Source organism: Nuphar pumila, chromosome 13 (genome assembly GCF_984573655.1).
Source record: "Nuphar pumila chromosome 13, dmNupPumi1.hap1.1, whole genome shotgun sequence".
NCBI lineage: Eukaryota > Viridiplantae > Streptophyta > Magnoliopsida > Nymphaeales > Nymphaeaceae > Nuphar > Nuphar pumila.
The window spans coordinates 7828204-7950783 of record NC_143261.1 but is presented as its reverse complement, the minus strand read 5'-3'; the positions used below and the strand labels follow the sequence as shown (position 1 = coordinate 7950783).

At 37.6% G+C, this 122580-nt stretch overlaps 3 protein-coding genes across 6 annotated transcripts; 1 reads left to right on the top strand and 2 right to left on the bottom strand.

Moving 5' to 3' along the window:
- The first annotated feature begins 12185 nt into the window (after positions 1-12185).
- On the top strand, positions 12186-14946 carry LOC149817664 (ubiquitin-related modifier 1 homolog 2-like). Its single transcript, XM_089985644.1, has 4 exons — positions 12186-12244; positions 14064-14139; positions 14229-14311; positions 14398-14946. Exons 1-4 carry the CDS (start codon positions 12222-12224, stop codon positions 14513-14515), a joined length of 300 nt encoding a protein of 99 aa, XP_089841770.1. The 5' UTR covers positions 12186-12221; the 3' UTR covers positions 14516-14946.
- Positions 14947-18282: 3336 nt separating this feature from the next.
- LOC149817663 (ATPase GET3A-like) lies at positions 18283-58119 on the bottom strand. 4 transcript variants are annotated; one of them, XM_089984113.1, is made up of 9 exons: positions 57776-58119; positions 57311-57435; positions 47385-47535; positions 46014-46124; positions 30162-30300; positions 29924-30039; positions 28817-28984; positions 19707-19909; positions 19432-19543 (listed from the first exon to the last, which is right to left on the bottom strand). In XM_089984113.1, the coding sequence occupies exons 1-8, from the start codon at positions 58034-58036 to the stop codon at positions 19709-19711; spliced, it is 1272 nt and encodes a 423-aa protein (XP_089840239.1). In that variant the 5' UTR covers positions 58037-58119; the 3' UTR covers positions 19432-19543; positions 19707-19708. The 4 variants fall into 4 exon arrangements, with proteins under 4 accessions (XP_089840241.1, XP_089840239.1, XP_089840240.1 ...); XM_089984115.1 differs by lacking the exons at positions 19432-19543; positions 19707-19909 and adding an exon at positions 18283-18520 and having other exon boundaries at positions 57776-58118; XM_089984114.1 differs by lacking the exon at positions 19707-19909 and having other exon boundaries at positions 57776-58118.
- An 11411-nt stretch (positions 58120-69530) lies between these two features.
- LOC149817662 (SPX domain-containing membrane protein OsI_21475-like) lies at positions 69531-82483 on the bottom strand. Its single transcript, XM_089985459.1, has 10 exons — positions 82431-82483; positions 82108-82228; positions 81576-81887; positions 81292-81396; positions 80694-81151; positions 79406-79704; positions 79110-79303; positions 71142-71332; positions 70556-70689; positions 69531-69769 (listed from the first exon to the last, which is right to left on the bottom strand). The coding sequence occupies exons 1-10, from the start codon at positions 82481-82483 to the stop codon at positions 69531-69533; spliced, it is 2106 nt and encodes a 701-aa protein (XP_089841585.1).
- Between the last annotated feature and the right edge of the window lie 40097 nt (positions 82484-122580).

Below are 122580 nucleotides of genomic sequence, written 5' to 3'. Positions count from 1 at the left end.
ATATATATTAATGTTATATTTATATTTGACATAAATACATATATATTAAAAATGTTCAGCCATCGACATTGTATACAACTTTTTCCTACCTCGAAGATGGTCTAAATCTTTGACAATAATTATCGATATGTGAGTACTCACCGGACAAAACGTAGAAACAACTGAGACAGTTTCAGGGGTTTATTATTTTATGTAAATTTATAACCCAAATGACTAGCTGAGTCTGCACCAATGAAAACAATTTTAGAGACCGAGAGAGAATTCTCAAGAGGCAGGAATAAATAAGGGAAGAAATCAAACTTCTGCAGAATTTTATAGAATCTATCACCTATGATAATATTTGGTAGCTCTGTTACCTAAATCTGTTGATTGTGGACGTCAAACCATTGCCACTCGAGGAGCATAGTTGTTAACAACATTATCCATTAGAGTTTGTACCTCATATCCTCCGTCTTGACAAAACTAAAGGATGAATGGGTGTATTGGGTCTTCTTTTATCCAATAGCCCATTCAATATGCTTTTGTCTTTCAAACCAAATCGAGTATATTGTTTGTGAAGGCGATCATATATGTTTATGAGATTTGCTCATAACAGAGTGCATTATCACACAATAAGGATTGTCATAAACCTCAAAATCATTCATCGTTGTATGAGCATGTAGTGCATATCTGATAGTACATCAATGTTGCAAACAATATTGGTTTCTTAGAAAGAAGACCAATCACAATTACTCTGAAAAATCATGATTTCTCATGCCTTAGGCCGGGGGCATATCCTTGTCATTTCGGATGCAGAAAAGAAGGACCCAACGTAAGTACAACTAAAGTCTATATAGTTGAAGTCTTTGTGTTTTATTGGTTCGAAGAGAATACTCAGTTGTGAATGTCTGAGTCATGCCAATCTCAACTTATTTTAAAGTTTGAACCAAGTTTGAATGGTGTTTTGAAGAACACTCCAACGCTTGAGAATTGTTTGATCAAAATGGACGCAACAACTTCGCTGCATGCGAGCATTATTTTTTTTTTGTAGGATAAGCAACATATATGTATGTTGAATACTACAAACGTGTGAATGTAAAACCCTTGTTTTATTTTATGAAACATCAGGGCATGCAAACTTAAAATCTTGCATGAAAATGCTTTTGAAATTGAATTAAAGAAAGGCTGCACAAATCTGCGACTTTAAATAAATACTTATATAATTTAAAGTAAGCAGGAGTATGTAAAACTATATACTCTAAATAAATGTGTAATTGAAATAGAGCAAGTGTACGCAAAACTACATACTCTGAATAATTATATACATATATATATAATACATATATATTAAAGTAGTGTCCACCAAAAAGTCATCATAAATAACATGAAAGTACACAAAACTACATACTTAAAATAAATTATAATTTAAATAAGACAAGAATATGAAAAACTATATATATATATATATTACATATATATTAAGCAGAAACCTGTGCACATAATAGTATGATGACAACGTAAATAACATAAATTAAATGGGACAAAAATATATGAACTTGTGTCCTTGAGTTAAATGTGTACACATATATATTAATGTTATATTTATATTCGACATAAATACATATATATCATAAATGTTTAGTCGTCATCATCATATGCAACTTTCTCCTACCCCGAAGATGGTGTGAATCTTTGACAATTCCAAATGTAGGTTTTTAAGTCTCATTCATTATGCCGATGTGGTGTGCTAAAAAAGTTTTTATCGATTTGCATAAAGAACGAGGTGAAATTCTTATTTGTTTAGAAGATGCAACGATCACATCGTAGGGCTTGGACCCAAACCTAGTTCAAGCCGACCGAGCCAGGCTCAGTTTGAATGAGTCGAGCTCGATGCCACAAAAAGGGACCCAGCTTGGTTGAGCCAAGAAAGAGGCAGCTCAAGGCTGCCTCTTGACTGAGTCGAGCTTGAGCCAAGGGTGAATCAAGCTGGGCTCGGTGCTAGCCAAGCTCAACTTGACTTCGCTTGACAAGGCATGTTGAGGGAGGTGGTTGGATGACTGAGTTAGCTTGGTTATCAAATCGAGCCAAGCTCGATCTATCTGAAAACAAGGTCAAGCCTTGAGGCCTCCAACCAAGCTAAGAGAATTAATCAAGCTTTGGTTCAGTTAAGGTCTAACTGAGCCATGGATCGATTACGAAAGCTTGACCAAGCTAGGACTCAGTTGCCAACCGAGCCAGGCTCAGTTTAGATTTTGACAGAGCCGAGCTAGACTTAGTTCTAATTGAGCTCAGCTCGGTTGAAAAGGCTGAGAAGCAGTAGCAGGTTGCTGCTACTGCCAGAAACTCAGAGAGAGAGTGAGGGCTCGACAGTCAGGCCGAGTCGGGTCTCTTCCCTATCTAAGATAGGATTGAGCTTGGGTTTGGTCCTCCTATAGAGGGTGGCCCAAGGGGCAGCAACAACAGACTGTTGTTGCTGTCGCTAGGAAAAGAAGGGGAAAGAGGAAGAGAGAAGGGAAGGGAAGATACAGGTCGGTGTCGGCCGCCCCCACTTGGTCGGCCACCTAAGGCAACAACAACAACCAACAACTACTGCTATCCTTTGAGAAAACAGAGGAAGAAGAAGAGGGTGATGATGGTGCAAGCAAATGCCACCATCCCTTCGAGCGAAACTATGGTCCGACAGGGAAAGAAAAGAAGGTGGGGGGCAGGGAGGCTCACCTAAGTGCTATAGTGGTGGTGGCAACGCCAGTGGCACGAGAGAAAGAGAGAGAGAGAGAGAGATTGGTTTCTAATTAACTGAGTGAGAGAGATTATAGAGAGGGAGAGAAATTAGAGAGAGAGGGAAATGAAATAAAAGAACCCCCCCCCCTAAGGGATTTAAATAGGAATGTAAGGGCGGTCGGTTTGAGGGATGTCAACATCTTTGGTTGGATCCAACCCCAAAAGGATTGGGTTATTTAGGGTTGGGTTTGGTCTAGTTGGACCCAACTCAATCTTTTATTCTAATATATATATATATATTCACAAAAATAAGAGTTGTGTTTGGATTTGGATCTTACAAAGATCCAAATAAAAAAGAACCTTAAAATGAGAACTTTAAGAAAAGGTTTGTAGTTGGATCGGGTCTAGATTGGATTATGATTACAACTCATGAATTGGTGCTTGTGTTTTTAATTGGTTTGGGTCCGAATGGACTCAAATCCCAAATATTTTATTTGAGACTCATATTTGTCTCATATGGATTTTGGATCCAAACACATGTACCTATGTATCAGTCTTGATATATATATATATATATATATATATATATATATATATATAGGTCATCGTGTGTTTTGAGAATCGATCCCTATTTCTGAGTCCAATTCTAGATTCCAAATGTTTATCAATATGGATCTCTTTTGGATCCAAATTGTTTTGCGGTTGGATCTCTCCAATGGATCCACACTTATGTCTAAATGGTTTCGAGTAATCTAGACCACCCGAGTGTCCCAATTTTTTTTAATACTCTAAACCTAGACCGAGTCAACTAAATAGATCAGAGTCCTTGTTATATGCCTCTATAAGCTTGGATCCATACTGGATCCGAACATAATAAACTAAGAGATTCAGTGAATCTCACAAGTGTGAAATATACCGTTGGAACCGAGTTTCATGGATGTTGATCCGTGTGGATCCTTTATCGAGATCCATATCTATAATGAGTTTGATTAAGCTCTATACCTTTTTAACATCCAAAAGTTTATTGATTTATTCATGATCGCTGATTTTTTCATAAAAATAATGGTGATAAACCCGAAAATTTTGTGAACTTTATAATAGTTGCAAACAAACCCATTGCACCAAGGACTTGATCTGAAAGTGGGGCAACTATTACTTGAAAGACAACGCATTCAATGCGTGCCTTCGAGCTCACTGGTTCTAGCTCAGTTGCTATACCCATTAAAATCAGGTACTATTTCCAATAATTTTCAAGCAACAGTTGTGCATATGACTACTATAAAGGTTGAAAATATAAGGTGTTTATCTTGCTCATGATTGCAAATGTGGTGTACAAGCTCATGGAGGACCGTCCTAAAAAATGGGAGAATGAAACCATTGTTGAAAATCACAAGAGACAAAAGTGAAAGCAGGATGACTTCGTGTATCAGGGACACAAACTGAATGAACTCTTTGACACCCTCTTCGACCTCTAATCAGAAGTCAACACTGCAAAAAATTTGTAGGAAGCCCTTGAAAATAAGTACAAAACTGATGTTGCAGAAAATCATAAGTTTTTGGTTAATAAGTACATGGATTTCAAATTCTTTGATGATAAGCAACTACTACCTCAAGTTCATAAGATACAAATCAGATCAAGTCTAGGGTATGAACCTTGATGAATCATTCCAAGTGGCTACAATCATTAGTAGATTGCCTCGTCTTGAAAAGATGATCGAATTGAATTGAAACATAAGAATGAAGAGTATATCTTAGAACAACTTCTTCAAAATCTTATAATCGAGGAGGAAGCTCGATCTCGATATAAAAAAGATGATATAAAAGAAGTTTATGATAAGGTAAATATAGATGAACACAAACCAATGTTCAAACCCGAACTTAAGGATAAAAACAAGAAATCTAAATTCGATGCTAAAAAGAGAAATATTGTTTCCTACTATACTTATGAAAAATTGGGTTACTATGCGAGAGAACGCCAACATAAGAAATTTTTTTAAAGCAATAAAGCTAGTAACCCTGATGATGACCTGATAGTTGTAGTTAGTGAGGTATTCATGATTAATTTAGATAAAAGATGATATGTGGATTCTGGATCTATGATTCATTCGTGAAAAGATAGAAGTATGTTTAAAACATATAAAACTGTGGGAAAAGATCATATGATTTATATAGGCGATAAACATGAAGCTAAGGTTCATGAAAAAGAGAGTGTGGAACTTTATTTCACCTCCGAGAAATGCATAGCCCTCTAAAATATATATCACATACTTACCATCACAAAAAATCTTGTATCTACCTATTTTTTTATAACTCACAATTTTAAAGTTATAATCAAATCTAGTAGTATTATACTATCGAAGAACCATAAGTTTGTAGGCAAAGGTTATGCCACCAATGGGTTATTCAAACTCAATCTGATGAATAAAAGTTGATTATACTTTTGTTTCTATGCTTAACTCATATGTTTTATAGCATACTAGATTAGTACATACAAATTATAAGTCTTTGAAAAGCATGGGTAACTTAGGACTTATTTTTAAATGTAAAATTGAATATCTTAAAAAAAGTGATATATGTATTCAAGCAAAGTTTGCAAAAAAAATATTTCAGAGTATTAAAAGAACTTCTAAATTCTTAGATTTAATACACAGTAATGTATGTAATTGTAAAAATACTGCAACTCATGGGGGTAACAATTATTTTATAACACTTGTTGATGATTTTACAAAATAAGCTTATGTCTATCACATGAAAATAAAATATGAATGATTTGAAAATTTTAAGATTTTCAAAGCTAAGGTTGAAAACTTTCATAATTGCAAAATAAAATCTTTTAGATCCGATAGAGGTGGTGAATATCTTTCAAATAAGTTCATTGAATTTTGTGAAATTCATGATATACATAGATAAAATATTGGTCGATATACTTCGCAACATAATGGTGTAGTTGAATGTAAAAATATGAATATAATTGGCATGGTTAATTCAATGTTTATTAGTTCTGGTATAGATTATAACTTGTTGGGTGATGCATTGCTTAGTTCATGTCGTATTTTAAATAGAGTTCTATATTCTAAGATAAACATGACACCTTATGAACTTTGAAAAGATAAAAAAAATTAAATTATTTCAAAGTTTGGGATTGTATTACTTATGTAAAACTTACTGAACCAAAATTAACCAAAGTAGGTCAAAAAATCAAAACATGTGTTTTCATTGGATATTCTCAAAATAGTAAGATATATAAATTTATCTATATTGAAACAAAAGTGATTTTAAAATCTATCAAAGCCAAATTTAGAGGAGATTTAACCTTAAATTCACTTGGAGCTCCAAAAGTTATTAAAATAATCTGAGAAAAAGAATTTGGTCATGATTTTCATCTCTACATGATGGATAGAATCCCTGATTATTTTTCAAAAGCTATGACCTCTTCTGATGTCCCTTCTTAGAAAGAGGCTATAGAGAGTGATTTAGATTCTATCATAGAAAATAAAACCTGATTTTTTGTCGATTTACTTCTTAGTTTTAAACCTTCAGGATGCAAATAAAATTTCAAAAGAAAACTTCAAATTAATGATTTTATTGAAAAATGTAAAACTAGACTTGTAGCTAAAGGTTTCAAATAAAAACTCAGACTTGATGATTTTGACATATATGCTCTTTTAAGTAGAATTGCATCTATTAGAACTATGGTTGCTTTGACATCAATTTATAATTTTGAAATTCAACAAATGGATGTCAAAACCATTTTTTTGAATGGTGTCTTAGAAGAAGAAATTTATATGGAACAATCAAAACGTTATATAACACCAGGTTAAGAAAAAAAAGTTTGCAAACTATTATGGTCATTGTATGGTTTAAAACAATTACCTAAACAATGACATGATAAATTTGATGAAGTAATCATTTCATAAGGTTTTAGAATTCATAGCTTCGATAAATGTGTATATAACAAAGTATAAAATGGTCATATTATAAGTATTTGTCTATATGTAGATATGTTAATCATGAGTAATATATAGAATGCATAAATAATACCAAAAGTTTTTTTTCATCTAAATTCGATATGAAAGACATGGGTTTAGTTGATGTTATACTTGATATTAAACTGATTAGATATGATAATGGTTATGTATTGATTCAATCCCACTACACTGAGAAAATCTTAAGAAAATATAGTCACTATGATTGTAAGCTTGTAGCTACTCTGATTGATCCTAGTGTTAACCTGTCAATTAACACATGGAAAAAGTATATGTCAATTGGATAATGCAAGTATTATTGACAGTCTTATGTATATTATAAATAGAACTAGACCAGACATAACTTTCAGCATGAGTAAGTTGAGTCGATATACTAGTAATCAAGGAGAAGATCTTGAGATGCAATATATTGAGTCCTAAAGTATTTGACAAGAACTCTAGAATATAAAATATTTTATGAGAGAGAACCTGTTTTACTTGAAGGGTACAATATTGTAAATTGGACTCAAATTTTAATGAATCATTAGCCATAAGTGATGGGATATTTATCCTTAGATTTAAAGCAATTGCTTGAGGATCTAAGAAGCAAACTGTGATAACCCATTCTATAATAAAAGCATAATTGATAGCACTAACATCAGCTAGTATAAAAGCTAAGTGGCTAAAGAATCTCCTAATGAAAGATATTATTAGGAGATAAGTCAGTACCTCCGATAGGTATGCGCTACGATAGTCAAGTAGCTATACACAAAGCAAGAAGTAATAATTATGGTGAAAAATCTAAATATATAAATGTAAAGCACAATTATGTGAATAATTTACTCAATGAATAAGTAATCTCAATTGAATATGTGAAATCTTGTTAAATCTTACTAGATCTGTTGACAAATGAGCTTTTTTGAGATATCATCTTTAAGGCATCGAGGGGAATGAGGTTAAATTCTATAAAATCAATTATTATTGATGGAAACCCAACCACATGACAAGGGTCAAACCATGTCGAGTGGTTCAATGGAAAGAACAAGTCTCTAAGTGATTAGATTGAGTACTTAATAATTTTTTCATTTCTAATGTCAAGTGCTGGAAACCTATGTACGGAGGTTGAGTTCGAATTGAACTCTTAATAAGATCAATAGGCTTTATGGCTGGGGTGTTTTAAATATGTTTACACCCTTGATAGACTTATCTATGTGAGTGCGAAGGTGGGGGTCACGGACTTGGACTTTGTCTCTAAAGCACTCATAAAATTGTGATACAACACAAGACCCTTAATGTGCAAATTCTATATATTGGTAGACACACTATGACCACCTAAAGTGAAAGTGTGTATTACGGTATCTGAAAGGTCAATTATGATTCTCAATTCAAAGCTAACGTTATTGAGGTTTCAGACTGACTAAGACTAAGTAAGATTAACGTGAGGGTTCAAACCCAAAATGTACCTTCACTTATGCATTAAATTTTCGCAAACAACCTCTTGAGACCTCTTCTTATAGTATTGATCTACGTGGGGGATTGTTGGGATTATGTTTTAAAACTACCTAAGTTTCATACCATATTTCCTTCATTTGCGTAACTTATGGGTTTTAGTTTTCTACGTAAGCTTAGTCCCATATTGAAAATTGTAGAAACTTTCATTGTTCTTATACAAAGGGGGTGGTGCCTTAGAGGGCACGACCCTCACATGCATTATATTTTGGGCTTGAACAAACTTATAAAACCATAATTGGATCTTGGATTAGAAATATTATATTTGGATTTGAGTTTGAGTTTGCAGTTTGCGGTTTCGTATTCGGATTCATACCCGACCTGATCGGGATCGACTAGGTTTTGTTCGGTCTAGTTTGGCTAGGCTTTGACCTTTTTGGCACTTGAACAGTTTTGACCCCAAGTCCATATATGTCTGTTGACCAAGCCATAAAATTGTGCATTATCCCATTTAGATCTGTTCGAATTCTATCCAAACCAATTTACATGGCCATTAAGAACCAAACGTTTCAAGATCTGCTGCCCTTATCCCTGAACATGTTGACCATTGATTTTGATTAGTCTAAGAACGATTAAGGGTTTGATAGGATCATTTTGGACTCAACCAATACCCTTTTTGTTCAGGATTTTTTACCTTACCTGTTAGACCATTTTACCATTTATGGTGGACTGTTTGGTCCTGGTCCTTTAATGGGGCTCGAGGGTTGGGGCTTATATAAACCCAGCACCTCCTCCTCAATTCTCATCCCTCACTACTCTCTCTCTCTCTCTCTCTCTCCTGGGTTAGACCCAAATCCAGGTAGAGATCCAATCCTCTTAGAGGATCCAGATCTTGTTCTACCTAGATCAAAAACCAGTTAGTCTGACCCAGACTCATTTAACCCTGACCCATTTAACCCATATCCAACCAGACTTAGATCCGGTTAACAAAAGTTATCTTGACCTTGGATTCATACCTAATCCAGAGGCTATACAAGGTGTTTTGTGTCGAGGTTATCGAGCTCACGGGCATGATCCTATATTTCATGAGTAGGCAAAGCTCTGTTGCATCCTTGTAGGATAGTTGCAAACAAACCTATTGCACCAAAGACTTGATCGGAAAGTGAGACAACTATCGACAACGCGTCCAATGCATGTCTCTAAGCTCACTGGTTCTAGCTCAGTTGCTGTACCCACTGAATTAAGGTACTATTTTCAATAGGTGGTTGTGCCGAAGTTTTGCTTAGCAGGTAGGCGGGCCCATTAAGTGAAGACCCGGTTCTCAGTGACTGGCTCCTTCATCCTAAGTTCATTTTGTATAATGAAAAATTTATGCAACAACCTAAACATATCTGCAACATTTTATTGGGTAATAACACGTCCAAATATATGATACGACACCAATGGTACTTCTCTATATCAAACAAAAAGCCAGTAAATTTTGCATTAATAATTTCAATTCTTTCATCCCAAGATTAGTCATGAATGATGAACACTGAGAATCATAATTCTTCATAGTAAAAATTGAAATTCTCAATTGCTCCCTACTTATCTAGAAATGGGTGAATTCTCACTTTAAATTAAGCTTAAAAGGAAGGAAGCAGGGGGGCTTACCCAATGTTGACAACATTGGCCTATACTTATCCTATAGGCAGAAAATAGATAGGCATTACCCTTGAATTGGCTTGTTTTTAATAAAAGTAAAAAATAAAATTAATTTTTTAATATTTTTATTATTATTTCAATGGTTTTAACTAGGGTCGGGTTTACTCTGACCCAGCCGGTACCAAACCCTATAGGGTCTGGGTATGGTGATAAATAGGAAAACCCGATTAAGACCCGGGTACAGACTCGAAGGTCCTATTAGTACATGGATCTGAGTATAGTTTGTGAAATTTTATACCAGACTCGGGCTCGACCCGAATTCCGATTAAGACCTGCAATTTTTCAATGTAAAAATGAAAAAAAAATATTATTTTACCCGGTATGGCCCTGGTCTGGTTCATGTAGTTTTTATTGGGTCTGGGTATGGTTTTTCTTATGGTGGATCCGATTAGACTTGGATCTGGACCCAATACCATACCCAAAAATTAGGGTCAGGTCTGATTTCACCCTGGTTCAAACCAAACCGGACCCGTTGACACACCTAGTTTTAGTTTTAACATGTGTCATGTTTTGATTGACACATAATTTGTTTTATTATTTTTTGGCCGATACAGAACGATTCACTTATCCGTATCTGCCGAATCTTTGGGCAAACGATTCAGGGCCAATACCGATACTGACAACATTGGTTTTACCAACTGGAGGCAAGTTAATGGGCAGTCGGTGATGGGGTGGGAGGTTTTCACTTGGACTATCCAAAAAAAAAACGATGTGCACACTGGGTAAAATTTAGCTTTCTCAAAGTAATTTTCAGGTCAAGATTTTGTTAAGTACTTGGCCTGATCATTGGATCCGCTCTAAGGTCAGACCCTGTTTTCATATGAAAAACGGTCAGCCTATTCAAGGTGTGGGCCATGGACAACTCCACTTTCATATGAAAGGGGGTTGAAACAAACACCTTCTTGTTGAATTCCGTGTGGGAAAAGTAAGAGCAGTAATGTTAAATCCCATCTAAAACTGGATCCAACCATATATATTTGTTTTCCCGATTCTGCCTAGATCCGGATATCAAAGCGTGTTGGGATGCACCCTTATCTTAAAAAGCAAGATAAGCTAGCATATTGCATTATGGTCCATAGTAACATGTTCATTTTTTCTGGGTAATTGGGTGAACCCAAACTAAACTCTTAGGTGTAAGGCTGCAAGTAGGGATGGCAGTAGACCCGGGACAAATGGGGCCCGCCCCGCCTTGTCCCATTTGTACCGAGGATGGAGGACAAGAAACCAGGATGGACTTGGAGGCGAGAATGAAGGTTAAAATGAAAATCCGTGTGGGGATGGACTTATGCTTTCCCCCGCCCCACTCTGTCCCATCCTCGATCCCTGCCTTGCTCCGTCTTCAATCCTTCTTTAGAGATGGTAGTGGATTGAGGGGAAATGGGACCCGCCCTGCCTCGCCCCGTTTGACCGGGGGATGGAGGACATGAAACGAGGATGGAGGTTAAAATCAAAACCCGTGCAGGAATGGAGGGTAGGATTTTAAGACCGGGTGGGAGTGGAGACCTTACCGGTCCACTGCCATTCCAAGACATAGATTAGGTTCGGGTATCCAATAAGTTTAGGAGACCCACACATCCGGGTTCCTCCCTTATTGGTTCTGATTCTGGTCTGCAGGAAAAACTGAATCGGATTGATCCATTGGATCTAAGATTTTGATCTTAGAACATGATCCAAAGTATCAGATTCAAACTTACTTGATCCTGCAATTTCTGGGTTTGAATTCAGATTCAGATCAACCTTTTCTGACAGAATGTATATCTGATCCAGATCAAATGTTTCCTTTTGCATTTTTTTTACATGTAAACCTTGTTTTATTTTTTGTTGGTTCCAGTATGATAATTAGGGGTGTTAATGGGTTGGATCTGATTCAGACCCAGGTGGGCAGGTGGGTCCAAATCCGGATTTGACTTTGAGGTGTAGTACTGGGTATAGACCCGAGTCCAATAAGGTCTGCCATACAAAAAACCATACCCGGGTCCTATAAAAATTACATGAACCATTTTTTTAATCTTTTTTTCATTGAATAATCAGGCGTTTTAATTGGGACTTGGATCGGCCCTGATTTGGTATGGAATTTCACAAATCATACCCGGATCCATATACTAATCGGACTTTTTCGGTCCAAACAAGATTCTAATCAAACCTCCTTTTTTATCACCAAACCCTGAGCCTATATAGGGTTTGGTACGGGTCAGTCCCGGATCAAACCCGACACATTGACACCCCTAATGATCAGGTGATTCAGGTAAAATTATAATTCGAATTTCAAATTCGAATCCAGATTACTAGGACCCGTCCCGTATCCCACCCGTTCGGAGCCGTGCTTCCGATCCACTCTAATAATAGAGAGTGAGAGAGAGGGAGAGAGGTCTCTGCTAGGGTTTTCTGTTCGGGCGTATCAAGATGCATTTGACTCTCGAATTCGGGCAAGTTATTCTTCGATCGATCTCTATATGAAAAACTCTATCTTGGTGAAGTTGGGGTTCGATTGATCATCTGATTGTAGCGCTCTTCTTTCGGTCCTTTTACTAGGGTTTCTGTTCAGTATTAGGTCGTTATTCTAGTGCTATCTCTGTTTCGCTTGATCCTTTTATGGCTTAAAATCCAGATTTTGTGATAAGGTATGCTTTCTAGATGTGATTTCGCTATGTTGGTATTGAGTTTTTCTGGACTTCGAGTTTTGGGTGTGGAATATAATAGAGGAACAAGAACATGTTGGTTGTGAATTCAAGGGCTCTCTGATCGAATTCTTGTGTTTCTTAATCTTCTTCAACGAGTTTTGGGAGAAAAAAATGGATCTTCCATGGTGGTAGTTTCTCTTTTTAGTAGTAGAACTCCTCGAAAGCATAGTTGGTGTGAAACGTGATTTCTGGTAGTTACAACCTAAAGCTAGAGTTCAGGATTTGATGCGTGCAAATACTAGATTTTGGTGTACTTCCTGAATTATTTTTTCTCATTGTGGAAACAACGCTTTGAACGTTAATGAACGGCAATTCTTGTTTATTTGGATTTGTAATTCTCTGTGACCACCCGTGATACTTCCTTGAAACTAAACTCCAAATTGCAGTTCTTTATTCTAATGTAAGGTTTTTGCATTCGTTAATCATTAGAAGAGTTCCTTTTCTTTTGATGGCATCTCATATTTACTTGATTCATCATGGTATACGATGCCTTATATTTGTTCGGTATGGCCTTCAGTGTTGGCATTGTGGATCCGAAATCTCTCATTGGTAAACCAGGATGTGAAACTATTAGATAGCTGAGAAGATGATGGCACCTTAATATTATTGAGTTCAAGATGATTGACTAATTGAGAATAGGAAAACTAGATTACCCAGTAATAGTCCCCTCTTCCACTAGTGTGCTTTCTGACAGCCAACAATTGGTTCTTAGCCAGATGAACATCTTAGGATCATGGTAAATAAGATTGTGATCTATAGGAGGGAAGTTCTACAATTGGCTGTTAGACAGGTGAATATCTTAGGATTATGGTCAATCAGATCGTGATCTATAGAGGAGGGGAGTTCTTGAACATGTTGGTCGCCCCCATCTTGCAGTTGGAACTTGGAAGCAAGAAACATTCTCTTTCTTGTATTTTGACTAATTGTCACCTAAAAACCTTTATCATTGAAGGAAGGATATTATTACTTTCATATTTTGAAACCACACATTATGTTTTCGTGATGGTTTCTCAATCATTCTTCACACTGCATTTGTGTAATTAGCTGTCTTTACAAGCTCTTGATTGGAAATTTTCCTTCTTGGGAGTAACCAACTAACCCACATTAACATCCACTACATCCATAAGCTTGGGTGATGGCAGCCTAGTATCTAGCTAATGTGCATCCTTCTTGTGCAAACCCTTTTTCCCTTCATTTTCAGTCTTTGACATATCATCAGCTTGACTTGAAATGAAATATATTATGCTTGATATTCTTAGTCTTTAAGATAAATATATTCACATCTGAAAGTAGCAATATAAGATTCATCTATAGGAGTTTTTCTTCAGCAGTTTATGGAAATTACACAAGTTAAATCAAGTACTTTAATCTGGTTATTGTTATTATTTTTTTGAAGTTTCTTGCAAAGTATATTTTTGCTCATGCTTCAGACTTGTTCTCTAAAATTGTACAATTGAGCATATTTTCTTAGTTTCTAACGACTCATTTCCGTGAAACTGTTCCTTCTCTTTATTGCATCTATTTTATGCTTAAACTTCAACTTGATGTTTTAGTTATTATGCAGTGGCGGCTTGGAGCTTCTTTGTGCATCGGTGAAGATACATCATGTTGATGTTAACCTGAAAACTGGTGAGGATCAGGTAATATGTTTTTCTCTCCTTGGTGTTCAGCATGTTTCTATATGACAAAGAATTCTAGTTTCTGATGTAACCGTTCACAAATATTGTAGTTGACAATGAGGGATTTACTATCATGGGTCCGTGATAACTTGATCAGGGAGAGGCCTGAAATGTTCATGAAAGGAGAAACTGTGTATGTTGTAGGCTACATTTTTTTTTGTTGGAATTGTTCCTCATGCATAAGTTATTGATATACTCGAGGGTTTTGTTTTCCTTTAGGAGACCTGGCATCTTGGTGCTCATAAATGACTGTGATTGGGAACTCTGTGGTCTGCTTGATGCGTCTTTATCAGAAAAGGATGAGGTAATTTTCATCTCAACCTTACATGGAGGTTAACAATTGGAGTAGCAGTATAGCCTGCGAAGAGTACAGTTGTGCGTCAAGGGCCATCCATGTAGACCAAGTTTCCAAATCTGTATTGATTCACAATTCAATGGGATGAAACATAGAGTATCTGTAAATCTCTCTGCAGTCTCTATATCTTAAGCAGCCCAACTGACAGCATGTTATACACTATTAGATCACAATGCTCATAGGTCCTCAAGAACTCGCTGAATTGGCTTTATTAATTGGAACATGGCTTGGTAAGGGATGATGGTTAGACTGAATTAACTGAGCCACATCATTAATTTCCCAAAAGATTTTCTGAAGAAAAAAATTGTCAGGGAATTTGTCCAACACGTCCAGCAGCTTGATATGTGAAATTTGTTATAAAGATGGTTAGACCAAGCTTTAAGTTCACTCACTTTTGTCTTAAGCTTCAGGTTGGCAAAAAAGTGCAGCTTCATAAAGAAAATAATGAGAAATGTTCCCATTATGGTTCTGATAAATGCAGCAATCTTTTAAACTTATTTTTTTTGGATTATCAATCTTTTAAACTGTTAGTCCGATCATGTTCATTCAGAAATCTGAGAATGATATTGAGACCAATTTTCAGCTGTACAGCAAAGTCATTGACTGCGGGAAGCCTTATTATTATTTTTTTGATGATGAGGAACCCTAGGAAAACCCCGGGTGGGGCCCCACAACCACCCTGCTTTACGTGGCCCACCTCTGAAAGCTGCGGACACACCCTTGCGCCAGTGGGGTTTGATTCGGTGCCTTCATCTCAGCACCTTCACAACCAACCCACTGGCCACTTGGGCGACCTGCAGTGGTGACTGTGGGAAGCCTTATGAAAAGGGGTTTTCTTTCAGCGGTCGTTAAATCAATTCAGGTTCTGTTTGGGTGGAGATGAGATGAGAGATTGGTGTGGAGAAGAAAATGAGAGATGAATCTGGAGTTGTCAACTACATTCTTGTGAGGATGATCTCGGAAATGGCTAATCTCCACCCGATTATTCACTCTCAACACCATCTTCATCTCCCAAAACAGGGTTCCCAACATGGTAGTCGGCCTCGGCGAGTCATCGATAAATCACGAGTATTCAATTTGGTGAGGAAACAATGACGATCTTCAAAAAGTTTGGCAGATCATTTCCTCGCTGTTCAAGCGTCGTCCCAAAAGCAAAAGCATTATTGAGAGCTCCTTCGCTAAAAGAAACTATCAAGCTACCATACGGCACTTGCATTAAAACCATAAAAGACTAATGTTCATGATAACAAAAATGGTATAATTTGTCCATAATCCTACAAGGCTACATTTGTAAGCTATAACATTTTCCAAGTTTTTTTTTTGGTTTTTAACTTCTTATGGTTAATTAATGTTATTTTTACACGAAATCAGATATCCAATTTAAAAAGTGAATAAATTATTTGAGTTTCTTTATTTATTTTGTTATTTTTTTTTTCAAAATTAAGGCTTAGAGAAAACTAATCATGAAAATAAATATCAAAGTTGATATAAAAAGTGATTGAATTGATTTACTATGATATATCTTGATTTGCCACTTAATCACAATTTGATGACAATTTGAAAATTGAGCTGCAATTTTATGAAAAAATAGTGATGTATTAATTTTAATATTTTAAAAAGTTGTTTTACATTTTATAATTTCAATTCTACTTTCCAATTGTGAAAAATGTGAATAACTATTTCTATGATGATTAATTATGATTTTTCGATTTTGCAGTTAATCACGATTTGCCAATAAATCCAAAGGGCGAGGTTGATTGATTTTTTTGCTGATTAATCATGATTTGCTAACGAGGACACTTGCGATGACTAGTTTGGTTACTATGGTTCTCAAACACCAATAGGGTAGGTGGTATTAATTAAATCCTCATTAAATACCATCTCTCCTTCCATCTCTCGCTACCAAACAGTCAATTCAAAATGTGTTGGCCAACTACACTGGAGGGTTGTATCTCAAATTCACCACACTGATGGTTAGCTCCATTGCCCCCATTCCCCTCTTTTGTGTTAGTTGTTACGAGGGGACGCCACTTAGGGACCGTTTGATTGTTCGAGACAGTTTTTACTCTTGTAGGTTTTGTCTTTTGGACAAACTGCCTTCGTCATTTTTGAAAAAATTATAAAGCACACCAAATTTATACAATATTGCCCTTAGTTCTCCCTTAAGTAGCAGCTAGGGATGGCAGTGGACCGGGGGAAAGCGGGGCCCCGCCCCGTTTGGACCGGGGATGAAGGGTATGAAACACGGATGGAGGCGGGGACGAAGGTTAAAATCCATCCCCGTCCGGTGGTGGAGGCGGGGATGGACGTGCACTTTTCCCCGCCCCGTCCCCACCACGATCCCCGCCCCGACCACTTTTCCCCGCAATATCCCCCCCCCCCCCCTCATCCCCGTTTGAACCGGGGATGGAGGACATGAAACGGGGATGAAGGCGGGGGTGGAGGATAAAATCTTGAGGCGGGGCGGGGGTGGAGACCTTGTCCCCCGCCCCGCTCCGCCCCACTGCCATCCCTAGTAGCAGCAACGGTTTATCCAGTTATAAGTTGTCTAATTTTAAACTTGTTTTTATTTAAAAGGGAAAATGTTTTTCGAGAAATGTGCGTAGGGACGGTTTTTCTGGAGAAAAAGTCCCGACCTCAGGAGGTCCAACTCATTTCCGCAGGAAAAAATGATCTAAATGAATATATTATGTTTATTTGAAATTTTAAACCTGAAAAATGTGTGTGCAGGCCTCACATTTTTTTTAAAGGCAAGCTGGGGTTAGGCAGACCCCTACCAGTTATACAACTATACTTGAACCTGCAACCTCCCAACACAAGGTGACGTGCACTACCTGCTCCTACCAGACAAGCGGAGCCCCCGTTGGTAGGCCCTGGGTTGAACTTGGTCCACTTCTAGGCTTTATTGAATCTGGCCTAATCAGATCTGGGTTCGGATTCAAAGTAGGATGGTAAAGGGTAAACGGAATCCGGATCCATTTAGCTAATCAGGTGTGTACTCTCTTTTACCAAGCGGGGGGGGGGGGGGTCCACTTGTTTGGTAGGAGCTGTTAGTGCACGACACCTTGTGTTGGGGTGTTGCAAGTTCAAAACCCAATGGTACCTTGTAACCGGTGGGGGTCTGCCTAACCCAAGCTTGCCTATGAAAAAAAGGTGGTTACTCTCTTTTGGTCAGATTATCCATCATATTTAGATTCTAACTCAAAGCTTCATACCGGATCTGAATTCGATCATCCATTGAATCGGTACCTGCTTTACTGAATCCAATTAATCAGATCACATTCAGATGGATATCCAGCCCAAATCAAATCTGTCAACACCCGTAGTTTTACTTTGTTTTAAATGAGATCCAGGTTAGCAGCCTGTAATCAGCTCCAAGTATGAGAGTTAAGCACACTTGTGCATGTGTATGCAAAGGCGCACACATACACACACACACACACACACAGAGAGAGAGAGAGAGAGAGAGAGAGAGAGAGAGAGAGAGAGAGAGAGAGAGAGAGAGACTCTCTCTCTCTCTCTCATATATATATATATATATATATATATATATATATATATATATATATATATATATATATATATATATATACTCAGAAATGAGATCTAAGGCTGTCAAATGCAACCTGAAGCTCAAATCCTATCTGAAGTTCAACAGGAATTTGTTTATGGAAAAAAGACCTTTTAACCAAACAACTGATATATAATAAAAAGAAGCTGTGAAGGGGTGAGGCATATTTTACCACTATTGATAATTAACTTGGGATGCATAAACAAATGTTACAAGTCTACAACTGAAATTGCTTATATTAACCAAAAGATGCAAGTTATCATTGTTGCTTAGCGCGCTCTTTGATTTGAATGTTCCTCCATTTGTCATTGAGATCAACAGGACTTCGAGTTTTGTGATAGATGAGATGACCATATTCTAAGATTTTAGTCCAGTGGATAGCCATTACCTTTGCCTGCAAATTTCTTCACTCCTTCCTGCACCAGTAAAAGAATCAAGCGGTGAATGAGTAGGTGATGATGGTAACAATCCCTGTGCCTTTGCCAAACTGCATGAACCATAGCTTCAGAATGCTGTGCCAAAAGTAGGGGTGTCAATGGATCGGGTATGACCCAATCCCAACCCCATACCAGATCTTATAGGGTCAGGGTTTGGTTACAAAGGGAGTCCGATTAATTATCTGGGTTGGACCCATGAGGTCCAATTATTAAATGGGTCAGGCGTGGTTTATGAAATTTTATACCAACCCCGGGTCTGATCCTAGTTCAATTAAGATCCATAAATTTTCAATGTATATAACTTAAGTATTATTTTACCGGGTCTGGTTTATGTAATTCTTATCGGATCCAGGTATGGTTTTCTTATGAAAAATCTGGTTGGACCTGAATCTGATACCTGTATTACTTAGTCGGGACCGGATTTGGACCCACTGATTTTAGAGTGGGGCCCACCCGTTGACACCCCCAACCAAAAAAGCAAGAGGAAAAGAAGGCTTATGCATAGTTTAAGGGTGCGTTTGACAACCTGAAGAAAAAACGTCAGAACTTTAAGTCCCAGTCACCAGTGGCCCTGCAGTCCATTTCAAACACCCGACTTTTGTTCCCCTCACTTTGGGCTTTGTAGGGAGAAGAAATCCTTAAAAGCAGGGAGAAGAAGTCGGGGGGAGAGCACAACTTTTTTCATCAAATGTGTTTTGAACCAGTGATCTTTTTTTCTTTTTTTTTGATGGTGTCAAACACACCCTAAACGAAGTAAACAAGATCACCAACACATGAAATAACAGGAATTGTTGCTGAAACACTAGAATCGAGTGCGCTTAACTTCTAAACCAAAACAATGCTCTCTAAAACAAAATATTATTAACTGCTTATAAGATAATGCAATATAAGTAACAAGAAACAGATTCTAAGTAATTTCTGTCACGAACATTCAAGGCTTCTTCCTCTTCCTTTGTCAAGGGAAGTTTGCTCCGTCGCAAATAAGAGAACACATTGTTTACACTGCACAACATAAATGAAATCATAAAAAACAAACCTGCATAAGCTAACTAATCAATCTAAGTTGCCTAGTTATGTGCCAAACATAAGTTTAACATGATAAGATGAACTGAATTTGCAGAGGATGCCAACAAATAGATAATCTATTTATAAAGAACTTGCTAACGCTTAGCTGGTCTTCTCTCCATTGTTTATACGGGTCAGCATCATTCTTCTTGGAACAAGCAATGGCATCCAATGCTTCCTTTTGGGTAGGACACCTAACTTCTTTGTGTAACCGTCCCTTTTGGAGGTGCCTATGAGCCAGATCTGTCCCCATGAAAGAAGAAAATGTTTTTTTGGGCTAGTAAAGCCTTCCCCTTTGATTTCCTGTATTCAGCTGCAACTAGTCTGTATGCACAGTATGGGCAGTAGAAACTACCCTCATCCTCAAATTTAACAGACAAACCCAAGCAGGACTCGTGCACTGACATTGGACATCCAACACTATCACAACTAAGTAAATTTCCACCTTCATTACACTTGATGCAAAATCTTTGTTCATCCCAAACTGTTTCAACAGAATCAAGATTGAGTTCGTTTGGTAAACTCACTAAACTCCTAGTGATCAGACCTTCTTTGGCACCAATGCATTGGTTTAAGTCTGCAATTGCTTCAGAAAAGCCATCACTGCTAATTGAAGTTTCTGGGAGAACTTCATCAACACATGCACAACCACAGAAAGCATCTTGCCGAGACTTTTGGATATGAGATGCAGGAGCTTCAGAAGGCAAGCTATCACCATGAGGAACCACTCCTGCAGTATCCTGCTCAGAAAACTTGGCATTTTCATTGTTGATCTTACCTGCCATCGTAGTTTTAGCATTGTCCACATTGCACGGATTCTGCAGCTTAGACTGTTCCCTACTTGGTGGATTATCAACTCCCAGACTAGGCACTGCAGCAGCAACAGTCTCTAGGTGGTAAGGGTTTTATGTCTTTCAGAAGGTCTAAGTTCGTTTGAGTTTGTAGAAATATCAAGCCTGGTACTAACAACTGGTGCAGCAAGAGCCTCAATTAAAAAGATATTATGACAGGCGATACAGGTTTTACACCTTTTGGAAGGTCAAGATCCATCTCCATCTGTGGAAATTCTTCCATGGCTCAAAAAATGGGATTCATTTTCCTTGTCCAAAACACCTCTCAAATTCGTAGAATGCTAAAATATTGATTTATTTGAAAATATTGATTTATTTGAAAAACAAGATTTGATTCAAGATTTTACCAAAAACTATTTTGGAAAAATAATGTAGTATTGTAGATTAGATGCAAATCGATTTTTTATTATGCATATTTACTGATATGTATGCATAATTAGATGAATTATGATGCTAAAATTGATGTGTACGAGGATTTGATAGATCTGAAATAAAATTGGTTTTATTAAATCCTATGTTGATTTATGAAAAAAGCATTTTTCCAAAGATGGGATTTAGATCTTGGTAAAAACATTATTTTGGTTATGTGTTAATGCATGAATCAATTTTTATTCCATGCTACAATACCATGATTGCTTGATTATGTGTGTATCATGCTTAGAAATTCATGTTAGATGTATTTACATAAGTGTTTTGATGTAAATGTTTTAATTCAGAAGATTAGATATATGTTGTTTGTATTTTCTAACTGAATAACATCAGTAAGAAAATTACAATGCTCAAATGAATCATATTCTAATGAAATTCTTTCACGTGGTCCCTGTAAACATGTACATGAAGTCCCAATAAATAGGGCTTGGCTAGAGAGTCTATAGTTTGAGAGTTATAGCTTCTGTAACATGAACCAGGAAATCTGGCATGTATACAAATTTAAATATGGTAGATGTTATCACAAAAAATCTAGTAAATCTGATTTATAAAATTTTTAGCTAGTTTTTTTATATGTTTTGTTAGACATCTTGTATATCCCCTGTTAAAAATAAGAAAAAATTATAACTCTTGCTAGTGAGTACCAGAACTTCATCCAAGTTGGTGAAATTTTATTACTTACAAAAAATCAAGACCTATGTAATTCCTTAATAGGGGTTTGGTCCAGAATAATTTTAAAAATATTGAAAAGAAGTTTTGCAACAAAAGTGGATTATAATGAAAGATATCATATAAAGCTATCATCAAAAAAATTGAGAAAGTTATAAGCCTTTGAAAAGGATATTGAATATCTGTTTCCTTAGGAAACAAAATTTTGCACCTGTGTCTAATCGTGGCAGAACCTGTGACAACAATGTGATTTCTGCTATGTATTGTTTTTAAGGAATTATGAACCTATGTGATTCAATGTCTATCATGCTTACATGTACATCGTTCCTTTGTGAATCAGTGTAGAGTCTAAGAATTTTATAAAGTAATATATAACAACATGATTGAATGTTTATGCATGATGGTCATGATGAATGTCATGCTTGCTTAACGTGATGTACCACATGAGTTGAACCTTATGAGATGACAAGTTTCATGAGTGATTCATTTATGGTTTATGTCAAAGGCATGAATATCATGCATTGCATTGAATGGTCTATGTATAACACGTTGGATGTGATGTGGGTTGTGTGAAACCTTATGCGTATATAGCTCATGAGTGAGTCGAGTTTCATGGAACTGTAGTATTTGTGTGCACCATAACATGAATAATAGTTATACTTGTTCATACACACTTAAACCTTAAGAGAGGAATGACTCAAGGGTACTCCCAAGGAAAGTATGTTATTAAGAGCCAGGGCTCAATGGTATCCTACAACAGAGATATGTTCTTGAGAGTATGGTTTTGAATGAGTTGAGGTTTATCTTAAGTTAGTCGTGAGAGCGTCTTGAGTGAAAGCTCGGGTTGGAGAGTCCTCGGTGATGAGACACTTGAGTTGACTGCTGAGTATAATTAAGTAACATTAAGTAACTTGTTCAAATCAATTGTCTATCTTAGAAAGGGTAGGTGATACACACGATCGAGAAAAAAATAGTTATTTTAGAGGGCGAGGCGTCTCTCCGATTTTCATCCATGTCGTAGGGAACCAAGACTACCTGATGAGACCTAGGTAGGTAGCTTTATAATTTTGCAGAGTAGAAATTGATTTCCTGGATCACTGATGTATCTCTCAGTTGTGGACCGACCCAGTGGGTATTTGAAGATTCTTCTAAGTCCTTGGGGATAATTAAATACATGGCATAATGAACACTCATTAGGTGATTGAATCGAAGTTGAAGTCTCTGAGAGTGTACCCCTTCAGGGCAAGAAAAGATAAACAATGCATTAGTAATGAGGTTCACATATTTCATATTGAAGTGGATGAAATGAATGTATTCAATGGTGAATGATCTTGATTGCTGACGAGCTTGAATGCAGGTACAATGTTAAAGAGTAAGTTAATGTTGTGTATTTACTTGTTTGCTCAGTTGTATTCGAGTGTAATCAGAATCTGTGATATATGGTTGTTTATATGCCAATTGTATGCTTTATGTTCTTATAATTTCTTTCCTTATTTATGCGATAGAGTGTTACCTACTGAGACTCGGTTTGACACTCTATTTTTACGATTTTTCAGGCAATGAGTAAGCTGGTAATACGGTATGTTTGTGGTGGTGCCAAGACGGTCATCATATCTCCATTCCCGAACCTACGGCTTATGGTTTTTTGCCCTTGAGCAATTAAGATATTTTAAATAATAATGTTTTGTTAAGACTTTGATTTAATTTATGATTGAATGTTTTAAATTTGAATAAATGAGTTTGGCTAAACTTATATTTCATTCATATGGGTGTGTGTGTTAAGGTTTGATTGTAACCCGCCCAAGTTTATTCGGGTTTACATATAGCTTGTATATCACTTCCATTGGTTTAAAAAAAAGATTATGAAATTTCTCGATATAAATTTGAAGCAGTTGATTTTTGAACCAACAAGGCACCTTAAACATTGGAGGAAAATAAAAAGGTACAAAGAGGAGAAGAATGACCTCTTCCACTTCCTCTGCTCCAATTATTTGGTTAGTGCTTTGCCTGTGCTTGCTCCCTCCATCTGAATGCGGACACAAGTGCATAGACCATCATCCTGATGGACATGTACTAGCAGATGGGTCTTATTCATCCATCCACCACCTTGATCATCACATGCCAGGACATCCACCTTTGGACACATCATACATGCATGTTGATGACCAAACTCAAGGGGTTTCCTTATGTGATTCGTGTTTTTCTTTGTTGGGTTTTCGGTTTAGGGGTTTGTGTTTTTTGCTCTCCTCTTTCTTTTTCAGGAGTCTTTTCCGCAGGTCATAAGTTTTGGGCAATGCTCTTCAGTCTCACAGTCTAAGATTTGAGGCATACATAGCTTTGTTAAAGCAGTTGCATGACTGATTTTACATATTCTGTATATGCATGGAAACACAGATCCTCATCTTGATCGTATAATGTACAAGGACTTAGGGTTGAATTTCAGAGAGGATGGCCTCTCGGTCACATAAGTCAAGGTTATGACATGAGGTTCCCAAGAAGTGAATGTGTCCTATGCATGTTAAGTAGGGGTGTCAACCGGTCGGGTTTGGTTCAGAACCAGGTGGAACCAGACTCAAACCAGATTTGAGATAATGGTATTGGGTCCGAACCTGAGTCTAATTAAACCCATCATAAGAGAAACCATACCCAGATCCTGAAGGACTACATGAACCAGACCCAGTAAAATAATATTTTTTTATCATTTTTACATTGAAAAATTATGGATCTTAATCAGAACTCGGGTTGGGCCCGAGTCTGGTATAAAATTTGACAAACCATACCCAGCTCCATGTATTAATGGACCCGGATTCTAATTGAGCCTTTTTATTTATCACCAAACCCTGACCCTATAGGGTTTGGAAACCGTTGACACCCCTAATGTTAAGGTGTTATATATATATATATATATATATATATATATATATATATATATATATATATATATATATATATATATATATATAAAGGTTAGGTGTCTGACGCTTTTTTGTGCCTACCACATTCCTACCGAGTTTTGAAAAGATTGTTTCTATTTTTCTAAAATCTGACAATACATATGTAATCTACGTTTTTCCTATATATATATAAAGCTTTTCTTTCCATGTACAACTAACATGCCCACTAACAATGGGACCCACCCGTTGTCCTAGGTAAGCAGACATGGGCCCACAAACCCATAACGACAAGGATGTGAGCACGAGCTTGTCTTGATGTACCTACGCTCCTAGCACATGACCTTCAACAACTCCCCCGTTTATCCTCCGGATCACCCCCACCTGTGAACCCAAGTCAGCCCACGTTTTGGTTATAAAACCAATTTTGGATAAGTGACTACCACCAGGAAAGTGACCACTAAGTTCATTATGTGGGCCCGTGGATTAGCAAGACCCCACTAATCAATGCTGTCTTTCTGGCCATGCTCTTCTAACAAATATCTCCGATATTTTGAAAATATCATGATTTTATTATGATATTTCAAGACAATACAATCATTAAATAGGCATATTTTCAAAGATATTTTGCCTATTTTGAAGTCACGACGATCTTAGTTCAATTTTATCAAACAAAAAACAACAAAATTATCGCGGGTATGGTTAGATGTATCAAAGATGAAACGCAAAGGGTTTTAGTCAAAGATGAGGAGATTAAGGAGAGATGGAAAGATTATTTTGATAAGCTATTTAATGATAGTCATGCTCAAGATCTTGGAGACTTCTCCATTCCTTTTCATGAGATAAATCGTGACTTCATGCGCAAGATTCAAAAGAAAGAAATTGCAGAGGCTTTGAAGAAAATGAAATCAAGAAGGGCAGTTGGCCCAGATGGTATACCTATCGAGGCTTGGAAATGCTTGGGAGAGAAAGGTTTAGAATGGTTGACAAATCTTTTTAACTTGATTTGGCGAACAAATAAGATGCCTAATGAGTGGAGGAAGAGTACTTTGGTGCCTTTATATAAGAATAAGGGTGATATACAAGATTGCACAAACTATCGTGGTATAAAACTCATGAGTCATACTATGAAACTTTGGGAGAGGGTGATTGAGTCTAGGTTGAGGAAGGTTGTCATGATATCGGAGAATCAATTTGGTTTTATGCCTGGAAGATCAACTATGGAAGCTATACATCTTCTTAGACAACTTATTGAAAGATATAGAGAGAGGAACAAAGATTTGCATATGGTTTTTATTGATTTAGAGAAGGCATACGATAGAGTACCTAGGGACGTTCTCTGGTGGACAATGATGAAGAAAGGTGTTTCTCTCAAGTACATTAGTATAATTAAAGATATGTATGAAGGAGTAGTAACCAATGTCCGCACTTGTGGAGGGGTGACAACCAATTTTCCGATAACGGTTGGGTTACATCAAGGATCTGCTTTAAGCCCTTTCCTATTTGCGATAGTGATGGATGAGATTACGAGATCAATTCAAGAAAATGTACCGTGGTGTATGTTGTTTGCTGATGATATTGTTTTGATTGATGAGTCTAGAGCTGGGGTTAATGCTAAGTTAGAATTATGGAGACTGACATTGGAAGCTAGAGGTTTTAAGTTGAGTAAGAGTAAGACTGAATATATGGAATGTCAGTTTAGTAAGCAACGAAGTAGTGATGGGAGTGTAGTGAAGCTTGGTGAGCAAGATATACCGGTGAATGATTATTTCAAATATTTGGGATCCATCATTCAAAAGTATGGAGAAATTGATGGAGATGTAAATCATAGGATAAAGGTTGGGTGGATGAAATGGAAAAGTGCTACTGGAGTGTTGTGCGATCGTAGAATGCCATTGCGGTTGAAGGGAAAGTTTTATAGGACGACTATTAGACCCGCTTTACTATATGGTACGGAATGTTGGGCTGCCAAGAGACATCATATTCAAAAAATGAGTGTAGCTGAGATGCGGATGCTTAGATGGATGTGTGGAAATACAATAAAAGATAAGATTCGGAACGAAGAGATACGTAAGAAGGTAGGTGTTGCACCCATTGAAAATAAGATGCGAGAGAATCGTTTACGGTGGTTTGGACATATTCGGCGAAGGCCTAATGATGCTCCAGTTAGAAGGTTGGAGAAATGAGAAAATATATTAGTTAAAAGAGGTCGGGGTAGGCCTAGGAAGACTTGGATGGAGATGATAGGAAAGGATATGAATGCTTTGAACCTCACCGAGGACATGGCGTTGGATAGAAATGATTGGAGGAAAAGGATTCATGTGGAAGACCCAAAATGAATTTCTTTTTTGGTTCATATCGCTGACCCCAATTGTTTTGGGATGAAGGCGTAGTTGTTGTTGTTGTTGTTTTTCTCCTCACCAAGAAAATCCCAAGACATTTCGATGGTGGATACCTCAAGTTTTTTTGACCGACAACTTTTCCTGATAAAAAAATCTCCACGTCAGCAACCACGGAGCCCATGATTTCGTAGCCTAGCGAACCAACGAAGCTCTAGCATTAGGGGTGACCAATAGCAACCGGTCACACCTGAATATAAATAGACAAACCCACCTCAACACCATGCACTCAGCAATCATGGCCAAAGCAATGGAGGTAGAGAGAGCGCCACCCCTCATGGTTCCAGTTCTCAGGAGCCGGGCTCGCGGCAATAAGCTCGATACTATCTACGAGCACGGCGACCACCAATGTTCCATTGTTCACGCTACTGGACTGGATACAGCTCCGGGTGATGATCAAAACCCAAGACAGGTGACGGTCTGAAAAGGATATAGGCACACCCCAGCCGAGAAATGAGGGTGAATTTTACTTCCTTAAAAGTTTGTACAATCCTGTATGGATTGTGGTAAATATGCAAATTGGCAATATAATTCATATTGTGAAAGTATTCATCCTTTCTCTTGGATAAGCATGCTAATCGTTTCTGATGGAGCACAGTGACCAGAAGTTCCCTGAGCTGCATCCCCTAAATCAAGTTATTCACCGGGAAAAAAGGAGGGGAAAAAAAAGGGCAGAGACCAAGCACCGGCAAGTTAGATTGAACTTAACTGCACGTTGGTTTCAATTGAGTCCGGCCAAAGAGCTTTGTAAGTCATAACTACCATAATGATCAAACGTGTGGCACAGCAATGAAGGGCCATGGTAATTTAACTCGTGTTTAAGGGTTCTTATGATCTTAATCATGAAAGTTTCACAGGATAAATGAACTTGAAAATAACTATAAAGGGGTGTGGTTCTCATCTATGGTTCCAATCTAAAATACCAACCAGATATGATTCATCATTTTTCTTAAATTTGGTGGCCCCTTGTAGGGTTAATGGTAGATACCCTCGTGGGTAAGGAAACCCCTAGTAAAAAAACTGCAATATTTTTAAAATTTTAATGTTTTTTTGCACATCTGACACAACTCCTAATGCGATCTACATGTTTGGGTTAGTAGAAATTGATGTTTGGGTCATGTTATTCTAACATGCATGTAAGATTTTTGTAAGGGTTGAAAAATCAGCGGCCTGAAATGTACCAAATTTTCAATCCTCATAAAATTGTAGTTTTATGTCTAAAAAATATGATCAAAGAGTCTATTCCTACTATTTTGACCACGTTAAATTCATCCATGGGGTTAGATTTGGTCAAAACAGCCACCCACTGAGTTCCAGCTAGGGGGTTTCCACGAGTATACCAAATACTTTCCCCTCCCCCCCTCTTGCACATCTGAATAGTCTGGTGGTTGCCCCAAAGGGATTTGGCATAGTGGAATGGGGGCAAGCGGCCTAGGTTCAAATCTCAGGGGTGTCACCCCTTGCGCAAGCCAAAGCGTGACCACTCCCTGAGGGCAAAGAGTAAGCCCACAGAGTTTTGCGCTGTCAGGACAGTCACCGTAAGTACGGCAGGCAAAGCCAGCGCAGCTAGGTCTCTGTTCTTGGGGGTGGTTTCTCCGTGTAAATATTAAAAAAAAGTCTGGTGGTCCATAGATGCATGTGCAAGCAGGCCAGTCTCAAGACTAGATAGGCTGGTCCCTGTATGGAGTTTAAGAGCTCCCTTTCAAAGGGTATGACCACCTTATTGATGAATGACCGGTGTTGGTTGAATTGCTCAATTCTATGTGAGAAAGACCCAAACATGTTATGTTGCCTGAGTGTTAAACTGTGTCGACTAGGGGATATTAGTTCCCAAAAAAGACAAAAAAAAAAATGAAATTTCATATATTATGAAAAATTGGCAAATTAAATTATTTCAATAAATAATAAACTAGATAGTTTAATTTTCTTCAACAAAACAATTGAAAGAAGAAAACTGAGAGATCAGAGCACCTGTTTCCCTTTTCTCAGTCTGTCCAACTCCATCTCGGCTTCTCTCAACTGCACCCTCAAGGTGGACACCCTTCTCTCAAGCTCCTCGACCGTTCCTTTGGTTGTTGATGGCTTGTATGGTTTTATGAAGTGAGCAGAAAATGCTTTTAGAGCTTCAACTCCGCACACCTGAGGCAGTTATTTCATGTTTTTTTCCTTTTCTTCACTTTTCCAAGTTTCAAGGTTGCAGCATTTGCTGAAGTGAATCGGGAAAAAAAGAAAAGAAAAAAAAGAGTCCATACAATCCAATGACATTTTACTGTGTTTCAGAAATCTCAGTATCGAAAATTTCTCCATGAGGGGAAAGCTTGCAATACGTACAAATTTTCATTTCTTGGGAAAATCTTGCTAAAACATAGGACCATATGAAAATTTTAAAAAAATTATGGAAAATATACAAAGATATAAAATTTAAACATGTTAATGTTGTATCAATACCCTGATAAAATCGTGATAATTTCAAAGAGGAGAAATTATAAGGGTCGGGGAATATTTCAGTTTTTTAAAATATCATCATAAAGTTGAGATGTTTCCAAAAAATCACTTATTATTACCTATGTGAAAACATATTTTAAAACTTCAAGAAGGTGATGACACCGTGGTGATCCTATTGCATGTCTACAAGATGATGATGATGATGATAATGCATGGTGATCCTGATGATGGTAATGTGAATGTGATATGAATCTTTATATCATGATAATGAAAAATGGCCATGTGACTAATATCAGGTTAAGACTTGACAGGGAGAATAGAAAATCCACTGTTACGGAACCAGTTTACTCTCCAACGAATAGTAAAACAGAGAATAAAAACTTTTTTTTCCGCCTTGAGACCAGTCAATCAAATACTATGCTTGATGAAGACATCTGGACTATCCATTTTGAAAACAATGCTTGCAATTAGAGGATTTATGATCCATACCAGGAAATGAATTGCCAGGGGAACAATCATTTATTTGTAGAAACCAAACGTGTATATCTGATCCTCAATACGATTGGTCCATAATTGTGCTATGTTGGAAGGGAAAAAAGAACCGAGTGATTTAGCTCAGAGGAGGGGAATTACCTCTTCTGGAAGCAATGGCAGCAAAGTGATGTGAAAGTCATCATACAATGTATAGAACTGGTCAAGATACTTCTGCTGCATCCGCATCCGTGCTTTCAGCAACTTGGATTCAATAGCTACATAAATGAAGCACATGGTCATAGTCAACACTTACCACTTGACAAAATGATGTGAAAACAAAACATATTAGAGAAATATTTTTTGTATGCTTTGATGGACAGAATAAGGTAATAAGTACCTTCTTCATCATAAAGTACTTGGTTAATGATGATATTGTGCGTTTCAATCTCAAACTTGGTCAATTCTTGGACCAACCTTTCTGTCTCATAGAGGGACAGGAACTCCGGGATGCAGACACATACAAAAGTTGTCAAATCCTGCCAGACAAATTTATGCACAATTCACAATTCAGTGAGGGAAAAGCATAGTTGGCAAACTCGTGACTCGGGCTCGGATCGGACCCCTACTGGGTCACCGATTCAGCAGGTTGACTCGGTGACTCGGACGAGTCAGGACTATATTTTATAGTGTAAGCACATGAATAAGACATGAAAATAACTAAACTTCAAGCTAATATGTCAATACTCAATAGCTAAGTTACAAAAACATATAATTATAGATGATTATTAACTTTTTTCATTTAACAATATTAGATTTTTCATAACAAATAACTTTATATAAGAATGATGCATTAAAATAATAAAATATATGATAAAAATTTTATTTAATAGGTTGGATCGATAGTCCTGAATCGTGACCTGGTTGGGGTCCGATCCGGGTCGACTCGGGCGATTCACGAGTCAACTCGTCGGGTTTGCCAACTATGGGGAAAAGAAAAAGTTATACTAAAGGGCCTTTTCCTTAGTACATAAGGAGACATGGCATGACTATAATAGAGAACTTCTAGTATTGGACTAGCTATAATAAATCAGATACGGAGATGATGCATGTTTTCCTTGGAACCAACTATGGGCAGTGCAAGCTGTAATAAAACAAGCAAAAATACAAATACAAGAGAGAACCCTCTAAGGGCACACAAGAATACAATAGAGTGTGCACAAGCACTTAGTCCACCAAAGGACAATACAAGTACCAAGTAGAAACAATTATAAGAGCACAAAAGTGCAAACAATAGCCACTATGGGCAAACACAAAACAGAACAAATAAATTTATATTAACTTGAGAAAATTCTTTGAAAAGCATAAGAGAGGGAGGGGGGGGGGAGGGGGGGGGGGGGTTGAGCCCCCTTAAATAGGCACATTGGACCTCAATGTAGCCGTTGGGATGCTCCCAACTGCTATATTTATAGCTGTTGGGGAGATCCCAACAGCTACATTGGAAAAAGTCCAATATGCCCTTACAATATAATAAAATGACAAAAAAACAAAAAATATGCACAAAGACAGATCTGCCCCTAATGGGCAGAACCTATAACAGTCACATAAAAAGACAAAATGCTACTACATGGGCAAACCTATTACAATGGAAAAACAGTCATAAAAAATCTATATTATATATACATATATACTCATATATGTATATATATATACACAAAAAAATATATGTATGTATATAGAAAAATACGTATATGTACATATACAACACTATAATTCAACACTCCCCCTCAAACTTACGGTGTGATCCAAGTACACAAATTTGTAAAACAGTGTTTTAAAACCTAAAAACACTGTTTTACAAATTTTAAGTCCGCATGCACTGTATCGTACGATACGGCCATATACGGTACAATATGATGATGTATCGTATGATACATACCCTCTTGCATTGATACATGTATCGTACTGTATCGTACAATACAGACAACATAGCAATAGAGTGTGCACAAGCACTTAGTCCACCAAGGGACAATACAAGAACCAAGTAGAAACAATTACAAGAGCACAAAAGTTCAAACAATAGTCGCTATGGGTAAGCACAGAACAGAAAAAATAAATTTATATCAACTTGAGAAAATGCTTAGAAAAGCATAACAAGAGAGGGGGCTTGAGCCCCTTTAAATTGGCACATTGGACCTCAACGTAGTCATTGGGATGCTCCCAATGGCTATAATTATAGTCGTTGGGGAGATCCCAACAGTTATATTTGACAAAGTCCAATATGCCCTTACAATATAATAAAAGGACAACAAAAAATATGTACAAAGATAGATCAGACCCTAATGGGAAGAATCTATAAGTCATGTAAAAAGACAAAAATGCCCCTACATGGGAAAACCTATTACAATGGGAAAAGTCATAAAAAATATATTAGATATACTCATATATGTATATATACAAGAAAATATATGTATGTATATAGATATACATACGTATATGTACATATACAACATTATAATTTAACAAAGCTATGGGGGAAGAGATTCTAGGGGCAACCTAAAAGGCTAAAACTACATCATGATCTTGACTCTATAGACCTCCATTGGTTCTATTAATGAAAAAATATATTTATTGTTGCCATCTATGCCACATAGGTGTGGGTGCGGATGTGGCGATGCGGCACTAAAAAAACTTGGGTGCGGGCTTGCAAGTGGGGTATATATATATAAGAACTGAACATATTAGGCCCTCTTTTCTCGTTCTTCCCCAATAGGTCCCATAGTTTGAAGCGTTTTATGATATATCTGGACTGTTAGATGTGTTTAGCATGCTCGATTTAGTGGGAATTGACACTTGGATCATGTTTTTTGGACGAAAAAGTGTGTTTATGAGCTGGAAAAAATGGATGCCTTCATAGCCATTGATTTTGCATCACCAGAAAAACCTATACACAGGTCAGGTTAGATTCCGGTGATCCAAAAGCCGATTCCCACTAAACAAAACCTATAGATCACATCTATGGTGTTAGATGTGAGAAAAAATATCAAAAATTATGATTTTTGAATGGGCCTAAGGGGGCATAACCAGAAAGTCGGGGCAGAACGAGCGCATTACTCTATATATATAGACACACAGACACATTTATGTGTGTGTACATTTATGTATATATATATATATATATATTAGATAAAACTGGACTTGGTTAGGGTTGAACGAATCTACTTTTGGACAGAAATGGACCTCAGTGTGGTTCACTTCACATGACAAAAAGGAAACCGTGTCCAAGTGTCGCACCTGCATGGGTGCAGGTGCGACGCGGGTGTGTTGCCCTGTTAGAAGAGTCTGTGTTACATAGGTTTCATAGAAAGGATCAGGAGGCACCATGGCGGTCACCATACCAGTGGCTTGTGGGAGGGAAGTCTAATGTCTTGGTCTACATGAAACATGAGAATAAAAGGCATGTGCCTTAATTCTAAGATTTCATTCAAAAAACATATTTATGGAACTTACCATGGCAAGCAGATATTCTACTCGGCCAATACTAGCTTTGTCGACCAGAGTTAATATATTCCTGGAATCTTCTGAGGATTTTTCAAACACACATCACCTTTGTGGAAAGGAATGGGTACTCCATACAATCGGGTACACCACCCTTATTGGGAAAAGAGGTGTCATACCATATGGAACCGTTGCATCATAAGATATAGTTTCATTTAGTTTTCAATATTAGAAAATTTTGAAGCAAACCTCTTTTTTCCCAATTTTAATGAGACTTGTACAAAAAGACTATGAAAGTCCTGTTGACCTTTTTCCTCTTTTGGATAATCGGGGTAAACCACCTCGGTTACTTGCAAGCTCATTGGTGTAAAAATCCCAGGTCCCCTGTGCCCATCATAGAGTACACCAAGCTTTGGCCTCGCAGCAAAGGACACACAGCCATGGGTTTCAAACTCATTACGTACCGTCTGTTAAATATATATATATATATATATATATATATATATATATAGGGATGGCAGTGGACCGGGGGAAAGCGGGGCCCCGCCCCGCCTCGCCCCGTTTGGACCGGGGATGAAGGGTATGAAACGGGGATGGAGGCGGGGATGAAGGTTAAAATCCATCCCCGTCCGGGGGTGGAGGCGGGGATGGACTGGCACGTTCCCCCGCCCCGCCCCGCCCCGCCCCATCCCCGCCCCGGCCCCGCCCCGGCCCATCCCCGCCCCGCCCCCGGCCCATCCCCGCCCCATCCCCGCCCCCAACTCAGATGAACTGTTTACTAACCCTAACTCCCTTCCCTAATTTCCTAACCCTGGAGCCGGGCGACGTTACTGTGCACGTAGGACGCCGGGTTCTCGATAGCGTACCGGACTCCGGCCTGGGCGGCGAGGTGCATCACGTGGGTGAAGGCGACGAGGTCGAAGAGCTTGGCCAGGAGCCGGGCGTCGTTGATGTCGCCGGCGATGACGAAGACGCCGTGGTCGCCGAGGATTCGACGGCGGGCCTTCTTGAGCGAGGGGTCGTAGTAGTCGTTGAAGTTGTCGAGGCCGACGACACCGTCACCGCGCTTCCGGAGGGCGAGCGAGACGTGGGTGCCGACAAAGCCAGCGGCGCCGGTGACGAGCACGCTCATCCCGCGGGGTCGGGGGCGGGGTCGGGACGGGGACGGGGCGGGGGCGGGGCGGGGACGGGGACGGGGCGGGGACGGGGACGGGGACGGGGCGGGGGTGGAGGACATGAAACGGGGATGAAGGCGGGGGTGGAGGATAAAATCCATCCCCGCCGCGGAGGCGGGGCGGGGGTGGAGGATAAAATTTTGAGGCGGGGCGGGGGTGGAAACCTTGTCCCCCGCCCCGCCCCGCCCCACTGCCATCCCTATATATATATATATATATATATATATATATATATATATATATATATATATATATATATCACATCATACCCGATAAAGGGTATTTCTGTAATTCTGTCCAACAGGGGCATTTTAATCCTTTTCTTCTTCTTTTTCTTTTTCCTATTTTAATTTTTTTTATTGTATATGCATAATGCATTGGGGGTCCCAACTAAGAGTCGTTGGATCCCCAACGGTCACAAATGTCCGTTGGGGGCCCAACGACTCCTTGTTGGGCCTCCCAATGCCCACTCTCTCTTTTCTTTTTCCACTCTCTCACTCTCTTGATTATAAATAGAGGGGTAAACCCCTTTGTAAAGTGTGGCTTTTACAAGCCCATTTTTTGCTTTATAAGATTTTTCCTTTTAGCAAGCCATTCTAGGCCTTGTGTTTGTCCATTGTGGACTTGTTCTTTGCATCTTGCTTGTGAATGTTCATTCTAGGACATTGTGTTTATTTCCGCTTATTTCATTACATGGTATCAGAGCACGGTTGTGCTCTTGTTGTCAAATCTCTTTTTACTTGAGTTTCCTTGTAAATTAGCATATCTTTTCTTGCTTCTCCTATCTCTATTTCACCATGGAAGGTGAACAAAAGATTGACCTCACTTTCAAGTTAAATGGTACCAACTACTTGGTATGGGCGTCCGCTATGGAGAACAACCTCAAGGACAAAAATCTTTGGGGTTACGTGATGGGTACCATTCAGGAACCTCAACTTCAACTCACCAAAATGAAAGGAGGACAAGAGAAAGTTTTAGAAGGAGGAGCATGAATTAAAGCCATTGAAAAACACCAATTGTTGATTGAAGATTGGGAAAGTAAGCATGCAAAAATACTTGCATAGTTTATGAATAACGTGAAACTAAAAATTTGTGCAAACATTGCCAAATTTCGCAAAGCTAACGAGGCATGGTTCTTCATGAAAGGTATGTACGCTCAAAAAGACTTCACTAGGCAATTTTTCCTCAAAGAAAAGATCTGCACCATTAAACAAGGGGACATGAGTGTCCGTGATTACTTTAGCTCTCTTAGTCCCTTATGGGATGAGCTATCCCTCTTAGAACCTAAATGGGTAGATCGTGAGGATGTTGAACTTAGAAGGCAACAAATGGAAAAAGAACACTTTTTTCAATTTTTGCATGGGCTTAGACCAAAGTATGAGCAAGTTAGATCTTGTCTCCTCCATAGATCTAAGCCTCTTCTCCTTGAAGATGTCGTGGTCGAAATATGCTAAGAAGAAACTCGTCTTAGCATGGTAAAAGGGGGAGATGAAGTCTTAACCGTTTTCAAACCCGAAAATCATGTTAAGACGTATAAGCCTCCTCATTTTGGAAGACAAAATAACTATAATGGCAACTATAAGAAAGCCATATGTCATCATTGTCAAGAACCGGGGCACATAAGGCCAAATTGTCCAAAGATAAATGAAACTCCGAAGCCAAGAGTTGCTTCCGTTGAAGAAAACACACCAAGGAAGATTCTACAAAAGAAAGGGATTCATTTTCTCTTGCTCAACTATCCGAGGCACTCCAATTGCTACTCAAATCTTCATCTCTATCTACATCGGGTGCCGTCATTGCCTCCTCCTCTCCTCCAGGTATGTCCTCTTGGATCCTTGACTTCAGAGCATCCTTTCATATGATACCTCATGAGAATGGATTATCCGACTTATGTCCAAATTCAAAAACCACTTTTGTTTCAACCGCCGATGGCACCTCTTTACAAATCAAAAGTTTTGGAACTTTAAGTTTTTTCAAAAATTTTCTTGTGCCAAATCTAAGGGTGGCACCTCAACTCAATTTAAACCTTCTTTCTGTTTCTCAAATATGTGATCATGGATGTGAAATCTCTTTCTCAACTAAGGGTTGATCTATACAGGATCTTCAGTCCGAGAAGCAGATTGGGCAAGGCCATAGGAGGGAAGATCTCTATTATATGAGCAGCTTGAAACTTCCTACCAACTCTTTTTGTAACTATGTCCAAGATAAAAATATTGAAACTTGGCATCAAAGACTTGGACATTCAAGCTTCTCAAAAATGTATTTGTTTCATTTTGCAAAGAAATTTTGTAATGAGAAACATTTTGTTTGCAAGAATTGTATTTTTGGAAAGATGAAATCTATTCCTTTTCCAAATAGAACGTTTTTGACTAAACGACCATTTGAGTTAGTTCATTCGGATGTTTGGGGCCCTTCTTCGGTCATATCGAAAGGTGGATACTCCTATTATGTTACCTTCATTGATGACTTTACTACATATGTATGAATTTATTTTCTTAACTTAAAATCCGATGTCTTCCCTCCTTTTTAAGAAATTTCATATGATGGTCAAAAATCAATTTTCAAGTAATATCTATATTCTTAGATCTGACTCGAGTGGAGAGTACTTATCAAATGAATTTCATTATTATTTAGAAACAAATGGAATTTTCCATCAAAAGTCTTGTCCTAGAGCTCCTCAACAAAATGGTTTAGCCGAAAGAAAACATAGACACATTGTGGAAACCACTAGGACACTTCTTATTTCTAAAGAAATTTCAAAAAACTATTGGGTCGAAGTCGTATTAACATCAACCTACTTGATAAATAGAATAATATCTTCATCCTTAGAAAATACATCTCCATATGAAAAACTATTTGGAAGAACTCTCGATTTTAATAGATTGAGAATTTTTGGGTGCAAATGTTTCGTTCTTTCACATAAAAGAGATAAATTATCTCCAAAAGCTATTGAATGCGTATTTTTAGGATACGGAGAAAATAAAAAAGGATTTAAATGCTTCGACCCCAAAAGCAACAAATTGTATGTTTCTAAAGATGTAACCTTTTTAGAAAATGAAAATGGGTTTGAGAAAACTAAGGAGATTGAAAAAAGCGAATATGCTTTCTTGTTTGATCTTCTTCATCAAGAAGAAGTAACTCTTCAAGAAGAAGTGATTTCTAATGATAATTTGTTGAATGAACAAGAGGACATTCCTCTTAACAATATTGAAAATGAAAACGAAAATGATGTCATTGATAGTAGACCAATTCAAACCTATGTTCGGCGTGGTCAACAAGTTCCCATAAATGCTTTAGAAAAATACTTCAAGGGTCTAACATAGAAGAAACCTCCTTGAGAAGATCCGGTCGAGTCTCCAATCCTCCTAATAGGTTTGTCTCCTATGAATCTCTAACACCAAAATATAGGTCATGCCTAACTGCGTTACACTCATTCCATGAACCATCTCATTATAATGAAGCCAAAAATATTCTCCAGTGGGTCGAAGCCATGAACTTGGAACTTAGTGCTCTTGAAAAGGCAAAAACTTGAGAAATATCCTCATTGCCTACTGGAAAGAAATCGATTGGATGTAGATGGGTCTATAAAGTCAAAACTAAGAGCGATGGGTCATTAGAACGCTACAAAGCTCAACTAGTAGCAAAAAGATATGCTCAAGAATACAGTATTGACTACAAGAAAACTTTTGCTCCTGTAGCTAGGATGACCAGTGTTAGGACTCTTATTGTTATTGCTTCTGTTAAAAAATGGCCTATCTATCAATTAGATGTTAAGAATGCATTCTTAAATGGAGAACTAAATAAAGAGGTTTACATGGACCCTCCGCCAAGAGTGTGTATTGGTAATGATAAAATTCTTAAACTTAACAAAGTCTTATATGGATTAAAACAAGCTCCAAAGGCTTGACATGATAAATTTAGTAATATAATGACAAGTTTGAATTTTCGCTCTTACTATACTGACACTGCTTTGTTTGTGAAAATTACAGGGTCTTCTCTTGCTTTATGTTGATGATATGATCATCACTAGAAGTGATGAGCAAGGAATTAATGATATTAAAAAAGTTCTGAAAGAAAATTTTGACATGTCTGATCTTGGTTTCTTAAGATATTTTTTAGGTATTGAAGTAGCGTACTCTTCAAGGGGATACATTCTCTCTCAGATGAAACTTACAGTTGACATTTGTTTAAAGTCTGGCATCACAGATGACAAGAAGACGGAAACCCCTGAAGTTATCGATGCAAAGTTGAGGTTGGAAGATGAAACTCTTCTTGAAGATCCCACTCTCTACCGCCAACTTGTTGGGTCTCTGACATACTTATCCATCACTCGGTCAGACATAGCTCATGCAGTTCACTCAATCAGTTTCAATATGCACCTACAACCGTGCATATGAGTGCAGTCTTAAGAATCATCAGATACATTAAAAATACTATAACTAAGGGAGTTTTTCTTTCCTCTTCTTCATCACTTGACTTAATTGCTTATACTGATGCTAATTGAGGAGAAAATCCCAATGATAGAGTCTTAACTACTGCTTTTTGTGTATTCTTAGGTGACTATGATTTCCTAGAGATGCAAGAAGTAGCACAAAGTTTCATTGTCCTCAATGGAAGCTGAATATCGTGCAATGACCACTATAACCATGGAGCTTGTGTGGCTTAGAAGTCTCTTCAGTGATATGAGCATAATCATCTCTACACCTTCAAAGATGCACTGTGACAATAAAAGCGCAATTTATATTGCAAGCAACCACACCTTCCATGAGTGTACTAAACACATTGAGATGGACTGCCACTATGTTCGTAATGAATATCTAAGAGGGACCATATCATTGTTGTACATTACATCCGAGTACCAGTTGACGGATTTCTTCACCAAAGCTTTTGCTGCTCCTCGCTTTATGTTCCTTCTCAACAAGCTTTCGATCATGTCCCCGTAAAGCTTGAGGGAGGGTGTTAAAATATATGTATTCATATATATATATATATATATATATATATATATATATATATCACATCATACCGTAAAGCTTGAGGGAGGGCATTTTAGTCCTTTTCTTATTTTTCTTTTTCTTTTTCTTTTTCTTATTTTTCTTTTTCTTTTTTTTATTGTATATGCATTAAATGCATAATGCATTGGGGGTCCCTGTAACGCCACGAAATTTTAACCCAAAATTTGAAGACTTTTTTTATATATAACAGCGGAAACAAGAAATAATATAGGGTTAAGCATTTCGAGACATTACGGTGGAGAGAAAACCCAACACATTTATTTCATTTCAATATCAATGAAAATTAACATTAGAGTTATAAATTATATGAACAGTTAAAAATTATAATAAACCCAAGCGATTCCTGGAACAATAAATCCAAAAACCTCGATCCGATGCCTCATCCCGCAGTCGCTCATAAACCATATTATTTACCTGGAAAATAGTAAATTGATTGGAATTAGACTACCACGTCTAAGTAGGAATTACTATAAATTTGGCAAATATACTAAGTAACAAGTATGCAAGGGATTTGTTTAATTACGGACAATAAAGCATAGCAATCGAATATGAACATTACTAAACTACTGCACATTGTTAATTTAAGTTTCTAGCTAGAATATATGAACACTACCAAGACCAAATCAACCATTGCAGGAGTACAGAATTCATTTCATGATAAGGTAATATCATTTGCAGCATTTAAATATATCATGGCCACCGATTCCATTGAATGCTTAAAAGTAAGTGAAGCAGACTATGTAATAACTATAACAAACATATACATAAGCAAGTAAAGCGGATTGTGCAACAGCAGCAACATGCATATCAGTCATGTAACAACCACAATATGAATTCAATTATCTCATATCTACACCTTTCAGTATTTCATTTCATCACAAGCTCAGAACATGCTGGAAGAATATAAACATGTCTCCCTAGTAACTCCAATCACTGTGATACTTAAAATATTCTAATTGATGTTTATCTTTTCTTATCTCGTGGGTACACACGGGCCAAAGAAACCATCACAGAAGAGAACGTTCGGGGGTATATTATTCAAAGTTGTTTTATTAACCCGAACATTCTAACTGTGACTGAAATCCCAAGGGAGCGGTCAGTGACCGAGAGAACCTCTCAAAGGCCAAACCAAAATAGGATGCATCCCTAACTTCTGCAGAAGAACAAAGAGCTACCACCTAGGACACATTATTAGTCCGGATCCCCCCAACTCCGAGGACTGAGGACCAACGAGTCACTTTAGCTAGAAACAGTTAAACACATGTCCCCGGAGTTTTGTACCACCTACCCTCTCCAAGGTAAAACCGAATCTGAGTGGGTAAATCTTTTCTTTTAATTTATTTCCCGAAGTACAGGGCATTTCCCCAACTTCCTTCTACTACCACATCAGTAGAATTCCCACCCTCAGTCATTTTACCAAGGTGTACAGAACAGTCACAATCCTTTGTCATATTAATTGGATAACTCACCCAAAGTGCTCCGGTGCCTTTAAACCAGTCAAGCACGAATGCCCCGGTGCCTTTAAACCAGTCGAGCAACAAGAATTAAATTTAAGTTTCTTATCAGTATTATGATCATTATTATAAATGCTCTGGTACCTTTAAACTGTAAAGTACCAAGACCCCGGTACCTTTAAACCGGTCGGTCGCATAACCTTTATGATTAAGTTTTCATCATTTTTTTTTCTTGCCATAACACACAGGCTAATAGCCCAAATACTCGTATCGGGTATTCAACCCATATTGCCCATTAGGCAGGGTTTCCCAAACAACTCAAGACATATACTTATACCAACCCTGAAATGGAAATATATTCAGAGATATTTATTTACATGTTGATCACTAATCAAGGTTAAACATAATGAACATGAACTATGGCATAATCAGAACCCCTGTATATGGGGGACATAATGTAACTTGTAACTAGAAACATTTGCATGCATGTATAAGTACCATTTGTTACAACATGATTTTGGTACAATATAAAAGCATGTATTATGCAAAAGAAAATCTGTAAGAAATCCATACTCATAGCTCTAGTTTCAGTTGGGTATTCCCACTTTTCAGGACTAGGAATTCAACAATTTACATAATATTGATAAACATCCTACAACTTTAGAGATATAGCATCTCATAAAAGTCAACATATGAGTTTAATGAATGCAATAATAAACCGATACAGGAATATATTTTTATGCAACAGTTTATGTGGTAGTATATAGTTCAGACGCAGTGTATCATGAATCCTCCATGCTTATTATGCAGTATGCATAGGTATCATCAATGTACTAATAGCTGTGACTTAACTCAAACAAAACTTAATACTCATCAACTGTAAAAAAAAACAACCGCAGGTAAATCTCAAAAACCTAACATAGGGTCAGAACCTCTAAGCATAAATTCAGAGTTTTGAATCTAAGTCAAACAAAGAAAAATTTGGAATGAAAGAAAAGATAAAATTTCATCTTACCACAGGATTTCACATCTATTTTCATTTAGTATAAGACCAACATAGAATGTGAAATGACTAAACACACTAACCGGCCCTCTGTTATGAAAGATCAGGTTCAGAAAAGTTCACAAATCATGTTTTCGGAGGATATACAATTCACTGATTTTAGCCATTAGATTATCACACCGAAAACCATTAAAACAATGTGTTATGTGAACCTTCCGGTGAGTGATGTTTTTTTTTTTCTTTTCTTTTCTTTTGAATTTACACAGAAGATACTGGCTACTTGTAACATGAAAATTCTGTTATATATATATATATATATATATATATATATATATATATATATATGTTTTCCTTGAATGTAATATAGAAGACACTGACTGCAACAACTGTTTTTCTTTGTCAGGGGATTTAACACCGGAAACAGGAAGTATTTGTAAAAGAACACAAACATGCATTGTTGTTATCGATACTTCACAAAAACTTTTAACAATGTATGCACACAGACCCGGTTTTAGGAGCATACACAACAGTCGGTTTTATTGCCATAAATCTCAATACTGAAAATCAACAAATACAAAAATGTAACCATCTGTTCTTGTTGTCAGTTAACACAAAACAACAAAAAAAAGAATTCACAATAACGATAGGGGTTCGTCGATGTTAACCTAAGGGAATTTTCTTCTTCTTTTTTTTTCACTGAGTGCACGAATGCAACAATTACACAGGAGTCATACATAATACAACCCGTCCCCTATATTTATATATATTTTATAGCAGCCTCAACATTTTAAAACACTATAACATCTACGCAAGCTGAATCCATGTTGCTAGGCTATTACAATATAGAAATGCAATTCAAATGATCATTAAAAGAAATAAAAACAGACCGTAGACGGCTGATAATCATGCAAAACATGGAAAACTTGCCTCCTAATCGAATATCCTCAAAATAAACGTTGATAGCTTTAACAGTAACACATGTCATGCTTGAAAACAGGATACTCTTATGAAGATCATAAGAAAACCTACTTTCAGAAATCCGAAATCCACAAATCGAAGATCTGGGATTTTCGGCAAACCTAACCCCATTTTTTTTTCTTGATTTGGGGCTCACGGCAAGCCCACTACATACCTGGAATTTAGGGCATCCACTAAAATCACAGTGAAACCCACATTGCATGCTTGAAACGTAGTACACATGCAAAAACACAGTAAAACCCTACCCTAAATCCCAAATTTTTGATTTGGGGATTCACGGCAACCCAAAACCCCAATTTTTCGAGTTAGGAGTTACGGCAAATCCAAAGCATGCTTGAAAACTCAGTAGATATGTGAAATCACAGTAAAACCTACCTTGTTTGCTGATTTCCCCTCTCATTCTGTCGTGCATCTGGGTGCAGCCGAACTCCTGCTCACCGACGAATGTGAGAATGGAATGGAATGGAATGAGAGGAGGGTCGTCGTTGGGTGGTGCTGCCGGAAAAAGGAGAAGTGAAGGTGGCGGCGATGTTACCCCAGCTCGAACAAGGGAGAATGTTGCAGGGAGGTCGCTAGCAGCGACAGCGATGACGAGAGAGGAAGAGTGCGGGAGGTAGAGAGGAGCGAGAGAGAGAAAAGAGATAGCGAGAGAGGGATGGAAGAGGGGGTTCGGCTAAATGGGAGAGGAAGGAGGCGAGATATGGAAGGGTGCCACGAAAATCGGAAGGGAATCCGCTATCCTCCCCTTCACACGGCGGTTGCGCATTGCCCCCTCCTCCTCCTCTTGTGATTTGGCCTGTGTTAGGGTTCTGAACCCTAACACTCCTTTTATCGGGCCTGCATAGTGCCCCCATACTTAACTTCATTTTTTTTTTCTTTTTACTTAACGCACGGTGTGGTGCGGGGCATGGATCAACTGGATCCATGACCCGCGATCTCGCCACGGTTTGGATCTACGGCCCATCAATGGTTTGGGTCCGATATTTGGACCCATACGAATCCAACTACGGATCCATATATTTTTATTTATACTTAGTATTATTATTATTATCTTATTTTTATTTATATATATATATAATGTATATATATATATATATATTACACCCCAATTGGGTACGGTTTCGGTTTGGCCACCACTGAGACCCGCAACCCAAATCTTTAATGAAACCACTCAGTTGGGCAATTTGGATCTGTCTAAGGATTCAAAATATTATAAGCTTTAAAATATTATTTTCTTAATACATTTGGTTTATTCTTCGATACGATCTTGTGGGTCTTTCATAGGTTAATATAGATCCATTTACGTTATCCAAAATTAACATAAATTAATATGGATCCAAGATCCATTTACGAATAAATAATTAAAACAATAAAATATTTGTGTATCACCTTAATGACTTAAAATCTAAATTTATTTATCTGATAAAAATCGTGGGTATTACGGTCCCAACTAAGAGTCATTGGACCCCCCAACGGTCACAACAATCACAAATGTGACCGTTGGGGGCCCAACGACTCCTTGTTGGGCCTCCCAATGCCCACTTTCTCTTCTCTTTTTTCGCTCTCTCTCTCACTCTCTTGCTTATAAATAGAGGGGTAAACCCCTTTGTAAAGTGTGGCTTTTACAAGCTCATTTCTTTCTTTATAAGTTTTTTCCTTTTAGCAAGCCATTCTATGCCTTGTGTTTGTCCATTGAGGACTTGTTCTTTGCATCTTGCTTGTGAATGTCCATTCTAGGACATTGTGTTTATTTCCGCTTATTTCATTACACCTTCAGCTTGGTGTACTGTTGGCTCTATTCTTGTATTAAAAGCAAACAAAAAAACTTATCCCTAGCTTATGATGATGTAAATACATAGTGGAAACACTGGAAGAGAGAGAGAGTAAGAAACCTTTTTGTTGTTATTTAACATATTCACATTGAGAAACCCTTTTGTTGTTATCTATGTAACATGGACACTTCTAACAAGGCACCGCACTTGTGTCGACTTGGACACGGCTTCCTTTGTGTGAGATGAAGTCAACCACACTAAGGTCCATTTTTGTCTAAAAGTAGATTCAGTTAACCCTAACCAAGTCCAGTTTTATCTATATTATATATAAATACATAAATGCACACACATACACATAGTGTTAACTTAAAACTGTTAAAAATTATATATATACCCTCCCCGCATCCCTGCACCCAAGTTTTTTTTAAAGTGCCGCATCGCCGCATCCACACCCGCACCTATGTGACATAGGTTGGTATATAACATATCATATCCAACACTTTTCAAACTTATATACTTGTAATATTTTATAGTTGATGTTTTACAAGTATTTGATCTGTAGTTTGTATTGCAATATGTCTGAGTTATGGTTGTTTAAACATCATTACTTATTTCTACTTTTTAAACATTTTAAATTTGTTAGATGCTGATATTTGAAAATTACAACTTACACTTTTAATCATTTTTCATATCTTACAATAAGATATGGTATAAAAATGTATATTTTTTTACACAGTTCTGATACATGTGATATTCTTTTTACAACATTGATGAAAGAATGATCAAGAAATTTGTTTTTATGTTTTCAGTAGTGGCAAATACAGCTATTTGATTTTCACAAGGTATTAATAAATGATGACATAAGCTACCACTCTTAATTATGGTATAACCTTTTCTACTCTTCAAAATAAAAAGATTTAATATCATCCATAATGTTAGAGAAAGCTTGAGGAGCATTTTCTAATCCACTATACTAGCTCCTGTAAATTGTGTTTAAATCGTGTAGTTGACAACTTTATGCTTTGAAGTTACCAGCACCATCCCTAAACATCCTGACCAAGATACATAAATCACTCCCACATCACCACTTCAGATCATGCTTAATATCATAATCTGTGTATTATAAGAGTGTTTGCTCTTACCTGTCGAAATTCTTCATAATGTGATCATTTAGAGAGTGTAAAGATAAATATAAGAATCAAAATGCATATGTGCCAATCGATTGTGTTTTTCATTTCCTTATTTTTTATACACCTTTTAAAGCAAAAGTAAAGGAATAACTAAGCAATAAGAAAAGAGTGGAGGAAGACAAAAAACAAATCTTGGGAAGTAATAAAAGGCAGTTTTCTAAGCTTACCGGATCTCGGAATTGCCTATTAACTTGCTCAATCACATCCTTCATGCCTTCCAGCTTACCAATAAGTGCATCCTCACCAAATTCATCATCAACACCAAACATTCTTGTTACCTAACACAGAGAACTGATCAATATAGATTCATTTCAAAAAAAATTCAAAAAGGCATATGAAAGGTATTGATTTATATATTTCTCCATAAAGCTGCTTCACAGCATCATATCATTGCTTACATAGGAAAGTCTTTGATTCATACACTAGACAAGAATTAGGAAACATATAAAGGTCAGTATCTTCTCAAGCAGTGTTACTAAAAGCTCCTCCTAACGCATGAGGCGTCCATCTCAAGGTGTGATGAAAACGGCATGGCTCGAGGAGACCTATCAAGGTGCAACCTGCAGTGAAGAATGCAACTCACAGGCCTAAAAATGCACACACGCCTGGAGACTGCAACTCCAAATGAGGCACACACACACTATGCAGGAAAGGTCAATGGGGCTCCAAACCATCCATATGGCTATTATTATTCCAATGGTGCACCATCAGAAAATCACCTAATCTATCTTCCTAGTATTATTCTTTCACATCATGGTGTCCATCCTAGGGTTACCGGAATCGTCTCGGAAGCGACCTAGGAAGCGAACCGGAAGCGACATAGAAAGCGAACCGGAAGTGACATAGGAAGCGAGGGGAAAGCGAAAAAAGAAAGAAAAATAAAAACTAAAACACAAAAAAATGAAAAAAGAAGGGGAAGCGAGCTTCCCCTAAATTGAGAAGCGTGCTTCCCATTTGTTTTTGGCACTTCCCAGCACGTTTAGGAAGCACCACGTTTTGCTCTTCCGGTAACCCTGGGATGGACACCATGGTGTGAAAGAATAATAATAGGAAGATAGATTAGGTGATTTTCTGATGGTGCACCATCTTCCCTTCCCTCCTTAAGTGATCCAACTCTAACCAACAGACCACTAAATTCTACTACCAGTAGCATCTCTATCCAACATACTTTCATCAACAAAAGTTGCAGGGGGATTTATTGAACTGATTGAATATATCATGGCCAAAAGGAATATACAGATAAACATCTTGACCACTACTGTCAGCTGCTTAGAATGTTCCTGTCTTAAAAGGCCAATCATGTTGGAATCTACAAAAGAAGTTATAAACTGCTCAATGAATACCGAATCTCATAGTGTCAAGCCTAATTGATAAAACAACTATCTTCCAAACTAGATAGAAAGACAACTGATATTTGTAATATATGATGAATCGTTACAGCATGAAACTCACTGTAGTGATTTGGTTCAGAATCAAAGCATTACAATTTTAAGAAACAAATAACATTAGATTCACTTATAATAAGATGTTTCTATTACCTGGCTTATGAGGCCACCAAATTTATTCCTCAAGGCCATCATCTTTCCAAGTCCCTTTTCCAATATGGAAGGAAACTGCAGTAGCCGCAATGTATGACCAGTTGGGGCAGTGTCAAACACTATGACTGAATAGTCCATTGTTTGAACTAATCTGTAACAAAATGATATTTTAGCGCACGAACTCAATTGAGCAACAATTGATGCATAACCTGCTAAGGAATCAAATAACTAATCTATGCCTAGCTTTTCCCAGAGATGGGACTCCGGTAGAGGACAAAATATGTCATAAAAAAGAACAGTGAAAGGATGTCAAGATTAGTTACAATGAACTCTTTCCCACAACTTCCAAATCTTTTTTCTTTTTTCAATGTTTGCTCCAGATTAATTCAATATTTCAATGTCATTGATAGATACCATGTCACAAAAGCTTGTAACCAAGTTGGCATGCTCTAATTACATAATTGTGTTGAATGTAATGGCTGAATGGCAAGAATATGCAGTTTAAATTCCAAATTTTCAATTATCGGACATAAAACTAATACAATGTGGCAACATAATTATTCACAGCTCGTAAACCACCTGCAAAGAAATGCTTATTATTTGATCCATATTCGGACATAAGAAATCCGATAGAGGCAATACTTGAAATAGCGATCCATAATGAGTCTTAGTACTGCACATCCACTCATACAATAGTCTGTTACTAGTTGTATCTATTAGACAGGGTTCTTGTTTTGTATTTAAGTTTGGATCCGGATCCAAACTACTTGTGTGTATCATGTCCAACATATAATGGACATACTTGTAAATGCCCTCAACTTATCAGAGTCATAGTGAAGACCATGTATTAGGTTTTTGTCTATATATTAAAGAAAGAGGTCACGGTTTTTCATTATGAAAACCGTGACTCGTTGCAGCCTCACTCTCTCTTCCTCCTCTTAGTTTCTAGTTCGCAGGTTCTGGAGGAAACTCACATGGTATCAAAGCACGTCTGATCCGAGGGCTGAAATTCTTCAGACAGGTACGCCCATACGAGATCTTCTTTTCTTTTCGTATTCTCTCAAATCTTTCTTCCTCTCTTTTCTTATTCGGTGTGGCTGCTGGAATACGAACCCAGATCCTCCTTCATCTATTCATCTGCTGGAATACGAGCCTTAGATCCTTCTTCCCTCTGCTAGTTTCTTTCTGCAACAAGTCAGTCTGATTTGCGTATCAGATCCGATGTCTTACCTTCCCATTCTTCTTCACCTCGCTTTGCGTCAAATTTGATTGCTGAAACTGATTTGGGTCTGGGCCAAATCAGTTTTCACGATACTCTTGTTCATCAAATCAGTTGATCTCTCGAATTGATTTGGATTCACTGATTTGGGTTTGTGCCAAATTAGTTTTCATGATTTCCCTATTTCCAGCGATATTCATTTGAGGTTTTATCGGCTGCTCCAGATCTGTACATCAGATCTACCTTTTTAATTACATTCTCCCCTTCCCATCTGTTTTCACAGATCTGTACATCAGATCTGTCTCTCCCCTTCCCATTTGATTTTGCAGATCTGTTCCCTTTTTTTGTTTCTGTTTTATTATTGCTGTGTGCAATCTATATATATATATATATATATATATATATATATATATATATATATATATATATATATATATATATATATATATATATATATATATAAAAGGAGAAATCTTAGCTTCTTTGATGAAATCAGATTAGACCTGATAATCTGGATATCAGATCTGATAATCAGATTCACGCTGAATACTCAGCTCTCTACTAGTTAAAAAAAAAATTTGCTGCATTTATATACTGATTGCACACGCCAATAATATTTTTCCTGTTCTAAGTCATGGATTCTTCTTCTTCTCAAACTTTTCTCTCATCCAACTTTCTTGGCCAACTCATTTCTGAAAAACCTACCAATTTCAATTTCTTTATCTGGAAGAGACAAATTCTTTCATTCATTAAAAGTCAAGGTCTTTCTGGACATCTAAATGGATCAATTTCAGCCCCTCCAGAATTTATCATACAAGAAACTAAGGATGGAAATGAGGCTGATTTTATACAACGAATACCAAATCCTCAATATGAGAATTGGATGAAGCGTGATCAAGATGCAGTCGCTTTTCTTATCTCCACTATCTCTCAAGAAGTATTGGTGGGAATTCCAGATGAGTGCTCAGCAAAAGAATTATGGGACAGGCTAGTGAAGACATATTCTCATATTTCAGAAGCTAGAATTTCCTTCCTTCAGCGTGAATTTTAACTCCTCACTAAGGGTTTCATGTTTGTCATGGAGTACTTGAACAAGGTTAAGAACATAAGTGATCAACTAGCTGTTGTCGGGTACGAAGTGACAGACAAAGATAAAAACAGGCAAGCCTTAAATGGATTGGGACCGGAATTTCATGTTCTTTCGACCTCATTGTTATGTCTACCCAGCTTACCATCGTTTGAGGACTTGCAAGCGAAACTACTTCAATATGAGATGACCTTAAACTTAAAAGGGATGTCACATGACACTGGTGGATAGGTTCTTGCTACTGGTGTTTCTTTTGGCCAGTGACGTGGTGATAGTCATTTTTGGTGCAGGCAGAGGACGAGGACGAGGACGAGGTACTACCCACCCCGAATGCTTCTCCTTCTTATAATGTGAAAAACGTGCCCACCTGTTATCTCTGTAACAAGCGAGGTCACGTCAAAGCCAACTGTTGGCACAATCCACAGAACAAAGAAAAGTTCCAGAAAGGTGAGAGCTCGTCAGGACGAAAGGAGAACCTTACAAAGTTTGGTGGAGATGTGAAAGAGTTTCTTTTGAACTTGATCTAAAACGCGATGATAAAGGAGTGTGGTACATTGATTCAGAGGCAGTTACTAATGTCACAGGTAATGCGGGTAAATTCTCTACTTTAACTCCCTATTTTGGCAAAAGTAACATTGTCACAGGAGATGGGTCACACCATCCCATCACGCACATTGGAAATGTTTCTATTCTCTTGCCTAAATCTTCACTTCATCTTTCCAATGTTTTACATGCTCTAGATATTAAAAAGAATATTGTTTTTGTTTCTAAACTTGTTGATCATACCAATTCTTCCATCGAATTTACTTTGTCTTTTGTTTATGTCAAGGACCTACAAACAAAAGAGACATTCGTTAGAGGGGAACACCAGGGGAATATGTATGTCTTCCAAGAAGATCCTTCTACTTGTGTCTGACCCACCTTGAAGTCCTCTCCTCAGTCTATGTCGTCAAAGAGTGTTCATGTGTTTAGTTCGCAACCTTCAAATAAATGTAATAAGCCTGATTTTTGGCATTCACGTCTTGGTCATTGTGATTGAGTCTTCGTTGAGAAACTAGTATCTAATGGGCTTATTCCTGAATCTAGCTTAATTCCTAGATCAGATGATAAAATATGTTTCAGTTGTCAATTATGTAAGAGTCATGTTCTTCCTTTTCATTCAATAAATGAGAGAGCTTCAAGGCCTTTTGAAATCGTTTGTTCTAACGTGTGGGGACCAACCCCTAATTCCTCTAATTCTGACAGCAGATATTATGTTATTTTTATCGATAGTTTCTCTCGTTTCACTTGGATATATTTCATGAAAAATAAATCGGAAGTCTTCTCTATTTTTCATTGTTTTCATGTATTTATCAAAACTCATTTCTCTTGTAATATCTTACATTTCCTATGTGATAGTGGGGGGGGGGGGAATACTCCTCCAGGGAATTTATCAATTACCTCCAAGATAGTGGAATAAATCGTAGAGTATCTTGCCCGCATACGCCTCAACAGAATGGAGTTGCAAAACGGAAACATCGTCACATTGTGGAGAGTCCTATGAGCATGATGCACGGAAGTTGTGTTCCCATAGGATTATGGACAGAGGCTTTTCACTCTGTTGTTCACATTATTAATTGTCTGCCCATGAAGCTTTTAGAAAACAAATCACGTTATTTCGTCCTATTTGGGAAACATCCTAATTATGATGAACTAAAGATTTTTGGTTGCATGTGCTATGTTCATATTGACTCCTCTCTGCGAAACAAATTTCAGGCTAAGGCATCAAAGTGCAGATTTGTTGGATACGCAGATCATCACAAAGGGTATAGATGTTATGATCCTGACAGTAGGCGAATCAAGATATCTAGAAATGTAATTTTTGATGAAAATGATTTTGGAGATGAAGAACATGTTTCCGCTCAAACCAATATGAATGTGTCCTTTTATAATCCATGGCTCAGTGCAAAACTTTTTCCTAGAACAAACAATGACTGATCTTCCTCCTGTGCTCAAAGGGTATTCTGTCAAGATGGAAACAGTGGAATTCAGGAACTTGAAATAGAAAATCCATTAGAGATTGATAAGTTTGTTGGGCAGGTTTATAGAAGAAGAGAGAGGGACTCTCCCCTGACCCCGAACGATGTTGAACAAGAAGCTCTTGCGTCTCATTCATCCAATGGCATCACTTCTCCAGTTTCTAATGCAATAGCACTCCCGATCAGACGATCTGAGAGAGCCCGACATCCTATTGAAAGGTGGGTTAGTTATGAGAATTTCACCATGGATTTTCAGCTATTTCTGTCACAGATCGAGAAAGAAACCGAGCCTAAACATTTTCATCAAGCTATTAACTCCAAAAAATGGATTCAAGCCATGAATGAAGAGATGAAAGCTTTGTATCAATGTCAAACATGGACAATTGTTCATCGACCTCCAGATAAGAATGTTGTTGGGTCACGATGGGTCTACAAGATCAAATACAAACCGGATGGGAGTGTTGAGCGATACAAAGCTCGTCTCGTAGCAAAAGGTTTTACCCAAGAATTTGGACAGGATTATGATGAAACTTTTAGTCCAGTCGTGAAAATGAGCACAATTCGCATTGTTCTTTCATTAGCTGTAGATTATGATTGGAGAATAAGTCAGCTAGATGTGAAAAATGCTTTTTTTCATGGGGACTTAAAGGAAGAAGTTTACATGAAACAACCGCCAGGTTATACAGAAGGAGATTCAAAAGAGAATGTGATGCAGAGCAGACTCGGGTCCGGTCCCTACAGAATGACCCAAGAGGTGGACTGGATTTGCACAAATGGAATCGATGATCGGATCCAAGTGGTGGATCGGATAGGATCGGATCCAAGTGGTGGAAGATGTCATGTTCGTACCTACCTCGGGCGAGCACGAAGGGCACGAGTCAGACGCCCCAGATCCAGTATCAATCAGCATTTGGATCGGGTCCAAGGACTGGACCCGAGAACCAGATCCAGGCCGACATTATTAATACCCTGTCTAGGGTTTCGTGGGAAGGGATATTGGAATTAACGCAGCCTCCCTTTTCTTTTTGTGGGTTCCCTGTAGCTTTTCTTTCTTTTCAGCAGCCTTCGTCATTCCTTTTGGTTTTCTTGATTACTTTCCAGTCAGTCCATTATTGCTTTTGTCATTACTTCCTTTCTTTATTATTGTTTCTTTTTGTTTCTTTGTTGTTTCACGTCAGTTGTTTTGCAGCCTTTCTCCCCATTGTCTGTCTCAGCCTACAGCAGGCTATTGGCATTTTATTTATTCCAGCATTCTGTTTATTTCCTATTAGCTATTGTTTTCTTTACTATTATCATTATCAGTTTGCACGTCTTCAGCCTGTTAATACGTTGTTGCTCGGATCTATTGATCTGAGCCTTTCCTCTTCTACGTGCCAATGGATATCGAGTATTGCACAGTCATGCATTGAAAAGACCTTTCCAACGTCAACCTGTAGCGTGACAACATCGGTTCATTCGCTGATTAAGAAGCATTCACGTCGGCAACCTTTTCGTGAATACTTTCGGCTTTTCTCTCTGCATCAAATGGTATCAGAGCCCAGCCCCTCCTCCTTCGTCAATGGCATGACGCAAGGGGCGAGGAACAGTCCTACGAACGGAAAGGCACGAGAGAAGATCATAAAGCGGATGCTCGACATGGTGACAGAGATGCAAGAAGATATGCTACACCTAGAAAATGAGATAGATGGTCTGTCGAAGCGTATGGATGGAATCGAAGATCGGCTTGCTGTCCTAGAATCGACGGTGGAGACGCACCCAACGTCCACGTTGAAAATGAGTGGTGGATTGAGCGTCGATGTGGTTGGCCACCCGAGTGCGGTGACAGTCGACCCATGCCCAGCGAACCTCCAACTGTCGAGCGTGCCATCAGAGTCCATCGAAGCGAGCCTGCACAGGGATGCCCGATGCACGATGCTCCAGCAATAAGCATATGCAATGTTTGATAACCAGTTTGAGAGTCGCCTTTTGCATCAGAAATTGTTTCAACCATTCAGTGACCAGCAACAACGACAATTGCAAGAGAACTCACCAGAAATTCTCCAAAATTCGAGACTTAACCCACCTGACCAAACATTTATGAAGGTTTACAAATCTGGCTGTGTTGGGCGATCACTAGACATTGCTCGGTTTAGCCGCTACCATGAGCTTTTGACTCTGTTTGGGATTGCTTTTGGAAACAAGATCCTGGATGGGTATTCCTCTATGAACGGTGAGCAGAGCCACTATGCATCCGGGGCAGATATAGTGAAGTTTTCAGAAGGTAGTCCGGTTTTTGGTAAGCATGCTTGTATTATTGGTATTCTAGCCAAACCCTTAAGACCGCGTGCTGGAGGGACAGAAATTCAGCCTGTGCCTCCATGGGGTGACATAGCAAATGGCACAGACGAACAATTTCAAAACAAATCTACAGGCTTTGATTTGGAGTCGTCTAGGAATATAGATACATGTTGCATATCATCAATGTGTCTGATTTATATGCATATCGTGGTGACAAAAAGTCGTCAGAGCCGACTTCTTCCCAACCAGGGGAGAATGATGCAGAGCAGACTCGGTCCGGTCCCTACAGAATGACCCAAGAGGTGGACTGGATTTGCACAAATGGAATCGATGATCGGATCCAAGTGGTGGATCGGATCGGATCCAAGTAGTGGATCCGATCCAGTTCACTGAACCGAGGCACGGAGATGTCTTGTTCGTACCTACCTCGGGCGAGCACGAAGGGCACAAGTCAGACGCCCCAGATCCAGTAGAAACCAGCATTTGGATCCGGTCCAAGGACTGGACCCGAGAACCAGATCCAGGCCGACATTATTAATACCTTGTCTAGGGTTTCGTGGGAAGGGAGATTGGAATTAACGCAGCCTCCCTTTTCTTTTTGTGGGTTCCCTGTAGCTTTTCTTTCTTTTCAGCAGCCTTTGTCATTCCTTTTGGTTTTCTTGATTACTTTCCAGTCAGTCCATTATTGCTTTTGTCATTACTTCCTTTCTTTATTATTGTTTTTTTTTTTGTTTCTTTGTTGTTTCACGTCAGTTGTTTTGCAGCCTTTCTCCCCATTGTTTGTCTCAGCCTACAGCAGGCTATTGGCATTTTATTTATTCCAGCATTCTGTTTATTTCCTATTAGCTATTGTTTGCTTTACTATTATCATTATCAGTTTGCACGTCTTCAGCCTGTTAATACGTTGTTGCTCGGATCCATTGATCCGAGCCTTTCCTCTTCTACGTGCCATTGGATATCGAGTATTGCACAGTCGTGCGTTGAAAGGACCTTTCCAACGTCAACCTGTAGCGTGACAGCGTCGGTTCATTCGCTGATTAAGAAGCATTCACGTCGGCAACCTTTTCGTGAATACTTTCGGCTTTTCTCACTGCATCAGTATGTATGCAAATTAAATCGAGCATTCTATGGCCTGAAACAAGCGTCTCGATCTTGGTTTGAAAGTTTTTCCCTAGAAATTCAAAGACATGGTTTTTATCGGTCATAATTGGATCATTCTCTTTTTATTCTTCGAGGTAAGAAGTTTACTACCTTCTTGTTGATATATGTTGATGATATAATTATTACAGGAAGTAGTGAGAACCATGTTCAAGAAACTAAAGATCTATTAAGCCAAAGATTCAAAATGAAGGACCTTGAAAATCTTTGGTACTTTCTTGGAATAGAGGTGGATAATCAAGGAAATAAGCTTACTTTGACCCATCATAAATACACCTTGGATCTGTTAGAAAAGGGTGGAATGAAGGATTGCAAACCTCCTGCTACTCCTAGTGTACTTAACCAGAAATTAAGTGCGCAAGACGTGCAAACTGATCCCACCAAATATCGGAGTTTAGTTGGGATGCTTCAGTATCTTACATTTACTAGGCCCGATATCACATACTCAGTCAATCAAATTTCTCAATTTATGCATGAGCCAAGGACGGGACACATGGATGTAGTAAAAAGGATACTAAGATACTTAAAGAGTACTGTTGGAGATTAACTTTTGTACACCAAAAGCAGATCCATAAATACTGCTCATGACATCATTGCTTATTCAGATGCAGACTGGGTCGAAGATCCTGATGATCGAAAGTCAGTTTCAGGGTATGGCGTTTTCATTGGTGCCAATCTTATTTCTTGGAGTAGTAGAAAACAGAAAGCAGTAGATGGATCTAGTACAGAAGCAGAATACAGGGCGATGGTTGCTGCTACGGCAGAAGTAACATGGACTAAACATTTGTTAACAGAACTAAAAGAGTCGATTGTTAGTTGCTTTCTCTTTTGTGACAACCAAAGTGCTATTAAAATATCTCTTAATCTCATTCATCACAGCAAGACCAAGCACATTGAGATTGATCAGCATTTTATCAGGCAAAAGATTGAAGAAAAAGAGATTGAGTCTCATTATATTAGAACAGAAGACCAAGTGGCTGATTTGTTCACTAAAGGACTCACAAAGTGCCATTTTTGGTTCCTAAAGAGCAAGTTGTCCATGATCCAAAATCATGCACAACTTGAGGGAGACTATTAGACAAGGTTCTTGTTTTGTATTTAAGTTTGGATCCGGATCCGGATCCGGATCCAAACTACTTGTGTATCTTGTCCAACATATAATGGACATACTTGTAAATACCCTCAACTTATCAGGGTCATAGTGAAGACCATGTATTAGGTTTTTGTCTATATATTAAAGAAAGAGGTCATGGTTTTTCATTATGAAAACCGTGACTCGTTGCAGCCTCACTCTCTCTTCCTCCTCTTAGTTTCTCGTTCGCAGGTTCTGGAGAAAACTCACAATATCTTTGTTTCAACATAAGTAATTGTGTTGAATCTCTTGGTGCTGATTTTGCCCGAAATATCATCATCATGCTCGGTACATCCTTTAGGATTAGGTCACTTAGTTCAAACTTCATCCTATCAATTCAAACCCTTTTTCCCAACTCAGTTCATTCTGTTATGAGTCAAGTGTGTGCGCTTTCAGTAGAAAAAGACTTTGAAAAAGTCTTGCTTCCTTTTTTAGCCATGGTATCCCCCAGACACTAATATGTCTTTTCACATTATCCTCTCGGCAACATTAAGCATATCTAATTACATGCCCAACCAGCTGTTCCATACAACAGAAAAGCTGAAAAAGAAATTGAACTATTCTGATCAACCAAGATAGGTATGTAGTCCCAACTATCCAGTTATAGGCGCAAGTTCTGCAGACTTTCGGCAGGTTATTATAGAGAGCAGGCATGACCAGTCAGTTAACTATATTTGCAAAGCGAGACAGAGCACTTCTACCGCATACTCATACTGGAAGACCAACAAAAAGTAGTTAAGATAATCTTAAGGCATGCTTATTTTTGTGTGCTGCTTCAAACTTCAAAACAAGATGATAAAAAAATTTGAACTGATAAGTGGCAAGCACGCTGGCTGAGTATCAGATGGAACACAAAACCTGACGAAAATAAATATAGCTGGAAAACTGGTTTAAAGTTACAAACGGCATGTAACGAAGTTCAGTAGATCTCAAGCAAAAACTCCAAATAGGCATATTCCAACAGGACCACAGGCAGCCAAAAATTCACATCAAAGAAGAATTAACAAAAAGGGAGAAATGAATAGAGCAATTTACTTGAGCATCTCAGAGAAACTCATGGCCTCGTCAATTCCCGGAATAGCGTTCGCCAATTCCGAAAGAAAACTGTCCATCCCTTCCACATTGGGTATCTCATCCTTCTCCACATTCGGATCCACTTCCTGAAAACCCCAATTCATCCCTTATCAAAATCCTCACAGAAAACAGTTCTCCACACCATCAACAAAAGAAAAACAAAGAACAAAACGAACAAACCATCCAAATCATAAAAACACACTAAACCTCAATCAACAAACACATACCTAGATCAATTCAAAAACCAACTTCCGGAAACCAACAAATCTAGACCAAACACACAATCGACTACGAAGAATAACACCGCCAACAAATAAAAAAAACACGAAAAAAAACAAACACCCACATCATTATGACCCCAAAAATCAAAATGGGTGCGCCCAAAAAACCAGAAAAGGATGAAGATATCTAGAATCCGATGCACACCATGGCGAAGAGATTCGAGAAACCATTGACCAAGGTTGGGGTTTTGGTGAACTTCTGCTGGAAGGCGTCACTGAGGTTGTGCGCAGGATCCGTGGAGATTATCAACACCGACGATCGAACCCTCGACAGGAGGACCGAGAGGATCGAGCTGCACGTGGTTTTGCCGACTCCCCCCTTGCCACCGACGAAGACCCACTTGAGTTTATCCTGTTCCAGAATGTTCCTCACGCTCCTCTCCAACGGTTGCGAGTTCTCAGTCATCTTCACGGCGAGAATCCGATCGAAACGCACGGAGAGAAGAGGTGGTGGTGGCAAACAGGAACTGTTCCTGGTTCTAGAAGCTGTTCCTGGTTTTGTGACATGGTATTTTGGCCTTCTAGAAGCCGTTCTTGATTTTAGATTTGTTGTGTTTGAAGCCAAACAGGAACCGGATTCCTAGATGGACCCTGCCGTGGTGTTTTTAGTACCTTGCTTCCTTGTCGGCGTATCTAGGACTAGTACCATGCGTTAAGGTCTTTGATAGCCGTCCATCTCTCAGATGGACGGGAAATTTTGCTTTTCTGGTTAGTGACGTGGTCAAAGGTTGGGAAGTTTTGGTATTTTTTGAATGGGGCCCCGCCTTCATCCCCGTTTCATGTCCTCCATCCCCGGTTCAAACGGGGATGAGGCGGGGATATTATCGGGAAAAGTGTTCGGGGGGCGGGGATGAGGTGGGGATCGTGGCGGGGCGGAGAAAAGTGCACGTTCATCCACGCCTCCATCCTCCGGAAACAGTTAATTTTTTTTTTTTTAAAAGCCCAGTCCTAGCCCAGCCCTGATTACATATGAAATAGATTTTTATTAATAATTGTAGCCATTTTTTATTTTATCTCAAAAAAAGAATTTTCTGGGGGCGCTGCCCCCGAACCCCCGACTATCGCACAAATAATTTTTTTTCTACACCCCTGTTTGCCCCCCCCCCCCCTCACATGAATCCTAGCTACGCCACTTCGTAAATACAGCAATCCAAAGGCGGCTTCTCCGTGTAAATATATATATATATATATATATATATATATATATATATATATATATAAAACAGAACGTGAAAAAATGTGATATTTTTAGGTTTCTTGTAATCTTATGAGATTTTCATGGCATCTGAATTTCTTGCTATAAAATTGTCAAAAGATTCAATATGTCAGGAATGTCTGAGATTATAGTAAGGGCTGTGTTTAAACCAAAACTACTTCATGATGGCCAACCCGAATTAGGCCTTTATTTGAGAGTAGGGATGAAAAGGGTCAGATATGGGTTGGGTGGATTGATCTGTTCATGTTATTTTAGGAGTGGGTCTTAATCAGAATTGGATCTAACTTGAATCTCACAATAATGTACTAGATTTGTTTAAGATTTGAACTTTTATGGAATTGGAAATTTTTATCTATGAGTATGACTTCTGCTCTACTCATTCTTTATGCCATCCCCCATCTTCATGCCCCTATTAAATCTTATGATGCAAGTTGTTCGGACCAAATCTGACCTTATAGATGGATTTCAGCATGGTCTATTTAATCGTTGAATTTTAAATGGCCAAAAAAAATCCTGCACACAAGTCTTAGTGATTTAAATGTCTATCTGAATGATGTAGTTCACATCTATATGGAATCCAATTTGATCAAAACAACTTGCATCAATGAAATTCTAAGTCCCAATATGAAGATAGGGATTAGTGAAATTGATTTTATGTTTCATATACCCTAGGTAGTCCCTGTTAAAGCGCCAAACGCCCAACCAACTTAGGTTGAAAATGGATGGGATATGGTCGGATATCTGATCCGAGTCCGATATGTTATTTCTGGATATGGATTTTTTTAGTAAAATCCAAATGTACATTCAAAACGGATTTCAGTCGGATTACTTTCAGATTCAAGTTGGATTGGGACCAGCATTTTAAGTTGGACCAGATTCAACCTTAGCTCCTCAAATCTGATTAGGACCCAGATCCAGATCCAGATTTAGATCTATTGTCTATATTGCAGATTTGGATTTAGATCTGCCAAGATCTAGCCCGACCCATTTGCACCCCTAATTCCAACAGCTCAACTCAGACTGTGGAAATCACCAGAATACTTCCTAAATGAAAATGTGTGCAACCCTTTGTTCTTGTTTTTCATTGGGAAAAAGTTAAAAATCCTTGGTTAGACCTGATATTGACGGATCCAGTTATTTATGGTCACTTTTTTTTTATATATATTTACATAGAGAAACTACCCCAGGATAAGAGACCTAGCCGGGCTATGTTTGCCGTAAAACTCAGTGAGCTTACCCATTGTTCTTAGGGAGTCACCACACTTCGGCTTGCACAAGGGGTGATGCTCATGGGATATGAACCTAGACCATTTGCTTAGCGGCCTAGGTACGCCAAACTTACTAGTTTCATTTCCAGGTAGGTCGCCCATCCTACTGATGCGAACTCCATGAGCTCGTTGAACCCACTTAGGTGGGTCCAGGGGTTGCTCAAGGGAAGTTGAGGCCCTATGCATATTTCAATGGAAGCTCATATTTCTCCATATTTTTTTTCATTGAAGGCTCTCGGCACGAGGCACATGCATGTGTCATGCCTCATGGACGCCCTCAGTAGGGGTGGCAATTTCTGACACGACCCGCCAACCCGCCTCTTAGGCGGGTTCGGGTTGGGCTTAAGCCAACCCGTTTAATAAACGGGTCGACCCGCATAACCCGTTTATTAAACAAGTCCGGTTCGGGTTGGGGGTATGCCAACCCGCCAACCCGGCTGACCCGTTTAATAAACGGGTTAGGCGGGTGGGTCAACCCGCCAACAAGTCTGCCCGACCCGTCAACCCGCCAACCCGACCCGTCAACCCGACCCGCCAACCTGCCTACCTGCCAACCCGATCCGTCAACCCGCGAACCTGAAAACCCGTTTACCCGACCCAACCCATTTATTAAATGGGTTGGCGGGTCGTGTTGGGTTACCCGTTTATTAAATGGGTCGGGTTCGTGTTTGCCACAGCCGACCCGTTTAATAAACGGGTCGGGTTCGGGTTGAGGTATGCTGACACGCCAACCCGCCAACCCGACCCGATTGCCACCCCTAGCCCTCAGCATGTGAAATATAAGCATTATATTTTTTTTTTTCATTTAAGGCCCTAGGCAGTGGCCTCAAATATCAGAGGCCATCCGGCCTTGGGTGGGTCTATACCCGGATCCCATATGGATTTGACATTGACCCCAAGATGCCCTTCACATTGTGAGATATGGCCAATAAATCCTGGTTTCTTAGGTGAAAAGATCAGGTGCAATATGATTGCACAAATATTTGTGCATTAAGCACCCTGATGCACAAATATTTGTACAATCATCTTGCACCCGATCCGGACTCGGTTTCTTAGGCGCTGCTTGTGTAGGTGAAGTTTGAGGTAGTCCCTTTTGTGCCCAAAGGCTGGCTCAACTGCAACCTGTGGCCTTTTTTATACCAATGAGTTTACTAGTGAATGAGGTGGTTATGGGCCTACAATATGGAAGGGTTCTCTACGCTGCTCTAAAAAGAGAAGGGGATTTGGTCCAATATGCATGACAAAGCCACAAATATCCTTTCCAAACCATCCATAATCACAAGCAGATGGTTGAGATAAAATCAGGATCTACTCTAACCGAGCCTGATTTGGTATGTGCAAGTTAAAGCATTAGAATAGAGGGTCAAATTAACAAGATGGACTTATGTTGGTTTTGGATATGAATATACCATATGTCTTGAGTTATCTACTGCGATACGAATTAATTGGTTATGGGTATCAAGAGATTGGGTATGGATAGTAAGTAGGATATAGGAGTGTCCAACTTGGGTTGGGTCTAAATGAGTTTGGTTAGGGTGTAAGTGAGATTGATTGGGAGTCTAGGTAATGGATTCTAAAATAGGTTTGGATATATCCAATAAATTAGATTTGGATTTGTTAAGAGATTTGGATTTAAATATAAAATAATTGGATTTCTACCGAAGTATTATATAGTTAGTTTTGGATCAAAAGTGAATGGTGGTTCTACAAACTTGATCTGCATCAATTGCTTAATCTTGATCAAGTTTGGCATTATTTTTCGACCTCACACCCACGAGTGACTTGCCTGTCCATCCACCACCATCTATCTATCATGCAAAAGACAACTATGTTTAGGGCTTTTTGATACTCTGTGATCAGGTTATGCTCAAATTTCAAATCCGTTGCTTAAATTCAATCAAATAATGCATTTGACTAAGGTTGCTAGGAAGGAAAACAAAAATATGAAACATGTTGAAAAATAAGATTTTCGAAAGTGCATGTGAAACGTGTATATATATATATATAAACTGAAGTATATAAACCTGCAAAATATGTGAACTGAGATTTTCATAGAGTTTTTTGCAAATCTAACCTTGCAGTTGCGTTCAGTGTGATCCATTTGCTTGAAATTGACTATTGGATCATCGTAATTGAATCAAGAATTGTGATTTTGTATGCTTGAATATTTATAAATATTTTGAACCATTGATTTTCAAGCCTTAAAAGATTATACATCCTAATCGGATGATCTAAGAGTTTATTTCTATAAAACCAAACGTTTGGATCACATTTGTATTGTGAAATTTTAGAAAAAAAAACCTATGAAAATCTCGATGCATTTACATATTCCAGATACCATATATATATATATATATATATATATATATATATATATATAGAGAGAGAGAGAGAGAGATGGGTATGTGTTAAATGAAACATGCTAAATGGGTTTTTTTGCTCTTTCGGTGTTTTTTTGCAGTTTGTACCTCATAAATGTGTTGAGCATGGTCGATTTACAAGGAATTCACACCTGGATCATGTATTTTTGATGAAAAAAATGATATTTAGAGCCTCAAAAATTTATAAAGACTTAAGACTTGATTTTTTGAACGTTATAAAAACCCACCCATGTGTCGGAATCGAACACTTGAAGAGCTAATCCCTATAAAATCAAGTACATAGATCATATATATGTACGGTCAAAATTTAAAATAAAATAAACCTGAAAAACCCATTTAGCACATTTTATTTATCACGTACCCATTACTCTCTCTCTCTTTATATATATATATATATATATATATATATATATATATATATATATATATATATATATATATTGTGAATGTGATTGTAGCGCAAAAGTGCAAATGTGGGCAATATGGACCAAGAATATTATAAGTTTACATAAACTTTACTTATTTTACTAATATTATGATAAATAGTAAGGATTAATATTTTTTATAAAATATATAATTATGTTTATTGCAACTAAAATAAGTAATTAAAATTTTGAATAATACATATATCTCAACTTTTCATTGAAAAAAAAAATCTTATTCAAGAAAAAAACTTATAGAAAAAAATATGAAAATATGCTGCCAGGACAGTGATCATAAGTATGACATGCAGATAGGTCTATGTTCCTGTGGGCGGTTTCTTCTTGTAAATATTAAAAAAAAAAGTATGTTTCTCATGTGATGTGAAAGAGTTTCTCAATTGATTGGAAACGGGTTTCACATGTTTTTTTAGAAGTTCCCACAAGTTTATGAAACACATGATATCTGGTTTCAGAAACGTTCTTTCGGAAATGAGTTTCCCACATGTAAGTGGGGTTTTCAGTAACTCTGATTTAGACCGTCTAAGCCTGTGGACTCAAGAATATAGAACTTATCACCATATTTAGCACTGATCCAATATTCTAACCATGACTCGTGGATGTTTGGGTCCTGGGACCTGTATATGGTTTGGGTGTTTGGTTGAGGTTTGGGTTTGGTATTGACCCAGTGAGTTTGGATTGATATTCAATTTCAATGGAGTCTGGTTTAGGTGGGTTAAGTTTGGATTTGGACCCATTATAAGGGTTTGGGTATGATTTGGGGTAGGGATGCAAACAGGTCAGATCCGGAACAACTAATTATACATGGCAAGTTGGATATGAATAAGATCCGTAACAGCTAAAAATTGCGAAAGCTCTATCGTGGATACGATCCGTTTGCATTCCTATGTGCCCGTTCCATCCCGAAGGTAAGGCCGTAAGGGAGAGGAACGACCTTTGGAATGAAAAACACGTGATTCGAAAAAGTTAAAAAGCCAGGTCGGAAATATGGAGTTTCCTAGGAAAACGGTGGGGGTGCGTCGTATGGTGGGAGAAATAGGACAGGGCGACCCAGCGGCGTCATGTCCAGGACAACATGATACCCGTACCATCGGGCCATGGGCCTCATTTTTTAGAGCCAGCCCATCCCGAAGCAGGCTTAGGCCAACACACTCCATGTCTTTTCCTTTTTAAAAACGAGGCGATTTTCTCTTTCTTCTTCCCGAATTGTTCTGGGTGGTCCATGAGCTTCTTCATTGTTTTTTGGTTTTCCATTTTGTTGACGATAAGGATGGTTGGGGCATCGACGGTTTCTCCTTTCCTAAAATATCTGCTCTTTCCTTCTGTTAAGGATTGTATTGTGCTGGATGATAATCCTTCCTTTTTTGTTGCCACGATTTATGGATCTAGCACTATTTGTAACTCATCCTTGAAGTAATGGAGTATGACTGATCGGTGTTCTCTCGTGGATGTAGGTCTCTATGACCGAACCACGTTATCTCGTGTGTTTTGCTTGCTTTTCCTTTTATCTATTCGCGTATGATGGATTGCACAACATCGTTTATCATGGTATCAAAGCCTAGGTTTGTGTAGTTGGTTCTCTCCACACAAGGTGGGGTTCTTCAACATCATTGTGTGCTACATCTGGTTGTGCATCTCGCGTGGTGGTTTTCTGTTTTTTGTTCAGCTGTTAATCTCTGTGCAGCTTCATATCAAAGTGTTTGTCGCCCCTTGTTCTTTGTTCATCTGTTGATCCCTGTGCAACCTCTCTTTTCTGCAATAGGGCCTACGTTTTGCGGGTTATCTGTATCGTTGGCAGCAGTGCTGTAGTGCTTCTCTGTTCCCATGGCTAACAATAGCCAGAATACAGAATATGCTCCTACCATCGTCAGTCAAGAGCAGATAAGTACCTCTCTGAAAATCACTTCTGTTCCGCTTAATGATTACAACTACACAGCATGGGCAAAGTCGGTTGCTCTTGTTCTCAGCGGTAAATCCAAGTTGGGACATGTTACTGGGAAAAAACCCAAGCCAGCTGAAATCGATTCCAGTTTTGAAGAATGGGAGTCGAGCGATCATATGGTCATGGCATGGCTTCTGAATTCTATGGAGCCACGTATTTCTGAAGGATTTCTGTTCCTTGATTCGGCTAAGGCTATTTGGGATGCAGCTAAGGATCTTTACGGCCAGCAGTATAATTTGGCTAAAAGCTACCAGTTAGCTCAAGATATTCATAGTTTGAAGCTTGACGATATGCCCTTCAACGAATATTTAGGGTGGTTGAGAGGTATGTGGGACGAATTTGATTCTTATATTCCTCCTATTATTGATGCATGATCTTTCAAAAAGTGGAGAGATCACGAAAAACTATTTCAAATGCTTGCTGGGCTGGGACCTGCGTATGAACAACTTAGAAGTCAAATCTTTATGTCCTCTGAATTACCATCCCTCAATGTGGCTTGTGCCACTGTCATGCGTGAGGAGTCTTGTCGAAGGGTTATGAATGCAAAAAACAAAGAAGTCGATGAAAGCAGAGCTGCACTCATAATCAAACAGAATGAACAATCATCAAAATTCTCTCAAGATGCCGAAATACAAAAATTCAAAGAGAAGAAATTATTTTGCACCTTTTGTAAGAGAGACAATCATTCTCGAGACCGGTGTTGGAAGCTCAATAAACGGCCAAATGCATTCAAAGGAAAACAACAAGCTCATGTTGCTCAATCTCAATCAAATGAGGAAATCTTAACGGTTGAAAAACTCACCCAGATTCTTTAAGGGTTCTCAAAAAACAATATGGCTGCCGTTGCTTCAAAAGATTCAGGTATACCTAATGAATCTTGTTCTTGCTTTACCACGCATCAGTCTAACAATTATGCTTGGATTATTGATTCTGGTGCTTCTGACCACATGACAGGGCAGACTTCTTATTTAGAAAACATCATATCTAATATTAGTTCTAAACCTGTTTCTGCTGCAAATGGTTCTCTTATGAATGTCGAAGGAAAGGGACAAGTTAGTTTTTTTGGTCAAAAAGACAATGCGCTTTATATGCCGACATTAACATCCAATTTGTTGTCTGTTAGCAAAATTACCAGATCCTTAAATTGTTATGTTATTTTCACTCCTACTGAGGTATTATTTCAGGACAAGAGGACAGGGAGGACGATTGGTAGAGGAACTGAATCTCGTGGTCTTTACATTATTGACAACCAAAATAAAGCGTTGATGGCACAAACAGATGATGAAGGAAGAATGTGGCATATCAGGTTAGGTCATCCTTCCAGCAAGGTGCTCAAAAAATTGAAGCCCAGTTTAGACTTTGACTGCAATAAATGTGAGACATGTCGATTTGCTAAATGACTCGTCCACCCTTTCCCTCATCTGAAAGAGTTTCATTACAAAAGTTTGATATTGTTCACTCAGACGTTTGGGGACCTTCCCCCGTTCTATCTCATAAGGGTTACAAATATTACCTGACTTTCATTGATGATTTTTCCAGAGTTACATGGGTTTATTTTCTCAAATCTAAAGACGAAGTGTTTGATACATTTGTTGATTTCTACACTATGGTTCAGACTCAATACAATTGCAATATCAAAACTTTGAGAACCGATAATGGGACTGAATATATAAATGATAAGTTTGTTGATTTTCGTATAAAAAGGGGCATGGAACATGAAACCTCTTGTGTCGTAACACCTCAACAGAACGGTGTCGCCGAAAGAAAAAATCATCATCTTCTTGAGATCACTAGGGCTTTGCTCTTTCAAATGAATGTTCCTGAAAAATTTTGGAATGATGCAGTTAGCACCGCAAGCTATATTATAAATCGTCTTCCTACCCGAAAGTTAGATTTCAAGTCTCCTATTGAGGTTCTCAAAGAGAGAGAACACTCTATTTCTCATTTGAAAACTTTTGGCTGCATTGCATATGTTTGGAAACATCCTATGTTTAGAAGCAAACTTCAACAAAGAGCCATCAAATGTGTGTTTCTTGGGTACTCACATTCTCAAAAAGGATATAGATGCTATGATGCTAAAAATCATAAATTTTATGTTTCACGGGATGTTTCTTTTGATGAAAGCACAGCATATTTCGAAAATAAAGAAACTGGTAGCAAGGGGGAGCAACGACCTGAGAATGATCATGTTCTGCCCATCATCACCCTTGATAGTGTTCCTTTAGATAATAATGTGCCAAATTCGACTAGTTCGGTTCAACCAATTAATGATAACTTTAGTCAGAATGAAGAGGGAATTGGTCCTAGTCAAAATGAGGAAGGAATAGTTCCTCGTCGATCTGAAAGAATCACTCGGATGCCCAGTCGTCTGCAAGATTTTGTTACATATATTGCTACTATTTATCCTATTGAAAATCAAATTCAGTATGAGAACATCTCAAAAAACTATGTTGCATATCTTGCTAAAATCTCTGAACATCATGAACCAAGTTCGTATGATGAAGCCTGCAAACAGAAGCCATGGTGTGATGCAATGAGGGAAGAACTTGAGGCCATGGAAAAAAATAGAACATGGGAGGTTGTTCCAACACCAAAAGGAAAAAACATTGTTGGGTGTAAATGGCTCTACAAGGTCAAGTATAAAAGCGATGGATCAGTAGAAAGGTTCAAAGCGAGACTTGTTGCTAGAGGGTTTTCTCAAACTGAAGGAATTGACTACACAGAAACATTTGCTCCAGTAGCAAAAATGAATTCTCTCAGAATTTTATTATCCATTGCATGTAATAAAAATTGGAACCTATTCCAATTAGATGTTAAAAATGCTTTTTTACAAGGCGATCTTACTGAGGAAGTCTTCATGAAGGTTCCCCCTGGACATCCCAGTTGGAATGACTCTAGTGTTGCTTGCAGACTTAAAAAATCTATCTATGGTCTTAAGCAATCACCCCGGGCATGGTACGCCAAGTTGAGTCAGGCTTTAGAAGAAAAGAACTTCAAGAGGTGCGTTTCTGATAACTCTCTCTTTATCAAGAAAAGTGGCAATTACAGCACTATTATATTGGTGTATGTGGATGATATAATTGTGACAGGTGATAACATGAGTGATATAGATAATGTCAAGGAATACTTACATAAAGTTTTCGATATTAAGGATTTGGGAAAATTAAGATATTTCCTCGGAATTGAGATCGAACATTCAAGAAAGGGATTATATCTCTCTCAAAGGAAGTACACTATTGACTTGTTGACAGAAACCGGAAAGTTGGGCATTAAACCTGCTGACACGCCTATGGAAGTGAATCATAAACTTGAAAAAGCTGAATCAGAACCAATCCAAGATATTAAGCAGTATCAAAAGCTTGTGGGAAAACTTATTTATTTGACTGTTACTCGTCCAAATATTGCTTATGATGTGGGGGAAGTTAGTAAATTCATGCACAACCCTCAGAAATCTCATAAAGACGCTGTTGATCGCATTCTACGATACTTAAAGAAATCTCCAGGACGTGGTATTTGGTACAAGAGAAATGAGAATACGGATATTTGTGGCTACACGGACGCTGATTGGGCTGGCAGTGCCCTCGACAAAAAATCCACTACCGGTTTTTGCATATTTGTAGGTGGTAATTTGGTATCCTGGAAAAGTAAAAAACAGAAGGTCGTTGCTCGTTCTAGTGCTGAAGGAGAATACAGGGCTATGGCTACCACAGCCTGTGAATTAACCTGGACTAAAGCACTTATTGAAGAGATGGGATTTGAAGTTCAAACTCCGATGCCTATGTATTGCGACAACCAGGCAACAATTCATATAGCTGCAAATCCAGTGTTTCATGAAAGAACGAAACACATAGAAATAGATTGTCACTTTATCAGAGATAAAGTGCAAAGCAAAGAAATATCAACTCTGTTTATAGCCAGTGCAGATCAACTTGCAGATATTTTTACTAAAGTTGTGCCCAAAGATAATCTATATAGAGTTCTTGACAAGCTGGGAACTCATGATATATTCGCTTCTCAGCTTGAGGGGGAGTGTTGACGATAAGGATGGTTGGGGCATCGACGGTTTCTCCTTTCCTAAAATATCTGCTCTTTCCTTCTGTTAAGGATTGTATTGTGCTGGATGATAATCCTTCCTTTTTTGTTGCCACGATTTGTGGATCTAGCACTATTTGTAACTCATCCCTGAGGTAATGGAGTATGACTGATCGGTGTTCTCTCGTGGATGTAGGTCTCTATGACCGAACCACGTTATCTCGTGTGTTTTGCTTGCTTTTCCTTTTATCTATTCGCGTATGATAGATTGCACAACATCGTTTATCACATTTTCTGTTCCCTGTCCTTTCTTTGGGTGATTACTCCCCACCAACCATTTCATTATTAACATCATTAGAGCAAAACTGATGTTACCACTTGTCTGGCAGGAGCAGTTAGTGCACGTCATCCTAACGTCCTAGAACTACCTTGGAAACATCTGCCAAACATGAAAATGAGACAATCTTGCGTCGACCCTCTCGTTAACTGCAAAAAACAATGCTGTCTCTTGTTCCTTGTCTTGCCAACCCAAATAAGTAATAGATGCTTTTTTATATTATTGGCATATGAAAAGGAACGAATAAGTTCTTTCTATATACAAACTGGTACACTGGAAAAAGATCAGTACATAGAGTTGTACGTAAAAAAAGTAGCTATTATTGAGGTCACACATATTAATAATGAAGGAAGAAGAGTAATATTTAGGAGCATACGCTGGCTCAAGTAGCCTGCCAATGTGATTGTGCCATCTGCGACCACTCGAGCCAACGTCCCTGCTTCGGTTGAGAGTAGACCGCCGTTGTATGTTCCCTTGGCTAGCCTTGACGACATAACTTGAGAAATCAACGATAGATTCACACCTGAGGTCAAGCATGGTTAAATGCAAGTTAAAAACGAGCTCTCACATAGTAAAGTCTTCAGCAATATGTGTAATCTCAGAAAGTAGCCTTTGGACTGTGGTTCTCTAATTGGAATGCATCTCATGATACCAAATTAATTAAGTAGGTTGCACCCACGTTGAGTAATAGCTGCACAAAAGGAAGAAAAACACTGACAATAGGACGAGACTTCTGCAGTTCTGTTCTTTTTCCGAAACTGATGGTTGATAAGTATGACAGATATAGCTTTCCAAGGAAAAGTACTTCCAACCATGCATCTTTACTATGGTAGCTGATGTCTAAATCAGGGAAACGTTTTTTTTTTTACAGGGAGAAACTACTACTTTGGTTTGGACATCCTGTTATATAGGCTGAGAACACTTTGACTGTGGCACTTTTTTGCTGTCTGCAGTGTAAAATTGCATATGTACCTAAGAATACGTTAGTTCCATGCGATTTTCATGGGAAATTATCAAATCATCATGGCAGGAAAATGTCATACTGTCCCAAGTGGTCCCCACCACCTACCACTTTTCTTATGCAAATCCCATACCTCTTCCTCCCGTATGAAAGCATTCTCGCAAGAAATCTGAGCTGGCAGCATTTTTAGAAATTCATGCTCTTTCCCATGAAAGGCCCTTCCCTTCCATGGGATGAATCATGCCCTAGGAGTACCAAATATGATGTACCATGTTGATACTAGTACAAAGCCTGTTGTCTAGATTTCTCAGAAGTTAATGAGAGTATTATTGTCTAATTGAAATTTACCTTCTAGGACTTCTGCAGAAACAAATGTGATAAGGGCAGAAGAAACATATTGAGCGATGGAGTACGGGATTATAACAGGGAAGCTCATAATGATGCCAATGCATACAAATATTTGGGACACCAGCAAAATTTTCCTGCAGATATTCAAACCAAAAAGGAAAATCTTAGAAAAAATAAAGGACAAACATCAGAAAATAATCATTCGTGGAGAAGCATCCAACACAATAAGAACATCGGCATCAGAACAAGAATCTTAGGGTGGATTTACACAAAAACTTGATGGACACCAGGGAATGATGAAAGCTTTATTATACACAGAATTAATTAAGTTTATGTGAGAATTGTGACCACAAGGTCATTTCCAAATCCATGATGTTAATATTGCAGCTGCAAAAATTCTGAGAAGTAAATGTAGATGCAAAATAATATGCCTTTACAAAGACCAAGGTAGATGAATTTTATGAACAAAAAGTGTGTTATGAAATAGGTTTGTAGTTTGTTCTTGTCCCAATAAAATAGCAACTCCCTTTTTCTCCCTCATGCAATTGAAACACATTAAAAGAGATACAAAAATCTAGGCTTTTACCTTTCCTCGAACATGTTGCTAATGTATGTGCCAACAATTATATTTATTGGCAATACAGTGAAACCAAGGCATGCAAGGAATATGGCGACATTGCTTGTTGACCAGTTGAAGTAGAATGCTGTAATGACGCTTGATTCAGACAATAAGATCTCCATTGCATACTTGAGCATGAAATAAATGAATAATTGGACCTGTAATATAAATAAAATAGTCACTAATAATGTCAGTCTGATAAAGTATAAGAAGCATCAATCAGATACAATTATATGCTATAGAACATTTCTTTTGATTTTGGCCATGTCCGCTGGAAACAGCAGGGCCCATCAATAGTCGTCAAGATGTATACATAAATTTGGAATTGAGAAACGGTTCACATTATTGAAATCTTCAAAAAATATTAAAGGTTGAGATGACAATCATGACATAGGGTCAAGAGAGTTATTTTGGCTTATCATGCATAATCAAACACAGAAAGCGTACCTGAAGATGCCATGATGTGCGAGTGTGAATGTTAGGCATTCTTCTTAGTTGGTCGACGCCCACGCTGAGCCCAGGCCTTAGGTGGACAGTGAGCAAGACCCTGAACCCAATTAACCCAATTAACTGAATGTAGGCTAGGCCAAGGCTATTAATGTATGACAATGCTCATCCAGCCACCTCTTTATATAGTGGTGGAGGGAGAAGAGGTACAGTGAATGTGGATATTTCACATTCATGTAACCTCCTCCCTTATAGCATTAACTGTCTTCCATTATCATGCCCACTAACTGTATTAGTGTCAAAACCGGGTCACCCAATGGGTTCGACCCGATCCATATATCCAACATTCTTCCACTCGACCCATTGGCACTAAAAAGTACACTAAATCAAGGTTTATACCGTTATCTCGATTTAATTCTTCATGTGAGTTCACATGCTACCCTTTATCACAAGAATGAATCATATGAGTCATGGAGATAAATTAAAATTACCTTTATGAATAGGTTGGTCTCTTACCTATTTTATTGGTCCTTTAATATTGTTATTCTGTTATTCTCTCTAACTCATATGAGAGATCTTTTATGCAAACTCAACAATACACAAAGCCATAGAGAATCAAATTCATATACACAAATGTGATCACATAATGTATTGTCATATATAAGAAGGAATAAAAAAGACTCATCTCCTTTATATGTTGGGAATACAATCCTGGTGCTAGCCCTTTAGTAAAGAGATCCACAGTCATTTCCTTTGTCTTAATTGTATCAATACATACTAGATGATTCTCAGTCCTTTCTTTAACAATAAAGTATTTTAACTCTATGTATCGATACGAGGTTGAGCTCTTATTGTTATTTAAAAAGAACACGACTGCTTCATTATCACAAAGGATCTTTAGTGGTCTCTTAATAGAGTCCACTACACCAAGACCCATAATAAAGTTTCTTATCCAAATGGCATGTGACGTAGTCTCGTATAGAGCAATAAATTCTACCTACATGGTATGAGCAACAATGGTATACTGTTTTCCACTTCTCCATGAGACAACACCACTCGCTAGTAGAAAAATGTATTCAGTAGTAGATTTTTTATTGTCAATACATCCTCCTAAGTCCGCATCAGAGTATCCAATGATCTCTAGGTGGTCAACTTTTCTGTAGGTCAACATATAGTCTTTCGTTCATTGTAAATAACGCATGACCTTCTTCGCTGCCTTCCAGTGCGCAATGCCTGAATTTGACTTATATCTATCAAGCATTCTCACAACAAACGTTATATCGAGTCGAGTGTAGGTCTGTGCATATTGCAAACTCCCAACTGCCGAAGCATATGGGACAACTGCCATATGAGTCTTCGCAATATCATCCTGAAGACAATCCTTTAAGCTCAATTTATCCCCTTTCACTATAGGTGCCGAACTAGGAGAATAATTCTCTATCTCATATCTTTTAAGAACCTTAAGGATATAGGATTTCTAAGAGAGACCAAAGACACCCTTAGTTCTATTATGACAGATCTCGATTTCAAGGACATATATGGCCTCACCCATGTCCTTCATATCAAAATGAGAGAAAAGAAAATCTTTTGTTTCATGTAATAGACTCACTCAAATCATTAGTTGCAAGAAAAATATCGTCAACATATAAAACCAAAATTATGAGCTTACTTTCACTAATCTTTATGTAAATGCACTGATCAACAATATTTTCAGTGAATCCAAAGTTCATAATTGCCTGATTGAACTTTTTATACCACTGGCAGGAAGCCTGTTTAAGTTCATAAATTGACTTCTTTAATTTACAAACTAAATTATTTGAGTCATCTATATTGAAACTAAGAGATTGTTGCATGTATACCTTCTCATCCTGATCCTCAATTAGGAAGACATTTTTCACATCCATTTGATGTAGCACTAAATCAAAATGAGCTACAAGCAACATGATTATTCTCAACGATTCCTTAGTTAAGAAAGGAGAAAAAGTCTCATTATAATCAATGCCCTCTATCTGTGTAAAACCTTTTGCAACAAGCCTACCCTTGTACCTCTCCATATGACCTTTGGAGTCTGTTTTGGTCTTATAGACCCATTTACAATCAACAGATCTGACTCCATCAGGCCGAGGTATAAGATCCCACACTTAGTTCTTTGCCATAGAGTCCAGCTCTTCTTTTATGACATTGATCAAATGTGTTGATCTTTCACTTTCAATGACTTCTGCAAATATGAAGGAATTTTCATCAATGTCTATGAAATCATTAGACACTTGCAAATACACCACATAGTCCAGATAGATAGCGAATTTCTTGATTCTCATGGACCTGCATACAGGTGGTTCAAAATGAGTGTTTGTATCCTGTTGTTATTGTATATCCTCATCATCAACCAGATCTATTTGGGATTGATGTTCATTGACCAAACTTTCTCTTAAATTATCCAAAGAGACAATGATAGGAAGAATCAGGTCTTTATCCTTAGCAGGTGTGAAATCCGAATCCTGCATTTCCTCAAAATCAATATTTTGAGACGCATCTATCCCAATAGAATTACTTTCCAAAAATCTTGCTTTATCTGTTTCCACTATCTGTGGTGTATGAGACGAACAATAAAACCTAAAGCCCTTTGACCTTTTTGAATAACCTATGAAAAATCTACTAGTCGTCTTAGGATTAAAGACTTTTATATGTGGGTTATACAACTTAGTTTCAGCTAGACATCTCTATATGCATATATATGATATAAAAGGTTTCCTACCTGTCTATAACTTGTAAGGAGTCTTTTGAATAGCCTTTATAGGAACCTTATTCAAAATATGCACTGTTGTCCTAAGAACTTCACCCCACAAGGTTAAAGGAAAGTTTGAATGATTCAACATCGCTCAAATTATTTCTTTAAGCATATGGTTTCTTCTTTCAGCTACACCATTCTGGTAAGCACTACCAGGTATAGTATACTGAGGTACAATGCCTTCTTCTTTTAGAAACCATGCTAATAGCCCTTCTTTTTGTCCAATCTCAATAAAGCAACCAAAATACTCACCACCTCTATCAGACCTGACAACCTTAATAACTTCGCCAATTTATTTCTCTATTTCTTTCTTGAAGTCCTTAAAAACCTAGAAGACTTTTGATTTTTCAAATAATAAGTAAGAATACATATACCGTGAGTAATCATCTATAAATGTGATAAAATATTTTTCACCCGTATAACACGATGAAAAAGGGTCACACACATTTAAATGCACTATCTCCAACTTTTCATTGCTGCGTTTGGCATCTTTCTTATATGTATTAGACTACTTAGCCTTTATGCAATCAACACATGACTCTGTATTCATGAAATGAAGGGATCCAAGGATTCCCTCTTTCACGAGTCTTTGGACTCTCTCTTTCGGATGCCAAAGCAGATAGGATTGATTATCTTTTATGTCACGTTTATTGCCAATCATTGTGTTCTCAATGGAGTGAGATTCTCGAATTTGGAATTTGGTTTTTAATTGATACAAACCATCACACATATATGCAGAACCTATATTCATTGAATTTTTCATAATAATAAGCTTAGAATTTTCAAATTTAAATATAAAGTCAAACTTATCAAGTTTTGAAATTGAAATCAGGTTTCGACTATAAGATGAAATATAGAATGTATCGACCAAATCCAATATGAATTTTGACTCCAACACAATTCTGTGGGTCCCAACGTTCTTGACATGCGAACACATCCTATTTCCTGAAAAGATGTTTCTTTCATGCTCTTTTGGTTCCCTCTTGTTCAGAAATGTCTGCAAAGAGTTGGCAATGTGTACCATGGCACCATAATCAATCCACCAACTATATAATGAAATATGAATTAAATTGCACTCATGAGAAATAAATGACTCAATACCTTTATTTTCGAGTCACTTCTTATACCCCTTCTTCTTATAGAAGAAACACTTTATAGAAGAACCTCCTGACTGAGATTTGGCTTTCGGTTAAGAGTTAAAACTCTCTCAAGAGACTTTCTTTTGATTCTTCTTCTTGAATGAGTTTTTCTTTAGCCTCGACCACTGTTTATTCTTATGAAAGACCATATGTGCACTTGGCACCCTCTCACCCTTCAATCTCTCTTCTTCTTCAACACACTTGATTAAGAGGTCATTAAAATACTACTCATCATTATGTGTATTGTAAGAGATTTTGAAGGGTCCATACTCAGTAAGTAACGAGGTTAAGATCAGATGGACCAAGAAGAAGTCAAAGATGGCGAACTTCATGTCATTCAGTTGAGTCGCAATATTCTTTATTTTTAGAATGTACTGTCGGATGTGACTATTACCAATATATTTCATAGACACTAATTTGCACATAAGCGTACCGGCCATTGCCTTATTAGAAGTGACGAATTGAGCCTCAATGGCTCCCAAAAATTCCTTCATTATTCTGCAGTAAGGAATGATGCCTCGAATATTCTTAGTCACTCGAGATTGCAAAAGCAATATGCTAAGTTTGTTCGAGCACTCTCACTTCTCAGAGGGAGCCTTCTGATTGGTTGTACTCTACTTTGTAAGAGCGGGAGGTTCGTCAATTCTAAGGGTCAAATCTAAATCCATATAACCCAAAGTGAATATCACGATTTCTTTCCAATAAAGAAAAATTGATCAGTCTATAAGGGGAATATTACTAGAACCATCGATAAGGAAGGAACCTGATATAATAAGGAATGAAAAATAGAAAGACATTATAATTATTTCTGAGACGAGACTCATGATGAAAAGGTAAAAGTGAGACCATTTATTTTCACCTTTTCTGAGACAAACATAGTTAAGACATTATAATTCAACTTTGGTGGAAATGACAATACTCATATTTGCTCAGTCTCTTCAATTCACAAGGAATTGACTTCAGTTGGTGAAACTAGCAGATCAAGTAACCAGAGGCAATCCAACATTGTACCTTTAGGTACGAACATGCTTCATGGGCTGGAATACACATCTACTATAACACCCTGTGTAAATTTGGATTACAATGACCTACCTTTAGGTAGAATTGATGTTTCATAAATTCACACATAATCACAATAATGAATCTTAATATGGTCTAAAGAATCCTTAATCAACATAACTCAGATTAATTTGGTGATTGCATGAATCAATCAATCAAGATCTTTTACTGAAAATATATTCATATTATAGAGCATACCCATGCACACATTTTAATGCATGTATATTCATGACAAAATATACTTTATATCGCCAAAATATAAGTTCATGCTTTCACTTATAAACTAATTTTGATGATAAATTGTCATGAATTTAGTCATAATTCATGCTTAAAACCATCATGCATAACTTAACCAACATAAAATACATGAATTAATATGCATAAGTCATGCTTTCTTTAACAATGAACACTTATAAAGCATGAAAAGTAACAAAAGTAAGCCCATATGGGTTAAACCTAGGGTTCTCAAGTTGAAATCGGTATAAAAACACCTCGAATCGGTCTGAAGCGGCTCCGAACCGATCATCTAAAGGTCTGAACTGGTGCTAAGTATGAACAAAAGTTCATAAACCCCTATAATTGTATGCCAAAATCCCTGTATTTTCATATATTCATGAAAATAGGGCATCTACATCTCGAAACCGGTAAAAAAATAAAAGGAACTGGTTAAAAATGGCTCTGAATCGGTCCCAAAAAAGATCGTATCAGTCACAGATCCGGTTTAGTTTCAAACAGTGCTTGGATCCTATTATAGATCCAATCCGATCCAGGTCTGACCCGATCCAAACAAAAACATGGGTCTGACTCAGTCCAAATAGGACCCAGATTTGACCTAGTCTGAATTGGACCTGATTCGGACCCGGTCCGAACAGGACCCGGGTCGAACCCGATCCGAACAGGACCCGAGTCGAACCTGATCCAAAAAAGACCTGGGTCAGACCCGATTCAAACATGATCCATGTTTGACCCAGTCCAAACAAGACCTGGTCCTAAACCAGATCCGGATCAGACCTGGTCCTGAACCAGATCTGGGTTGGTGCCTCTGGTTCAAACCCATCGGATCAGACCCAGGCCCAGATTCCTGATGGGTCCAGGTCTGGTCCTAGGTCATGACTGACCCGAGGAACTGGCAGACCCGATCCAACCAAAAATGGGTCTGGATCGAGCCGCCACCGGGTCGATACACCAGATTCGACCCGGTATCCAGCTTATCAAAAACTCAAAAGGGCATTATGGCTTCCCCCCCAAGTTTCATGACGACCCACGTCGCCACCCATGTCGCCTTTCCGCGACAGACGCCGACGACTGGCCAAAAAGCTGCCAGCGGTAGCAACCCCCCCGACGGTCTGCGGCGATGACTACTGTCTTTGAAACCCTAGCCTGACGACTGGGAAGGGGGTGGACGCTGATGATCCGGCGAAACCCAGTAGTGTCTGCAATCACCAACAGATCCCCCTGGAACCCAACGACTGTGGGAACCAGAAAAGGGAAAAAGGGGGGGGGGGGGTTTCAAACCCTTTTCCGGAAACAACTTTATGGATCTGCAGTCGCTGGCAATCCGATGACCTCATCCCCCACCAGCGACGTTCCGTGGCGACCCCTACGCAGGCAGATCCCCTTGCAGCCTGACGGCCACAGGTAAAACCCTTAAGCTGACTGTTTTTTTTTTATGTCGGCGATGGTCGGCCGGTAATCGACGAGCCATGTCGCCCCACGGTGACGGGCTGTAAAAAAAATACTGTCGCCCCCACGGCGACAGTCACCTGCAATCGATGACAGGTTTCAAGGTCCAATCGACAGTCTGCCGTCGTGCAGCCAGCGGTGCCGGCGAAGACGTCGGCGACCACTATCCTCCACATTCCTCCTCGGCGACGTCTGCATCATCAGGTAAAACCGAACATGTTCTACAGAGAGCAGAGAGTCACTGGGGCTGTTGTCGCCATCGGCGACTTGCTGGAGATGAATCTGTGAATGGTCAATGACCATTCACCGAAAAAAGACAACAGACCCGTTTGTGTCAGCAGCGCAAACAGAAACATCAATGTCGGTGAGCATAAACTAAAACGCTCCCGATGAACCCACATGCGATGTGGGCCCATAACCTAATGTTGGCGTATCATGCAGAATCAAACACAGAAACCGTACCTAAAGATGCCATGGTGTGTGCGTGCTCGACAGACGATGAGCCCAGGCCTTAAGTCGACGGTGAGCATGACCCTGAACCGAATAAACTGAATGTTGGCTCCCGATCCATATGTCCAACAAGTTAAACTATCAAAAAGGACCGCAAACACAAACACATGGATCACTGACTTATACACAATTTACATCAAATGAGTATGTTGAACAAAAGAAACAACAGTGCCCAAGCAATTCACTCCTAATGTTGGTGAAGAGGTTTAATAGAAGAAAAACAGGAAATGTAAGTCTACACGGTGGAAAATATAAGAGACAATGCAAATCAATTGTGTGAAAGGAACAGTAAAACAAGAAAACACATGCCTTCATCGATGGAGTAAGCAATCTGTATGCAGATGCAATAGTGGTGGCAGGCATGCGTGATTCTTCTGAAGCTTCTTCACTGCCATCATGTTCTTGATCTCCATCTCCATGCTGCAGCTCCTCCTCCGCAGTTGAAGATAGGAGAAGAGGTTGTGCAAGTTCATTTTCAATTGATTGAATATCAATTGTGGTTACTGTCAGATGTATTTAACTTGTAAAACATGCATATAAAACACAAAAAAGGTAGATGAAAGCAGTGTCTTGAAAATCAGGCAAGTTAAATTGTAAAATATTACCAGTACTAGACTCAATAGCTGATTTGTGTTGGGCTTGAGGAACAGGTTCTCTAAATGATATCCACAACCAAAGGAGATACATTAACCATGCCAGAGCCATAACCCACCCTGGTAAAGTGGTTTCATTGATAGTGAGTAGATAAATCCTAAAATTAGCTTGAAGCACTCCTGCAAGAGCAGGTCCGCATGCCATTCCAAGAGCACTGGCACTAACAAATGCTGCAGATGCTTGCATTCGAATTTTGACAGGCACACAATCACTAATATAGCGTCGATTAACAGCTCGGGCTGATCCCAATCTGCAGTTTAACAAACATTACTACACGTATTCATGCATTGACCATTTGAATATAAACCTACAATGTACAACTGCAACAGGACAAAACAACAGAATGCAAAACTCTAGGACGTGCCAAATGAATAAATGAAACATAATCTTGAAAGAACAATTGAAACATAATCATCATATCTAAATCTGAATCATCCTAAAAAAAAAACACAGAAAATGCATGGTATCTGTTCTTATAGAAGGTCCACACAATGTAGCATTTAATGATTCAAACATTGGTTTCTTGGTTTGTTAGAAGGGTTCTTTCTCAGTCTTGGCGTTTTGATTATTCCCAACTTCTGAATAAAGGTAAATTTTTTTTACCTTTAGCAGCCTGTATCTTATTACCTTTGATCTTTATCTCTAGGTGAACACTTTCCTTGTAAAGGGGACAGGAGACTTTTGTAACAGTTTTTAATCAAGTGGAAATGATGCTCCAGATCACTATGCCTAAAAAAATTAAGGTAACGAAGTTGGCAGTCAAGAGACAACATCAAAACATGAAATGAAGAGCTCCATTTTAGTTGGGAGATACTCAAGGTTAATTTCAAAAGTGTTTCAGAATTTAATCTATTCCTTAAAAAACAATGAGTGAGCTGCTTGAAAAACATTTTTATATTAATTAACAAAATTCTTATTTAAATTGTATTTTCTTGAAAATAAATTTGAATATTCATTTCTTCCTTGTTTTATGCCTGACCTAATAGGGACAGTTTGGAAACCAACCTAAGAAACTGCTAGATAAGCATCAATTAAAGTATCCTTCAGGTAGAGCAATAAATATTGAAAACTCAATTTCCTGTAAGACGTGATATAATTATATCTATAGTAGAGATTAAATAAGAAAAGCTACCTCATTTCAAGTTAACTCATTCCTCTTCTTGCCAATTAGAATGAGCAATTATATTGTATTACATAAAAAGAGATAATCATATATCATAAGAAAGAAAAAACACCTACCCACAGAAAACACGACCGATTAAAAGTATGCTTATTGAGTCAAGATCATAAGCCAACGCGTACAAAATATTGCCCAAGAGAAGAACAATACTACTAAAAATGAGTGGCCTGAAGTATGATTTGTTTGACCACGCACTGAAATATACAGAAGAAAACACTTGAGCAACAGCCATTGACCCAATTATTACCCCACATACTGTTGGTGCAGCTCCAAGGCTCATTGAATATTCATCTGCAGTAGGGACGATTATATAGGTATTAACCATATAAAGGAAAGTGTTTGCTAAGTTCAAGACCAATGACATGAAATGGTATCTCTTGTCATCAACAGGTTCTTCAGATGGCGCTGCTGGCAACTCATCTTGAATGATAAGTGCATGTTGCCCTAAAAATTTGAGGAAGTTTGTTGAGTGAGTTAGCCTGTCTATAGCTGCTTTAATTGAATCAATCACAGGATCCTGCAGATCACATAATGATATATCCTTGGAAAATTTAGCAATTATTATGAGAAAAAAAGACAAAGACGAGAACAAACATATTATCTAATAACATATGCAAGATTCTTACATAGAGTAATCATAAAGCAGAGGGTAAAGACCTGCAGAGCAACCGCCGGCTGGTCATAAATTGATAAGTAGCGCCCTCGAGAGTCTTGGAGGTAAGCAATATTATGAGATAATGCACCCACTACAGCACCAATTCCCTGTTCATATCATCGTTGTCCAAGATGATCAATCTAACATAAGGACTCAACTTACTTTCAGCAGAAATTCATTAACATTTCCCTTTGTTTTCATATTTAATGAGAAGCAGAATAGGTGAAGAAAAACTCTCTTATTCTTATTTGTACAAATTTCCAAATAACTAACTTGGACACATTACCACATGCTTGAACACTTGCTGAAGTTGAGAATATGGATGATTTGCACGAGTTGTCACATAGTAATTTGTAAATCTATAACCAAACCGCTTATCAAATTTCTTCAGTATCTTCCTTAGGCCAATAGCGTTGATCTCAACAAAGAATAAAAGCCTCAAAAGATCTTGTCCTATAGCACGATATGCTTCCTGAAGTTCACATATCTGAGCAATCTCAGCCTGTTGCAAAAGAGTCTCACGTTGCTCTCCTAACTTTTCTATACGGCTTGCGAGAATCCCTTGTTGTTGCAACAGAAACAAGACAATCTTCTCAATCTGAGATCATGAAGAATGAAAATAAATTGAATGTTGAATACACAAAAATAAAACATAAATATAACACAAACTTGAACTTGGAAATAGGTACTATCAGGATATGTCATTTTCAAATGGTTTAAAATTCAAATATATATAACATGACAGCCAAACAACTGCAACAAAGAAAGCCTAAAACTATCCATATTAGAATAGCTCAATGTGGCTTCTATATGCAAACCTGATGATCTAGCATCCTTGAAAACTCTTTCAGAACTTGACGACGGTCTTGTTCCCCTACCTCTATCTGGTGAGCAAACTCTCTAACCTTTTTCTTCATTTGCTTGTAGTTAATATAGTACCTAGTACAGTTACAAATATAAAATATGTTATCATGTTGTTCTGTAAATTTGAATCAAACCAAGTGAGTGCAAAGGATTCATTTCAAACAAAAAAGAAGTCAACCTTCCTTTAAACTAAAGCTTTAACCACAAATCACAAACCAGAGGTACCAAAATCACAATGGAATTGGAATACTTTACAAAAATACATAATAAAAGATACCTTTCCCATTCTGGAAACTGATGTGCCTTTAGCTTTTTCCCAAAGGTTACCATTTTGTTGTCAAAAAGAATAAACTGCAAGCAACAAAAACAGAAGATAATATCGGTCCAGTGACAAAGGCTGCTAAGTTCTCTAAAAAAAACAAAAGGACAAAGGCTGTTAAGTCAATATGCAAAACAATCCAACAACACTTTTTATTAATCAAGGTCGATAATAAGCCCCAACCATGTACAAATAACAGAGGTCAAAAAGCCAAAGGAGGAAGACATATTAAAACATAAATTTGAACAATTTGATGAAAACTTAAATTTCACAATTATAAGCATGGGACTACTAGTTCATTAAAAAAAACACCTCCACACAATCCTCCACCTTCCAAACATTCACACAAAAATATAATTCCATGGACTAGAACAAAAAGAAAGCAAGACTAATGTTAAAATGTAAACTTGTAAACATATATATATATATATATATATATATATATATATATATATATATAATATTTTTTGTTTTTTGTCATCTAGTTCAATTTGAACTAGAATGACATAACTAGTCAAGTCTTAGTTAAGACTTGACTAGCAATAGAGTCGTTGGACGGAGTCCAACGACTCTATTGAGTCCCTCATTCTCTCCCTCTCTCATACTCTATATATAGGGGTACAGCCCCTCTTGTAAAGGATGTAAAATGCTTCTTAAGCATTGCCTTCTCCTTGTTCAATAAAAGAATATTTTTATTCCTTTTTGTTTCCTTTTATACCCTTCTTAAGGGTTATGCTTAAATGTCTTGTTAAGACATCATTTCGAATCTCAGTTCCTATTTGGAAGATCATCATCTCATTTCATGGTATCAGAGCTGCGAAAGTATTAGACCTTGAAGAAAAGCTGCCTCAGTTTCCGTGCCCACATGCAAAAGTGTTCGCCACTTGAAGAGAAGTATTTTATCACTTCGTTGGAAAAGATTCCACATCTTGTTGTATTGTATCTCTTTCTTTTTCTTACTTCTCTTCTTATTTCTCTTTTAACCCTATTCTTTCTCTCTCCTTGTAATCGATGGATGGCAATGATAAAGTCATCATCATGCCTATGAAATTGAGCGATACAAACTATGTAACATGGGCTTCAATCATGAAGCACCATATATGGGGAAAAGGCCTATGGGGGATTGTGGACGGTTCCGATTCGGAACCTAAGCTATCTCTTACTAAAAAGGAGGGAGATAAAGAGGTTCCTTTATCAGAAGAAGAGAAAATCAGGGCTCTAACCTCTTACGAGGAAAAATGGAAACAATGAAGAATATCTCATGCGAAGATAATGTCCTGGCTTATCAATAACGTTGACATTAAAAAATGCTCAAGTCTTGCCGAGTTTGATCATGTCGATAAGGCATAGGAATTCCTTAAAAATATGTATTCCCTTAAAGATATTGCACACATGTGCAATATCCAAGAAAAAGTTTGAATGATGACCCAAGGAGACAAAATAATTCATGAATATTACAATGGTTTGTCTGAACTTTGGGAAGAACTTTCCCTTTTAGAACCAAAGTGGCATTATGCCGAAGACATCGAGCTTTGTCAGAAACAACTCGATGCTGAACATTTTTACCAGTTTATAACTGGACTGAGGCCAGAATTTGAAACCACTAAATCGGCCCTCCTTCACCGAGGAAAAATTCCTTCTATTGTTGAAACTATTAAAGAATTAACAATGGAAGAAAATCGTCTCTGGGAAGGTTCTTCTAAAACTGAAGATGATTTTGTTCTAGTTGTGTCTAGACCAGGGAATCATGTTTGATCTTATAGACCTCCTCACTTTAATCGTCAAAATGGTGACTATGACAAGAAGAAAGTTATTTGGCATCATTGTTATGAACCGGGACACTACAAGCCACAATGTCCCAAACTTAAGGAGCTGAGAGAGAAATGAGCTGCAATTGCTGGATCGGAGCCCAAAGATCAAGATGCACCAGTTTCCATGGCCCAACTAATGAACATTCTTCAGCCTCTCATCAAAAGTGTATCTTCTTCATCTGAAGCTTCAACCGGCGCAACAACCTCATCTTTTTCCGATCCAGGTAAAATTTCTTGGCTCTTTGACTTTGGTGCATCTTTTCATATGACCCCAAATAATCAAAGTCTATCCGAATGTGTTAAAAACAAAACAAGTGTGTCAAAGGTCTTTACAACCGATGGGACTTCTCTTAAAATAAAAGGAATAAGAATTTTTGAAAAAAATTATAAAACAAAGAAATTTTATATTCCATAAATTAGATATGTTCTCAAATTGAATTTAAATCTTTTATCTGTATCTCAAATTTTTGACTATGGGTGTAATATTTCTTTTTCTTCTCATGATTGTTGGGTACAGGATCGCCAGTCAGGCAAGCTGATTGGGGAAGGCCATAAAGAAGGAAGACTCTATTACATGGATTTTTTAAAAATGCCGAAGAATGCTTTTTTGCTATATTATTTAGAAAATTGAGTTGGAACTGTGGCATATGAGACTTGGTCACCCACATATAGCCAAAATCCAACTTTTTCCAAATCTAAGAAAATTTTGTAACTCTGAATCATTTGACTGTAAAGATTGTATTCTTGGCAAAATAAAAAGATTACCATTTCAGAACAAAACTTTTTTCTCTTCAAGACCACTTAAATTAGTACACTCGGATGTTTGGGGTCCTGCACCAGTAATTTCTAAAGGAGGATTTGCTTACTATGTTATTTTTGTCGATGATTTCTCTCAACATACGTGGATTTACTTTCTTAAACATAAGTCTGAAGTATTTTCATACTTTCAAGCATTTCATAATATGGTTAAAAACAAGTTTCAAAATGATATTACCATTTCTCACACAGATTCAGGGGGAGAGTTTTTATCCACAGATTTTAAAAATTATCTTAAGTCACATGGCATCACAAATCAAAGATCTTGTCCTTATACACCTCAACAAAATGGGCTGACAAAACGTAAAGATTGCCATATTATGGAAACTACTAGGACTTTATTAATAGCAAATAAAGTCCCGAAAGAATTTTGGGCAGAAGCTACCTTAACTGCAACCTATCTAATTAATATGATGCCATCCTCTTCTTTACAAAATATCACTCCCATTGAAAAACTTATGATTATTTCTCCAGACTATTCTAGACTGAGAATATTTGGGTGCAAATGTTTCATATTTACCGACAAAAATGATAAACTTTTCCCTCGTGCGATTCCTTGTGTCTTTCTAGGATATGCTGAAAATCAGAAAGGTTATAGGTGTTTTGACTTCAAAAATAATAGATTATATGTGTCTAGAAATGTTTTCTTTCTCGAAAATGAGAGCTTCTTTGATTTTAAAAAACCAAAGGAAGACACTGAGTACTCTTTTTTGTTAGATCTGACATCAAAATCTGATGAATATGATCTTGACTATAACTTTGATAATGATCAAGGAATTATTGATCTTGATCATAATGTTGACAATGAAGAAGTTCATAGAGACACTAGTATCCAATATTCCATAGGACAAGGGTCTTGTAAAAACCTAAAAAAAAGGCTTGGATTCAGGTCGGATCCAGACCTGACCCGGACCCAACCTGAGGCCATCGCCTCTCTCGTGCTTTCTAAAGACAGCGAGGCAGGGGAGGGGTTTCAAATAGAAACCCCCTTTCCCCTCTCGCTCTCTCATCTCTCTCTCTCTCTCTACCCGACCCCCCCCCCCCCCCCCACTCTCCTCGCGTTTGCAGAGTAGCGACCTCGACGACCCCCCTTCCTCCGATAGGCTCCTTTCGACAACCTCCAGGTACTCTCTCCTCCTTTTCCTCCCGTCTCTCCCTGCCTCCCTCAATCGCAAGGGAGGGGCAAAGCCCCCTCCTTGCTGCCTTAAATCGCACGGGAGGTCCCTGCGATGTGTTTTGCGAGGGAGGAGCCCAGCCCCCTCCCAATGCCTTTGTTTGCAGGGGAAGGGTCAAGTCTCTCCCTGTGTGCCGTATTTGGCGAAGGAGGGGTCGAGCCCCCTCCCTGCGTCTCCTTTTGGCAGGGGAGGGGCTGAGCCCTCCCTATGCTCCCTGCGACCAAGGGAGGGGTCGAATCCCCTCACTGCACCACCTTTAGCAGGGGAGGGGCCAAACCAACTCCCTGCTCCCTTTTTTCGGCAGGGAAGGGGTCGAGCCTCCTCCCTGCACCCTCGTTGTTCAGGGGAGGGGCTGCGACCCTCCCTGCACCTTTCAGCGACAGGGAAGGGGCGGAGCCCCCTCCCTGTACCACTGTATGCAAGGGAGGGGCTGAGCTCCTTCCCTGCGTACCCTTTGGCAGGGATGGGGCCAAGCCCCTCCCTGTGCACTCGTTTTGCAGGGGAGGGGCTTAGCCCCTCCCTGCACCCTCAGTTTGGCGGGGGAGGGTCCAAGCCTCCTCCCTGCTCCTTCTCCTTCTAGTAGGTAGGGGTGTCGCCTCTGCCACTAATTTTGGCAGGCAGGGGTAAAGCCCCCTGCCTTTCTTTCACCTTGTCAGGCAAGGGCACAATCCTTGCTTACTCTCATTTTTGGAAGGCAGGGGCGTAACCCAGGGGCATAACCCTTGTCTCTGCCTGAACCATCGACAGGCAGGGGTGCAGTCCCCTGCCTCCCCATTGTTTGCTGACAACAGGGGCTCGTGGCCCTTACCCCTACTTCTTTCGCGTTCAGCAGGTTCGCAGGGGCATGATATCCCTGCCTCTACTTCTTTCACGTCAAGACAGCGGCAACACCCCTGTCGTATCTACCTTTTTTATTGAGATAACATGTTAACGTCTTGCTTTTGCAGCTAGTACGATAGATCCTGCTCCTGCCCTGTGACCCGACCCGTTAATCACTTATACCCGCAGGCGCCAACAATCTCGCAACTCCCCAAGGTAAGGGAAGATTGCACGAAGGTATTGGATAATTGAATTGAGTTCAATTAACTAAAAAAGGATAATTAAATAAATATATATGCATATATATATATATATATATATTTATATGAGTATATATATTTATATGAGTACACATTTAACTCAAGGATGCGGTTTTGTGATCCTTGTCCTTTACTTTCTGTCATGTCTTCACTTTGCCGTCATGCTTTGTGCCCAAGCTCTTGCTTTTGCAAATGTTTCGTTACTGCCTTGCCATTGTAGATGACGCTCAGGTTTTCACTCATTGCTTGTGCTATAAAGGCATCATCATTAAGGATACAAGGGGCATTTACCACTCTTCCTCTTGCGACAAGAGTTGAGTCGAGAGCTTAACGATACATCATCGTCTAAGGAGAGGGATCTCTAGCAGGGATCTTGGCTTTTCAAGTGAGCAGTCCTGTAAAGTAGACTTGAGAATTTAGGGAGTTGCGCAAAAGCATCAAAGACTGCCCAAATCAAAGTATTTGGAAGGATGTGATTGGTTGGTTCTGTTCGTCTATTTGACATATCTCGGGTAACTCCGAATTAGGGCTTGAGCAAACTTCTTAGCGAGGGTTCTGTTGAGAAACCTGTATCCCATTTATCGAGGCCGGTATGGAGTCATGCGAGGCATGTAGATACCACGATAGATGATGAGATTCTAGAAAATTGCATGTCAAATGTTGGCACAAGCTGTTGGCTATTTCAAAAGATAAATAATGTGAAAAGTAAAGTTTGAGAAATATTACATCTTTGTGAAACACTTTTGTTGAGTCTCCTATTGAGGAACTATACCCCTTTCATCCTAGAGTATTTATAGTCGTGCACTACACGCTATTACTGCGATGATCGGATGAAATGGTGGTGCGACCTCGAACAGTGCTAAATGCACAATGTTGTAAACACATAAAAATGGGACCGCCTTCAGAGGTAAGATGCTCATTTGGTTAAAAAACCAGAGCATATAGAATGAGTCATCAGTTAATTTACCCTTGACGCACTCATTCGGTTCTTGTAGTCTGTCAAGGGAGAGGATAGAGCGATACACAATCCAATGGACAAGTTGTTAATAACCACCCCACGGGCAAAGATCTAGTTTCCCTAGTCATTGGAGTTAGGGGAAGGAACTACCTGATATTATCCTAGGTGGTAGATCTCATGGACTTATGCAGAAGTTGGATGCATCCGTTGCCAAGTACCTGCCTTTGAGAAATCCTCTCTCGGCTAAAGTCATCCTCTTAGGAGCAGACTCAACCAGCTATTCAGGTTATTGAAAATACATACAATAACAAATGCCTGAACTAGTCTCAGTTGTTCTTACGATTTGTCTACATGTACCCGTAGGCCAATAATATCGAAACATAAAGTCTGTTCACACTAGTTGATGGGTCATGAGACTTGTTTGTTGCGTGGTAGTTCACAACTTATGATCAAATGAATCGTTATGCTGTGTTTTGACAATTACACTGCTTACCTGCTTTGAACTGCTTACCTGTTTAATTGTATATTTGCTTTAAACTACTTAACATGCTGAATTAAATGTACTTAATTCAGTTTCCTATAATCTCTCTTATGCACCTACTAGTTTTTCGTGAAACTAACTCATTCTTTGAGTACAAGTGATGATTAGGTACACCACGGGCAATGTCGCGATTGCAAGATGGCTTCAAGACTTTCTTTTCCTACTCTTAGCTTGCGTCTTGGATGTTTTTGGGTTTTGTAACGGATTTTCCTTGGGATATCCGAATTTTGTACTATTTAGGAGCTTCTTTTAATGAAAGTCATTTTTCCAAGTATTTTGCAAGTAACATGAATTGTGAGTTTTGGTTCTTTTAGCTAACGGGCCCAAAGTTGTCAGCTTGTCTTTCTGAATTTGATAAAAGAATAGTCTTCCACTGATTTTATAAACAAACTTTGAAAGGAAACAAATTTTCTTCTAGTCTCTTGCTTGTTTTCTAAAAGATTCGCAAGTTTGAAATTTTGGGGCGTTATAGGTTTAATCCTCCACGTGCACTTGAAAAATATTCTGACATTCCAACTAGATGATCATCTCGAGTCTTGAGGCCTCTAGGAAAGTTTGTGTCATACGAGTCCTTCTCACCTACTTATAGGGTAGTCACTGCATTAATTCACTCATATGAAGAACCATTTACATATCTCCAAGCAAAAAATGATGTCAAATGGATAGAAGCCATGAAAGCTGGATTAGATGCACTAGAAAAGGCTTCTACATAGACTATTCAAGATCTTTCTCCAGAGAAGAAAACTATACGATGTCGATGGGTTTATAAAATTAAAACCAAGAGTGATGACACTCTTGAAAGATATAAAGCCCGATTAGTAGCCAAAGGTTATGCCCAAGAATATGACATTGATTATGAAGAAACCTTTGCTCCTGTAGCTCGTATGACAACTGTTAGAACCTTAATTGCCTTAGCCTCTATAAAAAAATGGTTCATTTTTCAAGCCTACCAAGGCTTGACATTAAAAAGAACAGTTTTTACTTAATCATGAAAATAAAAATTAAAGAAGCAGGAGGTACAATACGAGGTTGACCAAAAACTTACAATTGTACAATTAAACAATTGATCAGAAGTTCACAACATTTAAAAAGACGCAAAATAAAAAGTACGGTCAAAAAGAGAATAAGATGAAGAATTATTTGAAATTCAAAAAGTAGTTACAAGTATCAATGTTGGCAATTTTTTGAGAGAGATAAAAAATGATATGTTTTCCTAGGAATATTCGAGAAGCTTTTGGAAAAAGTAAAATTCAAAATAAAAGACCAAAAGCAAAGAAAAACGAGTAATGATGCTTTCTAATGATAAAAGAAATATACCAAGCAACTAGAAGAAAATAATTTAAGACAAATACTTTATTTAATTTAGACTATTGCAATAATATTAAGACAAGGAAATTGCCAATCTTTTCATAGTATCATGACACAATGCACTTATTATTTATCAGGATAATTTGTCAATAATATCATGATGTTCTCAGAATATCAGAGATGCATGCGACTATGCCAAAAATAGATTAGTTATTCAATTGGAAAGCCCATAAAACAACAATCTTTTGATAACACCCAATGTCTTTAACATAGTTTGCCTAAACAACTTCTCAAGCAGTCAAGCATACAAGTTTGAAGAGGCACACTTTTTCAGGTAAATCGTGAGATGAAAACGCTAACAATAAATGCCCATTCTTGGGTGGTTTGACATGCGCATGAGGAGTCTATGGCAACCTTGATTGGGGAACACCTAAATGATATATGGAGGAGAAAGGATATTGTTCTCCATAAAGCACAGGGAGAGCAGGAATATACTTTCAAACCCATTTCAAATAGGATTAGCATGGCTAAAGGGAATATCATGCCAGATGGGATCATGTTACTAAGATCATGCATGGCTTAATTAATCTGTATTTCAGTGTATTAGGATAGGGAAATTCCAAATACAAAATAAATTTACAGTACCCGGAGAGATTCGAGTAAAACTGTGGATGGGTTGAATGAAAACAATTAAAGAATATGGTCATGACTGAAAGACACACATTATGATGCAGGAGTGCATCTATGTAACACCCTGATTTGGGACCTTGAGAGACCGAGTTCGGTTGGTATTATTTTACAAAGAGAAAGCTTACAGAGTTCACATTAGGGAAAATGGCTAATTTTTTTTCAATAACTCACTTTCTTCTACAATGTTCATCATTTATAACAAAAGAAAATAACAAATACATGAATGTTCAATGACATGAAAGATAAAAACTACAAAGTGCTCTGCCGAAAAAGAAGTCTATCACGTTCTGCCTGTGCTAGGGTGCTTGAAACTTACAATTGTAATTATATAGGGGAGTGAGTCTACAACCCAGTAAGAAATAATTATAAGCAAATAAACACTTAAACTTACAACTGTAGTGGGCTCTAAGCCTCTAGTCTGATTTTAATTTTTGATACATCACACAAGTTTGTGTATTTTAATTATCCTCCCATTACTCTCTTAAAATCTCTATCACACCAACTAATCTTAAGTCAACTATATTGGTCATAGTCGTCTATAGGCGTAGCAACCCATGCATAACACTCCAATTTTATATATTGGCCAAACAATGAATCATACACTCTCGGTGGTCTCTGGACCACCAGGTACTACAGTGAAACAAAAAGAGGACCCCACAAGTAGCTAGCCGGGAGGTCAGGCTCAATCTTAGTTTCAGTATGGTTCATGCTACATCCTAACTATGATGGTTCTCAACTATTCATGGTTGTTTAGAGTCCCCAAGCACTATGTGAGTGTAACCCTAAGTCATAAGCTAAGTTCAACACATTGAACCACATTCTCAAACTTGTATTTCACTCATTTTCTCATGAGTGATATCATGAAATGATCACGATAGATCTCATTCTTTAATCTGAGGATGGTATTAGGACTTACACTTATCTCATAATAAGTACGCAATGATGTAAGGTCTTCACATCGTTAAATCACCGGTGGCCCACTCTCCATGGTGGCTGCACTCTAGCCCCGAACCATGTAGCTCTTACCATAGGTCGCAACTTTCGGGATTTAAGAAGTTATGCATGCTAATCTTAATATATCCATTCATATAACATGAATAGAATAAATAGAACTCAAATCTAAACACATTCTCATCATAATGCATGTTATCAACAATCACACAAATATGCTATCATAAAAATAATCGCTTTCTAATATGCATAACATAAACCAATTAAAATGTATACTACAACTAACATATATATATACAATCATCTCATAATATCATGCATGGTCATTTTATACATATCATGTTATCGCTCAAAAGCTATCATGCTAAACATGCTAATTCACATATAAAATTGACTCGTCAAACCTTGATTTTTGTGCCCCTAATTTGACAAAAACCAGAGGACAAGTAAATTCTCCTCTACAATATGAGTCCAACTCACTAAACCTCACTCCATTCCGAGTTCAAAGGGCAAAGTTATATCCATTTTACCAAAATAGATTTTGGATACTCACAAGGGCATTTTGGTTATTTTAAAATTATTTTCAAAATTCGAAAATAACTCACAACCCAATCCAGATTCATTTATGAACTGGGTCCAAAACTTTCTGACTGGATCCAGACCCATTACTGATCTAGATCCAGAACTATCTAACTAGATCCAGACCCAGTTCTGATCTAGATCCAAAACTGATTGAATCAGATCTAGTTCTGATCTAGATTCAGAACTAATCTGAACCAAATCTAGTTCTATTCTGGATCGAGAATAGTCAATCCGGATTCAGACCCAAACCTCTCTGGATCCAGTTCTATTTGGATCTGTCTGGACTGACTGGATCCAGATTCAGTCTGGTCCAGATCAGATCAATATGGATCCGAGACCCAGTCAGACCCGACTCGGTCTGGTTTAAATCCAGACTGGTTTGTTTTGACTGAGTTAGTTCAGACCGATTCAGTTTGTATTGGTTTGGTCTTACCTGGTTTAATCCAAACCGGTTTGGTTCAAACTAGTTTGGTATGAACCAACTCTACTTAAATCGGTTCGACCAGCACTAGTTTGGTCTGAACCGGTTCAATCGACCCTATTTTTTAGACCATTTGGGTGTCCGATCTGGTTCTCACCCAGACCAACTTGTTCTGAACCCTTTTAAAAAACAAATCTGAGAGCGGAAGGGGCAGAGCCCCTTCCGTTTTCTCAAGTGAAGAGGGCCCGACCCCTATCGGTCCTCTCCCTCCCTTCTTACAGTGACAGAGGGACTGGTCCCCGACGTCGGCCGGCCAACCCTCTTTCTCTCTTGTAATCTTTCTTTTTTTTTTCTTTTTTCTGCAGCTCGCCGTCAGTCATGGCTGCCAACCCCTTTTTGCCCGAAAAAGAAAGCAGAAAAAGAAGGAGCCTTTACCTCGCCTTCGGTCGGAATCCAGTAAACTCTGTGACTTTTTTTTCTGATCTCTCTTTCCCTCGCTCTCTGCCGCTTTCTCCCGCGATTGAGTGGGAGAGGCGTACCGTGAGGACTATTTATACCCCCACTCTTTTACGCCGATCGAGGAAAGCGGTCCCCCCCCCCCCCCCCCCCCCCCCCTTTTCAATTTTTTTTTCGACTTTATCCCCTCCTACGAATTTGGTCAGAGGGGGGTTTACAATCTAGAAGTTGCCCTTCAATGTTAAGAGATTTCAGAACTGATTTACAAGCTACAGTGGAATCCTTTTGCCATGTTAATCAAGTTAGCCATAAACCATAGCTAATCAGAAATGAATCTTATTCTCAAACAAAAGCTAAGATGAACAAATCCATGATCATTGAATTTTTCAAGAAAGGAAGACCCAATTTCATTAATGAAATGGTCAGAGTTTCAAGATCTAATACCCCTCACCAAAAGTCTGGAAGCAGTCTGAAGAGTCTGAACAGAAAAAAGGCAAAAAACTCATGTGTAAACTGTTCGTTCACCTTGTGCTGATACTGATGCCTGCTGCTTAACTGATTATAAGTTTTGAAGCCTCTTAGATGACCATCAACAAGCACACAAAACAATCATGGAAAAATACAGCTCAAAACATGAGATGATTTGGAAAAATGAAGCTTAACGGGAGAAACAAAGGCTAAAAAATTCATATTAAAAAATGGCAATCTCAAGACAGTGCCTCTGATGCCAGAGAACGTTCAAATTGATGCTCATTCAGATACATGGCAGAATTAGCATCTACGAGTGAGAAACCTGAAATAATCCCTTGCTTTGATCGTTGGTTTCTCCAAAGCAAAAGAAGTTATCAGAATAAAAATTCGAATGCTCTGATTCTTTGATGTTCAACAAGCGTACGTATCAAGAAAGCAGAACCCATCCGGATGTCAAAAGCCATAGATTTTATCAGCAGAAGAATGTCTTGAGATCCACAACACGGAATTTTTTTCCAAATATTTGGAAAACAGGTTAAAATCTATCAAAATAATATGAAAATATCAAAGAATACTCAAATAAGCGACTCTCTGAATCTTTAAGCTTTATCGAGAAATCCAGAGTTGCCAAAGGAAAGAACGTGATAAAGAGTTAAGTAATTCACCGTATAAAACCAAAGACAATAAGACGACCTTGGTCAAAAACCTAAAAGTTGATCCCATTTTCAAGTTTCAGCAAATAAGAACAAATTTTGTCCAAAGAAAATTAGTGACAAGCTCAGACAGAAGTCAAGCATTGAACAGCAGTTTCTTTGCCACTAGAAGAGATACAAGGGAAATAGGTCCTTTCTCTGAAGTGAACGAGGCTTACAAGATCTTCTGCCACACGCGCACACACAGATAAATATATATATATATATATATATATATAGAAAGAGAGATATATATATATATATAGAGAGAGAGAGAGCCAAAAGTACTTCAACATTACCACTCATGAATATCAACAAAATGTTAACCCATAAACTGAACAAGAGCAAAAGCCAAAACAAATAAAGAAAGCACAAGAGAAAATAACATCAGACAGATAAAATGAGTTTACGCCGGAGCCGCTTGCCCAGATTGCGACAAAGGATAGGTAGCATCAGCAGGAGGGAGTGGAAGATCACTAAGATGCATACTCAGGATCGCATAAACATCTACCAAGATTTTATGGAGAGAGAGAGTTCTTCACCCGTACAGAAATTTTCGTGTTTTCATACGATGTCACGTTTTAATGTTACGCTCATCGATCGAATGATGAAATATTTTCTAGCAATCGACAATCCCTAGACATGCAGAAGAAAACCAGAGCCATGAATTCAAAATGTGCTCCGAAAATGAATCCTCAAAGATCTTCTAGGGACGAAAACTTCCTTCCCGATGCAACATGAGCCGACTCAAAGAAAAGCTAAAGATTCACAAGCAGAAACATCTTCACAAGAGGATCAAGAAACTCACATTACAACTCTTTCCACAAAAAAAAAACGAATTGATCAGCAATATGACTCGCGGAAGCCCTCACAGAGAGAGGAGAGAGGACGAGACGAAGATCGGCGAGCTCCCCTTATCTTCCACGAGATCTCTCGTAGTACGAGTGCCGGCGGAGTTCGTTATATATATATATATATATATATATATATATATATATATATATATATATATATATATATATATATATATATATATATATATATATATATTAATACCAGCGCTCGTGGTCGTTGGGAATAATGTTTTCGCGTTATGGATTGGAGCGCCCGAACAGGAGATCACAAAAAAAAAAAACAGGAACTTATTTTATTTTAAATATGTTTCTGGATATTCCAAGAATATCCCCCAAATGGCAGAATATACTTGGGGGCCTTTTTTTTTTTTAATAATTTCATTTTGACAGCGGGTGAGGGGAAAGACAAAGGGGAAAAAACCAAAAAGGTATTATTACGAATATGTCCTAAACAATTAAGAGATTAATGAGAAAAAATCAATGTTGTCAGTATCAGTGCAAATCAGCCTGAATGGGCCGATTGGTATGGTATCGGCAGATAATCGATACGATACTAACCTGAATCAGCTATTTTTTTAATAAATATAAAAATGCTTAAAATTAATTTTTTAATATTTTTTAATGGTTTTAGCACGTTCACATTGACATGAAATATTTTTTAACCGATTCAGAACAATTCACTTAAGAATCAGTATCGGTCTATTCACTTGAATCGTTGGCCGATAGGATTTTGACAACATTGAAAAGAACTGAGTTCATATCATAATTAGTTAATCACATATATCGCCAATATTTATCATGTTATTTTCAAGGGCCGATATTATATGGAAAGACACGATATTTTATAAAATACCACATTTTTTTAAAACACCTTTTGCAGAGCTTTTGGTTGGCTTTTTGAACTTGAACCTTATCATCAGATTTATCCCAATTTCCATGTAGCGAATGGATAGAGAGAAGCCTATCGTAAAAAAAAAAATTTGTTATTTTTTGATAATTTTAATATTTAAAATGTGTTTTTATTAAAAATATTTAAAATTTTATTATAATATTAAATGATATTTATCGTACCAGAAGAAAATCGATACTATACTAACCTGAATTGGCCATTTTTTAGTAAATATAAAAAGTACTTAAAATTAATTTTTAATATTATTTTAATGGTTTTAATACATGTTCCGTTCTGATTGACACATAATATTTTTAATTATTTTTAGCCTATTCAAAACAATTCACTTGAGAATCGGTATCGTTCTATTCACCTGAATCCAATACAAGAAAATTGTTAATTAGCGACGGAAATTAGCGACATATTTTTTTCGTCGCTACTTAGCGACAGATTAGCTAGAGATAGAATCTGTCGCTAATTCGTGACGGATTAGCGAGGAAAAGACTATTATCGCTAATCTGTTGCTACTTAGCGACGGATTAGCGACTGCATGTTTTTGTCGCTACTTTTTATTACAAGAACACCATTTTAGCGACGGATTTAGAGAGGGAACTCTGTCGTCGCTAATTAGCGACGGCGTAGCAACAGAATATATTCCGTCGCTTTTTTGGTATTTTGGTTTAGCGACGGCTTCACGACGGAATGTTTCCGTCGCTAAGCCGTCGCTAAATGTCGCGTAAATCCCTAATCCCATCCCTCTTTCTCTTTTCCCTGTTTCGCTGTATTGGTCCCTCCCGCCGCCCATCGACTCTCGCCACCGTCCGGCCGCCGCCGCTCGCCAGCCGCCGCTCCCCGTCCACCGATCGCCAGCCGGCGCTCGCCAGCTGCCGCTCCCCATCAACCTCCCGCCACCGTCCGGCGACGCGCAGGTAATCTTCTTCTTCTTCTTCTTCTTCTAAACGCAGGGGGTACGCCCCTTCCCTGCCGAAAACGCAGGGGGTTTAACCCCCTGCCGTGCTTTCCGGCAGGGGGGGTCGACCCCCTGCGTTTCCGGCAGGGGGGGTCGACCCCCTGCCGGTGCATTTTTGCGGAGCCATATGTCAAAAACAAACATGGCATTGTGAAAATGCCTAAAGGGTTGTGTCATTTTACATGCTGGACCCTTCTTTTTCGTGAAAAATGGGAGTGGTCCGATTCAGTTTCTGTGGCAGACAAAATCCACAGAAAGGGTGACGCGGCACCCTATTCCGTGACAAGCAAACACCCCTTAAGGTGAGGTTGTTGACAGGAAAACTTTCTCCACCTTTGAGATGGAAAAACATTTTCATATCTTAATCAGGAAATTTGAAAAACCATAACCGGATCCTATAAGTTTTTTTTCCCGCTAAAAAAAAACTGCAATGTTTTCCTACCATTTTCCCGCTTCAAAATGTATCCTTACATCTAAATCACAAAATCACATGAAGAATACTTTCTATTTACAATAGTTGGTAAATGTTTTCCATTGCACATGCTAGCCACTGTATTGCTAAATAGCAAGCAGTGTTTCATGTGTCCTACTTTTTGCCAATGTTGGACAGAACAAGTGCAGATTCTTCATCTTTCTCAAGTACTACTGAATATGCTGCCTATGTAAATCAGTTTGAAAAAAAAATCTTTAGTAGGAATACTATGTTGCTTATGTGTTTGTTTGAAGAAAAAAAATTTGTTATGAGATACCTACGTTGCCTATGTGATCTGTTTTGAAAAGAATTTTTGTTATGGATACCTATGCTGCCCATGTGATCTCTTTTTAAAAAAAAAAAAGTTATTATGTGATCCCTATGTTGTCCATGTGATTAGATTGAAAAAAAATTTGTAATATGTGTATATAAGATGTCCATATGGTTTTAAGTGTAGTTTGCATATATGTTGTCCATATGGATTTTAAGTTGATTTTTTTTTTGTAATGTATATATACAAGTTGTCCATGTTGTTCAATTTGTTAGTTTGTTAATGTCTACTGGTAGTTAGTTTTACTTCAATTTGTTTTCTTGAAATCTGGTTAGTTAGAGTATTTCAATCTATTAGTCTTTTATAATTATATTTTTCTTAGATAGATTGGTATTTAATGTTCTCACAATCAGTTAGTTAGATTAGGGCTATTTGAATTCTTTATGATAGTGGTGGTTAAACGGAGTTCACATCTTTTCTAGTAAACTAATTGATTGATTTACTATTCCTTTGCTAAGTAGTTCAGATTAGAAATTGTCTATGACTTTATGTTAGTCGACTGGTTCAACATGTTATAGCTGGTTTGTTAAATTAGCATCTTCTAGTTAGATTTGGCTTAACATATATACTATTTTTCTTTTCTCTTCTTTCAATTAGTTAGAGTTGTTTTAATTTGTTTTAATTTTTTTAGTTAGTGTTTCATCTTGTTTCATGATTACTTAGTTTGTTACTTAATTTGTTTTGTTTTTGTGCAGATTTTTCAACGGAACCAACTCGTGCTCGGCCACCTGTGGTAAGTAAATGACAAAAACAATGCAAATCGGGTAAATACCCGTGGTGAGTAAGTGATGCAAACGTATCACATGTTATTTAATTTATTGAATGCAGCACTTTATTGTTCACACACTCACTTAGTTGTTGATATCTAGGACTGCTTTGTTGGAGTTCGGAGATCATGCTGAGCATGATTTTAATGTAGAAATATGGAAGTGTTCTTATTTTTGGAGGACGGAGTCCATGCTAAGCATGGTAGTAGTTAGTGAGATATTGAAGTGTGTTTGCTGCAGGTACATGTTTGCCATTTATTTGATATGAATGATTATGATGTATTGCAATGTTTGATGTAATTGTATCCATGCTTGCATGTAGTTACTTTCAATTTGATTTTGACTTCCATGTGAAATTTTATAATAAAAGCATGCTTCAAATGATTGTATCGTGTCATTAATAGTTTGCACATGAAAATATTAAGTTATCAATGCATGCATCAAAATTCTTGTTATTGTTTGACATAGTATATTGCATGATAAATTTGATATTTTCTTCATCGTAGCATTCTGATTGTTTTTTTCTTAATTCGTTAGGATACTATTCGTAACATCATACGACAGAATGACTGCAAACCGTGAATGGATGTACCGTAGGATAGTGGACAATGAGTTATCGCATGAATATATGGATGGTGTCGATAGTTTTATTGAATTTGCAACGGCGAGTGTCAGTACGGTAGATCCCACAGGTCGGATTAGGTGTCCCTGCAAGATTTGTAAGAATAATCGATTTGTAGAACCTCATGGCGTTAGACATCACCTATACAGGAAGGGTTTTGTGAGTGATTATCAGAACTGGACGTTTCATGGAGAAGAATTTAGAAACGATTTTGATGCACGGGTGAATGTGGTGCACGATAATCCATATACGAATTTGATATTTGATGCTGCAGGAACAGAACTGGGTTCTGCTATGAGTTCTAGTGATGTAAGAACTGCCGTAGATGAAGAATCACCAAACGATGCAGCTAGTAGATTTTATGATTTACTTAAAGATGCTGATGAGCCACTTTGGAACGGTTGTGAGAGTCACACTATCTTGTCTGCAGTTCTTCAACTAATGAATTTGAAGTCCGAGTATAATTTGAGTCAATCATGTTTTGACCGTTTGTGCATGATTGTGAAGAGTATATTGCCTAAAGATGAGAAATTGCCACAAAATTTCTATCGTGCGAAAGTTATGGTCAACGCTCTAGGTATGGGTTACAAAAAGATTGATGCTTGTCCAAATCAATGCATGTTGTATTTCAAGGAGCAGGAAAACGACATATCATGCCCGTCATGTGGGCATCCTCGGTTCAAGCCAAAGACAAGAGGCAATGGTAGCACGAGATCAAAGGAAGTTTCATACAAGTCGCTCTGCTACTTTCCTATCACTCCTAGATTGCAGCGATTGTATATGTCTTCAAAGACAGCTAAACACATGAGATGGCATGCAAATAAAGTTCGACACGATGAAAACAAGATCACGCATCCTGTTGACGCTGAAGCTTGGAAGCACTTTGATCGTACTCATCAGAACTTCGCAATGGAAGTGCGAAATGTTAGACTCAGTCTATGTACAGATGGATTTAATCCATTTGGGGGTAGATCAACTTCATACTCATGCTGGCCAGTATTTGTAACTCCATACAACCTTCCACCAAGCTTGTGTATGAAACGTCCGAATCTTTTCTTGTCTCTGTTGATCCCTGGTCCGACCTCACCTGGCCAAAATCTTGATGTATATCTAAGGCCATTGATTGATGAATTAAAAGTACTGTGGGATGACGGTGTTACCACGTATGATGCCCACAAAAAACAAAATTTTAACATGAAGGCCGCTGTTCTATGGACAATCAGTGACTTCCCTGCATATGGTATGTTATCTAGTTGGAGCACACATAGGAGGTTGGCTTGTCCGTACTGCATGGAGGATTCCAAAGCTTTTAGATTGAGGCATGGAAGGAAGCCTTGCTGGTTTGATTGCCATCGTCGATTTCTACCCAGCGATCATCCGTTCCGACGTCAAAAGAATGCATTTACAGCAGGCACAACTGAAATGGAAGGTCCATCCTCAAGATTGTTTGGCATAGAGATTTTAAGAAGATTGCGATACTTTTCAGATGTATTAACAGATGCTCGCAGTCCTACACCCTTCCATGGATTTGGGAAGGAACACAATTGGACGAAAAAATCTATTTTTTGGGAACTACCGTATTGGCCGACCCTATTGATACGACATAATTTGGATGTGATGCATGTAGAGAAAAATGTGTTTGATAATGTGTTCAATACAGTAATGAATATTAAAGGAAAAACGAAGGATAATCCGAAGGCCCGTATGGATTTAAAATTAATATGTAAAAGACCAGAATTGGAACTCAAAGAGTATAATGGCAAAGTACTTAAACCAAAGGCGAAGTACGTGCTCGGACCTGATCAAATAAAACATGTATGTCAATGGTTGAGACAACTGAGATTTCCAGATGGATATGTCTCTAACATTGCTCGGGCTGTGAAGATTGACGATGGACAGTTATATGGGTTGAAGAGCCATGATTGTCATATCTTTATGCAACGATTGATACCCCTAGCATTCCATGATATGTTAGACAAACCTATATGGGGGGTATTGTCTGAGTTGAGCGGATTTTTCAGAACATTGTGCGCATCGGAGGTCATTGTATCAGATATAAAGAATCTCGAGGACTCTGTCATCACCACTGTTTGTCTGTTATAAAAGATATTTCCGCCAGCATTTTTCGATGTTATGGAACATTTGATCATACATTTGCCATATGAACTAAGGGTTGGTGGCCCTGTGCAATATCGATGGATGTACCCATTTGAAAGGTATATGTTTTTTTATATTTGTCTCTTTAATGACAGATATTTAAAATTTGAAATGTATATTCTTGTCAGATGCATGTTCGACCTAAAAAAAAGGTTCGTAATAAAGCAAGAGTAGAAGGCTCTATTTGTGAGGCGTACATTTTAGAAGAGATTTCAAATTTCTCATCTATGTACTTCGAACCTCATATTTCAACACGTTACACATGCCCGCCCCGTAACGATGATGGAGAACAAGTAACTGTAGCTGACAAGCTGTCGATATTTCAACCACTTGGGCATGCATTTGGTAGTTGCCGATCAAGGCTATTGACAGATCGAGAGCAAGATGCAGCACACATCTATATTCTTTTTAATTGCTCAGCGATCGACCCATACATCGAGTAAGTATATGTATATGCAACTCAATTATAAATCCTTTTATGTTCTATATGTGGATACATGACTCGGTAATATAAGTATTTATGGTTTGCAGACGATTTGATCTAGAGTTGCGAAACGAAGTTTCACATCTCACTGATGCAGAAGTACAAAAAGAACGTGAAACTAAGTTTGTGGAGTGGTTGAAACAATTGGTAAAGAAGCTAACATAAATTTTGTACTTATAAACAACACTAAGTTACTTAATTGATCGTGATCACAATCATTGTTTATGTTTGTGCGTAGGTTCGTAATGGTGATGTTAAAGATCAAGGAATATGTGATTTAGAAAATGGTCCGACCAAAGTTGTGCAATGCTACAACGGGTATATCGTAAATGGTTATCGATTTCATACAAAAGACTACGGTATAAACAAATCAACGATAAATAGTGGCGTGTGTGTCAAGGGTAGCAGCTACGGTGAAAATAAACATGATTACTGCGGTGTTATAGAGGAAATAATGGAGTTGACTTACTTAGGCATGAATAACAGGGTTACGGTATTCAAGTGTCATTGGTTTGATCCAACTGCAACAAGACTCGACAAAGCTTTAGGCATTGTGGAGGTGAATCATAAATCCAGGTTTGGAACATATGAACCATTCATATTAGCCTCGCAAGCTCAACAAGTTTATTATACTTCATATCCGAGTATAAAAAAGTCAGATAGAAATGAATGGTGGGCAGTTTGCAAGGTGAAATCCAAACTATACCCCGAGTATGATCAGTTACAGGAAGATGAGTTAGCTGAAGACAGTGATTACTATCAATCAGATGATGTCTGTGACTTCGCTTATGGTCACGATGTTGCGCATGATATGCATGTCATATCTCCATTGGCTGATGAAACATTCATAGAGGAATGTGATCCAAATGATGTACCAAGTGGATGGGCAAACAATGAAGAAGAAGAAGAAGAAGAAGAAGAAGAAGAAGAAGAAGAAGAAAGTCAAACTAGTGACGAGGAAGAATTCTCAAGCTAGTGAGCAAAATCTTATACTACAAACCTCTATTTAAATACATTGTAATACTTGATGTGAGTTGTATTGCAATACTTGGTGTGAATGATTAAAAAATTTATTTGAATGTATTGTAATACTTGATACGAATGATTCGAATGCATTGTAATACTTGATGTGAATGATTTCAATTATCTGAATGTATTATAATTTATGCAATTAACGAATGATTTGAATTAGTGCAATACTTGATGTCAATGATTTGAATTATTTGAATACATTGCAATGCTTGATGTGAATGACTTGAATGCATTGTAATACTTGATGTGAATTATTTGAATGTATTGTATGACATATGTTATTTGTTAGAATATGGTTCGTGGAGGTTATAGTGGTCGCTCATCCAGTAGTAGCCAGGCTCAACCTTCATCTTCACGGGCTCCTGTGATAGGTATATCATATAACTAATTAGATGCTTGATTAGTTCAAATGCACATTCTGAGAATTTCTAATGTATTTTTTTACAGATGATGTTGCGCCTGTACACGACCCACCTACACCAGTTGATCGCACAAGTCAACAGCCAACACAGGAAACAGGGTCTTCTCAGGCTGGCACAAGAAGACTCATTCGAATAGTGATATCGATAATCGACCGTAAGTATTTTGTTTTCAATTATTGCATATCTTTTAAATATTTTATATTGATATTTACTGTGTAAGAATTCATGTGCAGCACGAGGTTTGAGCCACAAGAAGTAGTACGGGAGATTAGAAATTCACTTCTTCAACATCTACCAGGACCAGTTGCTCAATGGAAAGAGTACCCAAATGAGGTGTTAGACAGATTGTGGTCCTCATTCATGGTATACAGTTGTTCCTCATAGTTAATGTGTTTCATATTTAATTTATTTAAGCAATGTGTACTAACTTTCTAAAAATATTTGTAGGCTTCGAATCGCTTTGCAACTACGGTGGAAGAAAATGATGCAAGGAAGGTGTGGCAGAAGGTGACTGTCAATCGATTTGCAGACATGCTGCACACTATGAAGACTGCAGCAAAAAAAGCATCTGGCGTAGTAGATGATCCATTACTGTGGAAGGGCCATGGTCCTATTACTATCAGGAGAGATTATTGGGATGAAATGTGCGATAAGTGGGCGGGAGATGCATTTAAAAATCGCTCTGCGAAGGCTTCACAAAATCGATCGAAGATGCCCGAAGCCCATCTACACATAGGTGGATCTAAGACATTTGGGAGCCACCTAAAGAAAATGGTAACTCATCAATATATAATATTAATTTTATAAGTATTGTTGCAAACTTGTGTACTAAATCTTTTGTCATTTAACTTCGCAGGAAGCAGAAAAAGGAGGCAGTGTACCATATAAGGATGTGTTTGTAGAAACACATAAACGGAAGACCACGAGAGTCTTCGTATCAGAGAAGGCGAGAACGACAACGGTATGTATTAATTCTATTAATAATCATTGCAATATATATGCAAGTTATCATAATGTTATCATTAATTATTAATGAATACTTTAAACATTATTTTGTAGGAGGCATATGAGCAACAGATGGTAGAGCGATATGGCGAAGACGCTACTCAGCATCCATCATTTGATCCTACAGCATGGGTGACTGCAGCAGGTGAACCCAAAAAAGGTCGCGTGTTCGGGTTTGGGAGTAATATGAACACTTCACCAGTTATTGGTTCTTCCAGTTACGGCTCACCGACTTCTTGCGCTGACATAAGCTCCAAGCAGCCGACTATTCTTTCCGGTGATGATGTACGCGAGATCATTAATGAATCATTGAATAACTACTTCCAATACACCGTCGCCCCCTTTCTCCGAAATGAGATCAAGGCCGCTGTTCAGGATAGGGGATCTTCGATTCCAGGTCCCTCTCAGGTATAATCACATATATAGTTTTTTTGACTGTCTTAAAGCACATCTGAGCATGGTAGAATCACATATAGAGTTTTTCTAGATGCCTTAGAATACATATGAACATGCTATAATCACATATTCAATTTTTTTACTGCCTTAGCACACATATGAGCATGATAGAATCACATATAAAGTTGCTTTGCCTGCCTTAGAGCACATATGAGCATGCTATATTCACATATTTAATTTTTTTACTGCCTTAGCACACATACGAGCATGATCGAATCACATATATAGTTTTTTGCCTGCCTTAAAGCACATCTGAGCATGGTAGAATCACATATAGAGTTTTTTATATGCCTTAGAACACATATGAACATGCTATAATCACATATTCAATTTTTTGACTGCCTTAGCACACATATGAGCATGATAGAATCACATATATATATTTAACTTTTTGTCTGTCTTAGAGCACATATGAGCATGATAGAATCACATATAAAGTTTTTTTTATTGCATTAGAACACATATGAGCATGCTATAATCACATATTCAGTTTTTTGACTGCCTAAGAACACATATGAGCATATTATAATCACATATTCTGTTTTTTGACTGTCTTAGCACACATATGAGCATGCTATAATAACATATAGAGTTTTTTAACTGCCTTAGAACACATATAAACATGTTATATATCATTTATGATAGAATCACATATAAAATTTTTGGCTTTGCCTGCCTTAGAGCACATATGAGCATGCTATATTCACATATTCAATTTTTTTACTGCCTTAGCACACATACGAGCATGATCGAATCACATATATAGTTTTTTGCCTGCCTTAAAGCACATCTGAGCATGGTAGAATCACATATAGAGTTTTTTTATATGCCTTAGAACACATATGAACATGCTATAATCACATATTCAATTTTTTGACTGCCTTAGCACACATATGAGCATGATAGAATCACATATAGAGTTTTTTTATTGCCTTAGATCACACATGAGCACATGATAGAATCAGATATAGTGTGTAATTTATTTCATTATATTTTGTTTATCAATACTGACTGTTCTTTTCTTGTGTAGGCTGCTAGCGATAATCAGGGTAGTGGAGCTGAAGGGACAGATAAAGACAATGAACAAGAAGACACACAAAATCTTGGCGATGATTAGAGGACTGCGTTGAAGAAGTTCTATTTTTTTTATTTTTCCTAATTGTAATTGTTGAATTGTAAATAATTAAACTTCTTAATTTTAAGGTGGAACGATTAATTATTATAGATACTTGTTATATGAATTTTTTGTGTGGTTTGTTTTTTATTTACAGGAAATATAAATTGTACAGGAAATAGAAATTGTACAGTTCTCGGTAATTAATTTTTAAATAATTTTTTTTTGATTTTTTTTCGTTTTTGCGACGGATTAGCGACGGATGATTCCGTCGCTATTCATATTAATCTAGCGACGGCATAGCGACGGAATTAAATCCGTCGCCAAGCCGTGGTCGCCGTTTAGTACCGGCGGATTGGCGACGGAATATAGCGCTCGTTATTCCGTCGCAATTAGCGACGGACCTGGCGACGGAATTATTCCGTCACCAGTTAGCGTCGAAATATTCGCGACGTAAGCATACTGTCGCCGCGTTGTCGCTAATCCGTCGCTAACATGGTTAGCGACGGATTAGCGACGGAATGTGGTCGTCGCTAATCTACTGCTTTGTTGTAGTGATCGTTGGCCAAATGATTAGACAACATTAACCCAAAGGTCTGATTAATACATGAACCCACGTATAGTTTGTGCAATTTTATACCGTACCTGGACCCGACCTGAGTTTCGATTAAGACTCATAAATTTTCAATGTAAAATTGATAAAAAATATGGTTTTGCCAGGTATGGTCCGGGTCTGGCTCATGTAGTTCTTATCAATTCTGGGTATGTTTTTTTTTTCTTATAGTGGACTCTATTAAATTTGGGTCCAGACCCAAATAAATTCAGGTTCAAACCCGATACCATACCCAAAAACTGAATCCATGTCTAGTTCCACCTAGATCCAAACCAAACCAATTGTATTTATTGATGAGCAAAGAGAACATGAAGTTTTATTTATTTATTTTTTTTAAAGGCAAACTGAGGTTTGGAAGACCCCTATCAGATATCTCTTAAGCCCCATGTAGGAGAGGGATTCGAACCTGGGCCTTGAGCTTGGCACAGGACCCCCTTACCACATGGGATACCACATCTGTGGTGGAACATGAAGTTTTTACACCAATGAGATCGAGTGACATGGTTTTTCTTTAAACAAAAGAACTACTTTGAAGATGGCAACCTTCGTTGCTCAATGATCGAAAGATTGACAAATGAGTCGGAAAACAACTTGTCCGTTTCCAAATAATGGTGCTGATGCATGGTGTGTGACACCTTAGTTTTTGGATCTTGGGTCCAAAACTATGTTGTCAAACCATTTAATGCTCTCTGTCCGGTTCGGATCTGAACCGGACACCGACCAATATAATTTATCTGGCATTGAAACAAATCAAAACATATCTGGATTTTGTTAAAGTGTGCACTAAGGAGACATGTTCCAATAATTGCTTTCACGTAATTTTAGGCTGGGGTTATCATGAGAAGAAGGAAGGTTCATTTGGATCACAATAACATATTGATATTGACATTACAACATCACATAACTTAAAGGTGCACTACGGCTATGGAGAACTTTATAGGATGGAAAACACATTTTTTCAGAAACTTTTTATGGAATACGAAACACTGCTTTTCCAAAACGCTTGAAAACACTAGAAATTTTATAAAAAAAACATAATTTTTTCCTTTGAAAAAAGTGCTTCCCACCGTAAGGGTCATTACTATGCGAGAAAAACTCTCATAAGAAAAGAAAGTTTTGCCTGTTTGAAGTTTTGATACGTGAAATTTAAAAAGAATTTTTTTTTCTTGTTTGCATAGCATGAGAAAAACAAAGTTAGTAAATGTGAAAAAAATGGCCGAAGGTGAAATGGGGGTGGTGGTGGTGGTGAGATGGTGGGTGGTAGTGGTGGTGGTGGTGAGATGAGGTGGCAGAGAGTGTAAAAATATTTTTTCTCTTGGTACTACCACCACCTTATAGAGGAATGTTTCTTATTAAAAAATATATTTTTTAGAAAAACTCTTTCGGCAAAAAAACTTTTCTCATTTTGGAAGGGTAAGAAAATTAGTATGGATTTTTCATTTTGCATCACTTTTCTTACATCTTTCTCACTTCCAAAAGTGTCATGTTTTCCTTGTCTTTCTATTTCTCACACCAATGGGGGGGTTAGGTGTTTGACTGACTCCAGCTTGCCTATAAAAAAAATTACATACTTTTTCATATTTGGTAAGTTTTTTCTTCTTGTTAAACATTTTTAATTCATTTTTTAATTGTTTGTTAATTCGTTTCACAATTCATTTCCGGTTTCCCGTATCACATGCACATGAAAAACCTCGTTTCTCATCTCTTTCCCAAGATGTTTCTCTTTTCGTTTCCCTTTCCTGAAAACCTTGGTGCTACCAAAACGGATTAACAAGGGGCCCTGTAAGGTGTTCATAATAATTGTATTGTTTTAATCAATCAGCTTTTCAATATGCAATTTGCCCTCTATATCTAAAATAATTCATGTTAGCATATTTACTTTGGTTAGACCTGATTGCTATCAGGAGGACAAATTGGGTGATTTGACAAAATACAATTCTTTTGTGTTTTGAATTCACCACCGTCCATGCCTTCATTCACCACTATTCATTGTGCAAGCAATGGGGCCCACCAAAAGTGCTGATGTCATCATCTCACAACAATAGTGATTAAAGTCACGGATGGTGGTGCCTTTAAAACACAAAAAATTGTCTTGTCAATCCACCGGATCCATCCTTTGGGTTTGAATGGTGGGACCCATCATTGGTCTGCATCAAACATGAGACATAAGAGTCCTGCTAAAAGTGGGCTGCACTTGTAACATGTTTGTCCTTCTTTGGCGGGGCGCAATTGTCGCACTTGGATGCTGCCAGCCACCCCTATGAGCATCTTTGATGCACCGAACAAACACCGCCTGGATGCCCATGCTGCTTTATGTCCAGAATGTGCCAATCGCAGCAGCACATCCCTTCAAAAGTAACGGTTTTGGGTTTCAAACGTGGTACACAGTGTGCAGGATCGCTTTGTCCCCCTCACAGAGTTGTACCATGATTGAAACATGACTTATAGGATCTAATCTAGTTATTAAGTAGTTAAGACTTCATAAAGATCAAACTCGAAACCAGTTCCGTACATTTTTTATGATCAGGCTGATGTCCCATCGTATGGTGACTTGCACACACTGCTCCTACCAAACTTGCATTTATAAAATTAAACTAGAAAAGATCATACATTCTTTCACTGGCAACAGGTGAGGTACTTAATCCAATCAACTAGATATGGGCACCAGACCACAGTTTTTAATATGTTGATTAGTTTTCTAATGCCTTTACCATGCTTAACTTCAACTTCAAGTTCAATATCATAGTCACTAAAATGATCAATCATATCATTAACAAAATGATCATCAACTACATTACTATTAACATCAAGAAGATGATCAAATACATTTTTATACTTTATAAAAGATGCAACTCTAGATTGAATAATAACATCATTAGCAATATCCAGAAATCTATATATTTTACTATGTTCAGCATAACCAACAAATACTCATTTGACTGCTTTGGGTTCGAATTTCTTTTATTATTTTTTAAAATTTTCACATATGCTAAGCAACCCCGAACACAAAAATAACTTAAATTATATTTTTTACTAAACCACAATTTATAAGATGATTTATCAAATTTAGAGTAAAAAAAATGATTTAGAACATAACAAGCAATAATAAGAACCTCTCCCTACAAGTTGGGATGTAGACTCGTATTAATAAACATAACATTCATCATTTTTATAAGTGTTTTGTTTTTCCTTCATGCTATCCTATTTTATTCAAGAATTTTGGGAGCAGAGGTTTGATGAATAATACCATTATCTTCATAAAATTTATCAAATTCTTCACATAAGTATTTATCTTTTATATTTGTTTTTAATGTATGATCGTGGTTTTAAACCTATTTTGTACTTTAGCAAGATAAAAAAAATAATTTTGAAAAATACTTCAAATTTATGCTTCATCAAATAAACACAACAAAACTTAAAATAATCATTTATAAAAGTAATGAAATACTTATTGTCAGCATGACTTAAAACATTATCTATGGTACATACATTTGAATGCACTAATTTGAGCAAATTATTATTCTTTTCTATACTAAAAAATAAAAGTTGAATTAGCTTAGTTTGAATGCATGTCTCATACTTATGATTATATTTTATTTTGACTTGACAATGAAGTAGTTTTAAATTATTCATGTTAAAAATGTTACAAGAATTAATGTCTCAATTGTGAGTGCCAAAGAAAATATGAGCCAACCATATAAACATAAATAACAAATTCATTTATGCTAATCTTGAACATATCACTAGTGGCAAATCCTTTGTATACAAAGTTTTTTTTGTCACAATTACAATTTCATAATAAAAAATTTGAAACCATCTCATGATAATAGATTTGCAGAAATTAAGTTCTTACAAACTTCTGAAACATAATGAACATTTTTAAATATTAGGACTTTTCTGAAGGTGAACTTGATTTCAACACTCTCTTTGCTCAACACTTTAGTGGAGGAAGAGTTTCCTATAAAGAGATTACATTCCTCCTCCACTACTTCATACAACATGAACAAGTTCCTTTTATTTGCCACATGTATAATGTTTACAGTGTCCAGGTACCAATCGCTATCAACACTCACAATGAAGATTTCAAAGATTACAACAATAAGCCTTTCTTCTAACTCATTTTGCTTAAAATCAACGCTCTTTTATTCTCTGCATTCTCTTGCAAAGTGACCCAACTTTCCATATACATAATAATTGATTTTTTTTATCAGTTTGTCTTTTCATCATAAAATTCTTTTTGTTTTTCTAGGTTTTTATTATTTTTTTACCTCTATTATTAATAATATTCACTTTAGTCTGAACCACTTTAGTACTCAATTTTTTTTTGTCACGAAGACGAGTTTCCTCTCCAATTTGAGTGTCTTTAAAAAGAACATCTAAAATGATTTTCTCATTTTTATGTTTAAGTGTTTCCTATAATCTTTTTAGGAATTAGGTAATTTTCCAATGATGACTAAAGTCATTATCAAGACGCATATCTTCTCACTTGATCTTATAAGTTTATATTTACATCTCGTAAATTTGAGCAAATATAGACTTATTATCAAAAATAAAAAAATTGACATACTAATTTACAAAAAACTTTGTATTTTCAACATCTTCTATGTTGTACTTGATTTTCAAGCATTTTACAAATCTTTAATCGACTTCAAAGGAGAATACATGTCAAATAGTGAATCGACTAAAGTATTCAAAATATGCCATTTGCATCAATTGTTGTATGTGTGCCACTTTTCTCTCTTTCTTCTATTCTTCTGTCTCGATTTCTTCAATAACAACAATGAGACAAGACTTCGATTGTCACTGTTTAAAGTTTGACCCATCAAAATGATCAAGTTTCTCAAGGTTACGACTCAACAGGTTGATGGAGTTGGATGTTGAACCAGAGAGCATATTAAAGTTCTAAAATTGTAGTAGTACACTCTGGCCAAAAACATGATTTAAGAAAATTGAGATCCCAAGCCTAGAGGTATGTTCTTAAGATTGATATTTTAAGAACTTCAATCGCCCTACGAGATTTCCAAAGATGTGAACTGAGTTTATTCGTGACTGAGTTTTCAGGATACAACTAAGCTTGGACCTCAAGAACATCATTGCTTTGAAAGATCAGGTGACCCCCTCTCACACATGAACTTGCAAGTTAAACAAGAGCAAAAGAATAGAAAGAGAGAAGAAACTTAAGAATAAAAAATCTGATGAACCAAAAGAAAAAAAATGAAGTTTTTATAGACTTTAGGAGGCCCAACACGTTTTTGGGTGATAAATGAAACTAAAAGGCCATAAATCCAACATTTAGAAAAATAAATGAAAATGGCCCTCAACAATCACCCATCTTTGACCAATGGACAAAGACCTCCAAAACCGATCAATAGTCATAACGCCCCATAAACACCATATAAATGCACTTTAATGCTCTCAAACGGGCTAAAGCAAAGCCAAAAGAGGAAAGTCAAGACTTTTTTAAGCATGAATTTTGTAATGGACAACACAATTACATTGCAATACTCACTCGACATGCAAATAGTTATACACAAATTAATTTCATTTTGAATATAAGTTACTTCATACTACTATTGGGGTTGTGAAGGTGTTAAGTTGAAGAGCTTGGATTAAGCCCTGTAGGTGCATGGGTTCAGATGTGGGCCACATAAGGCAGGGTGGCTGTGGAGTACCACCCTATGTTTTCCCTTGCTTTGTTGAGGGTTCTTCATTAAAAAAAAAAAAGACTACTTCATTGAGAGATTGCCTTAAGGACTTTATCTATTAAACAAGCTTCTCAATTTGGTATTCACAGGAAAGGAAAATCCAAAAAAATCTGTTTGATGTTCTTAACATGAAGTAGGAAAACTTTCCCTTAGAATTTCAAATTGTTTGGCGGAGAATTCTGCTGTAAAAGTTTTGAAAATTGTGGTCCTCACATATATCTGTCTGTACACTTTGAAACGATGAATTTTGGATTTAGCAAAAGTATTCTCTGTGTCACAGGCAAACCTCGTAAGTATTGTGGGGCACGCAGGTGAAAGAGGGCACCCAGTGTTTGGGGGTGATGTGTATGTATAGTGAATGTTGTGAGGTAGCATCATTGGCACAACCAATCGTGTGAGTAATAGAGGGCACTTGATGTTCAGGTAAGTGACAAGTACATTTAGCAGGAGATGTGTGTGGATTGTTCAATGTTATGAAGATTAGAATGTGGCAAAGGTAGTGTGAAGCACTATTGAGTAAAAAATGCGCATAGTAGTGGATGGTATGTGTTGGGCTATTGGTAATGTGCAATGGTAGCATAGTATGTGATGGAAACAAAGTATCCATATTGGTGTGACGGTGTGTGGTCACAAATGTGGCATGTTGTTCTGCATTATGTTGGATTCACAGACTAGAGGATGACCTTAGAGATTGGATGAAGTATCACTCAACTCATGATAAAAGTATGGCACATAATATTTGGTATGCACTAAAGTGAGTATGAGTTAGGGCTAATTCTCTCAGAGATCACATTAGGTGGTCTCAACTGTACATAATGGCATGAGGCCAGGCAAGTAAATGCTTAGACGTCATATGCCTGATTTGGGTAGCATTGCTCACTAAGACATATAATTATCAACTGGTCGCAAGGATGATGTTCAACAGCGATCTTTTCCCATTTATGAAGTACCCATAGGTCTTCTGAGCGATGCTTTCAGAAGACTGTCTCATTGCTTTGGTGGTGTGACATTGCTATTGAATTAGTTGTTGGTTCGGTGGGGTGTGAGCATCACCTCCTCTTTGAAACTCTAATGATTTCTTGAAGAATATTGTTGTGTCGTGCATAGGGTGGTATGTGGTGGGCTACGTCGCTGCACATGAGGTAGTGTGTAGGGCAGTGGTGGAGCCAGAAGTTTTTTGTTGGGTGGGCAGACTTCGGGTGGTGATCATCGACCTCTGTCGGTGGCGCAGTGGCACGAAGCTTTCATGGTGGTGAAGATCATACATAGAAAGCCTGTTTTGGTAGTTGAGCCACCTCCTTCTCGGTGGTGATCCAGCAGCAAGCAGAAGGTCTTCCAACCGAGGTGCCTCCGCAGCTCCCTCTCGGAGGGGACGGTCCTCGCCACAGCATCGAGGCAGAGCAACTCCCTCGGCTGGCTCCATCTCATGTCCACCATCTCCTGCGTCTGGGTGCCATAGGGTACTCTGTATCGCAGGGAGGCGTGATCTTCACTTCTGCACGACCCTGCTCTGATCTTCTTCGACAAGCATTCACAAGGAAATAATGCAACCTCCAAATCGTGGGGAATGAAGAAGAAGACCCGAGTCAAAGTCGTATCATATTTCGACTCGGTTTCTAATTCTGGGGTGGGTGACCGCCCACCCCTGGCTCCGCCACTGGTGTAGGGCTGAACCTCCATTTGGGCAGCTGCTCATGGGGTGATGTTCAATGCCAATTATCATTTTAACAGCCACACATGGGTTGATGTGCAGGATCTAGAGCAATTAAGCTGGTCAGATTGGGTTCGTCTGGTGCCACACGGTTTCCCAAATAATTGGCCTGTGACACTCTGAATACATACCATAGTAAATAGCTCAATATTGTCATTTGAGACCAATTTGATAATAGCCTATGCTAAAACTGGACAATCACTTATAATCTCTACATGCATGTCCATAAAAACATGGATGGTATTCAAATTCCCAGAGGAAAGCAATTGAAAATTCTAGCTCACCTTGGCTTCTTGTGAAACGTATAAAGAATGCAAGCTTTTGTTTACTATAGCCCAAAATTTCTTTTGTCCGGTGTTCATGAAGGGGTGCGTGGTATGGGCCCACAAAGTGCATTGCCCCAACTTATTCCAGTTTTTGGGACAAGTGGCTCATATGCCTCCCTTCCTTCCTTCCTTCCTTGGGTGTTTTTTAAAAGGCAAGCTTGGGTTAGGCAGACCCCACCAGTTACTATTCAATGTACCAATGGGGTTTTGAACTTGCAACGTCCCACCACAGGGAGACATGCAACTGATACGGAGCCCCGTTGGTCCTTCCTTGGGTGTTTGGATGAGAGAAAAGTGGAATAAGATGGGAATTTGGATTCTGCCACATATTGTGACACTTCTTTAGCTAATTCATACACCCTTTTTCGCTTTTATGAAAAGCAACCCATGAAATTACAGACCACTCCTCTCTTCTTCTTCTTTTTTATCATGAGAAACCCTAGCCAAGAACCGGCCCCTTAATGGACCCGCCCTGGGTGGGGCCCATCACCACCTGCCATGCGTGCCCACCTTTGAAAGCTATGGACACACCCTGCGCCAGCAGTGTTTGATCCGGCGCCTTCATCTCAATACCTTCGCAACCACCCCGCTGGCCAAGTGAGCGATCCTTGAAGTGGTGGCCATTCCTCGTATCTTCTCTGCAGGTTTTAATGGCTAGGGCAAATACAGCATTAGTGTAGAACTCATTTGCATTGAAGCACCCTCTCGTACATAGAGAGAGCATGGAAAATTGTTTCGTGTTATTTTATTTTTTTTGAAAGGCAAGCTGATGTTAGGCAGACCCCTACCGGAACAACAGCTGCCCCATGTGGAAGAGGGATTCGATCCTGGGCCTTCAGCTTGACAGAAGACTCCGCTCACCACATGGGATACCACCTCGGTGGTCATGGGAAATTGTTTCATTAACGTACGTGGAAAACCCTTCTTTTTCATGCACTTTATGTGTTAGGCTGCATTGTAATATGTGACAAATTTACCTTTGAAAATTATTCATTGGAAGGAGGGACAAGGGTGTGAACTTTCCTTTTCTTTTTCTTCTTTATTATCTGTAAAACCTCCCCATGAAGATATTTGTGACCCATTTTCATAGTTCCATGTTTGGCTTTAAGCCCAAAGTCTAAAAATCTAGCAAGAGCAGCCATACTATTGGACTCATCAAACAAAAACGGACAAGACAAGCCAAGTGTAGCAATGGTAGGCATAAGCTCTCCCTGCCTAAACCACATATAGGGATAGTAAATGAGCCAAACTAGTTGATCCCATCACGTTCAGACAAAAGCAGACAAGACAAGCTAAGCCAAAACAAGATTAGGTGTTAATAGGAACTCAAGTCGGACACTAAAGAAAAAGCTCTTTTACTAGCGTGCTCTTTTACCAGCGTGTCCCCCTAGTGCTGCAATAAAAGAGCATTTTCATTGGTGCTATCTTACTTAGCACTAGTGAAAAAGCAAGTTATACGGGCGCTAGATGTATAATGCCAGTATAATAAACTTTTTTTGGCATACATGAAAAGTACGCCAATAAAATTATTTTTTTCTGGTGCAACAAAGAAATACATTAAAAAAAGTGTGCCAAAAAATACATTAAAAAATAGAAATTCCCTTTTCACTCATCCGCGATCTCTTTCTCTCTCTAACTCTCTATCTCTCGGCCACCATCACCAATGTTCTCTCTCCCCTCTCTCTCTCTCTCTATGTTCACCGGCATCCTCTCTCTCTCTCTAGCATGGCGTCCGACCGCCTGCCACCATTGATGGCATCTTCTCTGGTATCCATCATTCTCAGTGGCATCCTCTCTGGTGTCCTTCACTCCCGACGACATCCTCTCCGGTGGCCTCACCCAAGGTATGCTAAATTTGATTTTTTTTTATATATGCTTTAGATTCTAGAGGGTTTGCATTATATTTCATTTTTTGTAACTTATTGAGTGAATGCATGCTAAATCCAATTTTTTTCTCCTGTATGATTTAAATTTTAGGGGTTTTATATTTTAATTATTAATTTTATAATTTATTGAGTGAATGCATGCTAAATTCAAAATTTTTTCTTATATATGCTTCAAATTTTAGGAGTTTTGTATTTTAATTGCTAATTTTGTAATTCATTAAGTGAATGCATGCTAAATTCAATTTTTTTTATGTATGCCTTAGATTTTAGGAGTTTTGCATTTTAATTTTTAATTTTATAATTTATTGAGTGAATGCTTGCTAATTCTTATTTTTTTCTCATGTATGCTTTAAATTTTAAGGGCTTTGTATTTTAATTAATAAATTCTAATTTATTGAGTGAATGCATGCTAAATTAAATTTTTTTCTCATGTGTGCTTCAGATTTTGGGGTTTTGGATTTTAATTGTTAATTTTGTAATTTATTGAGTGAATATATTTTAAATTTGATTTTTTGTCATGTATGTAATTTAATTGATATTATTATAATTTATTTATTGAAAGCATGCTAAATACAAAAAAAAATTGTTTAAAAGGATTTTAGGGAATTTGCATTTTTATTTATATTATTATAGTTTATTTATTGAGTAAATGTTAAATCCATTTTTTTGTTAGAGATCATTCTAAGGGTTTTGCATTTTTATTTATATTATTATATTTTATTTATTAAGTGAATACATGTTAAATCTAATTTTTTATGTATGGTTTAAAATTTAGGAGTTTTGTATTTTAATTGCTATTTTTTAATTTATGATTGAATGCATGTTAAATCCATTTTTTTTGTCATTTATGCTTTATAATTTAAGGTTTTAGATTTTAATTATTAATTTAAAAAATTATTTAGTTAATGCATGCTTAATTTGATTTTATTTTCAAGTATAATTTATATTTTAAGGGTTTTATGTTTTAATTGTTAATTTAAAATTTTATTTAGTGAATGCATGCTTAATCCGATTTTATTTTCAAGTATGATTTGTGTTTTAAGGGTTTTATATTTTAATTGTTAATTTAAAATTTTATTTAATAAATGCATGCTTAATCCAATTTTATTTTCAAGTATGATTTAGAATTTAAGGGTTTTATATTTTAACTGTTAATTTAAAATTTTATTTAGTGAATGCAGGCTAAGTTTAATTTTTTTCAAGTATGATTTATATTTTAGGAATTTTGTATCTTAATTGCTAACTTTGTAATTTAGTTAGTGAATGCATGCTAAATCTGATTTTTTTTAAGTATGATTTAAATTTTAAGGGTTTTGTATTTTAATTATTAATTTATAAATTTATTTAGTGAATGCATGCTTATTTTGATTTTATTTTTAAGTATAATTTATGTTTTAAGGGTTTTGTATTTTAAATACTAATTTAAAATTTTATTTATTGAATGTATGTTTGTTTTATTTTTTTCAAGTATATGTTAGATTTTAGGGGTTTTGCATACTTAAACGATTATTTTTTGCTTAACATGATTTAGATTTTAGGGGTTTTGCATCTCATATATAACTTAGAATTTAGTGGTTTTGCATTTTAATTCATATGTTTATAATTAATTTAATATATATGTTTATTTATATATCTATATATAAGTAGATTATCAAGGTTTTTAAATAATTTAATATATATAGTGCTTTAATATTTTTTATATGATATCCACTTAGGCAATACTCTTTGAAGTTGTGCATATTTAAAGAAGTGTGCATACATTATGGATGATAGAAATTTAATCCAAATTGAAAGGTAATTTTTAGTATTTTTTTGAGTTGCCTTATCTGCAAGTTAAGATTGAATTTGAATGCAATAGCTGATTATGCCATTTTTTTGCTAGCCTTAATTTTATAGGAGAGACCTTGATTGCTATTTAAAAAGAGTTAAGAATTTCTTAGAACTTTCCCATAACAATAATATAATACGTCAGGAAAACCTCAAGTGCCCACATCGAAAGTATGTCAACCTTTCATGTATCAAGTTGTGGAGGCGGGCAAGGCTTTGCTTGTTGTCTTGGTCGATCTCCCTTCCCCCCCCCCCCCACACACAAGGTACATCTTCATCAATAAGTCGAGTCTACTATTGCATTAACAACTCCCAAGCATTAAGGCCGAACTATGCTAGCTTGTTGATCGAAGCCCAAAAGGAGATTCACGTAGCCTATGCTTTTGCAACAAGAAACTTTAGGGCTTGTTAGAGCTGCTAAGCATAATGAATTGAAGCCGAAAGTGTATCAAGGCGGTTGGCACTTGAGGAAGCACATGCGATGCAATCAAATAAAATGTTCTCAGATCTCATATAGATTCAACTCACTTGTATCATGTACAGATTTTATCTAGACCATAACTAGGTTCATTTTCAATAGATTCAATCATATCCAAACCAATGTACTTTGGTTTATGATTCCAATGGCATTTTTCAGGATCCAAACACAATCAACTGGATATATTTAAATCCATTCAAGTTCAAGTAGATCCAATATGTATTACTGGATCCAACCAGGCCTACTAGAATATTACCTATACCAACTTGATGCAATCTGCTACCATGTCAGCTATATTGATCCAAGCATCAGATTCAATAGTACTTGATCCAATCCAATTTAATCCAGCATAAAAACAGACCAATACTAGGCCATATCATATTCATGTATTAATAGGATTCAAACATAAGCAAAACACAAAGCATATAAAAATAATACGCAATCACACAAAGCATTTCAGAATCAATATAGATACAAGCTAAAAAATTAAATTCTCCCATGTCAGGATAGAGATGCAAACTAGATTATAAGATCCAAACTTGTCTTAATAAAGCACTGGGAGGTATTCAACAAACCTAAAATATTTTTTTGCAATATTAGAAAAAGTCAAGAGGAAATTCTGGGTAAAAACAATAAAGCAGAATCTAAAACAGAATTTTTAGAACTTATTGATTTAAACAAAAAACATTCAAGTGGTTTTCAACAATTTCAAAAAGTTTGGGGGCTATTTTGGGAAAACCAAAAATAATAACCCTATCTTGGATATTTTCCAGAGACCAGGCCTATTTTTAAAATTACCTAGAAACAGATCCTCTGTTAAAAAATATAGGCCCCAAAAATGTAATATAAAGTATAAATAAGGAATGAATATGAAAAAATAAATAAATAATAAATAAGATAAAGGATTATTATTTTTTTGAGAAACCCTAACCTCTTTCTCCCTTTTTTTGCCTTTTTTTCTCTACAGTTATCATCCTCTAGCAACTTCGCTATTCTTTGACAGTTCCGTCAGGCACAACTAACCCATTGCAACTGCCTCTCTGTCCTGTATCCTCTTTCCTCAAGTAGCATCATCAGTCGAGCCTCGTGATTCTTGAGTTTTTTGATATATGTATCTCCACCAAGAATGGTTGTCCGACAGGGATGGCCTTATGTTGGAGGCCCTCCCTCCTTTGCAACTTCCATCGACGGCATCACTACCTCCTCCAACGCCCTTGCCACTTGATCAGGACGAAGGAACATGATGTCACCCAAGACGATCACAGACCCTAACTCATACATCCTCTTGGAGCGGTCTTTGGCTTGCCTAGGATTTGTTCTCCTAACGCATTCCTTATAAATATGGAGGAACTCACATTACGAAATTCACTTCTTTGGTATGCTCCTTACCATCGATTTCAGGGCTTCCATTTGCTTAAGCTGCAACAGCTTCCTAGCATCAACAACGATGTCATCGAGGTGCAGTCAATCGTGAGTTGGTAGGTGAAATAGTCGACATTGGCCAGCGAACAGTTCGCTAGAATAACAAAACAAGGGTTGAGCCACGCAATCGCTGCTCTGTTGGCTCCATCCACAAGGTGCCGGAGTACTCTCCTTGCAGTAGCCAATTGAATATGGAGTCAATCAAACCCAGTGCCCATCAAGAACTCTGACATTATTGTCGAAAGTGGCCAAAGTCTTGAGCCACCCTCTCTATAGGTAGCATCACTTCACTAGAGGAGCCACGAAGAACGATCAAGGGATTAAAGGGTGATCTCTCCTCATTTCCCTTGTTCCTCTTCTGCTATTTTTCTTTTCTTTTCTTTTCTTCCTCCACCTCATGTCGACATTAAGGGTTATCGGGCATGGACATCCAATAGAGGGGTGTCTTCTGCCTCCTCTGCAAAACCCTGATTCTTCGCTGCCAACTTGGATGATCGTTGGGCTCAAAAGATCCTTTGCACCAAACTCGTTGACTCGGCCATCCAGCCAACACCATCTCTCTGTCAAAAGTGCCTGATGGTGGTTGAGTCATGCATGGTTTTTTCCTTTTTTCTCTTGGCAAAAAAGGGGTTCGATGGTGGCTGAGTCGTGCATAATTTCTCCCTTTTTTCTCCTCTTAAAAAAGGGGTTTCTCTTGCAAAAGGTTTTCCTTGTGACAGAGCTTGATCTACCCTCCATCGGATTCCGACAATATAATACCCATAAATTTTTTACATTATTAAATAAATAAAGATGATTTTTTATGTATCAAATTTGAGTTTATTTTTTATTTGAATTAGAATTTAATTTGAATATTAATTGGAGTTTGAATATCAATTTAATTGGAATCTCAATTTGATTTGAATTTCATTTGAAATTTAGTTTCAAACTAGAGTGAATTTCATTTGAGATTTAGTTCCAATTTAAATTTGAGTTTCAATTTAAGTTGAATGAAATGTGAATTTGAATTTGAAATTCAATTTAATTTGGATTTGAATTTGATTTTGAAGTTAATTTAGACTTGGATTGGATATAAATTTAATAAATTTTGGATTTAATTTAGATTTGAATTCAATTTAGAAATTAATTAGGATTTGGAATTATGAATTGAATTGAATTAAGTAACCAAGTAGGATTTCAAGGGTGGGACGTCCCTCCCATGTGGGCCCATCCTACTTTCCTAACTCCTAATTACCTAGAAGTCTCTATTTTATTTAAAGTTAAATACCTAAGTAGTTTCCTAACTCAAAAACAAGTCTAGTTGGTTAAGCTATTTAGAAGTTTTGTATTAACTCAAGAATTCAATTTAACCTAGGATTTTTTAGTACACATGCAAATAAAAACTTAATGATAGACTTGAAGAACTTAACTAATGAGATTGAGAAATCTCATTTAACATTTATAAAAGGAGGAAACCCTATTCATGAACCCCATCTCTCTCTAGTCTCTCTCCCTAATTCCACAATCCTCTCTTATCCTTTCACTCTTCTTCTTCTTCTCCCTATGACACATCGCTCTCAAGAAGAACTTGGGTGCCAGTGTGTCTGTTCGTCTATTAGTAGTACAACTAAGAGAAGAATGTGGTGATCAAGGAAGGAGGTTAACTAATCTTTACAATTTTGAGTTTTCAGTTTTTGAGATAAGTGCATTCTAACTAAGAGTGTATGTACGATGCTAAGCAACATGAGCATGCTAGTATATAATTCTCATATGCATGTCAAATTATATATAAGCAATGATTGATGTATGGATTGATGTTATACGGTCCATGGAGTATTAAAATCTTCAAAACTGTTTTACCAAAAATCATTTTTTGAGTTATGGCATAATTCAAGTGTTTCTTTGGAAAATCATTTTATATAATTCTTGATCTATGTTTTATGTTAGATTTACTCATGAACACCATATATTAAATTAGGTTCATGTTAGATCTGATATTAATTATTCATGACTAATTTAAAAATCTAAGAATAAAATTCATTTATAAGAAACCAATTGTTCTAGAGAAAAATATGTTTTTCTTACGTAAATACGTTAGATATTGTATTTGACTCATATTATGAATTTAAACTCTCTAATTCAAGCATGCTTCGATATGTATATGCATGTATATGAGGTATTTATATTGAATCAAAATTATAAGATGCATGTTTTTGGTATTTTTTTTAAAAAAAATCATAATTTCTTTATGTACTTCATAAAAATGCATGTTATCATGTTATTTTTATTCCGACAACTATAATATATATATATATATATATATATATATATATATATATATATGTTTTTTTTTCTTATATAAATATGTTGGATATTATATTTGATTCATATTATGATTTTAAACTCTCTTGTTCTAGCATGCTTTGTTGTGTACATGCATGTATATGAGGTGTTTATGTTGAATTAAAATCATATGATGCATGTTTTTTGTATTTTCTTTAAGAAAATCACAAGTTCTTTATGTGATTCATGAAAATGCATGTTTTCCTGTCACTTTTATTCCAACCATTCTCAAAGAAAATATGTTTTTCTTATGTAAATATGTTGGATATTGTATTTGATTCATATTATGATT

Excerpts from the sequence above, each read along its gene's own strand:
- LOC149817664 (XM_089985644.1), top strand. The coding sequence starts at position 12,222 with ATGCATTTGACTCTCGAATTCGG. Across the intron at positions 14,140-14,228 it reads TGAAAACTGGTGAGGATCAG|TTGACAATGAGGGATTTACT; the intron begins GTAATATGTTTT and ends CAAATATTGTAG. Across the intron at positions 14,312-14,397 it reads TTCATGAAAGGAGAAACTGT|GAGACCTGGCATCTTGGTGC; the intron begins GTATGTTGTAGG and ends GTTTTCCTTTAG.
- LOC149817663 (XM_089984113.1), bottom strand. The coding sequence starts at position 58,036 with ATGACTGAGAACTCGCAACCGTTGGAGAGGAGCGTGAGGAACATTCTG. Across the intron at positions 30,040-30,161 it reads AGTACTTTATGATGAAGAAG|CTATTGAATCCAAGTTGCTG; the intron begins GTACTTATTACC and ends TCATTTATGTAG. Across the intron at positions 28,985-29,923 it reads TGCCATTGCTTCCAGAAGAG|GTGTGCGGAGTTGAAGCTCT; the intron begins GTAATTCCCCTC and ends TAACTGCCTCAG.
- LOC149817662 (XM_089985459.1), bottom strand. The coding sequence starts at position 82,483 with ATGGTAACCTTTGGGAAAAAGCTAAAGGCACATCAGTTTCCAGAATGG. Across the intron at positions 81,397-81,575 it reads AGCAAGTGTTCAAGCATGTG|GGAATTGGTGCTGTAGTGGG; the intron begins GTAATGTGTCCA and ends TGATATGAACAG. Across the intron at positions 71,333-79,109 it reads TGCTTACTCCATCGATGAAG|GTCCAATTATTCATTTATTT; the intron begins GCATGTGTTTTC and ends TTTATATTACAG.